The sequence below is a fragment of the Phyllobates terribilis genome, unplaced genomic scaffold, assembly GCF_046119375.1.
Source record: "Phyllobates terribilis strain yellow unplaced genomic scaffold, ASM4611937v1 Scaffold_5__5_contigs__length_657084704, whole genome shotgun sequence".
NCBI lineage: Eukaryota > Metazoa > Chordata > Amphibia > Anura > Dendrobatidae > Phyllobates > Phyllobates terribilis.
Genome location: NW_027362765.1, coordinates 212,100,564 through 212,217,830, shown reverse-complemented (window position 1 = coordinate 212,217,830; position 117,267 = coordinate 212,100,564). Strand labels below are relative to the sequence as shown.

Below are 117,267 nucleotides of genomic sequence, written 5' to 3'. Positions count from 1 at the left end.
CCTCGGACTCCGGTTCTTTGTGTAGTCCAGCTAGGACGAGCTATCTCCAGCTCCAGTCCCTAGCTCCTCTCTCTTCAATGTCCTAAACTCAACTCCTTGCACTAAACTAAACTAACCCCGTCTCCAGATCCAGTTGCCAAGGGGAGGGTCCTCCCCTTGCTGGTCTAGAGCCAGGAAGTGTTGCAAGTATTGTGTACCTGACTAAAAGAACTCCTGCTTGCTTCCAGGTATGGCATTACCTCTTTTTAGGGAAGCAATGCCACTGTGGCAACCAGACCCTTGGGGTGCCACACATGTCTGCGTACTGTGTGTGCACGCGTGTCTGCGTACTGCGTGTGTGCGTGTCTGCGTACTGTGTGTGTGCATGTCTGCATACTGTGTGCGCATGTCTGCGTACTGTGTGTGTGCGCATGTCTGCGTACTTTGTGTGCGCGTGTCTGCGTCCTGTGTGTCTGCGTGTCTGCGTACTGTGTGTGTGCATGTCTGCGTACTGTGTGTGTGTGCTTGTCTGCGTACTGTGTCTGTGTGCATGTCTGCGTACTGTGTGTGTGCGTGTCTGTGTAATGTGTGTGTGTGTGCGTGTCTGCGTACTGTGTGTGTGTGCATGTCTGCATATATGAAGGATGAGGGGACAGCCTGGGCCCTGTGTACTATACCTATATTTCTCCTCCGTATCTGTGCATCATGAATGTTGGTATGTATTAAAGGGCCCACTGAGACTCTTTCTCCCGGGGCCCACGGAAACCTGGTGTCGGCCATGGTTGATAGCAATGATGGAGGAGGGAACGTCATGTGACACTCTCCCATCATTCCTCCTCTGCTTCTGACGCAGCGGCGTGATGACGCTCCACGCTCTGTCAGACAGTGGAGCTGGCAGCTGCTGAGGTGATGACAGAGACGCCCTGCAGAGACTGAAACAGCGTGGAACGAGGAGCGGTAATATGTATTTATTTATAAATCAGTGAGTACTGATAAAACTGGAGGACTGGGGGCTGCATTTTACCCTATGGTGGGGGGAAGCTGCATTTTACCCTATGGGGGGCTGCATTATACTGCGTACAGGACCATGGGGTGCATTATACTGTGTTGAGGACCATTGGGAGTGCATTATACTGCGTGGAGGACCATGGGGAGTGCATTATACTGTGTGGAGGACCATGGGGAGTTCATTATACTGTGTGGAGGACCATGGGGAGTTCATTATACTGTGTGGAGGACCATGTCGAATGCATTATATTGCATACAGGACCATGGAGAGAGCATTATAGTGCGTAGACGACCATGGCGAGTGCATTATACTGCGTGGAGGACCATGGCGAGTGCGTTATACTGTGTGGAGGACCATGGCGAGTGTCTTATACTGTGTGGAGGACCATGACGAGTGTCTTATACCGTGTGGAGGACCATGGAGAGTGCATTATACTGTGTGTAGGACCATGCCGAGTGCATTATACTGCATACAGGATCATGGGGAGTTCATTATACTGCGTGGAGGACCATGGCGAGTGCATTATACTGTGTGGAGGACCATGGCGAGTGTCTTATACCGTGTTGAGGACCATGGCGAGTATCTTATACTGTGTGGAGGACCATGGCGAGTGCATTATACTGTGTGGAGGACCATGGTGAGTGTCTTATTAGATCAGCAAATACCATCAATATCATAATTAGAAAATGGAAGACATACAAGACCACTGATATCTCCCTCGATCTGGGCCTCCACACAAGATCTCACCCCGTGAGGTCAAAATGATCTCAAGAACAGTGAGCAAAAATCCCAGAACAACACAAGGGGATCTAGTGAGTGACCTGCAGAGAGCTGGGACCAACCTTACTGTTACGGATCCGGGTGGTGGAACCTCTGTGCTGCGGTGCAAAGAGTGACCAGAGGGGCGTAACTAGGTATCAACTCGGACCGACCAAGGTCGTACGGCGGCTCAATCGACTCCGTGACCAGGGAGGGACCGAGCAGAGGGACCAGGTGCTACTCTGGGACCGACCTTGTATGAGAGCAGGTGGCTCCCACGGGTCAGAAGGCAGGGACTGCAGGGTACAGCAGATGAGCACGGCAGGCGGGCTGATGGGTGATCCGGCAGACGGACTGGCAGACACGGCAGGTAACAAGCAGGAGCCTCCAGGTAGGCTGGCTGGTAGGCATGGCAGGTAACAGGCAGGTGCCTCTAGGTAAGTGGGCTGACAGGCACGGCAGGTAATGGACAGGAGCCTCCAGGTAGGCTGGCTGGTAGGCACGGCAGGTACCAGGCAGGTGCTTCTGGATAAGCGGGCTGGCAGGCAACGGGCAGGTGCTTCCAGGTAGGCAGGTGGGCAGAGCCCATAGACAGACTGGCGGGCTGGACTGTAGACAGACTGTCGGGCTGGAGAGTAGACAAGCTGGCGGACAAGACTGGTAGTCAGGCTGGCAGACTAGACTAGTAGTCAGGCTGGCGGGCTGGACTTGTAGTTAGGCTGGCGGGCTGGACTTGTAGTCAGGCTGGCGGGTGTCACGCTGTCTCTGTGTACTGGAGGTAGGGGGCCTAAGCTGACCCTAAGCTGGGGCCCTGACTAATCCCTCTACCTGGAGGTACTGTTAAAGGTACAGAGGTCCAGGCCGCCAGCGTAACCCCTACCTCCTGAGGATCCCTGCACCTAAGTAATCTAGTCCTGAGAAGGACCCCTGATCACAACAAAAGGGGACAGGTAATAATATGCCCACACTCAGTACTTAGACGAACGAGACAGTACAAGGGTAAAACCAAAACCACCTTGCATACAAAAACTACACAACTACAACAGAGGGAACACCAACGGGAAAGGAGATAAATGATAAAGCGAGGAAGGGAAAAAACACTCCAAATGCACTTAGCTCTGAAACTCCAAATACCACGATCCGCTCTGTTAGTCTGCATGAAATGCTTTCACCGACACTTCCCTAACAGACCGGCAGGCATTTGAAGGAGTCCCACTACAGCAGCATTGATTGCAGCTGGGCGAGGCTGGGCCTCGTCTAGCACAGAGAGAGAGTTAACTCCCTCACTGCCGAAAAACACAAAGCACCAAAAACTCAGCTGCGAGAAGTCAGGCTGTGTAATCGTGACAATCTTCGTGGCGACACACCCGTGACAGTACCCCCCCTTCTACGAGGGGCCTCCGGACCCTCAGGGCCAGGTTTATCCGGGTGAGTCGAGTGGAAGGCCCGAACTAATCGGTCTGCGTTAATATCCGACGCAGGAACCCACATCCTCTCCTCAGGACCATACCCCTTCCAATGAACCAGGTACTGAAGGTACCGGCGATTAAAGTGTGAATCGATGACCCTCGATACCTGGAACTCCAAGTTACCATTGACCACCACTGGAGGGGGAGGTAAAGGTGACGGTACCACCGGCGCCACATACCTCTTAAGCAACGATCTGTGGAACACGTTGTGAATTTTAAACGTAGGGGGGAGGTCAAGACGGAATGCCACCGGATTAATTATAGAACTGATCCTGTACGGCCCGATGAACCTGGGACCCAGTTTCCAGGAGGGAACCTTAAGTTTTATATTCCTGGTAGACAACCATACCCGATCGTTCACACTTAGGTCCGGACCAGACACTCTCCTCCTATCAGCCATACGTTTGTATCGGTTCCCCATAGTATTCAGATTCTTCAGCACCCCTCTCCATACTGAAGCGAGTGATGAGGAAAATCGTTCCTCCTCAGGAACCCCCGAAGAGCCCCCCCTACTGAAAGTACAAAACTGGGAGTGAAAACCATATGCCCCAAAAAACGGGGACTTACCAGTGGACTCGCTCCGCCTATTATTAAGAGCAAACTCTGCCAGAGGTAAGAAAGAAGCCCAGTTCTCCTGGTTCTCTGACACAAAACACCGGAGATATGTCTCCAAGCTCTGGTTCATACGTTCCGTCTGACCATTGGTCTGAGGATGAAAAGCCGATGAGAACGATAAATGCATCCCCTGCCGTGTACAAAACGCCTTCCAGAATTTGGACACAAACTGAGACCCCCGATCTGACACCACCTCGGAGGGTACCCCGTGAAGCCTCACAATCTCCCCAATGAACACCTGCGCAAGAGTTTTAGCATTAGGAAGAGCGATAAAATGTGCCATCTTGCTGAACCTGTCCACTACAACGAGTATGACTGTTTTACCCGAAGACGGAGGGAGGTCCGTAATAAAGTCCATAGATAGATGAGTCCAAGGACGCTCCGGGATCTTCAAAGGTAAGAGGGCCCCAGACGGACGGGTATGTGAGGTCTTAGAGCGCGCACAAACCCCACAGGACGCGACAAAAGTTACCACCTCCTTATGTAAGTTAGGCCACCAAAACCGACGCGAGAGGAGATCCACAGTTGCTTTACTCCCCGGGTGTCCTGCAAAAACTGAGTTATGGTGTGCCTCGATCACCTTTTGTCGCAACTGATCTGGAACAGTCTCCCCGGAGGTCCAACAGGGGCGTCCCCCTGAGCCTCCAATACCTCCTCCTCAAGCTCAGAGCATACTGCCGAAACCACCACCCCCTCCTGAAGGATAGGAACCGGGTCGTCCGTATTCCCGGACCCAGGGAAACTACGAGATAAGGCATCCGCCTTTACATTTTTTGACCCAGGACGATATGTAACGACAAAATTAAACCTGGTAAAAAACAATGACCACCTAGCTTGTCTGGGATTCAGACGTTTCGCGGACTCCAGATATAGCAGGTTCTTGTGATCGGTGATGACGGTGACCGGATGGACTGCCCCCTCTAAAAAATGGCGCCACTCCTCAAAAGTTAACTTAATGGCCAAGAGTTCCCTATTGCCGACATCATAATTCCTCTCAGCGGACGACAATTTTTTAGAGAAAAAGGCGCACGGATGCCACTTACCAGGGGACGAACCTTGTGACAATACTGCTCCCACCCCTACCTCGGAAGCGTCTACCTCTACAATGAATGGCTGTGACGCATCAGGTTGAATGAGTATGGGTGCCGAGGCAAAACATTTTTTCAAGGAGGAGAATGCTTGACAAGCCTTGTCAGACCACCTAGAAAAATCCGTCCCCTTTTTAGTCATGTCTGTGAGAGGCTTAACCATGGACGAGAAATTACGAATGAACTTCCGGTAATAATTAGCAAACCCCAGGAAACGTTGTAGTGCCTTAAGATTCTCTGGCCGATCCCACTCAAGAACTGCCCGCACTTTCCCAGGGTCCATACGAAAACCAGGAAGCCTAAAAACTGGAGTTCCTGTACGGCAAACACACACTTTTCCCATTTGGCATACAGTTTATTATCCCGCAAGATCTGTAACACCTGCCTAACGTGCTCCTGATGAGACACCAGATCCGGCGAGTAAATTAAGATATCATCCAGATATATGACAACAAACTGTCCCACCAGGCAGCGAAAAATGTCATTAACAAAGTGTTGGAACACCGCCGGGGCATTAGTCAGACCGAATGGCATGACAAGGTTCTCATAATGCCCCTCCGGAGTGTTAAACGCCGTCTTCCACTCATCCCCCTCCTTCATCCTAATCAGATTGTACGCCCCCCTGAGATCCAACTTAGAGAACCATTTGGCGCCCACGATCTGATTAAAGAGATCGGGAATAAGTGGGAGCGGATACGGATCTCGGACCGTAATCCGATTAAATTCACGGAAATCCAGGCAAGGGCGTAGGCCTCCATCTTTCTTCTTAACAAAGAAGAACCCCGCGGCCACCGGTGAAGATGAAGGTCTAATATGCCCCTTAGCCAGACTTTCTGAAATATAATCCTTCATGGCCTGCCTCTCAGGACCAGAAAGGTTATACAACCTAGCTTTAGGTAACTTGGCCTCAGGGAGCAGTTTTACAGAACAGTCATACTCGCGATGAGGAGGTAGTTCCTGACACCCTTTCTCCGAGAATACATCCTCAAAGTCCGCCAGAAATGGAGGTAAGACCCTAGGAGTAACCGCACCGATGACCGTATTCATGCAGTTTTTATTACAGAATTTACTCCATTGGCTTATCTCTCTGGATTGCCAATTAATAACCGGGTTATGCTTAGTTAACCAAGGAAGGCCCAACACTATAGGAGTGGGAAGACCCTCCAACACGTAGCAAGACAACAGTTCTTTATGTATCGCCCCCACTTGAAGTTTTACGTTATGCACAGCTTGCAAAAAACTTCCCTGACCGAGAGGCCTGGCATCGATCGAGAATATGGGGATGGGTTTAGCCAACTCACTCAATCGCATACCTTGAACCCGGGCAAACCGAGCGTCCACCAGATTAGCCCCGGCCCCACTATCCAGAAGAACAGATATCCTCTCAGTTCTCGTACCCACCACCACCTCCGCCGGTACGAGAAACTGAGACGAACCTAGGGACGAAATACCTACTCCCAGATTGCCGTCCACCACACAACCTGGGATCAACAGTTTTCCGACGACTCTTCACTCTGCAAGGGACAGGATGGACACCCCCCAATAAAATGTCCCTTTCTCCCGCAGAAGAAACACCTTCCTGTCTTATGGCGCACCACCGGTCCCCTCCCCCGAAATGATGTCCCTCCTAATTGCATAGGCTCCTCTGGACTGACCAGGGGAACCACCATATGAGGGGACCTTGTAGGAGGTGGAGTCATCACAGGGGGTGGAGTTATTCCGCACCTCTCCCGAAGCCGTCTGCCAATGCGAATAGCAAGGGCCATAGCGGCTTCCAGTGACGCGGGAGAGTCATACTGTGCCAACACATCCTGTAATTTGTCGGATAAACCTTGACAAAACTGGCTCCTAAGAGCCGGGTCATTCCACTGGGTGTCAGTGGCCCACATACGGAACTCCGAACAGAATTCCTCCGCCGGACGATCTCCCTGCTGGATCCTACGTAACTTAGATTCAGCAAGGGAGATCCGATCCGGGTCATCATATACAAGACCCAGAGCAGCAAAAAAAACTATCCACTGACTGGAGAGCCGGGGAGCCCGGGGGAAGAGAGAACGCCCAAGATTGTGGGTCCCCTTGTAGGAGCGAGATGACAATTCCCACCCTTTGTTCTTCACTCCCCGATGACCGAGGCCGCAGCCGAAAGTACAGCTTGCATGCCTCCCGGAAAACAAAAAACTTGTCCCGCCCCCCAGTGAACCTGTCAGGGAGAGCTACTTTAGGTTCTGGTCCGGCTTGCTCCTGAGGATACAAAACCTTGGACCTAACGTCCGCCAGCTCCATGGACAAACTCTGCAACTGCCGAGCTAGACCGGCTACTGGATCCATGGTAGCTGGAGAAAATCTAAGTGGTCGGTGAAAATGTCACGCTGTCTCTGTGTACTGGAGGTAGGGGGCCTAAGCTGACCCTAAGCTGGGGCCCTGACTAATCCCTCTACCTGGAGGTACTGTTAAAGGTTCAGAGGTCCAGGCCGCAAGCGTAACCCCTACCTCCTGAGGATCCCTGCACCTAAGTAATCTAGTCCTGAGAAGGACCCCTGATCACAACAAAAGGGGACAGGTAATAATATGCCCATACTCAGTACTTAGACGAACGAGACAGTACAAGGGTAAAACCAAAACCACCTTGCATACAAAAACTACACAACTACAACAGAGGGAACACCAACGGGAAAGGAGATAAATGATAAAGCGAGGAAGGGAAAAAACACTCCAAATGCACTTAGCTCTGAAACTCCAAATACCACGATCCGCTCTGTTAGTCTGCATGAAATGCTTTCATCGACACTTCCCTAACAGACCGGCAGGCATTTGAAGGAGTCCCACTACAGCAGCATTGATTGCAGCTGGGCGAGGCTGGACCTCGTCTAGCACAGAGAGAGAGAGAGAGTTAACTCCCTCACTGCCGAAAAACACAAAGCACCAAAAACTCAGCTGCGAGAAGACAGGCTGTGTAATCGTGACGATCTTCGTGGCGACACACCCGTGACAGCGGGCTGGACTTGTAGTCAGGCTAGCAGCGGGACCTGGGGGCTGAAGCAGAGTATGAGACACAAAGCTACAACCTTGCACGGGCACCTCCATTTTGGAGGAGGTACCTTTTAAATGAGAGGTCCTCCGGTCATTGGCCGCGGACTCCTTAGAACGGGGCGCGCGGCCCCTTTAAGAGGGAGCCACAGAGGCAGGAGCGCCGGAGGACGGCGGGCAGGGAGCGCGGCGGTGAGTGAGACGGCGTCTCTGCCTGTCCTAGGGCAGAGACGCCGATACTACAGTTACACAGGCTACCATCAGTAACACACTACGCCGCCAGGGACTCAGATCCTGCAGTGCCAGATGTGTCCCCCTGCTTAAGCCATTACCTGTCCGGACCCGTCTGAAGTTTGCTAGAGATCATTTGGATGATCCAAAAGAGTGTTGGAAGAATGTCATATGGTCAGCTGAAACCAAAGTAGAACTGTTTGGTAGAAACACAACTCATCGTGTTTGGAGGAGAAAGAATGCTGAGTTGCATCCAAAGAACACCATACCTACTGTGAAGCATGGGGGTGGCAACATCATGCTTTGGGGCTGTTTCTCTGCCAAGGGACCAGGACGACTGATCCGTGTACATGAAAGAATGAATGGGGCCATGTATCGTGAGATTTTGAGTGCAAACCTCCTTCCATCAGCAAGGGAATTGAAAATGATACGTGGCTGGGTCTTTCAGCATGACAATGATCCCAAGCACACCGCCAGGGCAACTAAGGAGTGGCTTCGTAAGAAGCATTTCAAGGTCCTGGAGTGGCCTAGCCAGTCTTCAGATCTAAACCCTATAGAAAACCTTTGGAGGGAGTTGAAAGTCTGTGTTGCCCAGCAAAAGCCCCAAAACATCACTGCTCTAGAGGAGATCTGCATAGAGGAATGGGCCAACATACCAATAACAGTGCGTGCCAACCTTGTGAAGAATTACAGAAAACATTTGACCTCTGTCATTGCCAACAAAGGATATATAACAAAGTATTGAGATGAACTCTTGTAGGTGACCAAATACTTATTTTCCACCAAAATTTGAAAAAAAAACATCTTTCCAAATCAGACAATGTGATTTTGAGGATTTGTTTTCTCATTTTGCCTCTCATGGTTGAGGTCGACCTATGATGTCAATTACTGGCCTCTCTCATCTTTTTAAGTGGGAGAACTAGCATAATTGGTGGCTGACTAAATACTTTTTTTCCCCACTGTATATATTACATATTTGGTATCGCCTTTTTTCAAAATGTTCGAACATTGCAATAAAATGCAATCAATATTATCTACCCCAAAATAGTATTAGCAAAAATGTCAGCTCAGGGCGCAAAAAATAAGCCCACACCCAGCCCCACATTCCGAAAAAATTAGAACGTTGCGGCTCTTGGAAAATGGCTTCAAAACCAAATTTATTTATTTTTTTTACAAATTTCTGAATTTTTTTCAATCACTTAGATAAAAAATAAACTATACATTTGGTATCTGCATACTCGTACTGACCTGGAGAATCATAATGGCAGATCAATTTTACCATATATTGAATATAGTAAATAAAAAAACAAAAAAAACATTGAGGAATTGGACTTTTTTGTAATTTCACAGCGCTTGAAATTTTTTTCCCACATTCCAGTACACTATGTAGCAGAATGAATGATGCAATTCAAAAGTACAACTCGTCCCGCAAAAAACAGGCCCTCATACGGCTATATAGCTGGAAAAATAACGAAAGTTATGGCTCTTGGAAGAAGGGGAGGAGAAAATGAAAAATGGAAAATCGCTAAGTGATATATACAGTGCTGCTCACCATTATTGGCATTATTGGAAATGTACCAAACTTATATCTTCAGGATTTTTTAATTAGTGGTCCAAAGTAATACAACAATAAAACAATGTTTTTCAACTTTCATGTTGCAATTTCAAAGAAGAAACAGAAGAAACAGCATGTGCAGCAATAAAGGCACCCCTAATTAATACTTGGTTGCACACCCTTTGGCATTGCTGACAGCCTCTAAACGTTTCTTGTAGCCATCTCTAAGCTTCTTTCACTTGTCAGCTGGAATTTTCTCCCACTCTTCCTTTGCAGTTTGTTCAAGCTCTTGAATGTTTGCAGGGTTCTTTTTCCCAATGACAGATTTCAGCTCACCCCAAAGACTGTCGATGGGATTGAGGTCAGGACTCATTGCTGGCCATTTTAAAAGTCCATTTTTTCTTTTTCAACCATTTCTGTGTACTTTTGGATGTGTGCTTTGAGTCATTGTCTTGCTGGAGGACCAATGATCTTCGACTCAAACCAAGTTTTCTTACACTGGGTAGGACATTTCACTCTAAAATCTCTTGATAATTCTCTGATTTCATGATTCCTGTGATACGGTCCAAGGCCTCCAATACCAGACGCAGCAAAGCAACCCCACAGCATTATGGATCCTACATCATGCTTAACTTTTGGTAAGGTGTTCTTTTCCTTATAAGCTTGAATGCACTTATATTGCCAAAAAGCTCTATTTTTGTTTCATCTGTCCACAGAACATTTTCCCAGAAGGATTGTGGTTTGTCAAGGTACTCTTTGGCAAAGATCAGTCGTTCCTTTTTATGTCTTTTCTTCAGCAATGGTTTCTTCCTTGGCCTTCACCCATAAAGCTCTGCTTGGTTTAGTGTGCAGCGTATGGTACTTGTTGAAACCATGACACCAGACTGTTCCAGGTTGCCCTTCAAGCCTTTGGATGGTTGACGTGGTGTTTTTTCCACCATTTGCACCAACCTTCGAAGATATCTCTTGTCAATTTTCCTCTTTCCCCCACGTCCAAGGAGGTTTTTGACGGTTCCATGATTGACAAACTTCTTAAGAACATTGCGCACTGTTGAAACTGGGATAACGAGGTGTTTGGAGATGGCCTTATAACCTTTGAAAGTCTTGCGTTTGCTAATAATAGCAGTTTTGATGTCCTCAGACAGCTTCTTTGTCTTCACCTTTGTGACTAAGAAACAGGGCCTACCATGTGGCTTTTTAAAACACTGAAGTCATCATTCATTGGCTAATTCATGGAACATTGGCACCAACAATTTATCACAGGACAATCTTTTGTGATTTACGGTCACGAGTGTGTCAGATGTAACAGACAGTCACTCTGCATCTGGCGGCAGAAGGTCACAGCATTTGGCATTGCAGACGCCTTCTTAATCCTTCTCACTTTTGGACCCAGCGGCAACCTCCCTTCTGCTCTGATTGACACACCTTGGTCTGGGTGTTTATAAACACTCAGTCTGCTTCAGGGAGTCGCCGGTGATATTCTCACTTTCCCTTGTGAAGGCTTGGAGCTATAGCAGTTGGCTAGCTTCCTCTCTGGTGCCCTTGGAGGATGTTTGGTGTTATCTCTCTGGTGTCTGCTCAAGCTAAGTTTTCCCCCTTTGTTTGTCTTTAGTTTATAGTGGGGACTGACCAGTGCTCACCTGCCCCCCCTCCCTATCGAGGGCCTAGCTCTAGGGATATACACAGCTTAGGTTTCCTGCTCGGCGATTGGTGTTAAACCAATATAGGGATGGTAGGGTAGGCAGGGAGTTATTAGATCAGCCTAGGGGTCTCCACTCCCCCTTTTCCTAGTGTCTGGGCTTCCTTCCCCTCATCCCTTCGTGTTGCACTTAGTCTTTCCCACACTGTGCATAACATTTACCACAGGCGAGTCAAAATGTGTTTCCATACTAAATTTATGTAAAGGGTGCCTATACCAGTGACACAGCAAGCTTTAGGTTTTTCTATTTTTCCCTCCCATTTTTTTTTTTTTGTCTTAAAGTATAGTTTATCATTTGCTCTTTTGTATTTAACACTTTGCTTATCAACTAATCTGCAGCTTTTTATGTTTTATGTGTTGAACATACTCCTGCAAATATATATGTATTGGTCTATTGACAGGTAGGCTGTATATGGATTTTAGTGGATATAATATAATCCAATGTATAAATAATGTACCTTTTGGTAATTTTATAGTTTTCGTATACAGTCATGGCCGAAAGAATTGGCACTCTTGAAATTGTTCTAGATAATGAGGTATTTTTCCCAGAAAATTATTGCGATTACACGTTTTGTTATACACGTTTATTTCCTTTGTGTGTATTGGAACAACACAAAAAATAGGCAAATTGGACATAATTTCACCCAAAAATGGGCCAGACAAAATTGTTGGCACCCTCAACATGATATTTGTTTGCACAATATGCATGCTCGGTGTTGCCACAAGGTGCCCAAAACTCACTAATAATGTATAATGCTGCAATGTCCACCATTTTGCAAAAATGGACTCCTCCATATCCAGAGGTTGTGTTGCTTTAGTTTATAGCATGGGGATGATTTATTGCTTGCTGTCCTGATCAAATCTCATGTCAGGAGTCATCTACCTTCCTTTTGTGTTTCCTAGCAGAACATGGCCTCAGCAGAAGGTAGTCTTCTTAGGATACTGCCTGTCACATGGCACCAACCATGTTACAGAAGAAAGGAAGGTTACAATACTGCAGCTTAAAATTACCTTAAAATATGGTCTACAGCAGAGACCTATGGCTTATTATTTAGACAGGTTGGACCCAGTCACCAGGGTGCACCCTCTTGTGTCAGAGCCATTTCTGCGGTTCATGCTTAAAAAAGCCACAGAAATGATTTTTGATTACAAAAGTTACACTTTACATAATATCTATAGTGTTCGCGGTCAGGTACAATCTAGGTGTTATGAGAAGTTCAAGGGGCTCACTGGGTGAGGTGGATCCTCTAAGCCCGAGTTCCAGGTGGGCACATAGGCCACGGGCATCAGTGCAGCAGGGTGGTGAGTAGAAGGACTGGACACTATAGGCAAGCAAGCGAAGTGCAGGAAATTGCAGGCAGGCGGAGGACATTAGGAAACCACAGGCACATAAACCACAGTCAGGTAGGTGGAGTGCTGAAAACCACAGACAGGCGGAGGACATCAGGAAACCGCAGGCAGGTAGGGGCAATGCTGGAAACCACAGGCAAGCAGGTGGAGTGCAATAAACCACAGGCAGGTAAGCAGATAGCACTCCGGAGTAACGGGAAAATCAGCAACCAAGGAAGCCGCACACAGCCAGGAAGACGTCCTGCAATCCACAGACAGACACAGAGAAGAGGTCCAGGAGACCTGGGGACAAGTAGCTGACAGAACACAACATAGGAAAAACTGTAAAGACCCCACAGAAACATCCCCCTTATCTGCTTGGTTTCAGAGATTGCAGATTGATTATATACAGCTACCATGAGATCAGGGGTATAGGAGTTTGTGTTGATCTTTTTTTTTCTTATTGGCCTCTGTCATATCTTGTGCAGAAAGCTACAAGGTTACTACTCAAAAACTCATGAGGGGGGTGGTAGGTAGATATGTGGTTCCTGAAGTGATACAGGTTCACATTTTACGGGAGAGTTCATGAGGGAGATTTTGCAGTCTGTAGGAATTAGCAGGCTTTCCACACTCTCTACGATCCACAAAGCAGTGGGAAGGCTGAATGCGACATTAAAGATAAAAATCCGGAAGGAAAAGGAGACTGACGAGCCATGGCCCGAATGCTTACTTTTAGTTTTCTTAATAAGATATGCTTGGATAGAAAAACAAGTCTCTCTCCCTATGAGATACTTTTTGGTTAAGCACCTAGAACAGGATTATACTTTCCACAGTGACTTCAGATGCAGCAGGATAGCCTGACCAGCAACGTACAAGGCTTGCATAATTGACTGAACAGTGTGCATGAACAGGTGTATCCTTCCAGTCCAGACCCTGAATCAGTGGTAAAAGCACACGATCTCTAGCCAGAAGACTGGCTGGTCCTGAAAAGTCACATGAGAAAGAGCCATGAGCCAAGATTTGATGAGCCATTATAGGCTCTCCTAACTACTGCAACTTCGGTGAAGCTTGAGGGAAAATCCACTTGGATACATGCAGCCACTGTAAGAGAGTCACACCATCAACAGAATGATTATCTTTTTGCCTGTTCTAATAGGACAAGCAGCATCATTGCCTTCACAAGGACATTGAATGATGACTGGGATAATACGTTCATCAGACATCACCTAGGGACTATTAGATTTGCACTCAGTCCTGAGAGTCCGAATAATTCAAGGGTCTAAGTGGGTGGCTCTCAGGGATCATACATACATGTATACAATTACTTTTGTTTGTTGGTAGACGTAGCTGTAAAAGTGATATTCTATGTTATACCCACGGTAATCAGGTCCATGTGTAAGGAAACCTTGTTAAAAAAAAAAAACCCACAAACCCTGGTTGGCAGTTATGGATCCCAGAAAAGAAGCGATTCATTGTTGTGATACAATTGTGGGTCTTCAGGTAGGAAACTGAGGTGACAGCTCACAGAAAAGGACCAAAATTCAAAAAAAAACACAGAAAATCTGACCTGGTGTTGGGAACTGAGGTGAAGTAGGTAGGAAAGTCCTGGGGACACGACTAACACACTCATATAGATTTACTGAAATCCCCCCCCCCCCCCCCCCCCTTGTAACCAAATATTGGTATGTGAGAGAACAGATTCCATTTTGTGACCGTGGTATCCATCTTGTCTTGTAACCCCTGTGTCAAAGTGATCAAATAACACTGATGACCCTAAAGTTCCTATTGGCTCATAGTTTGGAGGGAACTTTGTCTGTGAAGCTACTTAAGTAGCTTACATGTGCTAATAAACAAGAAGTCCTGAGTACACCATACAAGACTGTGCTGTATTGATTTCTCGAGCGCTCATACAACACATCTTATTCATTTAGATTTCGAAAGGCATCGAAGCGAGTGTATTTAGCTCACACAACACCACTTTTTGATTGACTAGAAAGCCCCTTTAATGATATTTGTGGCAGCATTAGAATATACTATAGATTTTTAAGTGGGTGCATAAGAATTGGACCCCACTGTCCATATGTCCAGAAGTTGTCAGTCAGTAGCAGCTGCACCTTTTGTGTTCTTATGGAACTCTTCTCTTTTATTTTAACCACTTGGCACGTCACTTGTTTTCCATTTTCGGTGTTGCAAAGCGATGCTAAATGTGTTGTAATTACTAATGAGGATAATTATTTAATTCCGTTACAATGTAACACCGTTGATTAGATTTGGTGCAGATTGAATCACAGTACCTGGTCCATCAGCCACATCAGTAATCTGTGGCCATTAGATGAGAGCCCTGAGAAATGCTTTCTACCTGGAATCAATGGCACTTTAGGTTATCCGAAATTTGGCAAAAATGCTTTAATGAATCACCCCCATAGTGTCACCAAACAAGCGGTCCAACAGTGCTAAATCCTGTTAATGCTACAAAGATGTGTTTTTTTTCCCGTCCCATACTGTATACCAATCCCTTTTGCCTCTTTGTAATTTTTTACATTGTAAAGTGCAAAAAGCAAGTGTAACGAAACATACCAAACACAATGACAACTGAGCAAAATTATTTTTTTATTTTTAATTATTTTTATTTTACTGAGAATCTCTTTCAGTAGATCTTTTTATTCAATCAGACAAAATTTGAAAGAAAAAAATTAGGGAGCAGGGAGAGGGATCTCTGGTTTAAAAAGATTTTGTTGCCAAAGTCAACACCTCATTTACAAGAATATATCTTGCAAATAAGGAGTTAAAAAAAAAAAAAATCCAGCTCCCTGCCCCTCATTTGGGACAAAGCCCCCATATATATATATTTATATATATACACAAGCAATTATAACGTCTTCCTAAATCAATCATAAAAATATTGACGGAGCCTACCCTATAGAACTAGGGAGATGTCCATATTAATTATAGCTTTACTTTGTGTTAAAAATATAGGGCCGAGAGCCTCTGTATCAGATTTGTAAATGATTTACACACGACTTTAACCGCTTCTTTGACGCAAGATGTGCACCTTAATCAAAAGGGTTAAGACATAGAGTGAAAGCACAGAAGTGACGTGAATGACTACTGTATGTCATATGTACAATTACTACTAACGTCACTTTCACACAGTTTGTAGAAATAGATGCAGCTCAGACATTGAATTTCCAAGGATTGAGGTAAGAAACAAATTAAAAAAAAACACAGGCAATTGATAAATTTAAAGGAGCACTAAATATAATGGTCTATGGAGATTTGAGATCATGGAGGCAGACATTTTTCTGGACTTGCCCATACTACAGCCAGCCTCTCCCCAACCTAAAACAAGAGTGCTTTTAACCACAGGATAGATGTACGATAAGGCTCTGTGCACACAGCGTTCCAGCCATCCATTCAAGGTATATGCTCCAGCCACAAAGCAGCGACATGCCACAGCATACAATGGCGGGCGTCATGCATAGGGTTCCAAACACGTACTGCACGCCGGCTCTCTGTATGGAAAACAGCAGCCTGCTGTGCTCTTCTATAGAGCTGAAAAATTTCCAACACGTCACCCCAACAGATGCCAAAGCACACTTTTTTGACCTTCCATAGATGAATAAGTTTAACACATAAACAGGGGGCTTTTCCTGACGTATACATTAAAAGAATGGTTTAAACATAGTGTGCGCTTAGCCCAAGACAGACCTTAGGTTTAATGTCCCTTTAAATGTACGAAGGAACACAAGTGAAAGGAGTGATCTACCTGGCTCAGACATGAACGGACTGGCTACTTAGATGCCTTCTAATTTCAAGTGTTCTTCTGAGGTATACAGGGTTCTATATAAGAGAATTACATTATTTCCCACTACAACCAGGGCTATCACTCCACTAGAGAAAAGACAGAAGAAGAGTTCCCCTTCGCCTTCTAAGCCTGGCACAGGCCACTCTAGTCAGTAGTCTACCAGTCACAGACACATCACAGGCCACAGTAAATGGCAGTCAATAGTTTGCTGATCTGCATATCATTCCTGCCGCTATATTTACTTCATTGACAAACTTCTGTGAACTACAGATAATGTACTTCCCGCATATATTTGTGCGCATTCGAAGCGGAGGCACACTTTAAAGCATAGGTCTACCTCTAAACACCATTTTCACAGTTTACTTACAGATTTTTGTAAATGCATTGCATATATTGTACTAGTGATTTGTTACAGCCATGTTATAGCTCATAGCACGATGAAGTCTGCACGCTGAAATCTCCCAGCATTCCTTGCTGCCTCTACGTCTGCACACAGTTTGGCCTGGTAATGTGCACTGTGACAAGTGTCCCGCATTACACCGTGCACTAATGTAGTAAAAGCCAGCTGATCCATGGCATTATAACCGTTCCACTAACTGTTAAAAACCACTACACATAGAAAATACAGCTAAAATGTTAAGTATCCCAGTGTTCCTCCCTTATTCTCTTCTTGCCTCATCTTATTGTGTCTAACGCTACAATTAAAACAAAAGAAAGATTTTCTGTGTCCCAGGAGATGAGCCATGTTCCCTCTCCTCTTCCTCAGTGTCTTGAGTTTAGCGGTAAGGCAACTGGCTGCAGCAGGAGCCTCCCCCCTTTGCTCTGTGTGCAGTAAAACAAATGAGCATTAAGCCCAATCCCTGGTTAAAGGGAATCTGTCACCCCCTGGGACTTATCTAACCTACTAATACGGGCACATAGGTGATAGAAATGTAACCTACCTGTATGCCTCATATTAGAGGTCTTGTTGCTGTGAAATGTCTTTTTATTCTTACAAGTTTCTGATGTGTTCCGGTCCTGGGGCGAAATCCCCACCTCCTGTGTGAATTACAATGTTTCCCCCCTCCCCCTGCATGTCACCGTGCCCTGTGATGTGCAGGTGCAGCAGCCAAATCCAGGCACTGTGACATGCAGGGGAGGGGAGAAACATTGTAATTCACACAGGAGGCGGGGATTTCTTCCCGTCCCCGGGACTGCAAGCCACCAGAAACTTGATTAAATAAAAACAAATTTCACAGCAACCAGACCTCTAATATGAGGCATACAGGTAGGTATAGATTTACATTTCTGTCACCTGTATGACCATATTAGAAGGTCAGATAAAGGGAATCTATCACCCTCTGGCACTTAAGTACCGCCCCCTTGGTTGGTCCACAGCCAATAATGGAACAGATAAGATTAACAACCCCCTATGTTCTTTGCAGGTCTTCTAACAAAACCGTTTCAGTAACATGCAGAAAACTCAACAGACTAACAAGTATGAGAGAAAAGGGAACAAGTATGAGAGATGAGAATATCTCCTGGTTACTTGTATTACAACTTATTTCTAGGTTTACTATCTTTTTATGGGTCTGTCCTATATGGTTTCTGACAATCTCCCATGACAAATCAGAAGAATTGTGAATGCTGTTCTGAAGTACACTGGATCATTGCAAACAAAAAAGAAAAAAAAAGAAATGCAATGTACATACAAAGTTACTGAACTTTATAGAGTATATATAAACTGTAATATGGTGCTCATAGGTGGAAAAACCCTGCATCTCATGGAGAAGTGGTATATAATCCCCCTGTTAATCACCTGTCAGTCATCATCTTGGCTTTCATGATAGTCCGGACAACTGCAGGATAGGAACAACAGTGTCCCGACGTCCTAAAGAGGGCCAGGTTCACATCAGAATTACTGACATCACGCAAGTCAGGTGCATGCTCAGTTGTCAGACACAGAAGCCTCAAGCAAGAGTACAAAATACACACGGAGTACAGACAGATCTAAGAGCTTAAGACTTAACACTTGAGACATCTGCGCTCAACCTCCAGTCATCATAAAATGGTCCTCTAAGACATAGAAAGCATGCGCGTCTATGTGGTATCTTCAGACAAACATAAAACTATGAAAGTTAAATAGTGCTTTTATATTGTGCACAAGGACCGCAGACGATAAGAAACTAATGGGGGATGAGATGTCTATCAGAAGTCTGCTTCCCGAACTAATCAATGACTCGCTGCCAAGCTTAGAGGCGACATGAACACCAGGTAGACGACATCCCGCTTACTACAGACTTAAAAGAAACAACCAATTCTAGATGACCTTGCAGGATTGCTGTCATTAGAAAGTATGGAGGGTAACTTCTTTTTCAGCATTACTCCACAGGACACCCTCCCGTAGTGCATAATAAATATGGCTATATACAGCTCATTGGGCTGTGGGTGCCCTGTGGTAGAACACTGGTAAGTGGACAGAATATCATGAATGTTATCCCCACATAGGATGCATAGTATCACATCCATGGAAGACTGTAAGAGAACTAAAGCCCCAGCTACATGTATACACCGACAACCATGTATCTCCTGGTGATGGATCACATACACAGGTGTGGACAAGAGATTTCGGCTGTAAGGACGTGAACAGTTTGGACAATATGCTGTCACTAAAAATAAGTTCTTGAGAAAGGAAACAAAATAAAGAAGGGAGGAGGTCAGGAGGGGATCAGCAGTGTTCACACGCATCGTGCCAGCAGGATAGGTCAGGGGATTCTTACTCTTGACCAAATCCCTCCGTTTCTTCTATCGCAAAAAGCAATTTTTCTTTAAGCTGTTCAAAGCTTTTATAAGGTGGAAGATCCAAACGGTTAAAGCTGCAAATGAAGAAAGCAATATATATGATGTCATAACTATTATGTCTTTATACAACAGACCATAATTTAGGCATTGTCTAGTATATGAAAAAGGTTGTATATGCTGCAATCTACACAACATCCTGATTGGCAATAACTTCTCACCTATGAAGTTATTGCCAATCTTATTTATTGGCCCTTGATATAGTAAGTGGGCACAACAAGTCAATGAGAGCTAAAGTGAATCCGTCACCAGGTTTTTGCTATGTAATCTGAAAACAGCATGTTGTAGGGACTGAGACCTCGATTCCAGCGATATGTCACTTGCTGGTCTGGATGCTGTCATTTTCATACTATCACTGTTTTCTCTGTTGCAGATGTAGCAGTGCTCAGAATGCTGAGCCCAGTATAACCCCACCCCACACCACTGATTAGCAGATTCCTATGTACACTGTACATTGACAGAAAGCTGGCAATCAGTGGTGGGGGCTTGCTTACACATAGGTGACTAGGAGGCATGAGACACCTAGTAATGTAAGGATAATCTCTTGCTGATAAAACACTGATTTGATTGAAACAACAACAACCCACAGCCAAGTAAGTGCCACACTGCTGTAATAAGTCTGTCTGCCTCTACATCATGCTGCTCTCGAATTACAATGACAGATTCCCTTTAAAGAAGGTACAAAGCAAGCAAATCAGTATTGTAGAAAGTTTCCCCCTGTATATATGGCAGATACAAGTTAGTGCCGTATATTTACCATGTGTGACTTCTAGGTAGCCAGTTTTCTTTCCCCACCTTTTCAATGCAGAATTTCTGAGGACCATTGCTCCCTAGAGGGAAACATAATATGGTGGAAAAAAAATTAAAACCATCAATAACTGCACAAATATTTTACTCATTTTGATTTTGTAATCTTTAGGTCATACTTGGCCATTCAATCTGGTTAATGCACTGGCCGAGTTATGTTCTGTCACAGTACACATTTATATAGTGGCATCATATTCCGCAGGGCTTATATTATTCTTGTAAATCAGATGGCTAAAAAATATCAAACACATCTGAAGACAACATTAACAGAGGTAGAGAAGAGTATCAGGCCCCATTCACACATCAGTTTTCATGTACATGTTCTATACATGTTTTTCACAAACAGAACACGTACCCACTATTATCTATGGGCATGCTCGCATCTGTTTTTCCGATTTTATCTGATTTGAAGATCAGAAATAGACCACTTAACTCAATAAGGCAGCGAAAAAAATGGATATCAAACAGTCTATCCGTGTTGTATCCTAGTGTTTTCCATTAATTTTTAACTGATGTCATGGGTAAGAGAAGCTTGGAAACCTTTTGATTAGCATAAAAGAAAAGTGTATGCCACAATGGTAAAAATGGGACACATGGAACAAAAAGAATATAAATCAGAATAAAACAAAAAGGAGCAAAATCGCTCAATTTTTCACATACGCAAAAAAAAAAAAAAGGGACGTGAATGGGGCCAAAGAGCAAGATACGGCAACCGATTATCTATCGTAATAACAAAATTATACACAGCTATAATTTCTTTGATAAAAACAGTTGAATAACTGTTTGGCCAACAGGCTTTTCATCTTATCATCTAGGTAAATAGGTCATGTACATACCCATTAAATCTGCAAAGCCTCCAACGGGCAATCTGCAAGTCCCAGTAACAAACTGAAGAAGTCTCATGCGCTTTTCATTGTCAATTTCTTTAACAAACTAGGAAGAATAAAAAAGGCAAGTTATATATAAAGATATAAAAAACACTCATAATAAAACTAAAAAAAAACAGCCTGTATACAAGAGACCATTTTTTTCCTAATTTCAGACAACCCATTTAAAAGGAGTTGTCCAGGACAATGTATCTGATGAACTATCTATGGGGTAGGTCATCAATAGCAGAACAATGGTGGTCTGAATCCCAACGTCCCTTACTGATCATTGTTTTTTAATCTGGCGATGGCTGGATGTAAGCACTTTGAATGGAGCTCCTGAGGGCATTTATTGAAAAGAGCAGTAGCTCTGGCTGTGGTAGCCGGTATCGGCTGCTGGACACGGACTGGAGCCTTGTTCAAAGTGTTTACATCGGGCCACCACGAAGCAAAAAACATGCGACAGATGGGGACACCAGGTGTCGGAGCCTCGGCGATCTACTACTTATAATCCGTCCTCTAGATTGATCAAATACCAATGCCCAACCAACCCCTTTAAAATATAGGACATCCCCATATACTGTAGTAATTTACTATAAAAATAAAATGGAAAAACCCAACCTGCCAGAACCACACTATTTGCTTGCTGGTTCTCGTGTAGTGCCGGTATATTGTGTTTCGCTGCCAATCATTCAAATCAATTTCCTGCATCCCACATAGGAGAACCTATTATCATAAGGAAAAAAAAACACAATTTATAAAAGTATCTCTCCCACAACTCTTAACCATATTATCATGTTATAACAGCCAACTTACTTCTAATTCTTTGGCATCAAAATACTGCAAATACTGCTGGGGTAGGATTTCATTAAAGCCCTCAAAGAATGCCTGCGTCTGTTCTTCCACTCCTCGAGATAATCTCCACTCTGCGACAAGCCTGTAGTAAGCAAATGCAGATCAGTCAGGACCCGTGTGCTTATAATGAATGACTTAGTAATATATTGTGGGCATAGGCTTGTGGATATTGTGGATATTGTGTGCATAGGCTTATAGGTTTGCCAAAGTGCAAACAGTTAGATAGCTGTAGCTTCTCAGCACCATATTATTGGCCGTAGCATTATTTTTTAGGGATTGCCTCATTATAGACATTGGTGGCATTAGCAAAAAAAACATGCTAATGAGGCCGGTTTTACAGTCGACATTCATGGCCGGAGTTAAGACCACAATATGCAGACTGGCTGCGAGTCTCCTGACCTGAACCTTACAAGGCTATTTAGTTCCGTCAGGAGACCTGGGTCTTGTCTGAACATTGCTGTTCACTCTCTAATCCTGAACATCAGATGAGTGAAAGGACCTAATATCCAATGGGCGAGGATCTAATGACCTTGGATATCACTAAAATGAAGTTTTAGTGGCTTTAGGACACTGCTGTGCCATTTAGTCTCCTGTCATCTCTATGAGGAGACAGTCCCAAATTTATATTAATAGAAAACATTCCAGAAAGATATCTCACCTTATGTATTCCTCTTTATTTTCTTCTGTAACCTGGATGTTGCTCCCATTCGGCTTTAGGTCATGGCTTTTCACCTCCCCAAGAAGTTCCTTATCCACTGAAAAGAACATTTCCAGGCAGCACTCTTCTATGTTGTTTTCCCTAGGAGTAACAATATGTATTGGCTCACATGTACACATAGACTTCCATGGCAAAGGAGCAACCAGTCACGGCACATGTAAATAATACCAATGACTAGAATAGTATTAGCTATAAAGTAATCCATGCCTGAAATATACCAGTATACATTGAATGCTTATCAGATAAGGTTCGGGACAATAGTAACTATGAGCCTACAGAAAAAAAAAAATTGTACACCAAGAACCATAAGATATTAAAAAGGTAAAGTTTTATTAAAGAACAAATAACATTTAAAATTACTTAAAAAAAAGTGGTAAACCAACAGGGAACACCAGAGTGACAAATAGTAGAAGGCAGGAGGGTATGTAGATCCCAAGTTCAGACAGAGCGTAACCCTATAGATGTCTACAGGGAGGTGAAGCTATCAGATATGTATAATTAAGTCATGAATAGTGTAATAGTGACATCATATAATGCAGGAGGTAATGACATCATTACATCTATGTGGATTTTCCTCTATTTCTGTTGAATTTCTATATGGGTGACACTATTAGTGAACCCTGTTACACTATTCTTATAACTTCATTATACATATCTAATAGTTACCTCCGTATAGACATTTATAAAAATGTAAGTCCTATTGTACACCCATTAGGGTGCGTTCCCACGTTCAGGATTTGCTGCGTTTTGACGCTACGTATTTATGCAGCATCAAAAACACAGCGGCCAGATATTACAGCACAGTGGATGGGATTACTAGAAATCCCATGTCCACTATATGTCTCTGTGCACCTGCGGAAACTGACATGCAGCACGTCTTTCAGATCCGCAGCATGTCATTTTCTCTTGCGGGTCCGCATGCGGATTTTTCCCCGTAGCCTTGCATCCAATGAGGAAAATCCACGTGTAAAAAAAAAGTACAATGCATGTCTGCTAATTTGCATAATAAGTGCGGTAGGTTCAGCAGGTCCTGAACGTAGGAACGTACTCCTATAGGTTACACTATATCAGATTTTACTTGGGATCTCGTATTTGCCTCCGGCTACATTTTGTAATGCTGTGGTGTCACCTGTTGGTTTCACACTTTTAGACACAGACTTTTGTGGTTTTTCAAGCAAAGAGCGAGGTAGAAAAAGTGATATTCACAATCAATGAGAGGCATGTTTTTCCATAGGATTTTTTTTTTACTAACCACTGTATTCCCTATATTTGGCATTTTCTTTCACTTTTTTTCCTAAAATCAAAAGGTAATCAATAAAGTTTTCCAAAGCAATTGCTGTAGGAAAGTTCCTAGAACAGACAAACTAGAAGCCAGGCAAGCTGCCTTTATCACTACTGCATAAATGAAGACAGGAGGCCATACTTACTTGATCCAGATGAGGGAATTGTAAAACTCAGGATCTACGGATTCCAAGTCTTTCAGCCCCACTGGTTTGTTTAATATGCGTTTGTAGAATGGCAAGGAGAAACCAGTGTCTATAAATTTGCCATGGAATAAAGCCTAAGGAAAAGACGTGATACGTTAACTCAAGACACATCTAACATCTCTACAGAAAAAGAAACATACAAATATATTCTACATGCTGTGATTGTAGTGATACATTAGATTCTAAAACTCCCATAATATTATAGCATGTAATCAGGATATGCCGCGCCATTCTGATCAGGGTCCAACAGAGCTATGACCCCTACTGATCCGGAGAATGAAATAAAGGAAGAAAGGGAAATTGCTCTGGATGAAATTTTTAATTTTGTGCATTTTTCACTTGACTTATCACAGCAATCTGCTATTCCTGCTCTTTGTGTACATTTAGATGGGCCAACAAACAGATCAGTGAAGGAGCACTTCCCCTGACGAAGCCGTGCTAGACACGGCGATACGTGTGGGGTTTTTGAATCCTGTCTCCTCCTATGCCACCAACGACAGTGCTATGGGCCATGCTAGATATCCTTAGACAACTATAGGTAACAAGTACCTCTTCAGGGTGTGATATATTTAGAGGTTATTTATCTCCCTCCCTTCTGAAGGATTTCCTTCTGGATTGGATTATGGGATGTATCTAGTCCAATTCCTTGACTTTGTGGTGTTCATGTAACAAGGGAATCCATAGCACCTTGCTAGAACTGATTCTTTGGTACCCTGTATAGGGTCTTGGATAAGTGTCAGTATCTACTGGGTCTCTATATATTTAACAGAGACGTTTTCCATCTTTACAATATGCATATTTTATGATTATTATCGTGCAATATAGACCTATCCATTATTCATCTTTGGGGCTTATAATTACAGTCCTTGTTTATTATTGTGCCTTATAGATACATGGTTCATTATCATACCTTATATGCATTTTTTCCTGCTTGGTGTACGGGGAGGTGGAACGGTGTTTGCACCCCCTATCATTTGAGGCTACTAGGGTTATAATCAGCGGTAGGGGACTTACAATACATAACTGAGGTTATAGAGTCTCACCCTAGGATTTCATGTGGCATGTACAGAGTACATCTGTCATTCATTGTTTATGTGGGACAATATAATTGTGAATATGTTCCCATCTATTGTAGGAGATCAGATTCTTATGATGCATGATTTTTAATCTGTATGTCTATATGTTGTGGAATAAAGATTTTTTGATAGATTTATACTATTTGACAGGTGTGCGGATGGCTTAATGTGGCCTTTTCTCTTTCTTGATTTCAGTGAAGGAGCATTTTGAAAAATGCTCAGGCAATTGTCACAGGATTTTGCCATTTAATCTGAGAACAGCATGATATAGAAGCAGAGAGTCTGATTCAAGGGATGTGTCATTTGCTCAGCAGCTTTCTATAGATTCAATACAATCAGTGTTTTATCAGTAGGAGATCGTTACAGGTCTACATGTCGCATGCAAGACAGACCAGCCAATCTGTGTAGTAGTGGCCCCACCACTGATTGGCAGCTTGCTGACAATACACAGTGTACACATGAAGATACCAATCAGGCGAGCGGGCAAGTGTCTGGGACACAGCTGAGCATTCTGAGCACTGCTACATCTACATCAGAGAAAACAGGGATTCTATCAACACTACACCAAGTATCAAGGATCGTTTTTTTCCCATCAGTATTCGTCGGTCTGTGTAAACAAGCAGCCAATCGATTTGTACACTGCTCAAAAAAATAAAGGGAACACTTAAACAACAGAATATAACTCCAAGTAAATCAAACTTCTGTGAAATCAAACTGTCCACTTAGGAAGCAACACTGATTGACAATCAATTTCACATGCTGTTGTGCAAATGGAATAGAGAATAGATGGAAATTATTGGCAATTATCAAGACACCCTCAATAAAGGAGTGGTTCTGCACGTGGGGAACACAGACCACATCTCAGTACCAATGCTTTCTGGCTGATGTTTTGGTCACTTTTGAATGTTGGTTGTGCTTTCACACTCGTGGTAGCTTGAGACGGACTCTACAACCCACAGAAGTTGCTCAGGTAGTGCAGCTCATCTAGGATGGCACATCAATGTGAGCTGTGGCAAGAAGGTTTGCTGTGTCTGTCAGCATAGTGTCCAGAGGCTGGAGGCGCTATCAGGAGACAGGCCAGTATACGAGGAGACGTGGAGGGGGCCATAGGAGAGCAACAACCCAGCAGCAGGACCGTTACCTCCTCCTTTGTGCAAGGAGGAACAGGAGCACTGCCAGAGCCCTGCAAAATGACCTCCAGCAGGCCACAAATGTGCATGTGTCTGCACAAACGGTTAGAAACCGACTCCATGAGGGTGGTAAGAGGGCCCGACGTCCACAGATGGGGGTTGTGCTCACAGCCCAACACCGTGCAGGACGCTTGGCATTTACCACAGAACACCAGGATTGGCAAATTCGCCACTGGCTCCCTGTGCTCTTCACAGATGAAAGCAGGTTCACACTGAGCACATGTGACAGATGTGACAAGAGTCTGGAGATGCCATGGAGAGCGATCTGCTGCCTGCAACATCATTCAGCATGACCGGTTTGGCAGTGGGTCAGTAATGGTGTGGGGTGGCATTTCTTTGGAGGGCTGCACAGCCCTCCATGTGCTCGCCAGAAGTAGCCTGACTGCCATTAGGTACCGAGATGAGATCCTCAGACCCCTTGTGAGACCATATGCTGGTGCGGTTGGCCCTGGGTTCCTCCTAATGCAGGACAATGCCAGATCTCATGTGGCTGGAGTGTGTCAGCAGTTCCTGCAAGATGAAGGCATTGAAGCTATGGACTGGCCCGCCCGTTCCCCAGACCTGAATCCGATTGAGCACATCTGGGAAATCATGTCTCGCTCCATCCACCAACGTCACATTGCACCACAGACTGTCCAGGAGTAGGCAGATGCATTAGTCCAGGTCTGGGAGGAGATCCCACAGGAGACCATCCACAACCTCATCAGGAGCATGCCCAGGCGTGGTAGGGAGGTCATACAGGCACGTGGAGGCCACACACAATACTGAGCCTCATTCTGACTTGTTTTAAGGACATTACATGAAAGTTGGGTCAGCCTGTAGTGTGTTTTCCCACTTTAATTTTGGGGGTGACTCCAAATCCAGGCCTCCATTGGTTAATAAATTTGATTTCCATTGATGATTTTTGTGTGATTTTGTTGTCAGCACATTCAACTTTGTACAGAACAAAGTATTCAATGAGAATATTTCATTCATTCAGATCTAGGATGTGTTGAGTGTTCATTTTATTTTTTTGAGCAGTGTATATACTTGGTCAGCGCTTGATAAAGGCCTATCTAAGCAGACCTTAAGAGTTTAAAGGAATCTGTCACATTGTATATGAAGACATAACTTGTATTTTATTAATTAAAATCTCTTGCGTTTGCGTTCAAGCAAGTCCTGTGGGCGGTCCTATTAGTGATTGACAAATATCTCTGTATGCACAGTCATATAGGGAAGACTAACAATCACCAAATAGGACTCATACATATTAACACCACTGCTTTCCATGAATAGAATGCAATCTATATGGAAACTTTTCCGACAAAAAAAATACGAATCAGATCACCTCCTCCAACTCTATAAACTTCTGTTGCAGATCAAACAACATTTTCAACATGAGAGTTTTCTTTTAACACATATCATCTCTAATTGGTCCATAATAAGAGGAGATCCAAAGGACCTCAAACGGCTACTTATAGACCTCACAGAGAAAAACGACACTCACCATGGCAATGAACCTGCCAATAAAGCGGAAGTAGCGCAGATGGTCAGGGTTGATGTAGGAGGCAGGGTTGATTTGCAAACAGTAGTTATCTTTTCCTGCATACTCGAATAGGCAGTACATGGGGTTAAGGACTTCATGGGACAGAAGGAAAAACCACTCCCTGTGGACAACAATACCGCATGAATTAGGATGGACCTGGTCATAGTCTATATGCTTCATTCTATAGGCAAGGTCAGGGTTCTACCTTGCAACACCTCCATAATCGAGCCCCTCCTCTCCAGGAATGATAATCCAAAGTCTTCTCCTTAAATCTTGTGCGTTAAAGCTCATTATCTAAAAATGATGAGACAGAAACTATTAAAAGGGAACCAGACAGCAGGATCAACACTTATAAACTAATTACATGACAGCTTTTGTTTTGTGTTTTTTTTTTTTTTTTTTTAAAGCAACAGACAACCCTGTTGTGTGGGACAAATTCACAGTATATAGTGATACTCACCTTATCAGACTTTGGTTGCTGCATACTTAAATGCCTTGAACTAGTCGGAAAGGTGTGCACTACAAGCTGACCAGTCTGTGGAAAGCACGCCCACTGAGGCACAACCGAGATCCCTTACCTGCCCTTACAACCTTCCTCCCAGATCTCTGAATCCTGCAATTTTTGGCATGTACAGTGTAACCTCAAACCTTTGGCATGGAGGCAGGGAAAATGATCCACCTTTCCAGCTAAAATAACTATGGTATCCCATGTGATGATACTCCAGGGTAAAATATATGATTTAGGAAACACGGGTCATTTTCTAGCAATTTTCATGATATTTTACATACAAAAAAAAAATCACTTTGAGGGGAAACTGACTTCTGCACATACTAAAAATTATGGATCCCTGAAAATTCTGTATAAATGATGCAAAAAGGGGTATTTCAGCGATCAATTAAACCCACTCGGCACGGTGACAAATTCTAACCTAAAAGTTGATATTGGTCTGAATGGCCTTTACTTTGCACTCTACATGTGGATATGTAGGCCACTACCCTTCATTGATCTTAATGGACTGTGTATTTTCTTCTCGGCTGCCTGCTTTTCATTTATTCGAGGAGACCAGTGACCTCAGATGAACTGCAATACAAACCTGCTGGAAGGAATCCTCAAACAAGGTTTTCCTATTGACTGTGATCTTGATATGTTGTGGCATGAAGAGTTGCTGTAATGAAATAGAGGATATTTTACATCAAATTGCTAAAAGATAAATCCGCTGAAATTTAATGTATATTAAAGTCTCTGCAAAAGTACAGGGCAGTGGAAAATTGGCAAATGATAGTATGCAGAGGTGCCATAAGTAACGATTTTTACTCAGTTTTAAGTCTGATCTGATTACTCTAGTGGCCGGTGAATCATTGAGACAGATTTGAGTTGCAGAATATTTTCCTAAGAGTTAAAGCCATCTAAAAGCATGTACGTACCTGACACCAGAACCTGAAGTATTGCACCTTAGCTTTAAAATCCCGCACATAAGCGATCTGTGGCCCGTTATCCCTGTACACAGATAGGAAAGGCAAGAGATGACCAATGGCTGACTGCTTGGTATAACAAGCAAAAAACATAGTAAAAAGTAGCAAGAGAGAAAAGTGGAAGGCTAGGGATACACGGGTTTTGGCAGTGCAAGATTGTGTTTACTGACTGCAAATGTGGCACGTGACATAAGACCACAAAATGACTATCAACTAAAATTCAAATCTGATGGATTTTTGCTCACACAAGACTTGGCTGCTATTGACCATCATGTTGCAGAAACAAAATCGCCACCCTCGCCTTACTCTCACAGCAATTGACAACTCACAAGGCAGATTTTCCAGTTCGAGGATCGATATAGGTAGTGGTTCTTCTGTTGTGGTCTACAAAATAAGGAACCCCATCCACTGTAAACCTCATCTCCCAGCCCTCTGGCAATGGTTTCTCATTGAGTTGCCTGAAATACACAACAACAAACAAATGAACACAACTATACACACGGCACAAAAAAAAATAAAATCAATCAGCATAAATGAGGGGTTAATGTGTGAAGTGTGGTTCTAAACGGGAATCTGTGTTGTCGCTTTGGGCAACTTTCCCTACGTGCTGTAGGGCATATTGAACAAAACTAGACAAAACAATGACACCCTTAAAAAGCAACCAGGTGAAGAAAAGAAAACACTTTGGGCCCCATTTCATCACAGCTTTCACGACAGAATTCTGGCATTTATGCTTTGAGAAGTTGCAAAGTTTAAGCGAAATTGGGTTTGTTTTTTGCCAAAATTTAGCAATTTTTGGCATCTTCACACCAGTTTCTACCAGCTCTACTGAATTGGGTGGAGCTGCAGCATTTCGTACACCAGAAATCTCAGCTCTTCATGAATCAGGAGCGTCTAACTCCAGCACGGCCCCTCATCAAGACCAGTATGGACAACGCCGGTCTTGATGAATCGGTCCCTTTATTGGAACATATCCGTTTTATGCCAGAATTCTGGTGAAAACAGTCTGAGGAATAGAGACCAGTTTCATGCAATTTGTACTCCTGCAAAAATTAAGGTCTTTATAAAAATCCCAGCAATCTCCAACAAGTCATTTGAAAAGTCGGGTGGAGCTTAGCAGGGAGGGGGCATGGGCAACAAATTCATCATAATTTACACCACAAAAGTGGCATAAATGATGACAAAAGTACTCCAGTCTTCAACTGACATACATTTCTTACTTTGACCCTCGGCAGCTGGAATATGCACCAAATTCATTTGATGGCCTATGCCTCTTAATCAGGGTTGGGCAATTAAGTTTCCCTAGCAGCCACATCAGAGACTGACTGTTGTGGAGGGCTGAACCAATAGGCTGAAATTAATTCTACTCAATATATTAGCATATTGCATTTATCGCATAATATTGAATAGAATTTAAGAAGCACCCCCATAAAACTTTTTATACCCCAAGCTTGTGCAAATGTGTGTACTGTAGTGCAAATGTGGTAATGTACTCATCGATCGCAGTATTTTTTCTCTGGAAAAGAAAAACGGGCGTCACCAACACTGCGACGGCTCCCCTAATGCGATACCTCCCTTCCTACAAAGCTACTCTGTACTAACTATTTTTTTTGTTTCTACAAGAAAATCAGACGTCACTTACACTGTGACGTCTGCTACTCTACCTACAGCAAAAAAAGAAAAAGTCCCTTTGTGCAAACTCTGATCAGCAGCGATACTGATAGAGCGCTGCGGCCACGGAAAGAGCACACCTTAGTGTCGCCAAAAAAAAGTGTAAATTGGGGAGTGAGGGAGGGCGATTGGAGGGGGGAGCTGGGACAGACATTAGGGAACATCTGCTGTGATCACACATCGGTCACACAGCAGACACCAGCAGTATCAGGATATTGGTGGCCAGTGCGATCCTCCTACAATGATTTTTCTTTCACTCATGTACACAGAGGATTTATACAACCGCTCTGCACACGAGATCTAAGAAAAAGATGGCGTGAAGAGCGGCGATCATTATTTTAAAATCAACCCTTGCAGCGTCCATTGGTCAGTAACTATTGTTCAGCCAATTGGCGCCAAAAGGGTTAATCATTAGAGGTGACATCACAATCACCCCAGCCTTAGCCAAGCAAACGCTACATCGAGGGCCTCATTTACATGCCCAACAAAACTTTGTACTTTGTTTTGCATAAAAATCTACACTATAGGAAAATTTTTATAGGGGCCAAAAACAGACCTATTTACCCTCTACTTCACTTACCCCTGATTTCTAGGATCTTCCCACTGAGTTGTCCGTGTAGAGTGATTCACAAAATACACCCTGCCATTTCCATCTGTCCGCTTTTCTGCAATAAATTAGGAAAGGAAAACATTCAATAGTCACATAATGAATACTACAATCCTCCTGACTTTAAACTTTGCAGACTTAGCTTAAGAAAAAGTAGATCTAAACATTGCTTACACTTACCCCATCCAGCAGGTAAGGGCCCCAGGGGATCATACTCTTTATTTTGACTGTAATCTTGGTTCTAGAAGAAGTAAAATATCAATATATTAAAATACAATACAATACAATATATATTCACATATATACAGTACTGTGCAAAAGGTTTAGGCAGATGTGGAAAACATACTGCAAAGTAAAAATGCTTAAAAAGTGTTAATAGTTTATTTTTTTCATTTAACAAAATGTAAAGTGAATGATGAAGAGAGAAATCTAAATCAAATAAATATTAGGTGTGGCTGCCCTTTGCATCATTTCTTGTGTAATGGTTAATTATGTCTGTACTTCTGAACATTGAAAATACCAATAAATGAAAATGTTGAGAACAGTAGATGCAGTGGTCGGCCAAGGAAACTTAGTGCAGCAGATGAAAGACACATCATGATTACTTTCCTTCAAAATCAGATGTCCAGCAGTGCCACCAGTTCAGAACTGGCATCTACTGTTCAGAGAAGTCTGTTCAGAGAAGTCTGGTCAGACGTGTCTTCATGGAAGAACTGCAGATAAAACCATTTCTTTGACAAGAAAAAAAGTCAAATGGCTCATTTATGCACAAAAACATAGGAACTGTGGTGCAAAAGAAATGGCAGCAGGTGCTCTGGACCGATGAGTCAAATTGTGAAATATTTGGCTGTAACAGAAGGGAGGTTTTGTGGAAGGGCTGGAAAGTGGTACAACAATGAGTGTCTCTGCAGGCAACAGTGAAGCATGGTGGAAGTTCACTGCAAGTTTGGAATTGGGATTTGATCAAGATTAATGGTGTCCTCAATGCTGAGAAATACAGGGAGATAGTCATCCACATTGCAATAGAATCAGGGAGGCGTCTGATTGACTTCAAATTTATTCTATAGTGTGACAACGAATCCAACAACAACCAATGACATTAAGAACTGTGAGCAGCATATCAAGTCTGTCTGGGATTACATGAAGAGAGAGAAGGATTTGCGCAACTCTACAATCATAGAAGATCTGTGGTTAGTTCTCAATCATGTTTTGAACAACCTTACTGCCAAGGTGCTACAAAAACTGTAAGTGTACCTAGAAGTATTGATGCTTTCTAGAAGGAAAAGGGTGAGTACACCAAATATTCATTCAATTTAAATTCCTCTTTAGTTCATTAAAAAAAAGTGAATCAGTCTGCCTTCTTAGGGAGCAGACGCCGAAACGTATGTCGGGTGTTGTTCTGGTGTAGCCCACAATCTCACCACAGGTAATAACTGGCTTTTTTTCTATTATTTAGGTATACCATATTCTGGGAGGTAGTGGTTTGTCTATGGTATTTTTCTTGTAACCCTATCATGACCTACACACTGCAGTGCTACCATTCCAGGCTAGTCTTAGCTTAGTGTGAGCTTGTGGTGCCACCTTGTGGTTTCCCACTTTTTAAATGTTTATGTGTATGTTCTTTTAAACCATGATGTTGGTATTTTGATGTAATACAATTTGATATATTTGTATAAAATACAGTTCTTGAGTACTTGAGTTTCTTTTATATGATATTGATTTCTACTAGTACAGCACTAGTGATGTTGTTCATGCAGAGATTTGCTCTGACGTATGCTACTATATTGCAGACTAAGTGTATAATGTTGTGGCTGTGGATAATATTGTTTAGAAGTATTTTTTTATGCAACTTTTTCTTAGTTATACTTTTTTTTTATAGGAAGGGTGGGAGACAACCAATATTGCAGCCATTACACTTCCTCCCGGCAGGATGGCAATTTTTAGGCTACTGCTGTGGTTGTTCATATAAGAAAAAGGTTCTTTTGTGGATGTGTCATGAAAAGGCATTTTCCTGCTTTCAAGGAAGAATCAATGCTGACACGGTATCTAACCGACGCCAACACAGATGTGTGTACAGGGTCACATTTTTTCTGCACAGCGGTGCCTCAGCCACTGTGTGAACTAAACCAGACCAGCATCTTCTTCATTTTTAGAAAGAGATGGTTTCATAGAATGCGGAAAGGCTCATACCATATATTCTACAGACATTCTCACAGCATGAACATTTGGATGTTCTTCACCCTAGTCTATGGGAAAAAGAATGCGCAAAACTAAAAGAAAGAAAATTGATAAATGCAGTTTTCCCTCAAATTCCAATTCTTGTCCAAATCTATCTGTTATACGTATATTTTACTAAAAGTAAATCATTGTTGTTTCTAGGAAAACAAGTATTTCAATGACGCAGTAAAGGCTACTCACCCCGATGATGAACCTTTGGTTGAACTGTTGCATTGCCCCTTGTAGCTGGTTACGCTGAAGCTGCCATTGCTCGTAGTTTCGTACAGATTCAATAGTGGGCCTCTGCCACGTGGTTGTTCGTGTTATGTGGTCCACATAGTAGATTCGCCCCATGTTATCTACACGACGCTCCCACCTGAAAATCACATAAAATGGGGTAAATGTCTAATGAGCCAAGATGATAAACAGGAGTTTATGAAATAAGAAAAACTACATGACTACTTGACATTTATCTGCCCATATCTCATCCCATGTTTTGTTGGAAAGGCACATATTCTTGGCCAAGCCAAAGCTGCACGGTAATAGGACATTTGCAAATGGGTTGCCTGAATATTGGCTACCAAAATGGCAGGTCTAACATAACAGTTCAATTTGATAAGATATATGCCCTACTTACCCAGGGGGAAGAGGCTCTGGTCTGTCCCATGTAGTCCTTTTTGCCACATGATCCACAAAATATACACGTCCATGTTGATCTATGCGTTGCTCCCAACTGTGAGAAAGGGGAACAATAAATACTTCAATAAACATTAATTTATTGCCTATCCTGTGGCTAGGCGACATGCTGATCACTGAGGGTTCAGCTTCTCAGACCCACACCTGGTTTTGGTATCTGAGGAGGTGTCAGTTGTGGGACCATCAGTGATGATGCATTTATCCAGTTCAGAAGTTGTATGCATGCCTGCTCCAAACTGCTAGCTGTATTACATAGACACCCAAGAGTAACTAAAGCAATTGGAGATAGCTCCAATTTGGCAAAGTTTAACCCCTTAAATGCCGGTATCAAACTGCGTCATTCAAAAGAATTCAACATGGTGGAGGTCAGTTCTGAAGGCCCCTAGCAATTTAAGATCACGGGACCCTGATCGCAACCGGGTGCCTACTGAAAACATGGAGAATCATGTTGCCAGGTTATTTTTACTGCAATGCACTTTTTACCTGTTTTGCAGTACATTATATGGTAAAATGAAAGGTGCCGTTCAAAGCTACAACTTGTGCTGAAAAGAAAAAGCCCTCATATGGCTATGTCAATGAAAAAATAAACTTATGGCTCTTGGAAGATGAAGAGGAGAAGAACAAATGTGCAAAAAAAATAAATAAAATAAAATCTCTTTTTTTGAGGGTTTAAAATACCTTTGAACACAGAACAAATCAATATTTTGTTCTTGTAGGAACATGCAAAACGTGAAACAGTCTCTCCCACCAGACTACTAGAATTTTATAACATTCAGACACTTTACAGGGATGACAGCTAGTGTTAATAGCACATATAACAGTGCGTCCAAATTCTGGAGACTCAGCCCGAACACACCACATTCATTTCCTTCTGCCATATATTCACTTCTATGGAAAATAATCCTATGCCGGATGAGAACGCCTATAATATCAGTAAATGACAGCTCTATAGTCATACCCAGGAGGAAGGGCTCCTTGGTTGACATTTCCTATTCTCTGGCTATCAATGTTGACAGGAAGAATCTGTCTGGAAACAGGAGGGACACCGGACGTCACATCTGTCTCAGGCACAGGAGCGCTGCCTGCTAGGATTGCTGCCGTTTCTGAATTGTTGAAGGGAGAAACTAGAAGGAAGACAAAGAATCATTAGTAAATTTTCACCTGTATTTATAGTTACAAGAAAAAAAAAAAAAAAAAGTTTGTCCAGTTGCATACACATTATCATAAATTAAATGCATGCATGCATGTATGTATGTATGTATGTATGGTCATCTGGACACTTCTCACCGGATTACTCACCTGATCCAGCTTGGACCATATCTACATTTAGCCAACAAAGTATGTTCGTTGCTGTATTAAGAACACTGGGATAGACTATCTGTCGCTTTCTCTTTTTGGTATATACTAAGCTAAAAAGAACCCATTTGGTCATATTTAGTGTTGAGCGAGTATGTTCTATTAATCCTTTCGGCGAGTATGCTCGTGCCGAGCTCCGAGTATTTATAGCTGCTCGGTGATGTGTTTGAATCGCTCTTGTGTGCATGATTTGCAACTGTTTGACAGCTTTATTACATGGGAGGAATGTCTGTCTTACACATTCCTCACATGTAATAAAGCTGTCAAACAGTCGCAAATCATGCACACAAGAGCGATTCAAACACATCACCGAGCAGCTATAAATACTCGGAGCTCGGCACGAGCATACTCGGCGAAAGGGTTAACAGAACATACTCGCTCAACACTAGTCATATTGCTTTCTCTTGATCCTCAGTAACCAACCCCCCCATCATCATCATGGGGCAGATCATGATTTTTTTAGTTTACAGAGTTTAGAAATTTTTGAAGGATTTGTTTTGCTTTTTTTTAACTACCTGTAGTTAATTTTCTATTTAGCTGGCTTTTGTTTTTTTGCACAGACTTTATTGATCTTTATGGCTTTTAAAGGATAGAGCTGACCTCTTCGATTTACATTTCTAAATTATATATAATTTTAGTGAAGCAGGACTAGTCTGATGGGGAGTTTCTCCCCCCTCTGGACTAGTCCTGCCACGTCACCACTGCAGTGTTTTGACGTTGCGTCAGCCTGCTGAAGCCAATCACTGAGTTAAGAAGTCCATGCCCTCTAACTTAGCACAGCCTCTGAGCTCAGTGGTTGGATGGGATGTGCACTCCTGACGTGACGGTACTGCTGCAGCCGAGACCTGAGTAGCAGTGGTGAGCTAACGAAGGAACCGGGGAAAGTAAGTACCTGCTAAGTTTGTCATTTTTATTTAAAGTTGACAACCACTTTCAATACTCCACCACCCCTGCTAGAAAGTTCTTCCCCAGCAGAGACTTCCTACTATTTAGGTACAAATTATCTGCTGAATACAGACTGTTCTTCAATGAGAAGTCAGCCCAATACTCTAAGAACACAAATCCTTCTGCTCTGCAACAAGACCTAGTCATGCACTTATCTCCCTAAGCTCCTGAAACCACGAACCCTCCACCTACAACCTATTCTGTTGTTGCTTCCCATATGGACCTTGTGAAAATACAACCCACCCCACTGAAAAATTATCCACACGTTTCACCACAACTCTCTGCGTCTCCTGATTATGCCAACTGTATTGACCTATATGCATTAGACACCCCCCACCTTGACTACTAAAGCTGGACTATTCTCCCAGCTGTTGGGAATAGCAGTATTCACTAAGGTTACAGTTTCGGAGATTGACATCCTTGCACACCCGTCCAATTTTGCTTGGAAGTAGAGAAAATACCTATTTAGAGCTCCTTCCACGCCCTATTAATACATGAACCCAGCTACTTGTTTACCCACCATATCTACCCCAGTAATAGTAAAACGTTGATCTCTTAACAGGGCCTTTGATTTATGCTTTTTCACAAGTCATTCATCAGTCGTGCAGCATTTCAGAGTAAAAGAAAGCTGTTTGTAATGAGGGAGCTAGTCGGGATTTCAGGCTGCCAGTAGTAAGGGCAGCATGAAAATCCTTGACAGGCACTATTTAAAGGAGTCTGTTGGCATAGCATGACTGTAGTACAGGCGCTCGGTGAACCCTTGCTGTGGCCAAACATGTCAATACAGCTTTCCACCCATCCCCGGGTCTATAAAACCAGAGCTGTCAATCAAAGAAGTGGGGGGGGGTTGAGTTAGAGAGATAATAAGCAGGTGGGAAGGAGCACTTAAATGATTGACCACACCATGATGCACTGAGCACCTGTACTTGGTTTAACAGTCATTCTATACTGACAAGTTCCCTTTAAATCGGTCTAATTATGCAGTGATCCATCCTTTATTATGGCACAGATAGTGAGTCAACTAAAGCAAGGGGAAGACCCTTATAGTAGTTGCAATGGTGGCTAGATCCATTGTCAACCAGCTTCCATGGACACAAGTACATTTCAGGCACTGCCCAACAGATTTCCACCTTGTATAGAGAGGATAGGGATTTTTAGAAGGATTTAATCACAACCGAAACTGAAGATTTTCATCCTACCTGAGATAGATGCTCTTTGAGGGGTAGGTGGTGGTGGCCGCGATGGTCTGGGTGGTCTGCTGGGTTTGAACCCTCCATTGGACAAGGATGGTGAATTCGTGGCACTAGGTCTGCGATTTTCACTAGGACTTGTGTCATCTGTACTGTCAGCACTGAAAAACAACCTTGGATGAAGAGCCATCACACAGCAACAATTACTACAAATCCCTACAACATTCACCGCAGCAGCGATGCTCAAATTAGGAAATTAGGCTACATAGAAATTCATTAAGGGATCTCAGGACTGTGGCATGAGTGTCATTTATGAATGTCTGAAGTATAGAAAAGGTCCATTGCTTCAGCCACCAAAATCTCAAGATCATTAGTCACTAGTTAAGGCCCCGTCACACTTAGCGACGCTGCAACGATCCCGACAAAGATATGACCTGTCAGGGATCGTTGCTGCGTCGCTATGTGGTCGCTGGTGAGCTGTCAAACAGGCAGGCTTACCAACGATCAGGGAGGCAGCGACATCGTGGAAAGAATCTTTCCACGATGTCCTACTCCTAGTTACCAGCCTGCTGCTGAAGCAGGAGCAGGCTGGTAACCATGGTAAACATCGGGTTACTAGGGGCACACGCACACCTAGTAACCCGTTGTTTATCATGGTTACCACTCTGCTACAGTGAGCGGGAGGTTACCGCTCAATTTAGCAGGCTGGTAACCATGATAAACATCGGGTTACTAGGGGCACACGCGCACCTAGTAACCCGTTGTTTATCATGGTTACCACTCTGCTACAGTGAGCGGGAGGTTACCGCTCACTTTAGCAGGCTCGTAACCATGATAAACAACGGGTTACTAGGTGTGCGTGTGCCCCTAGTAACCCGATGTTTATCATGGTTACCAGCCTGATCGCTGCTCCCGCTGGTCACACACAGCGATGTGTGCTGACCAGAGGGAGGGCAACGACCAAAAAATGGTCCAGGACACTTTGCAGCGATCAGCGACCTCACAGCAGGGCCTGATCGCTGCAAAGTGTCACACATAGCGAGATCGCTGGTGAGGTCGCTGTTGCGTCACCAAAACCGTGACTCAGCAGCGATCTCGCTAGCAATCTCGCTATGTGAGACGGGGGCTTAACTCAATAGGACCCGAGATTTCCTGCTACAGGGTACGATACCACATAAAACAGGGTCCATCATATATCCTGTAAACCTCACCTTTAGTATGCAGAGACTAATAACACGGTGAAAACATCTGTAATACGCTAATAGAAAGAATTTACTTCTGCACTAGACGTTAAGGTGAAGATCTGAAACTCTATACAAAAAGGTCCGATCTACCTCGTGGCTCTAGAACCAGGAACCACTCTTCTTCTTATGTTACTATGTAGCTCCGCTGTTTTGCCTTTCAGGGCTCTGGGAACAGTCAGGGCTTTCTTTCAATGTGTGAAACCAGTTTGTCCTCATTTACATAAAAGGCCAGAAATGCCTTATAATTAACTAAATGACTACTGTGGATGGGATGAGGAACAAATGGAGATCAGCAAAGTACTACCAGATCCACGACAGAACGGAGCGCACCCAGCCAGGAGGAAAATATGGCAATTATACAGTGGTGGAGGATTAGACCGGTATTACCCAGCAGTATAAATGGTGTAAAAGAAAAAAGGCGCCCATATATACAAGATATCTGTTGGCTGAACGCTCATTCAACAAAAAGCTCAGTAATCATGAGCACTTGGTTTTGTCGACTTAATTGGGAGAGGAGAGAATGCCATTGTCAGACGGCTTATGTCCCATGAAAACAAAAGCATTCGATAGTTAAAAATCGTTGCTATTCCAAAACATTCCTGAAGTGACCCCAATAGTCAGTACAAATGACAGTTCAAACCAAGCACAGGCATTCGGTGCACCCTTGGCATGGCCAAGCAGTCTAGTGCGTATTCCTGCCTATTTATTTTCTAATACATCTGTCCTCCTATTCCTTGATTGACAATTTTGGCTTTACAGGAGCCAGAGGAAGGCAGAGAAGTTTAGAAAACAAGTCGGTGAGAAGGTGCACTGAAATCAATGGCCACACCATAGGTGCACCAAGCGCCAGTGCTTGGTTTGAACAGTCACATTATGTGCTGGCAGACTTCCTTTAGATCAGTTAGAGTTAAAAAGCTGGACTATCCTAGGACCTTTAAGACAGGCTGTTACAAATTTCAGTTTTGAGCAGAAACATCAGAACTCATATTCAAAGGGACTGTCAGCACAGAATGACTGTTTAAACTAATTAAAGGCGCTCGGTGCTTCATGGCGGGGTCAATCATTCATATACACCTTCTCACCTGCTTGGTTTCTCTCTCTCCACCCGGCTCTCTCATTCTTTGATTGACAGCTCTGGCTTCATAGAGTCAGAGAAGGGCGGAGATAGATGGAAAACAAGCAGGTGGAAAGGTGTACTTAATTGTTTGGCCCCGCCATGATGTACTGAGAACCAGTACTTTGTCTGCACAGAATGACTGTTCAAACTGAGTCCCTTTAACCCATTCATGACATATGACTTAAATATACGTCCCTGCCTTTGATGTGGGCTCACAAGACGAGCCTGCATCTTTCCAGGCACATGACAGCTGTCATGTGCCTTTAACAACCGCTGGTGAAGCAGTGCTCCACACCCAGCTGTTAACCTGTTAAATCCCACTGTACATCTCTGACAGCAGGATTTAATACGCACCGGCAGGGGGTTGCATCATTCAATGCTGTTATCAGCATGCTTGGGACGTGATCGCAGGGCGCGGATGGGTTGTCATGACAGCCGGGGTCTGCTGATGACCCCGTGTTTGTCACTACAATTTTGTGAATGCCGGTTCGTGGCTGGCGTTCATAGGAGAATGTGATTTCTGCTATACATAGCAGTGCATCAGCATAAGCGATAGAGGCCTTGAAGTGGAATCCTAAGTGGATTATTAAATAAATTGAAAAAAATGAAAAAAACAAAACAAAAAAAAACCACACATCCCTTTTGCCCCATTGAAAATAAAACAAAAAAAATACACACATTTGGCATCACTGTGTTCAAAAACATCTGATCTGTAAAAATATAAACTAAAGTAATCCAAATCGGTAAACGGTGTAACGAAAAAAAATTTAAATTCAAAAAGCCAGAGTTAGGGGTTTTTGGCTGCCGCAACATTGCAATAGAAGGCGATCAAAATATCGTTCTACCCCAAAATGGCATAAAATAAAAAGGTCAGCTCAGGGGGCAAAAAATAAGCCATCACCCAGCCACATATCCCGAAAAACGAAAAAGCTAAGGGTCGACAAGAATTTTTTTTTCCCCAAATTTCCAAAACTTTTTTGCCACTTAAATAAAAACTATATGTTTGGTATTTGCGTACTCGTATTGATCTGGAGAATCAGATCATTAAAAAATGAAAATTGCCCAGGGGGTAAGCAGAGTGAATCCCATTTTATTTGGGACATAGAGCAACCTTTATCCATAGAGTAACCATAGGATACATGAGTATCAGAAAACACGTACCGTATGTAGTTCCTCTATGTTATCAAACTAACAGCAGATGACGCTATGTAAACTGTTAGTTCCCTATAGTCCCTCCAGTATAAGCTGCAGACGTTTCTATACTCCAATAGGAATATGTGGTAAAATTCTGTTACAACCAGAGAGTCATCTTAAAAAGGGAATACCAGATTTTCTACACATGCAATCCAAATTCAACCATTACCACTCAAAATGGTTACACCTCCGCTTGTCGGGGGAACTCAAGAAAAGGTCAATGAGCTCTCCATCAGTAAATGTCACTTTTACTCGATTACATTTTGACAAATCGGTCATGACTCTAAACACATATAGATAAACCAGACTATTATACCATTTATAAAGCATGGCACTTACCCGGCAGCAGCTGAATCCATCTGTACTCTTGAATTATCAGAAGCTACACAGGAATAGAATGAAGAAATAATTTATAATTTCGCTGCACATTCACTACAGACATTATTAAAATGGACTTCGCTTTGTAGGATATCCCTTATATTTTAAGTATAGAGAACCTTTACATGAAAAGTCCGACAATACAATTTAAACACAAAATCTACAATTCGGAGGATCTATTCACTTTGAGTATGTGAACTACATTCGCCATATGAGCTGACAAAGACCCATAGGAAATCTCCACAGAGCGCCAATCACCAGGCATATGTCCAAAGCATGTCCTTTAGGGCATACAATGGGATGGCGTGCTACACCATACCTGCCATTTGGCATAGAAAAATTGCAAAATGGATTTCACCGTTTCAATCAAATACCGTGTAATATATAATTTTTTTTATCGCACAAAAGGGAGCAATTAAGTGTAAGAAGTATTTATGTATTAGCTCCATTAACTCCACAGCACCTTACAGACCTAATAAGCATGGTGCGCATGTCAGAACCATCCGTCATAAGGTATACATAGAGAATAACGCCACACAATAATTAGTTCTCTCTATGCTTACACCTTACCTGATACACAAGTGCCATCTCCGTTGGCCAAGAGCTCTGGATCCACCTGCAGCCCATTCAGACACACCGAAAGGTCACCCACCGTCTCTCTGTCTCCTTGCAGCTGTAAATTCACCATCACTTCCTCCACTGAAACAGAAATCATGCAAATGTAGTTTTTACAATGCATTGTTCATATGCTAAAGATAAATATCCCTCAATCAAATGACTGTATGTGGACCTCAGGGAATTTCTAACCTTCTGAAAAAACCCATACCACAGGAGTTGGCAATCTAACGTTCTCAGCAGGGCTGTGGAGTTGGAGTCAATATAACATGGACTGACTCCGAAACTATATAATAAATTGGGTACAGTAGTACAATGCAGTAAGTGCTGTAAATATGTTAATACGAATTTAGGAAAGTTATGAAATGTCCTATAAAATGTCTGTTCTCTTCCTGATCTAAGGATCTCTGCTTTTAGTTGAGATGAATCTGTGCTGCACTTTATGTACACGCTCAGTAGTGAGGCTGTGCTGCACTTTATGTACATGCTCAGTAGTAAGGCAGGGCTGCACTTTATGTACATGCTCAGTAGTGAGGCCGTGCTGCACTTTATGTACATGCTCAGTAGTGAGGCCGTGCTGCACTTTATGTACATGCTCAGTAGTGAGGCCGTGCTGCACTTTATGTACATGCTCAGTAGTGAGGCTGTGCTGCACTTTATGTACATGCTCAGTAGTAAGGCAGGGCTGCACTTTATGTACATGCTCAGTAGTGAGGCCGTGCTGCACTTTATGTACACGCTCAGTAGTGAGGCTGTGCTGCACTTTATGTACATGCTCAGTAGTAAGGCAGGGCTGCACTTTATGTACATGCTCAGTAGTGAGGCCGTGCTGCACTTTATGTACATGCTCAGTAGTGAGGCCGTGCTGCACTTTATGTACATGCTCAGTAGTGAGGCCGTGCTGCACTTTATGTACATGCTCAGTAGTGAGGCAGGGCTGCACTTTATGTACATGCTCAGTAGTGAGGCAGGGCTGCACTTTATGTACATGCTCAGTAGTGAGGCAGGGCTGCACTTTATGTACACGCTCAGTAGTGAGGCAGGGCTGCACTTTATGTACACGCTCAGTAGTGAGGCAGGGCTGCACTTTATGTACATGCTCAGTAGTCAGGCAGGGCTGCACTTTATGTACATGCTCAGTAGTGAGGCAGGGCTGCACTTTATGTACACGCTCAGTAGTCAGGCAGGGCTGCACTTTATGTACACGCTCAGTAGTGAGGCTGTGCTGCACTTTATGTACACGCTCAGTAGTGAGGCAGGGCTGCACTTTATGTACACGCTCAGTAGTCAGGCAGGGCTGCACTTTATGTACATGCTCAGTAGTGAGGCAGTGCTGCACTTTATGTACATGCTCAGTAGTGAGGCAGGGCTGCACTTTATGTACACGCTCCGTAGTGAGGCAGGGCTGCACTTTATGTACACGCTCCGTAGTGAGGCCGTGCTGCACTTTATGTACACGCTCAGTAGTGAGGCCGTGCTGCACTTTATGTACACGCTCAGTAGTGAGGCCGTGCTGCACTTTATGTACACGCTCAGTAGTGAGGCTGTGCTGCACTTTATGTACACGCTCAGTAGTGAGGCTGTGCTGCACTTTATGTACATGCTCAGTAGTGAGGCAGGGCTGCACTTTATGTACACGCTCAGTAGTGAGGCAGGGCTGCACTTTATGTACATGCTCAGTAGTGAGGCAGGGCTGCACTTTATGTACACGCTCAGTAGTGAGGCCGTGCTGTGGAGTCGGAGTCAGAGAAATTGAGGAGTTGGATGTTTGGCTTACTGACTCCACAGCTCTGTTCACAAGGCATAAATCAAGGGCGAACCAATATTCACATGCATTCAGTAACGAAATCCATGTGAAAAGCACCCATAAACTACCTCAGAATTGTTTTCTATGGGAATTCCCACAACAGTATATACACGACACTGATAGCTTAGATTTGAAATTCACTTAATTTTTTTTTCTAAGTGTCATGTCACTCCTTGATATGGAATCCACATGCAAACTGCATTGGGTAGCCACAAGCAGCTTACGCCCAATGACTGGAGCTGATCCCCATGTGCGAATCTGCGGCATGCTAAATGGAAATTCTGAAGTAGAAACCCAAGGGTCAGCCTTAGATTCCCTCACAAAGCAAAGCCAGATTTTTCAAGCACAATCAAAATCCCCGTGAACACATCCTTAGATCACAAATCTACCAAATATGCATAATGGGGGAGACGTGTGACTGCACAGCTAGACAGGTATAATGCTGGGGTAGATGGTCTGGCGGTCTTAGGAGTTGACATCAAGCAACCGTACCAATGCACATTTAGCAAAAAGACTCTGAATAGAAGAACTGGTGGACTACTCAGCATTATACGCAATGTCCTCCCTATAAGAGAATCTGCCAATAAACCAAACATTAGGGAATCTACTACATAAAAACATTAGGCTTATTGGTAATTATTGCATCCATAAAAGGCAGAATTCCCATCTGGAAACCAACTTCTGGGATATCCTGCAGTTTTACAATGCACAGCTGCCCCTTGGCCGCCCATTGTGCAGCGAAGGACAGTGAAGAGGATCCAGTGCAAAATCAGCGCTGCAGTAACTTCATTCTCAGGAAAAGAAGGTGTGCAACTTCTGGGACCACCATCAATCCAGAGATCAGAGTTATGCCATATACGTTATAAGATGAAAAGAAAACTAACATTTTACAAACTCATGACTGGAGAAAGGTGGAGGCAGCATAAAAGGAAAGTCACAATAAGTAAAACTTTCCTAGGTTCAGCGCATCCAACATTTAAAAATGTGCCCCAACTTACAGAAATCTGTCTTATGATAGTTTGCTACGACAAGGACATTTTGAATAAGACCATGTAAAAAAATGTCCATAAAGAGTTAAACCACTGTTGCAACCCTCTGTCTACACCAATGCAGGGAACACTCCTGGCAAAGCCAACTGAGAAAGCTAATGACAGACAGACAGCAGCTAACAATGCCGCTCCCAGATGCCTTTCTCAGCTGGACATCAGCCACAGGATCTACCCACTGAACTCTGGGAGATGCATAATGGGAGTCCCCACATACTGGTTTAACCCATTAGGAGTACATTTATGCAGATATCACAAGAAAAGTGCATTAAATCCTCAAAAAAAAAAAATTAGGGGGAATGTGTCACGGAAAATAACTTATTGTTTAAATCAGTTTATTTTTTTGTTAATGTTCAAAATCACTATGTACATAAAAAGTCAAATGTTTACACCTGCCACTAAAGCCAATATTACACCCATACTTCCCGTTCTGTTCATGACTTTTCAAGATTCTTTTTCATGATCATCACAGACAAGATAACAATGATAGATAATAAAGTATCCATCATTCACAGTAGGAGATGGTCACATCTCACCTACTCCCCCTCCCTGTACAATGACTTTTGTCCAGATTACAGCATAGGTATAAAATACTTGTGTACAGGCCAATGGGGTCAGAGCCAGTCTATTGCTGCTTATGTCTATGGCTGCTGAAAATAGGAATATAAGTAGTATGAAAGCAGCAAGATTTTTGATTTTAATTTTTAATATAGTGATGTGGAAAATTGGATAAAAAAGAATAAAATAAATTAACAAAGAAACCGGATATAAACAATAGATTTTTTTCCGATAACACATTCCTTTTAAAACACCACAAATGATGTAATAAATGAAATGGCATCTGGAACATGATGAAGTTATGCATAATAAAGTGGCAAGATAATCTTTAATAAGGACCACCACTAATGTGCCACCAGTCCTATTCTGTACTAATCAGAACAGACCTGCTAGTATTCATCAGTTGAAAAAAGCAAAAGTTATATAATGGAGATCATATTAGTCGACCAAAACAGAAACCAATGGATTGTGCCCCTAAGAACAAAAGCCAATATCCAAGGCCACGCAGAACTTAAAGGAGCATTCCTATTTTAAAAGTGGGATAATGCATAAATGTCAAATAGCTGGGGGTCCTAATTTTGGGATCCTACACAATATGGACAATGCAGGTTTGGTGATCGAATTTTGCAGATTTCCAACAATATACTGTAGTCATCTAACACTTCAAATGTGTCCATGCTTAAACAGAGGCGGGATCGGCACCCAACAAGCATTTATGGAATACCCTGCAAATATCAAACTTTTTGAGATGAGATTAACCCTTTATCAAGAGTCATCTGGCTGATAACTCTCGCTCTCTATTTTTAAAAGTATTTTAACTATTCAGCTATTAGGTCATTTAAGACAGGTGACGCTTATATGTATTCTATGTAGCGATATACACAACCCTTACATTCTGTATGAATATTTATGAAGCAAATAAATTATACATGGGGCCTTCCTACTAGTTCCCTTTAATTCAGTAACTAGAAATGAGATGCCAGCTGAACAGTAATGCCTATGGGAAGGATGCTTCTGCGTAGTCAGAGGGATCAGTAGCTACTGTGAGCCTGGGTCACAAGAGTAATCAGGCGATTACTTCAGGGAATCGTATGCAATCTGGTAACATCTGAAGGTGAACCTAGCACTGATGAGACAATGGCAGGACCTGAAATCCCATGTTGTAATGTAACAGGAGCAGGTATGGGCTGCATACTCACGCTTCATATTGTTAGCTAGCAGGGTTTCCTGCAGGTTCAGCGATGCAGAGCCAAGAAGAGCATCTGATTTTAAGGTCTGATGGCTCCATACACGGAAACTTAACACACTGAATGGGGTGACAATGCTGCAGACAGAAGAGAAAGTTACATGTTATCTTTTACACGGGCAAAGCAAATCTGCGCAGACAGTGAGGTGAGAGACTACACCTCTGTGCTGCAGTTACAGGAATATGATATATGCTATGACTGCCCTATATGTAACATTATAGATTACTGTTCAACTACACAATACTTCAAACCCGCCACGTAGAACACCAACACACCCAACTAGTCCGGTCTACTAATACAGCGGTAATAAACTGCATCGCTACAGCACGTAGGATATTATGCTTTACCCTACTACACATTCCATAATTAAGTATTTCCCCCACTCCCCACCCAACCATCATAGACAGACACTTACACAGTGAGGTGCTGCTTCCATTTAGGACTGTGAGTGTTATTCCGAGTTTCGGTTTTCTTTGATTGTCCATCCACTGACACTTCCACATAAGGGTTTGGGCCAAACCAATTCTTTCTGCCGTCTTTTAGTTTGGCGGACATAACTATGTTATAAAAATAATGGTAATACATTTTCATCAATCACCCAAAAAGGGGAAATTAAAAACATTACAAATCTTAAGATGTCCATATACAATAGCACAAACTCAGCTAAAACTACCAATACTAGCCAACTATCCCCTCAATGGCAGATGTAGAAGGCAAGATGGATTGGGTATGTTAAATTACTACATGAAAGATCCCTCCTTCTAAGGGCGCAAGACAGACGGCCATATTTCTAGTGCGAGGATAGCATCGCAGTGCAAAGACTGGCCCGGCACCTCCCTGACCCGAGCGTGACATAACTATGCAGCTGACAGGCTCAGGTCAGGAAAGCTGACGGTCAGTCCAAGGATTGCGATGCGATCCTCGCACGAGAAATACAGCCGTCTGTCTGCCCCTAATAGTCACAGATTTATGCTCCTGCCCTATCTTGGAGAACACATGTGCAATGCTGGATGTGAGGATGAAGAGGAATAGCTTGCTGACCAGACATTCACGCTTGACAGCTTTATCTACAGTGATAGACAACCATCAGAAGATTGCCCAACAGAAGTAAGAGCCCTAAATCCTCCAACACTGTACTGAGATTGATACAGATACTTTATTATATAGTGGCTTGCAAAAGTATTCACTCCTTGGCATTTCTTCATGTTTTGCTACCTCACAATCTGGAATTTCAGTTTTTTTCTTTTTTTGAGGGTTTGCATCAGTTCATGTAAAGAACATGCCTACAACTGTGAACATTTGGTAGTCTTTTTATTATGAAGTACACAACAAATAGGATAAAATAACTGAAAACTTCAATGTGCAAAACTATTCACCCCCCTAAAGTCAGTACTTTGTAGAGCCTCCTTTTGCAGCTGCAAGGCGCTTTGGATAAGTCTCTATGAGCTGTCCACATCTCGCCAATGGGATTTTTGCCCATTTTTCAAGGCAAAACTGCTCCAGCTCCTTCAAGTTAGATGGTTTCCTCTGGTGAACAGCAATCTTCAAGTCTGACCACAGATTCTCAATTGGATTAAGGTCTGGACTTTGACTAGGCCACTTCAAAACATTTACAAGTTTCCCTTATACCATTCGAGTGCTGCTTTAGTAGTATTTTATGCACTTATATCGCGCTATTAAATCCACAGCGCTTTACAGACATTATCGGCACTCTCCCCATTGGGACTCACAATCTAAATTCTTTATCAGTATGTCTTTGGAGTGTGGGAGGAAACCGGAGGAAACTCACACAAACACAGGGAGAACATACAAACTCCTTGCAGATGTTGTCCTTGGTGGAATTTGAACCCAGAATCGCAGCGCTGCAAGGGGTATGCTTTGAGTCATTGTCCTGTTGGAAGGTAAACCTCCGTCCAAGTTTCAAATCACTGACAAACAGGTTTTGCTCAAGAATATCCCTGCATTTCGTACCATCCATCTCCTCACTGCCGAAAAACATTCCTACAGGATGATGCTGCCACCACTGTGTTTCATTGTGGGGATGGTGTTCTTGGGTTTATGAGCAGTGTTGGTTTGGCGCCAGACATAACGTTTACCTTTTGTGGCCAAAAAGTTAAAAAGTTTGGTCTCATCTGACCACAGCACCTTCATCCAAACATTTGGGGAGTATACCACGTCTTTTGGAAAACTCAACACGAGCCTTATACACAAAAATTGTAAATAAAGGCTTTTTTCTGCCCACTCTTCCATAGAGGCCACCTCCATGGAGTATAGGGCTTAGTGTGGTCATATGGACAGATATTCCAGTCTCTGCTTGGGAACTCTACAGCTCCTTCAGGGTTACCTTTGGTCTCTGTGCAGCCTCTCTGATTAATGCCCTCCTAGCTCGGGCTCAGAGTTTTGGTGGGTGGCCCTTTCTTGGCAGGTTTTTTATTGGTATTATTTTATTTCCATTTCATGGTGCTGCGGGGATCATCAGAGATTGGGATATTTTATTTTTTATTTTATATCCCAACCCTGACTTGTACTTCTAAACAACTTGTCCCTGACTTGTTTGGAGATCTCCTTGGTCTTCATGGTGTTGTTTTGTTCCTGGTGCCTCTTGCCTAATGGTGTTGCATCCTCTGTGGCCTTTCAGAAAAGGTGTGAATATACTGGCACTTAGATTGTACACAGGTGGACTTCCTTCTACTAAATATGTGACTAATGAAGGTAATTGCTTGCACCAGAAATTTTTAGGGGCTTCATAATAAAAGGGGTGAATACATATGCACATGACATTTTTTTGTTATTTGATCCCATAAATTAAATTTATGCCTATATCTTCTCACTTCATTTCAACTTAGACTATTTAGATGCATCACACACAAATCGGATTACAAAAATATTTAAAAAACACAGGTTGTAATGTAACAAAATAGGTAAGAAGCCAAGGGGGGTGAATACTTTAGCAAGCCACTGTAGATGGTCACACTGTCAGATTTTCAATAGCTGGTAATTAAATCTGTAAGCCAGTGGTGATCTCTGATCAGACTTCACCAGTGTGATCTTCTTACATACAGTACAGACCAAAAGTTTGGACACACCTTCTCATTTAAAGATTTTTCTGTATTTTCATGACTATGAAAATTGTACATTCACACTGAAGGCATCAAAACTATGAATTAACACATGTGGAATTATATACTTAACAAAAAAGTGTGAAACAACTGAAAATATGTCTTATATTCTAGGTTCTTCAAAGTAGCCACCTTTTGCTTTGATGACTGCTTTGCACACTCTTGGCATTCTCTTGATGAGCTTCAAGAGGTAGTCACCAGAAATGGTTTTCACTTCACAGGTGTGCCCTGTCAGGTTTAATAAGTGGAATTTCTTGCCTTATAAATGGGGTTGGGACCATCAGTTGGGCTGCGCAGAAGTCTGGTGGATACACAGCTGATAGTCCTACTGAATAGACTGTTAGAATTTGTATTATGGCAAGAAAAAAGCAGCTAAGTAAAGAAAAACAAGTGGTCATCATTACTTTAAGAAATGAAGGTCAGTCAGTGCGAAAAATGTGGAAATCTTTGAAAATGTCCCCAAGTGCAGTTGCAAAAACCATCAAGCACTACAAAGAAACTGGCTTACATGAGGACCGCCCCAGGAAAGGAAGACCAAGAGTCACCTCTGTTTCTGAGGATAAGTTTATCCGAGTCACCAGCCTCAGAAATCGCTGGTTAACAGCAGCTCAGATTAGAGACCAGGTCAATGCCACACAGAGCTCTAGCAGCAGACACATCTCTACAACAACTGTTAAGAGGAGACTTTGTGCAGCAGGCCTTCATGGTAAAATAGCTGCTAGGAAACCACTGCTAAGGACAGGCAACAAGCAGAAGAGACTTGTTTGGGCTAAAGAACACAAGGAATGGACATTAGACCAGTGGAAATCTGTGCTTTGGTCTGACGAGTCCAAATTTGAGATCTTTGGTTCCAACCACCGTGTCTTTGTGCGACGCAGAAAAGGTGAACGGATGGACTCTACATGCCTGGTTCCCACCGTGAAGCATGGAGGAGGAGGTGTGATGGTGTGGGGGTGCTTTGCTGGTGACACTGTTGGGGATTTATTCAAAATTGAAGGCATACTGAACCAGCATGGCTACCACAGCATCTTGCAGAGGCATGCTATTCCATCCGGTTTGCGTTTAGTTGGACCATCATTTATTTTTCAACAGGACAATGACCCCAAACATACCCCCAGGATGTGTAAGGGCTATTTGACCAAGAAGGAGAGTGATGGGGTGCTACGCCAGATGACCTGGCCTCCACAGTCACCAGACCTGAACCCAATCGAGATGGTTTGGGGTGAGCTGGACCGCAGAGTGAAGGCAAAAGGGCCAACAAGTGCTAAGCATCTCTAGGAACTCCTTCAAGATTGTTGGAAGACCATTTCCGGTGACTACCTCTTGAAGCTCATCAAGAGAATGCCAAGAGTGTGCAAAGCAGTCATCAAAGCAAAAGGTGGCTACTTTGAAGAACATAGAATATAAGACATATTTTCAGTTGTTTCACACTTTTTTGTTAAGTATATAATTCCACATGTGTTAATTCATAGTTTTGATGCCTTCAGTGTGAATGTACAATTTTAATAGTCATGAAAATACAGAAAAATCTTTAAATGAGGTGTGTCCAAACTTTTGGTCTGTACTGTATATCCTTGACATAAGATCACTCATAACATAACATTGTAAAGTAGTGTGTCACACATGGCAATTTATCCATCACCTATTTCAAGAGTTTGAACATAATGTCCCTTCCACACACTAAATGGAATTATTCACAAATCCAATGTTTTTTTGGATCTGGTATTAACTGGAAAGCTGTGATCTTGCATTAACACCGTCAGTGGTACTTAATACACGTGCTCACATTTTATAGTCCTAACCGCATGGTTTCCCTCTAAACAATTGTGATATTTGCTGTGGAAATTCAGATCCGCATGTTGTGAAAAGCATCTACACTACCTCCATAGGTTTCCCTTACAGAATGCATTTTTCCTTCATTTCAACTAAGAGTTAATTTATTTCATAGGTTCTTGCAAGTCACCCTTGTTTGCAGACAGCATAAACTCCTGGTCATAGATATGTCAAAATTCTCTTCAAGAGTTAAGAAGTCCCACAATACACCCTCCACCCCTTATAGCTGGGATGCAGAGAGCACAGTTCTCAGAGCTGTGTGCTATAGTAATAGAGCAGGAGCAGAGCCCATGAAAAAATCTTGGATTCTGGCCATTCGACCCTTGGCCAACTAAGATAGCATGGTCAGAGAGACTTATCCCTATTGACGCCCAAGGACTGGCATGGCACCTAGGGTAAATGAAGGTCCCCAAGGCTGCCATCTTTCTACACCAATCAAGTCCTGCTGGTTCCTAACAGGATGCCGGTCAGCGGTTTTTTATAAGGCAGAATATACCGCAATACAGAAGTATTTTTGTATTATATAATGGATTATGTGTATAAATGGCTACAACAACGCCAGAAATGTTATTTTTGGGGTAGAAAAAAAAAATGGGACAAAACATGATCTAGAATAGTCAGAGACCATGGATATGTTAACTTTTTATTTTTAAAGGGAGTCCAGGTATTTTTCCTACCCCATCTAAGAGCAGAATAATGTAGGGGCAGAGACCCTGATTCCAGTGATTTGTAACTTACTTTGTGCTGTAGTTGTAGTACCAGCTCTCTGAATGTGGAGCTCTGTATAACCCCATCCACACCACTGATTGGCAGCTTTCTGTGTACACTGTGCATAGGCAGAAAGCTGCCAGTCAGTGGTGGGGACGGGGTTTTACAGTGCTCACTAAAATGGAGGACTACACAGCAGCAGGTTTACTAGTTCTCTAATTACAACCTTCTGCTGATAAAACAGTGATTTTAATCACAACTACAGGAAGCAGCCCAGTAAGTGACACATCGCTGGAATCAGGGTATGTGTCTCTACATCATGTTGCTCTGAGATAAGGTGGTAAAAGCCTGGTAAATTCCATTTAAGTTACTTCTATACAGAGAATTGTTTCTTTCTTAAGGCAGCCATTTATAAATAAAAACAATGAGCCTCGCTGTGATCAATTGTCTAACGAGTCTTCACTTTAGAGTAATTTGGAAGTTTCAGTGATATCTTTACTAAACCGGTTCACTTACCAGTAACCTGAAGTTGTGATTTCATGGTGAAGCCATTTACGGTTGGTTTTGGTGTTCCGCCATCCATTTCCCACCTTCAAATCTGTGTCTGCAGATAAAAACACAGAAGCTTAAGAATTATTTCACTACATCCTAGTCAATTTTCTCAGAGTTTTTTTTAGCACTCCGACAACTATGCAACTATTTTTTTCTTATACTCACTCCCCTTTTGATAAGTAGAATGGAAACACCTCGGTGTAAAACGTATTCACACATTTCCAGTAGGAAAAACAAAAGAGTAGAGATTCAAGATAATATGCCCGGGCATTGCTCTTTTATGAGGATTACAAGTAATTCACTAAAATAGACATGTCAACTCCGCCAACATGTTCTTTTTGACGTCGATCAGGGGTGTCACACTCATTTTCAGTAAGGGCCACATCCGCATTATGGTTGCCTTCAAAGGTCCGCTTGTATTTTAAAGGGCTCATGCAGACATCTGTGCAACACAGTAATAATAATCTTCAATTTTATATATAGCGCCAACATATTCCGCAGCGCTTTACATACATTATCTTCGCTGTCCCCATCGGGGCTCACAATCTAAATTCCCTATCAGTTTGTCTTTGGAGTGTGGGAGGAAACCGGAGAACCCAGAGGAAACCCACGCAAACACAGGGAGAACATATAAACTCCTTGCAGCTATTGTGCTTGGTGGGATTTGAACCCAGGACCCCAGCGCTGCAAGGTAGCAGTGCTAACCACTGAGCCACCATGCTGCCCTTGTATGATCATGGACTGCACAGCACAGACTGGCCATAGGCTGTAAGAGCGCTGTCCCTGGGTAGTAGGGCTAAGAGAGCTGTGCCAGACCTCAGGGTCCAAGATGGAGCCACACAAAAGTGCTGTCTGACTGCGTTCACCTGGTTTCAAAGACAGCATCGGCCTGTTATGCTGGTGTCACCCCCCTCTACTAAGCGCTTACTACGTCTGCTCAGATTCCAAGCGAGCACCCACCCCCTGTGCTGGCTCCGCTCCATCTGCTAAGCACTGGCAGTATAGATGTAGAACACAGCCAGTACATACAGGTGCTTCTCACTTAATTAGAATATCATCAAAAAGTTAATTTATTTCAGTTCTTCAATACAAAAAGTGAAACTCATTATATAGAGTCATTCCAAACAGAGTGATCTATTTACAGTGTTTATTTCTGCTAATGTTGATGATTATGGCTTACAGCCTATGAAAACACAAAAGTCATTATCTCAGTAAATTAGAATACTTTACAACAACAGCTTGAAAAATGTTCTTAGAATCCAACATGTTGGCCTACTGAGATGTATGCTCAGTAAATGCACTCAATACTTGGTCGAGGCTCCTTTTGCATCAATTACTGCATCAATGCGGCGTGGCATGGAGGCGATCAGCCTGTGGCACTGCTGAGGTGTTATGGAAGCCCAGGTTGCTTTGATAGCAGCCTTCAGCTCGTCTGCATTGTTGGGTCTGGTGTCTCTCATCTTCCTCTTGACAATACCCCATAGATTCTCTATGTGAAAAATGGAGAGCTGGTCATTCTATGTCCTAACCTCGCAGGCTACCTGAAATGAAGTGGCGGGCCTAATTTGGTCTGTGGGTATGAGTTTAACACCTGTGACTTAGAGGAAAGGTCACCAAGATAGACATGTTTGGATATTTTGGAAATAGGAATAATACAATTTACATGTGAAATAACTTACTGGATTGGCATCCACCTGCACCCAGCTAAAATAACTATGAAGTAAGCTTCAACAAATGCTAATTGCTTTGAAATGCATGATAGCAAACTTACAACCAGAACGGACTGGTCATGTGAGATTAAAATATAAAAATACCCCGGACACCCGAATAAAATAAATATTAACTCAGCGTGCATATTAATGTGCCCAGGCGTGCTTACTGCCATCTCCCACTGGAATGTAGGAAAACCAGAAATAATGCAAAGAATGGCCGCACAAGTATGGAGGCGCAAATCGTGAATTCTGCTAGAATTACCTAGTGTGCTCTACACTTTCGCAATTCAGGGAAATTTCTACAAATCTTAATCTACAACTTCAAGATATAATATGGAGGTCTGAATGACAAAAGAAGTCATTACAATGACTACAAAAGAGAAAAAGAGGCAAAGAGCAACACTCAGCTCCTGCACAAAGCAGAATATAAACTATTCAATGGACTCATTAATAATCAATGGCGCTCACGTACGTGTATGCAAGACTTCACAAATGAGGAAAGCGACCCTACAACTAGGCAGATGCTTAGCCGCCCTCTGGATATGGCATGAAGGAGGGTCTTACTCCAGGTCAGGAGCTTCTATGGTGGACCTTAACCACTCCTGACAGGTCTATCCTAGTAAACACTAGCATTCTACATGGAAAGAATTCTAGAGGATCTCTGCTTAGAACTTTAAAGGGGTTGTCCAGTCTGAATTGATAAGTCTGCAGTCACTCAGTGAGACTGTAGACTTCGGAATCCCCCCAGGGTACACACTGTGGGCTGCGGGGATTCGCCGGTTTCTGAGTCAGGAACGGCGGGTACATATGAGTTATGCATACTCCCGAGCAGAATCTGTCTAGTGGGCGCGATCTCACTCCATACACTTGTATGGAGCAAGGCCATGCCAAGTCTAGTGACGAGGATGTCCAGTTGGCGCGGCTTCACGCCATACAAGTGTATGGAGCGAGACCGCGCCCACTACACTGGCCGGGAGTATGCATAACGCATACGTAACTGCTGGTCCCAGCTCAGAAACTGGCAAATCCTCACAGAGCACAGTGTTAGTGCTGGGGGGATTCATAAGTCTGCAGTCACACAGATTACTACATTGACAACTGGGTGTAACCAATTGGGGGAGCGTCCCTACACCGATCATTACTGTCTAATCAGTGCAACAGTACCAAATTGGGTAAGGACTTGCCCTTTTGACATGGGGTAGAGCAATGCACAGTTTACACCGGACCGATATGCAGGAAGAGTAATAGAGGAACTGCACAAAGCAGAAGAACCTGGGGTATAAGACACTTCAAGGGTGGTGACAGATACACTTTAAATGGGATGGCAGAATTGAAGATATAGAAATGTAGCTTTTCTGCTTTGTGACCATGAATATAAATATGTGCCATTCCAAGATCTGTTCTTGGGCACTGAATTGCTGCACAGTATACAGTACAAATTGATAGTGTTTAGTGAGCCCACCCTAATTATAGAGGTTGTGTGAAGAAAGAAAAACATGGTGGCTTTCTTCTAGAAATAGACCAGGGCATGGTGCTGCAGCATTTTGATTTGGGTTTCTTTTTGCAGATCTGAAGTGATGTCCTCCCTGTGGCATTGCAGCAGATAGCTCCTGCTTACAGATTCTCTTTAAAGGCATCAAAAGTACATGAATTGCTCAGAGATTTGCAGCCCAATGTCCTACCGTACACAACCAAATATTCTACACAATTTCTAATAGTGCTATGTAAATATCACAGTAATAATTCACACAGAGGGACAGTGCAAGGAAAAACTTTTTTGGTCTAAGTGTACTAATGTAGGAGGTGTCCAGCATTAAAAGGGGTATTCCTGTCTCAAAGATCCTATCCCAATATGTAATAAATGCAATAATAATAATAATATTAGCAAATACCTCCAATTAGAAATGTAGTATAGTTTTTCGGATTCGCTTCCACATATGCAGGCATTGTGAACCTTAGGTATCCATCGTTCCGACCCTTGATATAGTGACAGTTAGCTCGTTGCTAGTGGTCGCAACCATGGATATTTAAGGTCCTGCAATGCCTGCACATGAGGAAAGAGACATCACAAATCCCAAAAAGTATCCTACATTTCTAAATGGAGGTATTTGCTAATATTACTATTATTATAATTCCTACTACATATTGGGATAGGATCTTGGAGATGGGAATGCCCCTTTAATTCTAACAAAAATGGCCAAACACTCAAATAGCACATCATTACCTTCTGTAGTTCTCTCTAACTCATACCTGTCAAACTCTGGCTCTTTGGCCCATTACTCTGCGCGGGGGACTACGTGGGGCCCATTACTCTGCGCGGGGGACTACGTGGGGCCCATTACTCTGCGCGGGGGACTACGTGGGGCCCATTACTCTGCGCGGGGGACTACGTGGGGCCCATTACTCTGGTTTGCCCGCGACTTTGTCCAAGTTTTTCATTTTGTCCCTCTGTATATTTGAGTTTGACAGCCCTGCTCGAACTAATATGACAATCCATGTAGTTCACCTTAGTCAGTCATAAAAACCTGGCTTCTTGACCAATAAGTCTTCACTACAAAAACTTTTGAAAATTCAAAGTGATGGGATAGATAGGCATGATGAAACCGTCAGATGGACACATACATAGGACATAAGCGATTTATAAAGGGGATTCTGTGGGGAAAGAACCATTTTATTTAATGGTCTGTGGAGGAAGACAGGAGCACAGGAGTGAGCCAATGCCTTCATGGTCACATGGTAAAAGCTGGAGCTTGCCCAGAGAAAAGGAAAAGACCAAAACTCCAGAGAAGTGAGTAAGGAGGCTAAAAGGAATGAAAATTCTACTGGAGCGCCGCATGTTTGCTCTGATATGGTTAAAATAATGTTGCGTTCTACTCAAAGATTCATCTTGTTTTCCATTTGTGGGATTATGTATATGTAAAGCCTAGAAAATAAGAGTATTGAAGTGAGAAAATAAAAAGCTGCAGTCCTGGCACTTAAAGGTTTGTATAATCTTTATAGAGAATATCTTCTATGGATGCAGAGAGGCAGCTAGTAAACAGGTCAGATTACATTTTTACCTGATGATCGTGCCTGTAACCTGGTCAGAATGCCTTCTTGATTAATGCTAATGCTATTCAGGGAAAGAATGCCAAGGTACTGTGAAATGGACACGAGCTGTGTTGACAAAACATAAGAGTGAATCACGGGTACTGAAATGATGAATGGGACATTGCCATACCACCAGGGCTTCCAGGGTCATTATGGTTATCGTAGTGTATCCATCATATGACCAGAGCAGTTCTCCTCACTGTAAATTATGATGGTCCCTAATGAATGACAACAGGAACAGGTATGGAGAATCTCAAGATATGGATTTAAAAAAAAAAGAAGTATATTCAAAGTTGTCTAACCTTTTTTCTATGTGCCATTTAGGCACCATTAGGCTACCATTACATGGCTACCTACCAGCTGTGTTCCACAAAAAAACAGCAACAATACTGCTGCTGTTAGGTTTGAATGTAAGGACGTCAAACACAGATTTCTACCTGCAAATTCACCAGCTCGGGAGCAACATAGAGAAACCAGAAAATCCAGAGACGCAGGCGTGACACAGGACGATTCAGAGAAACTACAATCCTAACCAGGTTTTCCCTATATATAGACTGTATCCACCACTTTGTGCTGTCCTTTATAGCACTGCTGCAACCCCTTCATAAGATCACAGCTGCCCTATATACCCGAGAAAATGCCTTTTCGGCTCATGCAGACAAGGGCATAAATCAGACGTGTGCTATCCAATTATTTTTTTGGGATAGCACACTGAAACGTTTGTTATAAAAAAAATAAATTCAGATCCCATGCAGAACATCTGAGTGGCATCTGATATTTATGGCTACATATTTCTCCTATAAAACAGGGAAACTGTATTTTATACACATTTATATACATTTTTTAATGTAGATGTATAATGCAGGTAAACAGTATGCAACAGCAGAGAGACAGGCGCAACAAACTAACATTAACATTCATTATAAAACACGTATTATATGGTAACAATTTCTTTACAATGTTTAACAGTGAAATAAGCAGTAAATCACATATCAGAATACATGTTCAGAATACACTAGAATTCAGGGGCTGTAGTTTAAAATGATCTACTGGAGGTAAGGGGAACTAGACTGTCATTAACTATGCTGGGCGAGGGGGAAGTCTTTTAAAGCTTTGGCAATACTCTGTTCCTTTCAACTCCCTGCCCGTTTCCCCCGTAACACTCTTTCCACTTTCGTGATGCCGTTCTGGCGTCTGCTGGTCCCCGTCTGACTACTGTCTTTCCCTCTATCCGTGTCCGGTACCACATGTCCCTGTCAGATGTAAAGGCTCGTCTCGCGTGTCCTTCCTGGACGTCGACCCGACCGTGAATCTCCGATCTGACACCTCCAGAGTTTCTGCGACGTCTGAGAACCGTGCTGCCGCAACCTGTTCCCGTTCTGTATACCGACGTCACCCGGGTGAGGAACCTTGACTGGCGTCACTCGGGTCTTCGGGCCTTGACCATCGACGTCTAGGCTGGGAACCTTGACTGGCATCGCTCGAGTCTTCAGGGCTTGACCGTCGACGTCTGGGCACCTTGACTGGCATCGCTCGGGTCTTCAGGGTTTTACCATTGATGTCTAGGCTGGGAACCTTGACTGGCATCGCTCGAGTCTTCAGGGCTTGACCGTCATCGCTCGGGTCTTCAGGGTTTTACCATTGATGTCTAGGCTGGGAACCTTGACTGACGTCGCTCGGGTGTTCGGGGCTTGACCGTCGACGTCTGGGCTGGGCAGATAAGCAGCATCTTTCTTCCTGACAGGAGCTCCGGACGCTGCTGTTGTTCCTCCCGTCTCTTTCTTCGGCGTCAGAATCACCTCAGAACTTGCACACGTGCTGTTTTTCTCCTGCGCTTGTTTCCCTGACAAACTCCTCCCCTCTGCCCAGGCCTCCATGCTGTTCTGGTTCCATAGTGTCTTGTCTCCTTACAGATGTATGAAAACTGATGTCACAAGGGCAAAAAAGATGAAAATTGTCCAAGTATTCTAGATGAAACTTGGACTATTGTTCATCCTCTAGTCTGCAGCCAGCGTTATAATTGTCCAGCACCAAATGCTAATAGTCGCAGAGGTCTGATGGGCGTCCCTAGACTGTGCTCAGAACATCCTTCTCTCTCCACAATCGCCACCTCTCCAGCCTTGATTGGCATGACTGACATCTACACAACTTGTTTCCTACTTCGCAGGCATGAAAGTGAAGCAGACTCTGCGGATGACATAGGAGAAGTCAGCCATGGGGCTGGAGAGATAGGCTTGGAAGAGCTTCCACACACAGAGAGCACTTCAGCTTCATGAGCATATGGATACAAGCCACGATTTCTCAGTACAGGAGGAACAGACTGGCCATGTAAAGGTATCCCTGGACTTGTATTCAAAAGAGCTACATGCGCATACAAATAGTGTGAAATCCTGCTGACAGATTCTCTTTAAAGACAACTGAAAGGTGGTGGATATATAGGTACAAATAGCAAAGCTGGCGAAAGACTGTCATGAGACAACATGACAACAGGCTGTATGCAGGGGAAAGCATACAGAAAGTAAGAGACAGTCCTTTCATCTGGTATCCAGAAAGTACGTGTCTAGGTAAAATAGGAGGCAGGTCAGTGAAGGCACAGTGAGCTGTCACAAGAGCATACAGATGAATATGTAAGCAGAACACCAGATAGAGCGCCCCCACAGGCTGCCCCGAAGCACGAGCATATCATTATCTCCAAACTGAAAGTAAAGATTACACAAGAACCACAGGACGAATTTCATCAACCAAGGTATCATTTTAATCAGTGTAACGGCGCTGACCTGATAGTGTAAGTGGTTTACGGAGCACAATCCTGCTGACAGGTGCGCTTTAAAAGAAGGATCTGAAATATTGAAACACTATGAAAAGGACCAGCTGACAGACATCATTTTCATCTGTATATGGTTATTTGAGGGGGCTCCAAGACGGCCAAAAGTGATGTCTGAGAGCACACAGTGGCTGTCTGCATTACTATAGTCAATGGCCCAGTCAGCGCCAACGTCTGAATCCCATTTTCCAGGGCTTAAGATATAAGCCCAGTCACTGACCAAACGCTAAAACACTATAACATAGCCTAAGTAATGGAGTTTCCATTATCTGTGTCACCAGTATGATGTCAAATTAAATTTGTAAAAAATAAACATTTTCCTGGGCAGTGGCCTCACCACCTCTGCCCTAATAAAGCCTTAGGGCCACAGACACAGCTGGATTATTGATCCTTATTATTGATATGGCTCACATTGAATGCTATAGGTATAATCAATTTGGTACAAAAGAGGATAGGAGATGTGGAAACACTATAAAAGGCCCACATACTTACAACATTATATGTAATGAGTACTGGGCCTCCAAAAACCCATTCAAGCTTTCAGTTATAAAGAGAATGCAAAACTAAACTGCCCTGTGTAAACTAGGCCCTAGTGCTCAATACCATTTCAATCAAAATTGAGTGTATAGACCCATAGGTTAACCATTTAGATTGGTATGGAATCTGTGAAAAAAAAAATCACAGGGCCTGATGTAAAAAAAACAAAAAAAAAAAACAGAAGCACAAACATATATAGTTTATGCCCATACAATTTAGTGTGCGCCACATCACAAGAATCCATAATCACGCTGTGGCCTTGGCCCTAAAGCTTTATTAGAGAAGAGGTGAGGTCACAGTAGTTTGTTCAGAAATCTAATCAGACCTCACACTGGTACACAGATAATAGAAACTCTTTCTTCAAATCAGAACAACCTCTATTACTAGACTATAGATCAGCAGCAGCGGAAACTACTCAGAGCAAAGTACAGAAGTATGAGAAAAGCTCAGAGCTACCGGCGATGCAGGCACGTGGAGAACTTTCACATAGGACTGGAGAGCACTGGCGGAAAAACCCTGGGCTTCACTCCAAATCAAAGTCTAATTTCTTTGAAAAGAAGAGGATAGGAGCAAGGATTGGTGGACAAGGAGGGGGCCATAACCCTCTAATGAACAATACACACACACACAAAAAAAAAAATGTCCACACACCTATAGTATAAAATTAGTATTTAGGTGCACAAATACATTTTGCGCTCAGCGTCCGTGATTTTTCGCGTATGCAGAAAAAGATCCAATTTTCATCAATGTGTCACTTTTTACCATCAGTGACATGTATGAAAAATAAATTGTAAAGTTTCTCCTGAACATTACCATGTTATTCACAAGACAGCACATGGATTGCACAGCCGTGTGCTGTCGGATTTTCATGGACCCATTTGTATGGGTGAATCTGATAAATGACTAAATTAATGGAGACCTGTTCATTTGTGATCTGTTTGCTGCTAAATTACTGTTGTGGGTTTTGTGGAAGGTTACCATGCAGAGTTTAATTTACCAAAGAAGTGTATGAGAAAATTCTGCAACACAGTATTTCCGCAGAGAACAAATTATGTGCAGAAATGTGATATCATCTACGATTTGCTGAATTTTTCCCTCACTTCACAGAAATACATTACATACATCTGCACAATTCATTTTCCAACTATATAAATATACTACATGTGAATCCAGCCTAAAGGATAAATTCACATGGGATAAAACTGCAGCGGATATTACGGTAGGCAAGTGGCTTGGATGTGACATTTCATCCACATGCTGCAGACTTTTTGTTTTGTGAAATCTGACAGTGCGGGTTTTCTAATATGTGGCATGTCAATTTGGATTGTAAATTTTCACAACACATTTCACCTTTTTCAGTGTAGCAGGGGTGAAATCAATGGTGAATTTGCATTAAAACTGCAGCAAAATCCACATTTAGCAGGATAGATTATTTAAAAGACGTCGCGTACACATACCCTCAGTGTCGGAGTGGGGTGCCAAGGGCCCACCAGTAACCATCTCCAACTTTTAAGTTACATGTAAATGTGACATTATCCTCAATCACAAAGTTCTATAACAATGAACTGGGTAGATTGTTAAATGAATAACACGCTGCCTTTGCCTGTGCATAACGATTCAGGTATATTGTGCTAAGTACTGCTCATATAAGAGGGTGATGGCCCACCGGAGGATTCTCCTGTTGGCCAGTCCAAGTATGCATACCGTTATTCTATGAGTGGATTTGCATAGAACAGATTAGTAGTAGAAATTAGTGTTGAGCCACCCCCGTAGTGTTCGAGTTCGGTTCGTCGAACACCCGTATGTTCGCCGAACTGTTCGTCGAACACCTTCGAACACCGTTAAAACCAATGGCAGGCAAACAAAAACACATAGAAACACATAGAAAACACCTTCAAAGGTGTCCAAAAGCTGACAAACTGCTCAGAAGACACAACTAACACATGGAAAAGTGACAAGTACATATAGTCATGCGAAAAGAAAAGAGGTGGAGGAGTAAAAGGAGGGGGAGACACAGATATAGGCATGTCATGCCCTTCTAAAACCAAAAAAGTGCGAAGCTGACACGGCCAGTCCGTTCCTGCCCGTGCGACCTCCGTGTCGCCGGGTTTGTGCCAGAGCCGCGGTGGACCCTGACGGCCAGCCCCCCTCTCCCAATACTGGTGCCTGTCCGCTGGTGGGTCGAGCGAGCCCCCCCTGCGGTTGAGGCAGGTCTAATCTTTTTAATTTAAATGGTCTCTCTAATTTGAATGAATAAACTTTAAATCCTTTTACAAGGATCTATTGGAGGGCAAGTCTCATGCCAGCAGCCGCGGTAATTCCAGCTCCAGTAGCGTCCACTAAAGCTGCTGCAGTTAAAAAGCTTTTATAAGAATCGAGCTTGGCGGTCCACCGCAAGGCGTCCTACCGCCAGTCCCAGCCCCTGTGCCTTGGGGTGCCTCCCCATGCTCTTCACTGAGTGTACCGGGGGCCCGAAGCATTTCCTTTGAAAAAATTAAGTGTCCAAACTACAGGTGGTGTAGCTTGCTTAACAGCTGGGATAATCCGCTGACTAGCAGACACTGCTACTAGGCACAAAGTATTTCCTGGGCTAGATGCAGTTAAAAATTTGTAATTAGATAATCTCGTTGGATGCTGATAAAGCATTCCATAGAGTCTCCTGGCACGCCATATATTATTCTCTTAAAAAGCTTGGGGTAGGGGTCTAGGGGACCCTTTTATAGGCAAAATCACGGCCCTGTATCGCAATACGTCACCTAGGCTGAAGATAAATGGAACATTTTCATCACCTTTCATAATCACCAATGGGACAAGGCAGGGATGTCCGCTGTCCCCTCTCTTATACATCCTAGTGACGGAGCACCTGCTCTCATCAATTCGCCATAACCCCAATATTAGGTGGATTGAGGTGGGAGGCACCGAGTACAAGTGCTCTGCATTTGCTGATGATGTCCTAGTATATATCACTCAATCACATATATCCATCCCTGCTGTTATGGCTGAAATAGATCACTTTGTTACATGGTCAAATTTTAAAATCAATGCAGCGAAGTCTGAGGCCCTCGATGTCTCCCTCCCTAAATCCATACAGGATTCCATCCAGTCCAACTTTCCCTTTGCCTGTCCCTCACAGGGTATCAAATACTTAGGAATTCGTATTCATAGAGACCTCTCCCGTCTGTTATCTTAATTTTGGGCCCTTTATTGAACAACTCCATACAGACCACGGTTGGCAAGTTAGAACTGTAAGATTCACTACGTGAACCACTGGTGTTTTGTGGAAAAGCACATGTACACTGTGTTCCAAATTATTATGCAAAAAGTGTTTAGGAGTGATAAGGTAAGAATTTGTTTGTTTGTCAGTTAAACTCATTGATGGTGATGTGTGTCAGGGCTCTTTATATCACTGTAAGCAATTGCAGACACCTGTGCTAATTAGTTTGGCAGGTGTGTCCAATGAAAGGCAAGACTATTTAAGAAGGCTGTCCCACATTATTAAGCAGCCTACATTTTCTGCCAAAATGGTAAAGAAAAAGGATGTGTTGGCTGCTGAGAAGCAACAAATTGTGGAGTGTTTAGGTCAAGGCATGACTACAATCAACATTGCCAAGATACTTCATCCTGATCATCGCACAATCAAGAAGTATGTAGCTGATTCACAGTACACACGTGTGCGTGCTGATAAGGGAAAATTGAGGACTCTTTCCTACAGGCAATTACGTCAGGTTAAAAGAGCAGCGGCAAAAAAGCATTGTCATAGCGGCAGACAAGTTTTTGAAGCTGCTGGTGCCTCCAACGTCCCCCGAACAACAAGATGCAGGGTCCTTCAGAGGTTTGCAGCTGTGCGTAAGCCATCCTGTCGACCTCCTCTATCCACTGTACACAAGCAGAAATGGCTCCAGTGGGCCAAACAATACATGAAGACTGACTTCAAAACGGTTTTGTTCACCGATGAGTGCCGTGCAAAGCTCAATGGTCCAGATGGATGGAGTGGAGGATGGCTGGTTGATGGACACCCCAAGCAAACACGGCTACGGCGCCAACAAGGAGGAGGTGGAGTAATGTTTTGGGCTGGAATCATGGGGAGAGAGATTGTCGGCCCCTTTAGGATCCCTGAAGGGGTAAAGATGAACTCCATAATGTATGTGGAGTTTCTCAAACAGCACTTCCTGCCATGGTTCATGAAGAAGAACCGCGTATTCCGCAGCAAGATCATTCATTTTCATGCATAATAATGCACCGTCTGGTGGAGCTTAGTATAGATGGCCTAATAGAATCAGTACTGCACACTGCTACTATGCCCAAAATTATTTTCCAGGCAAGATACAGATAAAAATGATAATTAATTTTAAAGCTTAAAAAGGTTGGTGAGGTGATTTTACCAAATGCTCAAGCTTTTACTCTCCCCAGGATGACACAGGGGTAGAAAAGTCCTTGCGGATCCATGATGTGTTCATCTTTATGAACGTGAGTCTGTCTACATTATCAGTGGAGAGCCGCGTGCGCTTATCTGTCAGGACACCACCAGCAGCGCTGAACACACGTTCAGACAGAACGCTGGCTGCGGGGCATGACAAGATTTCCAAGGCATAAGTGGCGAGCTCCGGCCATTTATCCAGATTGGAAGCCCAAAAAGAGCAAGGGTCCAGTAACACAATCATGGCTTCAATGTTTACTTGGAGATACTCCTGTACCATCGTCTCTAGGCGTTGACTATGTGTCAGACTTCTTGTCTCCTGTGGCCTTGCAAAGGATGGGCTAAAAAAGTGGTGAAATGATTCCGCAAAATTGATGTTACCAGCAGATACTGTGTTTTTGTTACGTTTTGAGTGCTGAACACTCGACTGTCCCACGGTTGGCAAGTTGGAACGGTGAGATTCACAACGTGCACCACTGGTGTTTTGTGGAAAAGCACATGTAAGATTCTGCAACAGTCTCTGCTGATACTCCTGCATGCGTGCATCCCTTTCTATGGCAGGAATAATTTCTGCAAATTTACTTTTGTATCGGGGATCTAACTGTGGCAACCCAGTAGTCAGGATTATTTCTAATTCTCACAATTCGAGGGTCATGTTGCAGGTAGTGCAGCAAGAAGGCACTCATGTGTCTTGCGCATCCAGGAGCACCAAGTCCCTGTTGTGTTGGTGGCGAGGTAACAATCAAGCTTCCTTCCTCTGCCCTCTCCCCTCAACCTCGCACAACAGAAATGTGATCAAGGTCTCCCTCATCTGATGAGTCTTCCATCAGTTCGTCCTCCACTTCTTCCTGGGCTCCTGCACCTTCCTCACTAGTTTGGCTGCTACCATGCGCCCTGGTAAAACCATCTCCCCCACCCTCACATGCCTACCGCCTTGGTGCTGCCGACCGTCTGGACCTTGCAGATGTTAGCCCTTCCGCATTCAACTCCTCCTCCTCTACTTCCTCCACCTCGTCTTGTGCCACCACCTGACTCCGAATTCTGTTTAACATGTGCTCCAGCATGTAAATCACCAGAATAGTCATGCTGATAATGGCATCGTCAGCACTAAACAATTTCGTCGCCATTTCAAAACTGTGCAGAAGTGTGCATAGGTCCCTGATCTGAGACCACACCTCCAGCGTGATTTGCCCCACCTCTGGATCTTGTTGGCCCAGGCTATACGTCAGAACATATTGCAACAGGGCTTGTCGGTGCTGCCACAGTCGTTGCAACATGTGCAGAGTTGAATTCCACCGAGTAGGCACAACGAATTTTAGCCGGTGAACTGGCAGGCCCAATGACTTCTGTAAAGATGTAAGTCGCTGAGCTGCGGGATGCGAACGGCGGAAGAGAGCACACAGCGAAAGTGCCCTCTGCAGAAGGCCATCTAGTCCGGGATAGTGGGCTGAAAATTGCAGGACAACCAGGTTCAACACGTGAGCCATACAAGGCACGTGTGTGACATTGCCCCGGCGAAGGGCCGCACCCAGATTTGCAGCATTGTCGCACACGGCCTTCCCTGGTTTCAGGTCCAGTGGAGACAACCATTCATGAAACTGGTTCTCCAGAGCTGACCACAACTCCTCAGCTGTGTGACTCACATTTCCCAGACATTTCAAAGTAAAAACTGCCTGATGACGTTGAGCCCTACTGCCAGCATAGTAAGGAGGTGTGCAGGATCCCTTCTTCGCAGTTAGAAAGCTTGTGGCATGACCAGACAGGCTTTAGGTGCAGGTGGAGGACCGAGAGGAGGTTGAGGAGGCAGAAGCAGTGGAGGAACTTTGAGATAAAGAGGATTGACGCACAACTCGTGGGGACAGCAAGACTTGGACAGCAGGCTCTTGTCCTGCTGTCACCATAGTTACCCAGTGCCCAGTCAACGACATGTAATGCCCCTGTCCAAGAAGCGGTGATGTTGTGTGCGACATGCTGGTGGAGCGCAGGCACACCTTTCTTTGAGAAGTAGTGCCGACTGGGCATCTGGTACTGGGGCACTGCGACGAACATAAGGTCTCGAAAATCCTCTGTGTCCACCAGGCAGAAAGGCAGCATTTCTGTAGCCAAGAGCTTGCAGATAGTGAAATTCAACCTCTTAGCTTTCTCATGGCTAGGAGGAAATGGTCTTTTACTTGTCCACATCTGAGGGACCTAGGGCTGGCTGTTGTGCTTAGACGGGGTTGAGAAGGGTGTCCCCGGCAAATTGCCGGTCTGTGAGGAAGATGCAGGCGGACAATGTTAGGTTGCCTTGATCCAAAGGTGGTGCTATCGATGTCGGACAATGCTCAACACCAGCTGGTGTTTCCACCTCCAAAGAAAATGATGACCTGCCAATCACGCTGGCTGTTGCGGGTAAAGAGGTGGCAGGTCTGCGTCCCAAAACAGGTGTGACTGCTGTCCCCCCAGTCACAAAGGATGAAGAGGCCGCGGATGCACAAGATGTGGTAGACGGTGGTTGGCCCGGCCGGCTAGGCCGCATTGTAGCACAGTGAGCTTCCCACTGCAACTTATGCTTCATATCCATGTGCCGGTTCATGCATGAAGTACTCAAACTATGTATTTTTTGGCCTCTACTTAGCTTTTGCTGACAAATGCTACAGATAACACGAGTTGGGTCATCCTTATCGATCTGAAAAAATGCCCAGGCTATGCAAGGCTTAGCACCCATGCGACCTGAAGAGCCACCACGACTTGTGGTCAGAGGCAGAGTTGTGTTTGAGGATGCAGTTGTTGACGTGCTTCCAGTACTACGTCTCTGTCCAGGAAGGCGCAACCTGACCTCGTCGTCACTAGCATCCTCCTCCACCTCCTCTGCTGACCTCATCGACTAGCTGACTGTGGGTTGACAGTAAGTGTGTCTCCAACCTCGTCAGCATCACCCTGTGTGTTATCACACCCGTCGTCCTCAGAGCCAACCTCTTCCTGCCCTGACAAAAAACTAAAGTTGTCGCTCCAATCAGGTATTTGAGTCTCATCATCGTCTTCCTCATTGTCTCCACCACAGGAGTTACAGTTTGGGAACGAGGGTCTACATTATGGTCAGAACCTTCTGCGTCTGGTCCTGGATCCGACTCATAAAGATTCTGGGCATCAGTGCAGATCATTTCCTCGTCTGGATTCACAGAAGCTCTGCAGCCGACCCCTGATTCCCAGGCTATAGTATGAGTAAACAGCTCTGCAGACTCAACCATCTGTTCAACCCCATACTCAGACGGGCAGCTGGAGACTTGGGAGCTGTGAGGAAGCAAGTGAGATTGGGGTGACACCTCTGAGGACTGGAGTATTTGTGATGTTGAAGTTGAGGTGGAGGAGAGCCCACTTAAAGGAGCACTTGATATCCGTTGAAGCACCTGCTATTTTTGTGCCTCATCTGGAATTTGTAGCGATTGGCGTGGCCGTAAGAAAGGGATCTTAATCACATTGTCTGCTAAAAAGTAGACATCTTAGTTTGGCTGGAAGATGGTCTTTCTTCTGCAGATGTTACTGTTGCTTTAACACCTACCCCACGGACACAACCTTTTTTTCCCTTCCCAACACGCCTATTCCCCTTTCCACCAGCAGCAGGCCTTTTTCCACTCATTTTGGTGGTTAACTTATTCACAACTCTGGAGTTGTCTGCACAAAAAACAATGGATGGGAACCGAGCAGAGCTGAGTGGCCAAACTGTGGTATTAGCCCAAAAGTATTGGCTGGGTTAGGTGCAGTAAAACAATTTTATTACAAACACAGGTGGTGGAGGTTAGTATAGATGGACTAATAGAACAAGTCCCACACACTGCTACAAGCCCAAATATTTTTTCAGAGCTAGATGCAGATAAAAATTATTTTGAATTTGCAACCTGGTGGAGGTTAGTATAGATGGACTAATAGAATGATGCTATGCCCAAAAGGTTTTACTTGGCTAGTAGCAGTAAAAAAATTGTATTCTATACACAGGTGGTGTAGCTTGCAACACAGATAGGCTACTCCACTGACTAACACACACTGCAAGAGGCCAAAAAGGATTTGCTTAGCTAGGTTTAGCCAAATGCTGTGAAAAAAACTTGCACAGCACTGGCACAGACCTGCCTAGCAAAAAGCGATAGGAACTGATGTAACCTAGCCCTCAAAAGGACTGCAATTATAATTAGTCCCTACTCCCAACCTATCTATTTAAGAGCACAGACCAGCCTGATAAAAGTCGTAGGAAATGATGTAACCTAGTCCTCAAAAGGACTGCAATCACAACTATTCCCTACTCCCAAGCTATCTGTAGATTTGTGCGAAAATTGGCTTGAAATTAACAAAGTATAGCGCACACAGCAACAGCGGTGCCGTCTAACACGCAGCTGCAGCAGTGAGAAAATGGTGGCGACGGGGAAAATGGCTGGGTCTTATAGGGCAAGGACATGTGACATACACTGCCAATGACACATGCCCTTGCTTGTGTGAAAAGAAGCAGTTCGCTCCGTGTGTGCGCTGCTGATAGGCTGACAGATTGCACCTCCCCACTGTAAATGCGGGAAAGAGAAAAAAAAATGGAGATCTTCATTATTCCTGCAGAGATCCATCCCCTGCCCCTCCCCCCACCCCGCTGTACACTCAAACTGCGTATTAACATTAATTTTCAGCATTACTGAGAAAAAATCCAGTTATGATTTTGGTGCACGAACAGTTATCGAACATAACCTCGAACAGCCGAATTTTTTTCAAATCGTTCGGGTTCGTCGAACGGCTCGAACACCGCCCAAAACAGCTCGAATTTGAGATTGGCGAACAGTTTGAGTCGAACACCGCTCATCTCTAGTAGAAATATCATCACTACTCTATTCATCTGAATAAAACGTGGAGAAATTCACATGATTGCCATCGGCAAAATTTACCAAGAAGAGCAAGCGCAGAGAATTTATAGTTCTCAGTTTTTCATTTGCTTTGTGGGATACAGTTTTATCCTGCCTAGAAAAAAGAAAATTTGTAGACAAAATTTTAGCACACTGAAGGAATTGATGATAGTACACTATATAAAACACTATATAAAAGGCCTAAACAATATGTGGCAAAAAGTTGAATACAATTCAGTATTCCGAGAAAGGGGGTATAGGTTCAGAACAAAACAAAAAAAAAACACAGACACCAACCTATGCAACTGCATATGTCTACCATAGATTACCGTAAAGTAAAATTATAAAATGTACATAAACTGTATAAGAAATGTACACCATGTAACTGACAAGCACAGTTGACTGCATTTAAAGAGACTGTCACTTCCCAAACTGCAATTAAAACTGCTAGCACAGTCATATTGGAAACGTAGCATCTACAGTGCATTGTGAAAGTATTTGGCCCCCTTGAACTTTTATACCTTTTGCCACATTTCTGGCTTCAAACATAAAGATATAAAATTCAAATTTTTTTGGAAAGAATCAACAACAAGTGGGACACAATTGTGGAACGAAATTTATTGGATATTTTAAACTTTTTTAAAAAATTAAAAACTGAAAAGCGGGGCGTGCAATATTATTCGGCCCCCTTGAGTTAATTTGTAACGCCACCTTTTGCTGCGATTACAGCTGCAAGTCGCTTGGGGTATGTCTCTATCAGTTTTGCACATCGAGAGGCTGAAATTCTTGCCCATTCTTCCTTGCAAAACAGCTCGAGCTCAGTGAGGTTGGATGGAGGGAGTTTGTGAACAGCAGTTTTCTGCTCTTTCCACAGATTCTCACTTGGATTCAGGTCGGGACTTTGACTTGGCCATTCTAACACCTGGATACGTTTATTTTTGAACCATTCCATTGTAGATTTTGCTTTATGTTTGGGATCATTGTCTTGTTGGAAGATAAATCTCCGTCCCAGTCTCAGGTCTTTTGCAGACTCCAACAGATTTTCTTCCAGAATGGTCCTGTATTTGGCTCCATCTTCCCATCAATTTTAACCATCTTCCCTGCTGAAGAAAAGCAGGCCCAAATCATGATGCTGCCACCACCATGTTTGACAGTGGGGATGGTGTTTTGAGGGTGATGAGCTGTGTTGCTTTTACGCCAAACATATCGTTTTGCATTGTGGCCAGAAAGTTTGATTTTGGTTTCATCTGACCAGAGCACCTTATTCCACATGTTTGGTGTGTCTCCCAGGTGGCTTGTGGCCAACTTCAAACGAGACTTTTTATGGATATCTTTGAGAAATGGCTTTCTTCTTGCCACTCTTCCATAAAGGCCAGATTTGTGCAGTGTACAACTGATTGTTGTCCTATGGACAGACTCTCCCACCTCAGCTGTAGATTTCTGCAATTCATCCAGAGTGATCATGGGCCTTTAGGCTGCATCTCTGATCAGTCTTCTCCTTGTTCGAGATGAAAGTTTAGAGGGACGGCCGGGTCTTGGTAGATTTGCAGTGGTCTGATACTCCTTCCATTTCAATATGAACGCTTGCACAGTGCTACTTGAGATGTTTAAAACTTGGGAAATCTTTTTGTATCCAAATCCGGCTTTAAACTTCACCACAACAGTATCTCGGACCTGCCTGGTGTGTTCCTTGGTCTTCATGATGCTCTCTGCACTTGAAACAGAACCCTGAGACTATCACAGAGCAGGTGCATTTATACAGAGACTTGATTACGCACAGGTGGATTCTATTTATCATTACCAGTCATTTAGGACAACATTGGATCATTCAGAGATCCTCACTGAACTTCTGGAGGGAGTTTGCTGCACTGAAAGTAAAGGGGCCGAATAATATTGCACGCCCCACTTTTCAGTTTTTATTTTTTTTTTTAAAAGTTTAAAATATCCAATAAATTTCGTTCCACTTCATGATTATGCCCCACTTGTTGTTGATTCTTTCCAAAAAAAATAGAATTTTATATCTTTATGTTTGAAGCCAGAAATGTGGCAAAACGTAGAAAAGTTCAAGGGGGCCAAATACTTTCACAAGGCACTGTATAAGGATCATGCCAGTACTATAGATTTTACTGCTTTCGTTGTCTAGAAAAAAAATGTTTTGTTTAAAATGTAAATCGGGGTTCCTCGGTGCACCCTACATGTGCCCAAGGGCTCCGTGCACCATTCCGCCTCTCACATAGCATAACACTGCCTCTTAGTATGAATGGCAGCGCTCGCTTGCCCAGAGCAAGCTTTGTCTTAAAGGGAATCTGTCTGTAGGATCAGCCATCCTAAGCTGTCTATATGGGCATCTCTGTCTTAGAAAAATAACTTGATATCTATAAACCAATGTCTTATTCCAGAGAATCCACGTTTTTCTTATATGTAAATCAGTTGTTCAGGGCTGATCTACATGAGAATCTGCCTTCAGAGCTTATTATAAATAAAATTAGGTGTTACCAGTGTTATGTGTAATGGTTACCAGCGTGAGAATTGTAACAGAACAGTAACAACTGAACTTTGATTCATTACAAACACCTTAGCAGCTGCAGCTCTCACAGCTCTGCTGCATAGTAACACTGACTGCCTGTGAGATGAGAGCTGAAGCACTGAGAGGAACCTGCAGATATGTCAGCTAGGGCGCAGTCAGATGGCCATATAAATCAGACAGAGATCGAAACGCAACGCACGGACTTGCCGGTGGTTATCCTGACCAGGATGTGCGCTGCATTCAGATTTATACGGCTTGTCTGACTGCGCTCTTACAATGCCACACAGAGAACGGCCATTACACATCACACTAGTAATTTCCCTTTTATTTAACCCACTAGTGACCAGTCAAAAATTTTTCAGATCATCTGACGTGTCATTTTATGTGGCAATAACTCTGAAATGTTTCAACAGATCCCAGTGATTTTGAGAATGTTGTTTTGTGACACATTATACTTTATGATAGTGGTAAATGTAGGTCAACTAAGTTTTGCATTTATTTATAAAAATATCACACATGATAAATTGTCAATTTTCAAACTTTGAATGTCTATACCTTTAATCCAGTTAGTCACAGCAAAATAGTTAATAAATAACATTTACCGTATATACACAAGCATAAGCCAACCCGAATATAAGCCGAGGCACCTAATTTTACCACAAAAAACTGGGAAAACGTATTGACTCCAGTATAAGGTTAGGGTGGGAAATGCAGCAGCTACTGGTAAATTTCCCCATCCTGGTCTGCCTGGCCCCCATCATCCCCAATCCTGGTCTTCCTGGCACCCATCATCCCCAATCCTGGTCTGCCTGGCACCCATCATCCCCAATCCTGGTCTGCCTGGCACCCATCATCCCCAATCCTGGTCTGCCTGGCACCCATCATCCCCAATCCTGGTCTGCCTGGCACCCATCATCCCCAATCCTGGTCTGCCTGGCACCCATCATCCCCAATCCTGGTCTGCCTGGCACCCGTCATCCCCAATCCTGGTCTGCCTGGCACCCGTCATCCCCAATCCTGGTCTGCATGGCACCCCTCATCCCAATCCTGGTCTGCATGGCACCCCTCATCCCAATCCTGGTCTGCATGGCACCCCATCACTGCACACATTAAAAAAAAGAAACACTTCTACTCACCTTCCTTCCCTCTACTCCAGCCCTGCTCCTGTTCTGCCAGCAGCTCACCTCCGCACCTGAGCAGCGCATGACGTCACTGCCACGTGCCCCAGACACCGAGGTGAGCTGTGGGGATATTCACTCCTCTCCATGCCGGGACTATGGTAGTGGAGAGGAGTGAATATCCCTGTTCTTTAATAGCGTGCGCACAATGTCAGCAGCGCCACAGCTCCCGCTGCAGCTCAGTGATCCTCCGTGCCCGCTACTAAAGAGAATGCATATTCACTCTTCTCCACGCCCATGAAATATTCACTCCTCTCCACTCCCATGGATGTGGAGAAGGGTGAATATTCATTTTCCTTTAGCAGCGGGCACGCGTGGTAGCTGCAGCAGCGGCCACTGTGTGTACCCCGCGCCTCCGTTGCCGCAACCCCCCCCCACTACTATCCACCACCGGAAAATGTATATACAATTAGTATATACCCGAGTATAAGCCGAGGGGGGCTTTTTCAGCCTAAAGAATGGGCTGAAAAAGTCGGCTTATACTCGAGTGTATACGGTACCTCTTGTCAGGTTTACATCAGCACCATCTGTAAAATGTATTTTATTTTGTTAGAATGTTAGAAGGTTTAAAAATGTAGCAGCAATTTTTCATTTTTTCAAGGAAATTTACAAAACTTATTTTTTGGAGGGACCTGTTCAGTTTTGAAATGACTTTGGGGGACCTATATAGGAAACCCTCCAAAAGTAATAACATTTTAAAAACAGCACCCACAACATATTCAAAACTGCTATCAGGTACTTTATTAATCCTTCAAGTCATTTTCAGGAATTTACGCAATGTGGAATAACAAGAATGGAAAAAATTCTAAAAGTTGCTGATTTATCAACAGGCCACTATAGCAGTCAGACCCCAAGGCCGTTATTTGGCTATGAATTGCTAAGGCAGCCATCAGGACCACACAATCATAATCTCAGGGTGCCGATTACGTTAAAGAGGAAGCCCCCACACTCTGTTAACCATCTAGATGTCGTTGTCACTATTGGTTGCAACAGCTACTGTTTTAAACTGTCATGGTCAGCGTCAACACCCATCACCCCATACTGTACAGCTGCTGCATTATCACACGTTGGGGGATGCAATTCTCATATCGCGAAAGTAAAAAGTTGCATTGGTGGTCACAATTTCTGGAGATCTATGTCCGGCCCATAGATCTTAACAGCTCATTTACATATAAGAAGAACGTGTATTTCTCTGGAATAAGACGGATTACAAATATCATTTTATTCAGCTTTCTATGACCTACATGCCCATATAGATAGCTTAGGAGGGCTGATCCTGCCGAGAGATTCCCTTTAACAGAATCACATGTGCAGACAGTCCTGCAACTCAGCGGTGTGCACAGTGTCAGTGCGTGAGCACTCCCATTCCTCACTCACTCCTACACTGTCGGGTGTATCAGATGTGTAACCAGATTTCACAATACAAACTAGATTCACAGTTAAAAGGGAACATGTCAGCAGAATTTAGTAATAGAACCAGTGCTATGGCTGTATGGGCGTTTGGACCTCTACATAAAGAGGTATCTCTTTAGTCTTTGTAAAATCTACCTTTGCCGAGGAATAAAACTTTGACTCCATACGCATTGGTGGTGTGTGGATGCAACTGCAGAACCTCGGCTCTCTGCGGACCTCCCAGAATCGCCCTCCCAATTTGAAGTTCATATGATTACAGGACATTAACCGCTATACAACACTGGTAAACTCCTCTTTTTAACAATATACAAAAGAAAATTAATAATGCAAGTCAGGGAAAAGGTAATCTATTAAAGGGAATCTGACACAAGGTTTTTGCTACCCTGTCTGAGAGCAGGATGATGTAGGGGCAGAGACCCTGATTCCAGAGATTTGTCTATTGGGCTGCTTGCTGCAGTTTTTATAAAATTCCAATTTTATCTGCTGCAGATCTCCCAGTTCTCCGAAGGCTGAAATCTGCATAACCCCGCCCACACCACTGATTTTCAGCTCACTGTGTATAAGCAGAAAGTTGCCAGTGTTGGGGACATGGTCGGACTACCTGCAGCAGGTTTACAATTCATCCAGTGATAATCTCATGCTGATAAAACAATGATTTTATAAAAACTACACTAAGCAGCCCAGTAAAAAATATATAGCTATAATCAAGGTCTCTACATTATTCTGCTCTCAGATGGGGTAGCGAAAACATGATGACATATTGCCTTTAAAACAAATATGTAAAATAAAAATCTTAAATTCTACACAAGGAACCAGTGCCCTTAATATTAATATTTTTCATTACACATTTAACAAAAAAAAACAAACAAAACACGTTTTCTCACTTTAAAGTTGTCCCAACACACCACTAATGTCTCCCGTCTGCTGTCAACATAGTGCCAGGACTAAGCAGCGGATTCAGGTTTGGCACAAAGTCTTTACCTAAATAGGTCCATGTAGTGACAATTACACATTTACAAAAAATCAGTTGTTATCTGTGATAACATGAGCAGTCAGTGTGATTGTAGGTCTTTGCGTCACATTCTGGCCAAGTGTAACCAATGGTGCATTTTCACAAATATATCTGATCAATTAGTGTCCAATCAGACCAAAATTTGCATGTGTAAATGTCCATTTGATCTGATTGGATTTTAATCTCATGTGGCAGAAAAATAGAGAGGACGTGCTTAAAAGTCAGTCTACCAAACACAATGATTGTAGCATGTAAGCAGATACCTGAAAGACAAATCAACTATAAGTAAAAGGAACGTGATAATTTAGGGTGATTACAAGAGATGAGGAAGATGAGAATAACTGTTTGTGTAAATGGCGAACTGAACCCAATTTTATTATCTGTATAACAGTCCCCATACAGATTAGATGGCTACCAGCTGAAGCATCTCAGCCGACAATCCCATACAAATAAGTGCTCTGGCTGAAACGATGGCTGGTGGCTTCTCTCCCGGAGGACAATGTGGTCGACAGTCCAAAATCAGACATGCCTGATCAACATCTTCCATAACCATCAATTAGTTTCTGGGCACCTTGCGTGCGCGCACGCACACACACACATACACACATATTAGATTGTCAGCCAAACCCGTCGATATTGGTGGGTTTGAACATTAGACTAATGTGTGTGGAGGGCTTTTGGATTGGTCTGAATTGTATGTGTTAGGCTATGTGCCCACGCAGCATATTTGATGCAGAGCATTTTTGCCTCTCTATGGCAGAAAAAAAACGCATGCAGATTTACATGCGTTTTTTCTGCCAGAGAGAAGCGTTTTTTTTCTAGCAGTTTTCCAAGTGATTTTGAGCATCACTTGGAAAAGTGCTTGACAAGTTGGTCACACTATATAAATCCATGCAACCGGCATGGATTTATAATGTGTGACCAACTTAGATTAAAAAGTTAAAAATAAAAAAAACCTGTATACTCACCTCTCCGGTCTCCTCCCGGCGGCGATCCTCTCTCCTCGGCATCCTGCGGTGTACTGGCAGGACAGGCAGTGACGTCATTTAGTCAGCTGATGGTCACGCCACCATCACCTGACGTCAGCGGTCGTGTGACCATTAGCTGACTAAATGACGTCACCGCAGGTCCTGATAGTACACCGCGGGACGCCAAGGAGAGAGGACGTGGCCAGGAGCAGACCGGAGAGGTGAGTATACAGTTTTTTTTTTATTTTTAACTTTTTTATTTCTTTTTTTCACAGCGTCGTAGCCGGGATGAAGAGGAGTTGTCGTCTCCTCTTCATCCTGGGTACCACACGCACCGCGATTACGCTACAAATTCACGGCCATTGAATTTAATTGAAACGCAGCAAATCCACATATACCTGCAGGTTTGCTACATTTCAATGTTCCTCAATGGCCGCGAATTTGCAGCGTAATCGCGGTAGAAATGGTCATGCTGCGTTTTGCAACACAATGCAAATTTGGCACGCTAATTAGCACATCATGTGCACAGCACATCCGAATTCACATTGCTTTGCATGGCAGACGATTTTACAAGCGTTTTCGCGGCCGTAAAAACGCTACAAAAACGTTACGTGGGCACATGGCCTAAGGCTATGTACACACATCATGTTTTTTTCAGCGTTTTTTGATGCAGTTTTTTATGCAAATTGTCAGCTGCCTTTTGCAGTACCAGCAAAGTCCATGAGAAACCAGAATTCTCTGTTCACACATCATGTTTGTTTTTTTTGTTATTGCATATTTTGTGCCTTGCATGTTTTTTCACCCATAGGAAGTAATGGGTCGTGAAAAAAACACTGAAAAAACGCATCAAAATTTGTATCAGCACCAAAACTGCAAGAAAAATTCTGAACAAAATACCCTAGAAGATGAGGTTTTGCTGCAGAAAACTGACGCTAAAAAAAACATGAGGTGTGAACATAGCCTAAATATAAAGAGATGGGGTGGATTTACACCACCCAGCTTCCAGCATTAAATATAAACACTAAGATGAGGAGCCGCTGCGGCCCCAGTGCTGCAGTACAGCAGCACCACTTCTGCCCTCATATGATAATGAGCGGCCATGAATGTTTTTTTCCCCACATGCGGACTTTCCTCATAGAGGTTAGGTCTATGGGGAAAGCCAGCATGCCGACCCGCAGGAGAAATTGACATGCTGCGGTCTGAAAGACGCGCCGCATATCAGATTCCACAGGTGATCCGCAGGTGCACAGAGACCCATAGTGGACATGGGATTTCTAGAAATCCATCCACTATCCTGTAGCAGCGTTTCCTGATCGTAAGTACATACCTTACCGATTGGCGGTAATTTAACAGCAAAGTTACACAGACAGCAGTAAAAGATGTGCACTGAACAATCCATGATAGTTTATTGGACATAGCCTGCCATTATTCTCAGCAATACAGGTCCTATTTAAACAGAACAATGCACTACAGAGAATGATGATCTTCAAGCTGCCCAAAAGATTGTTTAATCGTTTGTCAGGAGATCTGCAGCTGCAAGATCATGAAACGAGCGTTCCTCAGAAGTCTCGTTCACAAGAAACTTTCAGTGGAAATGGACATTATTTCAACAATGTTAGTCAGGACATGAGTCGTCATCATGTTAACTTTTCATTAATCTAAGGGCTTATTCACACCACACTAAGATGCACGTATTTTATGGGCTATTGTACAGCTGCAATTCCTGACCTGAGCACGTGTCTCCAACCCAAACTAACTGGGACCCATGTCGCTGAGGCTGTTCGTTCAGGTTAGGAGACACAGCCGGGCAAGGAATTGTGGCCATAACAGATCAGAAAATATTCCTGCTATACGGTCACGTACTAGCCATTGGATGAGTGACCATCATTAGAACCAGATGAGTTTGACAGCTGGGACCCACCACCCGCAGTTACCCGAGCGCTGCCATCACCTATATTAATCAGTGCCATAGACCTGAATGTATCCAACGTCTACTAGCTGTGGTCTAGAGAGGAACGGCAGACAAGGGTCCCTTGGTCTAGCAATTGGTGGGGGTCCTATTGGTAGGACCCACAGTAATCTAATAATTCTAACCCATCAAGTGGACAAGTGATAATGTATCCAAACTGGAATACCCTTTTAGGATAACTGGAAATCTTGTCAGCTACAAAACCACATCCTAAGAGTCTGAAAAAGATCTCACTTCATTTTCGGGCTGTGCGCTCTTTTACAGAGAGCAGAGGTCGCACTACATATTTTACAGCAGGGTAAAAAATACTTCTGAAAAATGCTAAGAGGATTATTTTTAGCCACAGATGAGTATGTGGTTGTGGGTGTGACCGGAATAAATCAGTGAAGTTAGAAGGGGCAGTAGAAGAGCATGATTATTACAGGATACACCCATCACTCCTCCCTGTGAACTCCACGGAGCCTCAGCTCTGAATCCACCACGTGAAAACCATAATGTCCGGCCACAGCTTTGCTGTACAATTCCTCCACCTACTGTAGCTCCTATTCTGCAAATGAGTAGCACACTACCATGAGCATTATCATCCACACCACCTTGTGTGGCCTCAAGGGTTATGTTCCACCCCATAGCATACACTGGATATTATACAGTTTGGATAATGCTCATCACTCATCCCTTCTGTTAGTTGGGGCACGATTATTAGTGTGATGTAATAGTGTGTCGACTTGCAAGAACAATCTGCAAGCAATGACAAACTTATGTCAAGCGCAGGAAAGGGGTAATGCAATAAATAGCTGCCCAACTTTAAAGAACAACTACAACCCCTAGCTGGTAGTGAACATCTGTATCTGTCATGAGCTCTTGGGAGTTCTAGTTCCCCAAAGATAGGAAAGGGCAAAAAGACTAACAGAAATGAAAAAAAATATGCATTTGCTTTATTTATATTTTACTATGTATTCTTGGCAGCTCGCTGTCCTAGCACCTTTATTTATAGACCGCTCCCCAGCCATATCAGCAACAGTGCATGGAGATATGTAGAGATAACCTGTCTGCCACCTGAGCAGTCAGATGAATAGTGTTAGCGGGTGTGGGGCAGCAGTAATACTCAGAGGGAAGCGATGGGCCCCACTGTGCTGACCCAGCCAATGTCATCGCCTTGACTCATGTCACTTCACTATGTGGACTCAGACAAAGGCTTGGAAAGGGTGTGCAGTACAGGGAAGAAAGACTAGGGGTTCCACAGAAAAAGTTTGCCTCTTGGTGATCGACTAAGTTTCAGTTTTTGCGTTTCCTTGGTATGACAATCCTGTTCTTTAGATTTTACTTTACACCATTTACTTATGGGATAAATCACTATTTTTTGATAGATCGGACTTTTAAGGACGCACCAAATGTGTTTCATTTTTTTTAAATTAAACTGGCAAAAGGGGATTGACTCAACTCATTTTTTGTATTTTGACAACACATTGGCACTCAGTGATCATGTCACAGGGGAAAAGGGAGAGACCAATAAATGCCCAAAACCGCAACACATGACTCGCGTGTCTAATGACGCAGTTAAAAATTGACAGTAGTATTCAAAAGGAATCCATCACCTCCAAAAGCTCTATTTACATGCAGATATAATGGTGTTCAGCAGTTCAGTAGCCTTTACATCACGTTAGGCCGGTTTCACACGTCCATATATTTCAGATACCAGAAAAAAGGGGTACTGGAGATATCCGTGTCCAGTGTGTCCGTGTGTGTCACACGTGTGGCAACTGTGTGCCGCATCAGGATCACACATACCGGTGCCTGGGAACCAGTGTACAGTTAGCGCTGTTCCCAAGCGCCGGGTGCTGAACGCTGCCCTCATCATGGTTCCCTGCCTGGGCTGCGATCAGCACCAGCAGGAACAATGATGTGGGTAGTAGTGTCTACTCCCACTGTCTCCACCTGTAAAAATAAGAATAAAATAAAAAATCCATATACTCACCTGTTTTAAGTGTTCCCCGCTGTAATCCATGCTACCGATCAGCAGAGGAGCAGGGTAGAATGACACGCTGCAGCTAGCGGCCCCGGCCTTCCGCTGAGCTCACCCAGTCGTGTATCACTCACTGAGCGCAGATCCGGGGCCCGCTTGCTGCAGCGCTTCATCGCGCTCAATGTATAGTGTGTGGTGACTACTTCAGCTCCCTGCACCACTATGATGACGGGAATAGAGCAGCTGCAAGGAAAATAAAACTTAATTTTCTCACTGTAGCTAAACTAGCGGGTTTTTTTGTCTGACCGGTTTCGTTTAAGGGGTTAAACAACAGCCATCTCTGGTCAGTGCTGTTAGAGGCAGATGCCTGCTGTATAACACAGTTGACATCCATGTGTGGAGCAAGCACAGCTGCTGAGCCGGCTTCATACAACGGCATCTGACGTGCAACATTCATGTCACACCAGGAAGGGGTTAAACAGGTGCTAGTCAACCTGAGAATGCGGATCTGTGTGCGTTAGAATAGGGCCTTATAAAGGAATAATTTTCATTAAAAAAACAAACAAACTTGAATCTGAGCAGTTGTATGGTTCTCCACAATCACGATAATAGGATTAGAGGTCAGAACCAAGTCAAGATAAACATAGACACATCAGTCACATGACTTCAGTACGCTTACAGGAGATCAGACCGACCTCTTCACATATAAGAGGACATAAAAATCATCATACTACTGAGCACATTAACCCTAGAACACATACCTGGGGCCTCGCAGACCCGCCCTGTTAATGGTTTTCTATTTTCTGCAAGATTACTTTGGTTAGAATTTTGAAACTCTAGGTATTCCTCAGGTATATAGTTGTTTGTCATTTTTGTTTGAGTTATTCCATGTTATTTGCACACGGGCCTAAAAGGCCCCAGGTATGTGAAAAAGTAGCTTTTTATGGTCATGCATTCTAGGGTTAAAGGAATGAAGATGATGGTAATTAAATGAAGCCCCCCACAAGCATACAATGATTCCTTTGTTCTATAGCTGCAGATAGAACTGGCAACTCCATGCTGATGTAAAGGTGACCATATATTTAGCATGGATGTGTTCTCAATGGGGAGATGGGAGTAAGTGGCCAGACATCTTTGTCAGTGGCTTATCTGCCATGAGATCAAAGGATAGGGCATGTTGAAATACAACATGCTTGATCCTTCTACTGTCAGAGAGTCAGGACACCCCTATGCACATGGACGGTCAGACAGCAGACGTTTTTGGGTTCTGCTGACAGTCATTAATATATGAATACGGCAAAGCGTATGGACCATCTGACCACAGACATAAAATATTTATCTGTAGATCACTGGCAGAGCCAGCTAAATTCAGTAGCATCTGCTGCTAATCCCATGTGGATAACCCCACAGACATCAGATTTTCAGTGGCCCTCACAAAATTAAGGTTGATCTTCCAATATCTGCTGAAAATGCTCTCATGTCTATGGTCAGCTTTAGGGGCTGACTGGGGCAGACATATTGATGATCTAGGGCTAGGCCATACAATGGAAGATGCGTTGCAGTATTCAATAGCGACCCCCAACCAATCTATGGAGCTGCTGGGTTCCACTCTGTACACTGCTTACATCCAGCCGTTGGAAGAGATGTCAGCCAATCGGTGGGCGCTGGGTGTCATACCCCCACCAATCTTAGCCCATCAACGTTCGTCTTGGATTATCCTTTTAAATACAACCAGCCAGTTTTTGTTTACCACCTCAGCATTATTGTGCTCTTTAAAGGCACCGCGACTGCACCCTACTGTTAAATCTGCACCCATACTGCTATAGTCTTTTTTCTAATAAGGCGATTGACGTTCCATATTAATACTGCAATATTTCCACAAAGAAGGAGGCATTATTAGATGACTGGAGGAGGGACTAGTCCGTGGGAAAAAGACGCTGAAATAGTAATTTGCATATGTGATGCTGAAGACTAAAAGCTCAAAGATTGCAGCGCAACAATGATGCATCAAACACCTTACTGGAATAAAGGAATCTGCACCCATACCTCTATAGTACCGGATGGGAACATTCTGGAGACTGTACAAGTTCCCTTTAAATGATAACCCATCATGTTTTCCATAAACAATAAGATCTTGAGTTGTTTTTACATAAAAATAGTTCTACTCATCCATGTGATGTATGTACAATGCCTGCTACTAAGCATCTCGGTGGTGCAGTCCAGACTAAAGCCATGTGTCCTAAGCGTGAGCATTTCATCTGCACATGAGCCAGGTGCCAAAGGGCCAAGTGAAGGGAGGGCTTCCTCTCACCAGGTCACCTAGAGCTTCCCCACCCCTGGTCTTGTCAAACATTCATTTGTTGTGAATTGCACATTTTATGCAAACACTGAAATCATAATTTCTTAGTAGCACATCACCCAGTGTGAACATGGATGTACTGTGAAGAATGACGAAACTATATGCGAATGAACAATTGCCCTGCCACATACAGTCCTGATTGCTTCGCTCAATTCACATTGAACAAACAACTGAAATAGAGATTTGACAGAAAGCTATTTTAAAAAGTTATTTACTTGGTACAGCTTGTAAACACGAACATTTTCATAATTAAATGAATAATTTGTTGTATGGTTGTTTATTGCCTAGGATACAGCCACCTCTGCAGTCTGAACATGCGTAGCGTTTACAAGCCGATTTCTACAGTGCATGAGCACTGCTGAGCACTGCACTGAAGCGTACTTGTTAGCCCCCTATCCCACTCACCATCAAAGCTCCTATGATGCTGCATAGACTACACAGACTCATACAGCTGCATTGTAGAGCTCAGCGATCGGGTCAATAGTGCAAAGGTGATGGCCTGAACTGTCGATCAACTATCAGAACGGGCCCACAAAAATCAGGAAGCAGGGCTGTGGAGTTGGTAAGACAAGACTCCGACTCCACAGCACTGGTCACTACTGAGCATGTACATAAAGTGCAGCACAGATTCATCTCACCTAAAAGCAGAGATCCTTAGATCAGGAATAGAACAGACACATTTAATAACTTTCCCAAATTCTTATGAAAACATTTACAGCTAATACTGCATTGTACTACTATACCAATTTATTATATATTTTTGGAGTCGGTCCATTTTATACTGACTCCACCTCCACAAACCTAAGGAAGTCAGTTGGCCGATGAGCTGTGCGCTCCTGAATAAATAGAAGCCCCCAAAAAAATCCACATGTATTGTATTTCATTTAACATTACAGTTCCGCCACTAAATGTTTTGTAAAGGGGTTGTCTCATCAGAAACACCCCTTTAGGAATGTGGCCGAACTGACCAACTCCCAGCAAACAGTATATTTTGCCAGAGAAGCCAAAGTCAGCTGAAGGGTGGCTGTAGTATTACATCACTGCCATTCAGATGAATGGTTATCCATGTAATAGAAGGACGGCTCAACGGTTCACCAGAACAGGAGCAAATCTTACAGTCCTAGCCAATTTAGGGTTCTTACAAGAAGGAGACCACCTCTAAATGCTCTAATACGGAATATGGACAGAGGTTATAATTATGTGAAAACCCATTTAATAGCCGTCTCAACAAGGTAAAGGCAGAAAAGTGTGAGCTTGTATTGTATTGTAACAAGTGAAACCTTGCCGTCATGGCTGTAACCAGCTCTCATGAGGTAAGCAAAGGAGATCACGCCCTGTACAGGTAGAGGAGCCGTGATCTCCCAGCACTCACGCAGGCTCCTACCTGTTTAGTAAAATATCTGTCACACAATAACCGCTTTAGGCTAAAGTCTGCATTCTTTCATTTTGAAAAATAGGAACAAGGGAAAAAAAATTGTAAATCAGCACCCCAAGAAAAAAAACAAAAAAAACAAGAACAATTCTAGGCTACATTCCCACGATGAGTTTGCTGAGATTTTCTGCACCTATTAGGCTATGTGCCCACGATGCAGAAATGCTCCGGATTTTTCCTTAGCGTTTCTGCATCTCCCTGGCAGAAACAACACATGCGGATTGTACATGCGTTTTTCTGCCAGGGACAAGCGTAAGTCCTGCGTTTTTCACATGCGATTTCGCATGCGGGTTGACAAGCGCTTTCCAAGCGATTCTAGCATCACTTGGAAAGTGCTTGACAACATGGTCACACTATATAAATCCATGCAAACGGCATGAATTTATATAGTGTGACCAAGTTATAGTAAAAGAATGGTAAAAAATAAACATTATACTCACCTTCTGACGGCCCCCGGTCTCCTTCTCCGCTGTGTCCGATGTGTTGGGCGGCTCGTGGTGGTCTAAAAGGACCTTCCATGATGTCATTTAGTCATGTGACAGGTCACGCGCGTGACCTGTCACATGACTAAATGACGTCATGGAAGGTCCTTTTAGACCACCACGAGCCGCCGGGGAGCCAGGACAGATCGCTAAGGAGACCGGGGGACATCGGAAGGCGAGTATAATGTTTACTTTAAATTATTATTTATTTATTTTTTTTACAGGTTCTATGGTATTCGGGTTTGGAGGAGAGTCTCCTGTCCTCCAGACCCAGGTACCATCCGCACATTGAATCGCTTAATATCCGCATGTGCACATGTAGTGATGCGGATATTATGCGATTCAATGCAAGTCAATGGCGGCGATTACGCAAAATTAATGGTAGTGCTGCAGATTTTTCCGCAATGATAATCCGCAGTGGAAATTTCCGCAGCATGTGCACAGCACATGTGGATTATCATTGGGGAACATTGCAGATCTTCTACCAAACGTTTTTTAAGCGTTTCTGCGGTGGAATTGCCGCTGCGGAAACGCTTAAAAACTTTGCATCGTGAGACCACAGCCTTAGGAATATCAGGTTACTTGCGTTTTTATCGCTCCAGTTTGTATCTCTTTTAGGCAAATCAGGTATTAAATAAGGCCTAATTCACACACTCGTGAAGAACTGATACTGGTGTCATCAGTGTTTTGGATCAGTGTGTCATCATGTCATCAGCATGTGGTCCATGTATCTGATTTTACATACAGTGTCTGAATGAGGGGCTCAGAGCAGCTTTGTTTTTGATACTCCTTAATATTTTCATACAGTCATGTGTGGATTACAGGCGTTTATCTGCAGGTTTTCCACATCTAATGAACGTCTTTGGGAAAAATCTGCACATAAAACTCAGCGTACCTGTAAGATTAATTGACATGTTGCGGACTTGAAACACTCACTGCAGGTCAGTTTACGCTGAGTAAAAAAAAAGCACAGAGGGCATGAGATTTGTGTAAATCCCATCCACTTTGCTGGAACTGTAAGATCCTGCGCTTTTGACACAGCATCAAATCCTCACCAAAAACTCATCGTGCCTAAGACATTGGCAGCATAAAATTAGTATGTGCCACCAATGTCTGATTGTTGAGAGCCGGAGATCCGTGACCCCTGCCATTTCCGAGACTAAAGTAGCAGCTGCCGTCCAATAACAGAGACCTTCTCTTATTGGACAGCCACCAACTAATACAGATATACTCAAAAAAAACGGAGGCGAGTTTTCTAGCACTGCTACCAGTTGGAATAATGAGTCTTTTGGACACGTGAGCAGAAACCAAATAAGTAGTTAATATAGATTAATTAGCTACGTAATCGCCTTCTGAATATGTATTACTCGTGTTGAATTACTACACAAAAAACCTGCCCTGAGAGTAGTGACAGCGCTGTTATGTACCAGTACAGACACAGCTCACATTCATCAAACTTGATTGGCTGCTGTGGGCAAACCGGATCTATACTAGAACTAGCTGTACTATTCAGGGAACCATGTTATCAGGGGTAGCTCTACATTTCTGGGTGGTGACTATTACTTTCTATCATGCTGCTTCCAGGAAGCACGGTGGCTCAGTAGTTAGCACTGTAGCCTTGCAGCGCTGGAATCCTGGGTTCAAATCACCAAGGACAACATCTACAAGGAGTTTGTATGTTCTCCCCATGTTTGCTTGGGTTTCCTCCAGGTTCTCCAGTTTCCTCCAACACGCCAAAGACATACTGATAGGGAATGTAGATTGTGAGCCCCGATGGGGACAGTGATGATAAGGTCTGTAAAATTAATGGCGCTATATAAGTAAAAATAAACAAAATACAGTATCGTACAGCCACACTACACTAAGCAAAATGCTTTTCCATGAGCTACTTTAGAGGGAATATTAGCCAACTATATATGTAAAACATAGCCATGTCCTGTAGAGAGATCAAATAATTACATTAGGTCCACCTCAGAGGGGTTTTTTTAATAAAAGAAACAAGCCATGAATATCAGTAATCAGCGATTTCAGTCTTCAGGTCATTTGTGGCTGGGATGTAATCACGTCTGGTCAGGTGAAGACTGGAGCAGAGGGGGGGTTTTGGGGGCAAGTATGGCTCATTTCTTTATTTTATAAGCATTGCTACATTCTGTAAAAGCTATTAAAATAAATAAAATAAAGCAGGAAGTTTTTTAAAGAGCAAGGCTACTCACAACAGGTGTGCTGCCAAAGAGTCTCAGCAAATCAACAGGAAGATCTGCATCAAACCGTGCAGACTTATGTGCTCCTTATTCTCCTACCACTCCTGAGCGGTAACATTTCCATCCAAAGAGTTTTTCAGACTATGAGAAAGGATAGCACACTGGTGGTGAGTGGTGGGCCTGACTGTTGGGGCCCTGGGATGTAGGAGCCATAGTAAGTACGGCACAATAGACAGGAGCAGCGCTGTATTATACCTGGACATGAGCACCACTGAGCAGGAATAAAGCCAATGAGGCTAATATTCCAGATGATGGCACGTAACAGTGTGAGGAATAGTCAGACAGGAATTGTATAACTTTACACTAGTAAAAAGTTATCTTATCTTTAGAACATATGACTGACAAAATGAACAAAGAAAAAATGTGGGGGGGATCTAAAGGCCTCCACAGTTCTCCATTTTAACCCTATAGGTTGGCACATGTGTACATGCCCAGTACTGTTTCTGGGAGCACAATAGCATTGTGGATGCAGCAAGGGATTTATGTTGTTTTGTGCCATTAACCTTAACCTAATTTTTCCTGATCCAGAAACCCCCTCCTTTGAACCCAGCTGTAATTTGCAAATAGTTTTTTAGAATATATTATTTATGTCTATTAAACCTGGTGCTGTTTGGGCTGTGGCATAGTGTGTGGAAATATGTCTGTGTCCCAATCCATACTGCTGACACGCACAAATATCATGTTAACGGCTGCTGGTCCCCAGCATTAGAGAGGGGGCTCCTAATTTTTTATTATTGAATTAAACAGGAACAACAAAAATGTCAGATAATTATTCAAAATAAACATGCTGGTGACATGGCAGAAATCTCTCCAAAGTTTGCATGCAGTAACCTGCTGCTCCTAGCAGTGTGCTACATACAGTAAAGCTGGTACACTGTACAGTGGCATTCAGAAAAGCAAACATGCCAAAGGTTCATCCCGAACACACAAAGCCTCCACAATCCGATAGTAATCAGGGGTATTTCTAGATTGCCTTCATTTGCTACATTACTAATCCAAGAAAGGAAGCAACAAAATAGCTGATACAGTTTGTTTGCCAGAGTCCAAGTAATGCAACTTTAGGCTATGTTCACACATTTTGGGTTTTTCAGCTTTTTTTGCTGCAGATTTTTATGCAAATTTTCAGCTGGGTTTTGCAGTACCAGCAAAGTCTATGAGAAACCAGAATCATGTTTTTTTTTTATTGCATATTTTGTGCCTTGGTTGGGTTTTTGGAAAATAGAGCATGTCACTTCTTTCAGTGTTTTTTCACCCATAGTAAGTAATGTGTGGTGAAAAAAAAATGCATCAAAAAAGCAACAAAATTTGCATCAGCTTTTTTTTCAGTGTTTTTGATGGCAACATAGAATGGGGTTCTTTTTTCACAGAACTTGATGTACATGCATAAATAAAGACAGAAGGACAGTGAAAAAAAAACGCATCAAACCCTGCGTTTTTGACGCAGCTGATTTCCTGCAGATTTGTGACGCTGAAAAACACAACATGTGTGAACATAGCCTTAATGACCTGGGTGTTACAGCATAAAAAAATAAAAAATTGTAGCATTCATTGGTGATTTGATTCGCCAACCTTTGCCCATCTTCTTCATGCAGGAGACCATGTTGATGTCTAATGTATATTTGATTTTTTTTTGGTACACTGGTCCTGGAGGTGCTGTAATACATGTGCAGCGTGGACAGAACAGACTCTTCTTCCATCTCCTTGTTCTACAGAGCCAGTAAATATTTTGTCTCCATGTAGGGGACGAACCAGACATTAAACGGATAAGAACAGATGCTACAACCGATCTCCAAGATGTGATGTGAACATGGTTTTTCTCTACCGCTAACACCTATATCCTTTTTTCTTTCTTCACCACAAAAGGTGCAGGTTTCTTAGATAACAGATGTGGGAGTGAGATGCAGCGGTTTAGTCTTTGACATTTTATGAACGGTTATCCTATGATAAGAGGATCATTTAAAAATAAAAATACGACTGTGAATTTTCATCAGGGTACGTACACACAACATCTTTAAGATGACGGCAGAACAGCCAAGATTTCCAAGGCGAAAACACTTCAGGAAAATACCAGCGGTCTTTTCCCTGAAGCACCTTTGCTGACATCTTCTCAGTAGTTTTTCCAGCAGCTCTGCCGCCGATGTCTTTACCCTATACTTTCTAGTATATAGATCGGGTAGCTTCAAAACAAAGCCACCTCTTGAGTGAACATATTACTTATTGGAATCACTGCAAGGTTTCCGAACCCTGAAGCGGTTAAAAGTGACATAAGAGGGAACATGTGCCCTGTAATATCGTTTTCACATTGTTGTGCATTATGGTGATTTTTTTCAGCACTTTTTCAGGCAAAATTCACTTGAAAAAGATGCTCTAGTCACATCGGTACTGTGGTGGATTTGTCAGACGATCGACCCCAGCAGTGCCCAATGGACCTTATAATGAGGGCTATTGGGTTCCGCGATGGTGTGTCACTGTAAATGAAAAAAGAGACGCCACCATATATATGACTACAGCCACAGTGGTCATTAAAGAAAGTCATGCCATGTACTGATACCACGATTCATACTTACTGGCACTTTTTTTTTGCAATTATTTTCCATTTAATATGTCTATCAAGAGATTGATAGGGAACCTCCATCTATAATGTTCTCCTCGGGTTCCTCCCATACTCCAATAGATATATTGATAAGGAGCCACAATGAGGGCTGTGAGTGATGACAGCGCCTGTAAAGCGCTGCAGAATATACTGCCGCTATATAAGCAAAAACAATGTTCATAGGTCCCAACTCTGACTATGGATGGGACTGTGAGGAGACAAAACCTTTAACAGAATAACAAGCTTATCATGGGATATGGAAGAGAGCAAAAAACAAAAAAATACCAAGAGCCGATGGCGTCTAGCTTTGTACTTGATTTTACTGATGTGCATGTTAGTTAGTCCACCATTGTGTAGAGAAAAACAAAAGTCTGAATAACCAGTTTTCAGTCCAGATTAGACCAACTCCTAATGTAACATAGTTACACAAACATGTATCATTCCAGCATTGCACAGACATATTAGAGAGGTTGCGAATAGATATGCAGGCCCTTAGTCCAGCGGCCATGACAGTAATCTGTTGCCACCAGACGGGGATGTTGTGACCCTCCTCTTCTTCTCATTAGCCAATCTATCACTACGTTCATGTGCTGGTGTGACGAGCATGTTATGCATGTTATGTCGTGCCAGGCTGACTCATCAACACAAGAGCCAGGAATGCTGTCACTGGCTGGCCACAGATTACAGATATGGACAATAGACCGGGTCCTAAGAATCATGTAACAATGACTATAGATAAATCTAAGCAGCCCAGAAACCATTGGGGAAAGTCATAAGAACTGATGCAAAGAAAAAGTGTCGCAGTTTCCCAGAGCAATCAAATTTAAAAAGGTTGTCCACTTCTTTTACATTGATGGCCTAGTCTTAGAATGGGTCATCAATGTCTGATCGGTCGGGGTCCGACACCCGGTACCCCCGCAGATCAGCTGTCACCGTTGTTGGCGGCCGCCGGCTGGAAGTACTTCGTTGCCGAGTTGCCGAACTGGCAGTCTACTTGTAATCGCTGCAACGGGGTACGGCACATCCGCCTCCTATTGATTTGAATAGGGGGCACTGGGAGTCGGACCCCGGCCGATCAGACATTGATGGCCGATCCTAAGCATAGGCCATCAATGTAAAAGGAGTGGACAACCTCTTTAACTTAAGCCATTTTACAGTGTCTCTGGGAAATTCGAGGACGAATCTGATCGGATATTATGGGAAACTACTGCACTTTTCCTTTGTACCAGTTTAAAAAAAAATCTCCCCAATGTCCCACCAGGTCATGTAAATAAGACAGCAAGGATCACTTTACGTCGTGCTGTAACAGATGCAATGGGCAGATCACAATAGGGATCAGAGTCCGGTCTTCCCGAAGACACGTAGTAGTAACCACACACAGGAGAGCTGTATAGAAGGAGGGATGGAGCACTGCGTAGTACGACACAGCACAAACACATGACCAGAAGCACAATAACAGAAGCCACCACACACTATCATGTCGCCCCTGAGCCAGATGACACTCACCACGCCAGGGAATAACCTGACACCACTCAGCCGCGGCCCGGAGGCGCTGTCAAGACGAAACTCGCTCACTCGCCTCTTCCGCCCCGGTGAAGATGGCAGCGGCCGGTCTAAGGAGGAAACGACAGCTTATACCGCGCATGCGCAAGAGGAGACACAACACAGAATGTCTAAAAGCAATAAAGCTTTCGCTAGTTGCGAAGGGTGTGCACAGCCCGGCGCATGCGTAGGGTGTACATTTGTGTAACGCATGCGCGGAAAAGGTCGTGTCACGTGGGAAGTCATAGTGTCAATAAAGTTTGTTTAGAAAATAAAAGAGAAGGCGGGAAGTTTGTAACAAATATATTGAGGCAGCTCATATAGCAGCATAATGGAGTAACCACACTGCGCAGTCACACGTATGATGAAGTCGGGGATTTCTATGTGCAGTCTGACAACTTTCAATCATTGAAGATAGAAAGTAAGAGCACACTGACCTAAACCACCACCACATGCTGCCTATGTGCAGGCAAGGTTTATTCAGGGGAGTCTGCTCCGAAACCCACCTGATAAAACGCCCAAAAAACACTCCAAAGGATGAAAATCAGCATTTCTATGTGAAAGGCTTTTCTGCACCTTTTATCCATTGCACCATTGATTTTACCACATAATGTACTGAAAGACGGGAGAAATTCCAAATGCCGTGAAATTGGGGGAAAAAAAGTGCAATTCCACAAAGTTTTTTGGGGTTTTTTATTTACCATGTTCAATATATGGTAAAACTGACCTGCCATTATGATTCTCCAGGTCAGTACGAGTACGCAGATACCAAACATGTATAGTTTTTCTTTTTTTATAAGTGGTGAAAAAAAAAAATGAAATTTGTAAAAAAAAAAAAAAAAAAAAAAAAAAATTTTGCTTTTGTCGCCTTTTTCCAAGACCTGTTACGTTCTCATTTTTTGAGATTAGGGCTGGGTGAAGGCTTGTTTTTTGCACCCTGAACTTATGTTTTTACTGATACTATTTTGGGGTAGACATGATGTTTTGATCGCTTTTTTATAGCATTTTATGGCAATGTTGCGGTGACCAAAAAAAACATAGTTCTGGCGTTTTGATTTTTTTTTCTCTTTACGCCGTTTACCAATAAAAAATTTTTTTTATATTTTGATCGGACATTTCTGAACGCTGCTTTAACAAATGTGTAATTTTTTTATTTTATTTTTAACGGGGATTTGAACTTTTGTGTTTTTTATTTTTCAATCTTTTTACTGTATTTAATAGTCCCCTCGGGAGACTTGAAGCTGTGATTGTCTGATCACCTGTGCTATGCACAGCATATAGTAACGATTAGGGTTGAGTGAGTATGTTCTGTCCGAGTACACTCGGGCCGAGCTCCGAGTATTTACAGCTGCTCGGTGATAAGGGTAAATCGCTCCCGTGTGCATGATTTGCAACTGTTTGACAGCTTTATTACATGTGAGGAATGTGTAAGAAGAAATAGATATTCCTCACATGTAATAAAACTGTCAAACAGTTGCAAATCATGCACACGGGAGCGATTTACCCTTATCACTGAGCAGCTGTAAATACTCGGAGCTCGGCCTGAGCATACTCGGTGAAAGGGTTAATGGAACATGCTCGCTCAACACTAGTAACGATCACAGGCCGGCATTCACAGGAAGATCGTGATGACAGGCACGGGGGTCTTGAGCAGACACCCGGCTGTCATGACAACTCATTGGCGCCCCATGATCACATGACAAGCGCACAGATGATCAATGACGCATTTCCAGTTTGCGCGTGTTAAATGCCGCTGTCACTGATTAACAGCGGCATTTAATTGGTTAACAACCAGGGTTGGATCTTGGGATCTTAGCATGTGAGCCCGCATCAAAGGCAGAACACAGCCGATGACGTAAATATACGTCATCGGTAGTGAAGGGGTAAAAAAAAGAGTCTGTAAACTACAGTAAAAAAATATGCCCCAAACAATGGAAAAATGCTAGCGGTTAAAAATATTGAAAGAGCACTCAGGAAATGACCTAAAAGATGCTTCAAACAAAGATAAAAACCATTGCTTCTTTAAAAAAAAAAAAAAGACAAGCTGTGCACTTACCCTTACATAGCATTCTTGGAGCTGTGCTTGCTACCATAGTTTATTGGCTCTCAGCACTAGTCACCAGTCCCTCATGTTCCCACATGGGATATTATCATGGATTCCACACCAAAAAAAGCATCCTATGCATATGAATGAGCTTCCACAACCTTGTTCATATGCTTCGGAATTTTTCCATGTACATTTTTGGTCCAAATGCGGAAAAAGAAATTGGTCCACGACAGCCAGTAGCACACTAGATGACGTGCAAATCTGCCAAGGGTTATACATGTGCATGTGAGTGTCGGATGTCATGGCTGTTGGCTGAATGATCGGCTGAAGCATTGTGCGGCCGAAACCCATCTAATGTGTATGGCCAGCGTCAGATTAACACAGGAAATCGACACAGGAATCAGAAACGTGGATATTTCCTACCCAAACTGCTATAACATATTTATAAATGGTCCTAAATATTAACCCTTTTATATCACTATTCTGGATGCACTAAGATCTGTGATGGATAAAATGATGATAATTAGGGCTTGCTCACATGAGCATATAAATCGGACTAGTGCAATCCGATTAAAAAGCAGATTGCACTCGGCCCAATGTTACACTATGGGGCAGTGCAGATCAGCGATTATTTTCTCATGCCAATTTGGAATGAGAGAACAATCACAGCATGCTGTGAGTGCATCTGAGAATCTGATCGCTTGCACCCATACAAGTCTGTGGGTGAGTGTGAAACATCGGACTGCACTCGAATGTCATCCGAGTGTTATGCCGGTGACCGAATGCGACTCACAGATGAGCACGAGGCAGAATCAGACAACAAACTATTTATTTCTTCCGATATGGCAGAAGCTTACAGTAGTTAGGAAACAGTTAAACAATATAAAACATAGTAAGCACACATAAATTATTCAATACAGAACATAAAACAGGCCTTAGAATTCAATTTGAATGACAGAGACGTCTCTTAGGGATTACACTTGTGCCCCTGTGACGGGGGTGGCACACCCGTTCCTGGGAGGGCTACTACGCTAGCTGCTCCTGCAACAATGGCTCTAGCGGGGTCACCAGGTTTTCCCGCTAGGCTGCAATTCTTCTTAAAGTCTATCAAGGAACGTTGAGCTTCCCTTGCTTCAACCGACCCCCACCTTGCCTGTTGTCTTAGCCCAGGCCGACCCCTGTACAGTACGTCAGTGCTGGGAGTGAAGGCCCGGCTCACTTGTCTTCCTTCTATCACTGCAGGAGTCCTCCTCTGGCTGAAGTTTCCTTATAAATCTTCGGTGCTTGACCTATGGCGGGTGTCTCCTGGGTCTGAGGAAAAGAGGGCTGGGCTCCGGTTCTTGGCTGGCGTCATCTGGGCTCTGGATCTGGACTGGCGTAGGATGGAGATTCGGGCCTTGACCCGCGCAGTCTGGGCTCTGGGTTTTCACCAGCGTAGGTCAGGTCCTTGGGTCTTGATTGGCGTAGTCGGGTTTCTGGATCTCACTTGTTGACGTTTGGGTTCTGTCTGCCACCGGTCAGCACCCTGCTGGAACACAATTCTTGCTGAGGCCTGTCACTCTGGCATCAGCGTCGTCTCCGATCCACATCTCCACCTCTCTCTCTTGGCGCCAAAACCCACTGTGTTTTGGCATGCAAAACCTTTATATTCAGGAGCTTCATCATCAAAGGCACCTGACTGGGTTTCGCATTTGAACTCGTCCCATCTGCAACTCTTCCTGTTCCTGTTGGTTCCGCACAGTCCCGTCTGGACAGTAGGTGGCAGCCTTCTCGCTCTAATGATACATCACGCCGGGGTTCTTCAGGAGTATCATCACCTCTTACACACGTGCAGTCTGATTACTGCGGATGCTGACAATGGAGGAGATGGAGAATTTTTTATCTCTGCACCTGTGCTGCGATTCTCTCATGCGAGAGAATTGGAGCATTGTACACTGACACTCGGATCAAACTCTGACAGAGTTTGAGCCAAGTATCATTTGCATAATGGACCCGATTCTCTCGCATGAGAGAAATGATGGCCGCGTGACCCCGTCCTTATAGTCATAATCTGTACAAGTTTCTCCAGCTTAAAAAAAAATCATGGGCGCATCAATTTTTATTTACATACAGAGGAAAAAGTGACCTGTTTTTGCGGACTGTCCAGAAATTTCTGGATTCTTGAAAACCCTACAAGTGAATCGAGTCTATAAAATGGCACATAGATATTCTAAATAATATTAAACCATAGGTAACACCCTATATGAAATCATTGGCATTGCGCAGTGTTGTATGAAAATGTTGTAGATCTGTGAAAGAAAATCCTCTGTGGAATACTGCACCAGGTAAATGAATGATCTAGTTCCTACCCACACTGGTATAACAGATTGATAAATTCTCCTAATTATGCTATTCTGAAGGCACCTATGCCTCTTCTGAAAGAAGACCGCCCCCTTTAAAGCTGTTCAGAAGGCAACCATAGCACTGGCATCATTGCATTTTTCTGCTATGTCCAGAGGTGTAGCTATAGCTAAGGGTGCAGCAAAGGTAGGGGTGGGGGGGCACATCGGGGTGAGGCTCCAACCAGGTAATCATGCTTTCAACTACACTACTCTTACAGAAAATAGAACGTCATTGTATGTCCCTATCTGTTGGAGTTTAATGAAACAATGCAGAGAATGTCTTTATAGTAAGATTAGTATTTATTATTTAATAATGAAAGAATAAATTCAGGGTATACAAGTTAATGCACATCCACTGATTAGACTCTGGTATAAATATTATATATAAAGAAAGAGCTAACTTGGTGATTTCTCTTGAAAGTAACCCCACCCACAAGTAATAGGACCAGGTATAAAAGGTTTGCCAGTCATAAGGCTTCATACACACCTGATGAAGGTTCTGTTGAGCAGAAACAGGTTGTGTGAATTTTTAACCCCTCCTCCCCTTATTATGTATGTTAGTGTCATATTTATGACTTTTTTTCAAATAAATCCACCAGTTTAACCCATTGCGGTTTACTCAATCCCTGACCGCACAAAACATCCGAAACATTACCAGTGATTTGGGAATCTACTGTGCCACGGGAGCACCTCCAGGATCCATTTGCCTATCTGATGGAGTCGTTTACTTTTCCAGTCTTTTTCATCAGACCACCATGACAACTTCTTCCAGCCACGACTTGTCTACAGAATTTACAACAAAGAAACATTTGACTTCTCATATTTCCAGCACTGTCCCCATCTTTTCTTAACCTGCACTCATCATCATACTGTCATTGCAATGCTGAGCCCGCAGCTGTATTTGTCCCTGTTATTGGACCTACTGTGTGGCACAAAAACTGTTCCTCTTTGTGCCTCATATAATAATGCCCACGACTGTGCAAAGTAAAATTATTCCTTTGTGCTCTCTAAATAGTAAAATTACCCCCTAGAAAATATTAATGCCCTGTGCAAGTGCACTAGAAAACAGTACCCACATTTTGTCCACTAGAAAGTAATAATGCTCCTTGTGTGACCATTTAATGGTAACAATACCCTGAGTGCCCATATAACAATAATACTTCTTAAGTGCCCACTTAACATTTAATAATGTCCCCTTAGTCCCTCATGTACAGTAATAATTTCCCCTGAGTCTCCACTACTTACAGTAATAATTTCCTCTTAGTCCTACCCATGTATAGTAAAAATGTCCTGAGTTGCCCATGCACAGAACTAATGTCCTCTGCCTTCCACGTACAGTAATAATGTCCCCTGCTTCCCCTCCACATAGAGTAATAATGTTGCCTGAGTCCTCCCCATGTACAGTGATAATGTACCCAGAGTCCTATGACGTACAGTAATAATGTTCCCTGAGTCCCCACACATACAGTAATAACGTTGCTTGTGTCCCCCATGTACAGTAATAATGTCCCTTGATTCCCCTCAACATGCAGTAATAATGCTGCCTGACTCCTCCCCACATACAGTAATAATGTCCCCTGAGTCCCCCTTCAAGTACAGCTCTCCTTTACACGGTAGGATGCCCCACAGCTTCCCTATACACAGTATGATGTCCCTACAGCTCCCCTATGCACAGTAAAATGCCCACACAGCTCACCCACACAGTATGATGTACAAAAAGTCCTCAGCCTCCCTATACACAGTAGGATGGGCCCACAGCCCCCTATGCACAGTACAATACCCAAAAGCCACCTATAACACAGTATGATGGCCCCTCAGCTCTCCTATACACAGTATAATATCCCAAAGCCCTGTATACACACTATCATGACACCTCAGTAGTCCTTATACAGTATAATGCCCCCACATTGTATAACGGCCACCCACACTGGTCCTCACATAGTAAACTCATCTGATCCCAGATCCTAGCAGGTCTGCTGGCAGATAGCAGCAATGTGATGATGTCATCGTGCCGAGACACACATAGTACATCAAAGTCCTGGCTCGATGACGTCATCATGTCACTCTGCCACCTCCCGTAACTCGTCCAGTGCATCATCCTGCCCTTCCGTAGTGACCTGTAGCCTAAAGTGACTTGCGGCCTACAGAACTGCTCTACTGTCAAGTTTAACTGTAGCGTCTCACTGTACACACACCGATTCAGTTAAGAGTGGTGTTTGCTCCTGGTGGACACCTCTGTCTAGGGGGCAAAAGGGACCACCCCCTTTGTCCAACCAGTATCAGACTGTGATACAGCAGAGTGACTAGTGCAGAAGATGAATAATGGTTACTGTTTTTTTGTGATTGTATTTGTGGGACAATATCACCCTCGTCCTTGGTACGTTTTCTAGGATTTTGTAGTATAAAGTTGGGGAACAGGTAGGTTCTGCATTACAAGTAACATTATTTGTGGAATTTACAGTATATGTTATGCAATCTCATATACTGTATGTAGTCGTATTATGCTAATTTGTTGTGAAGAGGTTTCCTACAAAGCACAAAAGGAATTGACAGAAACATCAGCTACACTGACAATGAAGGGAACAGCAGGGTGCAGAAGTAACGTGCATAAGTAACCACCATCGCATTTCAATTCTACCACATTGTACAACCGCTAAGTACCCCGTTCTAGTTATCAGTGGAGCTCTCAGCAGAGCATCCACCAATGATTATAAATTCATTAGCTATGCTGTGGATAGCTGATATATGTCCTTTGTGCGACAACCCCTTTAAGGTTTGTTTAGAAAATAATTTGATAGATGGTATTGATGACCTATTCATTAGATAGGTCATTAATATCAGATCAGTGGGAGCCAACACTTGGAACCTCTACAGATCAGTTGTTACCAGCTCCTGAGGCAGCCAGATAAGTTCAGAGCCAGGACAGAACAGCTCCATACACTATTTAGTGATTGCTCCTGGGTTCTGCAGGTCAGCTTCTATTCAAATGAATAGGAGTTGGTCTGCAGTTCTTGGCCGCCACCACCAAATAAACAGAGTGCAATGTTTACATCAGGCCTCCACAGGAGCTGATCTGTGGTGTAGTCCACTGCTCTTATAATGAAGATCTGATTATGGAATAGGTAATCTACATTATATACCTGGACAACACCATTAACTTCCTCCTGCTGTCGTCAGTTTTCACCTACCTGAGCTGGCCAGATTTTTTAAATCTGACGTGTAACTTTTTTGGGAAATGAATTTGGAATGATTCTACATATCCCAGTGATTCTGAGAATGTTTTTTTATGACACATTGTACTTTGTTAGTGGTGAATTTGGTTGATATGTTTTGTGTTTATTTATGAATATATCTGAAAGTTTACAAAAATTACGAAAAATTAGCAATTTTCAAACATTGAATTTTCATACCCTTAAACCAAGTAGTCATACCACATAAAATAACCAATAAATAACGTTTACCATATATCTTCTTTACATAGGCATCATTTTTCAAACGTCCTTATTAAGACGTTAAAATGTTTAAAAGTGTGGCAGAAATTTTTCTTTTTTTCAAGAAAGTTTACAAAACCTATTTTTTAAGGACCTATTCACATTGGAAGTGAGTTTCCGGGACCAATGTATTGGAAAACCCTGAAAAGTGATACCATTTTAAAAACTGCACCCAATAAAGGCATTAAAAACCCTTTCAGAAAGTCTGTGAACCCTTCATTTGCTTCACAGAAATTAAGGAAAAATAGAATGGAAAAATAAATTACATAGTTTATCACTAAATGTTGCTTTAGCCCCAATTTTTTCATTTTCTCAAAAGGTAATAGACAATTAACCAAGCAATTTGTTAGGCAATTTCTACTGAACGCAGAATTGCCCCATATTGAATTAGAATCTATTGTTTTTGTACACTGCAAGTCCGTGAGGTGTCCATGAGGTGCCAAAAGAATAGAAACCACACATAAGTGACCCCATTTTGGAATACACTCCTCAAGAAATTCATCTAAGGATGTGGTGAGCATTTTGAAATCGCATGTGCTTCACAGAATTTTATAACAATGAGCCATGAAAATGAAAAATTATTTTTCGCTTCAGCACAATATTTTTTATTTTTACGAGAGATAGTATTAGAAAAGAGTTTGTTACTCAATATATTTATTTTTTCCATTTAAATATTGCTTTAGCACCCAATTTTTCATTTTGACAGGGGGTAAATAATTTTTTATGCAATTTCTCCCGCACAAGGCAATATCCCATATGTGGTCAGTTATTGTTTGGGCATATAGCAGGGCTAGGAAGGGAAGGAGTATTATTTGACTTTTAGAGTGCAGACTCAGCTGAAATGGCTTGCTGGTGCCATTTTTAGAGCCTCTTAGGAGCAAAATAGCAAGAAACCCCCAAAAGTAACTTTATTTTGGAAATTACATGTGTTGTGACCCTTTTTACCCGAAAGGCATCTTAAATACATAAGCAGGCTTGGAAAATTACAAATAGGCTAGCTTAGTACACAATACATTGTGCAGAGCTTGCTGCTTCTGGAGTCACGTATTCCATAAATTGTTGTCTCTGGTACAGCTGTAAGAAGGGTGGACTGTGCTGTTGTGTTCCTACCAGTGAAGACAACAATTGCGTCAACGTGAGTAATGTCCTGCGTCTTTGTATATATGGTGTCATGTGTTGTAATTTATAGTGTAGGATAAGTAATGTACAGTATATGTTGTAAAATGTAGGATTTAGTGCATAAGATAGGTAGTATAGGGATATATAGTTGACTGTGGTTTTGGGAGTGACATTAGGGTAAGATTGAGTTAATGTTTGGGACCAGCCCATAGTGTGAGGGGATTAATGCTAGGGCAAGTGACTGCTTTCAGGCTGGGTTGTGGCAAGGTAGGATGAAACCATGTGTCTGCAAAGCCCTAGAGTAGAATTACAGAGGAAGGATACAGTGTAAGGGAAAATGCTTTATACTGTAGAGGAAATGACCATAAGGCTTTGTGCCCGCTATCCCTTGTATATGACCTTTGCCAAGTTATCATTCAGTAAAGGCTCTATGTTTGAACGACGGTCTCCTTTATTGAACTTTAGAACCTATGGTGCTGACCAGCCCATATCATCGGCTACATGCAGCCTGCACAGGCATGATGCCCTCACAGCCAGCCAGGACCCACAGTTTCATGCAGCGCGCCGGGGCGTAAATGGAGATGAGTGCCTCGCCCATGGCTACCGCCCTGAGCTGCACTACACTTGGTGTAGCCGGCAGGATCGAGTCTTGCATCTGAGAGAGAAATGCAGTGCAAAGAGAACTCGAGTGACGGGAAAGATGGCAAACATTGAGTGGTCTAAGATGGCACTGAGCAAGGACTACAAGATCGCGGTGAGTGGCGTGAAACGGTGAGACTGATCCTCCCATTGTGGGTGTAACAGAGGCAAAATGGCACAAAGCGGTGTCTAGCCCTTCATCAGGTATGCCTACAAAGGGGAGTGCCACAACCAAGAGTGCCAGCCTACAGCGGGGAGTGACTGCTGTTGCAGTGTGAGGTGGAAAGAAGATCCGCCCAGTAAGGTGTGGCCAGAGGAAACGGGCAGGGACATTCGAAAAAAGGGATGGTGAGTTGGGGAGGACTTCACCCAGTGAAAGGAGGGGCCATGACGGGCCTCGGAAGATGATAGAGGTGACACCATTCGTGAGTTGTAAGTCCGTGAGAGAACAGCACGCCTTTGAAGGCGTGTCCAGAGATAGTGAAAAACAGCAGGCTGGCTCATCAGCAGGAGTCCTGCAGTCCTGAACGGAGCGGTTCTTATGACCCAAAAGAGAGGACGAGGCCTACACCTTCGGGGTTCTTGAGGACCAAGGAAGGGAGAGCCAGGATTCGGCAGCAAGTAAGCTACCTAAGTGGCCTGGGCTGGATGGCAGAGATGAGCAGACAGGCCAGAACTTGGGTCAGAGACATGTTGGTGGCTCCACTAGCTGAGAGGTATCGAGAACTGGCTTCTCGGGGAGAGGTCATCACCTATGACCAGCGCAGGCTCATCGAAGAATTCGGGACCTGCCATTATATCCAGAGGGCAGTCAAGATGAAGCACCTGCCCCGAAGGCTGCAGGGGCTTACGGCCGACACAAGGGTTTAAAGATGGAGGTTCACCATTGGTGTAATCCGTGAAGGCAAAGAGCATGATGAACCCTATTGAGGGGAGGAGAGAGCCTGGGAGAGGATCATAGAGGCTGCCCGAGCCGAGGGTACCACCTCTGGTCATCAGAAGCTTGCTGGGGCCTCTTCCTCCCACACAAGAGCTGGCGGTGGTTCAAGTGATCCAGGGGACGGGGGTTCACTTCTATATGTCAGGAGCTCTGACATTATCCAACACCAGTTCACCTGTGGCCCAGATGGAAACCGAGCTCCAGGGAGCAGGAGGAGGGGTGTCCCAAGTTCTCCTGAGGAAGAGAAAGAAAAGACCGACACCAGGTGAGGAGAAAACACTCATGGACATTAAAATGCTTCTAGGGGGAGCTGGCTGCATGCGTGTGCATTGGCCCCCAAGCTTTAGCAGGTCAAAGACCCACAGTTTTCCCGTATGTTGATAGCCACAGGCGGTCAAGAAGTTATTTCCTGTTTCCCTGTTTGGTTGTGTTTTTTGTACATCCTCATGCTGAATTGCAAAGACGCTGCAGCCGCTGTAGGTTCCTACACCCTCAGCCTGGGACTGGATTCCAACCAGCGGGCAAGAAAACAATGAAGGGACTGTATCCCTGTCCTAGAGACTGGCGGGGGGATGATGGACTATGTCCGATATAGACTCTGCCCCAAAAGGACAGTGTCCTGGTCGCAAGGACTAATGTTTGGGGACAGGGTGAATGGATGATGCAATGTCCCAACCGGGTTGAAGTTGCTGTGCCCATGGACTGTTGGGCCACAGTTGTGTTTGCCTGCGGGCCCAAAGAACTTGAGCTCTATTGTTATGATAGAGTAGCAACTCACTCGAAAAAATAGGTAACAAACAAAAAACTGCAACCGACTCTGCCGATTCCTGTGCAAATTTGAGATCTTGACCCGCAGTCCCTAATGGTTCCTGCGTGAGCAGAGATAGCCCTAACCACAGACTAGAAGATGGCAGCTCGGTCCTATGCTCCCTGAAAGGCTGTCAAGCGCTTCACATTCCTTCTAAAGAACCGTAGGGCAGTGCAGACAGAAAATGACCTACAAAAGGGAAAGTGTGCTGAAAAAAGGAAAGATCCCAGAGTGAGTAAAGTAAACCACTAAATACAAAATAAAGTATAAAGTGCATACTGTTAGATTATATGCTGCCTACTTCCTAAAAAGAAACAGAAGGTAGGTGCAGAGTAAAGAAGAAAACCGCTCAGAGATAATTTCTAGTTCGAATTTCACTGACTGGCTTTGAGCTACAGCAAAATGGCTGAACATCCACAAGAAACTATCACAAGCAGGAAATGCCTGCAGGTAGAAAGAATACAAAGCCGCACCCGAAAGGTGATAGGGCAGAAAAATGAAAAGACTTGTGGCTCAAGGGTTCGAACCCAGGAGCATGACGTCTATGTTCTAGGATCCCTGCCTAGTGGGACTAGGGTCATGCTGACCCATCAAGGGAAAGGACACTACATACCCCAGGAAAATACACCATTATATATGTGCTGTTGTGCTTGGCATTGGTGTCTTCCAGGTACGCCAATAGTCGACGACGACCATTGTTGAAGAGGGGAGGAATGTAAGGATGGTGAACTGTGCAGTCGTGTTCCTTCCCCTGAAGACAACAATTGTGTCAATGTGAATAATGTCCTGCATCTTTGTATATATTGTGTCATGTGTTGTTAGTTATAATGTAAGACAAGTAATGTTAGTAATGTACAGTATAGGGTGTATAGTGTAGGACATAGTGTATAAGATAGTTAGTTAGTTTAGGGATATACAGTTGACTGTAGTTTAGGTAGTGACATTAGGGTAAGATAGAGATAATGTTTGGGACTAGCCAGTAGTGGGAGGGGCTTAGTGTTACAGCAAGTGACTGCTTCCTGTAGTTAGGGGGTTCGAATTTGGAGTGCCAAGTGAGCAGTGCTGCCAGAAGGGTTATCCATAGGAAGAAGAGACTAAAGGAGAAGGGATAGCGGAGTCATGAACCCCGAGCTTGCAATGTTGATGTAAAAAGCCTAAACAGGCGGAGTTTGTGAGACTAGTGGGGGTCCCGAGCGGTAGATCCAGGGTGCCAGTAGTGGAAGAAATAGGATGCGGAACCGCTGAGCGAGTGTAGAGACTCTCTGATCAGGACTGTGGCTTTCAGGCTGGGTTGTGGCAAGGTAAGACGAAACAGTGTGTCTGCAAAGCCCTGGAGTAGAACTACAGAGGAAGGATACAGTGTGAGGGAAAATGCTTCATACCGAAAAGGAAACGACTATAAGACTTTGTGCCCGCTATCCCTTGTATATGACCTTTGCCATGTTATTGTTTAGTAAAGACTCTATGTTTGAACGACTGTCTCCTTTATTGAACTGTGGAACCTATGGTCCTGACCAGCCACTGCCTACATGCAGCCGGCACGGGTGTGCTGCCCTCATAGCACAATTTCACACACCCAGCCAGGACCCTCACTTTCAAGTAGAGCGCCGGGGGTAAAAGGAGATGAGTGCCTCTCCCACGGCTACGGAGCCACGCTACACAGGAATGTCATTTATTTGGATGCTTGCTGCAGTTTTGGCAAAAATGCAAGGTTTTTTAAGATTTTTTGGGAAGCCATAATGCTTTTTCTGTGATAAATGGAAACTCCTTATTTTTCCATCGACAGATAACTGACCCGACTGGGGATTATTTTTTTGTGGAATGATTGAAGTTTTTATTGGTAACATTTTAGATTAAATATTACTTGATTGCTTTTAAAGCTAGGTTCACATTGTTATGGTTAATATTTTATATCTGGCTTCATTATTATTTAGAAACAATTATATGCTTTTCTATGTCTGTAGTCTTTGCTTAAAACTTGCATCATTGAATGTCTGACTAAGATACTGGTTTTCTGTGAGTTCCCTGACAAGAAGGTTTTACATTGGGCCACAGGAAGTGTGTTATCACTGATAGTCTATTTTGGTTTCCTCTTCAGTTGCATGTAACGATTGTAGTTCCGCTTTGTCTAGCTAATAAATATGGTGAGTCTTAGCCGCCTCACAAGACTCTACCTGCTAATAATTACATGTCGCATGTATTTGTCTCCCTCCCTTCATAGATGAATTATTTTAATTTGGATCTCACTGGCAATGTGAAGACCCTTTGTCTATTCCAAAGCTCTCCCTAAGGAAAAGGGTTTCCTCATCAGTACATGGTGCCTGAAACCTGGGATTGTCACAACCGGACCTCCTCGACCCGTCAACAAGGATCTCTCTGGGAACCACAGAATAAATCTGCGGTAAGTAACCCCTTGAGTTACTAATAATTCAGTGTTAACTGTTGTTCAGTCCTAACAAGACAATCATTTTTGAACCCTTGCCAGTGATTGAATTTTTATGTGCAAAATTTGTTGTTCTATGTTTCAATGTGTTTTTTTAGATGTATAATTAACGGTTGAATGATAATTGAATGAAGTGACCAGTAACCAACCTTGCCCAGTGTGTCGGGATTAGGCACCTCCGCAGCTCTCCTGTATATTTCAGGAGTCGGAGGATTGTTTTATGTTGTTTGTTTTGTCTACGTCATAAATGTCTGGTATGATATTGTAAACTATGAGGATCCTTGAATGTGGGACTGAATGATTTTTGATTGACCAATAAGGGACTACGGTCTCTGCTTGATAAGGGATCCCTTTAGTTGTGTTCCTTCACATGTGGTGGAGAGGAAAATCGGTCCGTAAGAGGATCAGGGAAGTGTGATTGCCTATAACAGAGGAATCCTTCACGATAAGGTAGTACTTTGAGGGTATTAAATTCTCCTCTAAATTGATAAGGGCACCCTCAAGAAAGGGGTAACTGAATGCAGTTTTTAGTCAGAATACAGCAGGGGGATTAATATCAGCGATTGTGCAGTGTGCATTGAGTGACTGATGTATTGTTAAATCGTTTTTGATGAATCAGAATCGTTGTCCTCAGTGTCTGTGTTCTGTTTTGTGTAACCTCAAGAGAGAGAAAATCATAGTAGTTGAAGTTCTTGCTCAGCCTGTATACCCAGACTGGGAAACATATAGTATAAAAAGTAACACTTATTGCAGATACAATTGTCCCACAGTGCCTTTACAAGGTGTAGAAGGAAAACCTTTGAACTGGGTAGTAAAAACACACCACTACGCCGCCACCTGGGTGACTTCCTTTTTATGTCTCGGAACTAACCCAATTGATAGAGAAACTGCAGAGGCAGCTATTTAATAATTGCAGATTACCTCAGGAAATGTTATATGATCATGCAGAAATAATTGTAATAGTAGTTGGAGCAGTAGGCTTGGTATTGTTGTTTGTTTGGTTGTGTGTAAGAATCTCCCTAGCTCACAGGGCTGGAAAATCGGTGTTAGTACTTCCTTAAAGACCAATCTTTTGAGGCTCAGAGGAGACTGGGACAGGATCAAATTTAGAATCTAAGAGGCTCTAGGTGTGCTGAAGAGAGTTCTACGGTAACTCTGGCACAGTGATTGCAGTCATGGGGACTGGCAACAGTAAGGAATTGACTGACCCAAAAGGGCGTGGCCCAAGTTCCAGCATGTGAGATAGTGGAGAGACTGAACGGGAAAGAAGCAGTAGAGGGATGTGAAATAACATTGAGGAAATTTGGTATGGGAAAGCGGGGTAATCTGGAAGAGAAGGAATGGGAGAATATATCTGCAATTGGGAAGGATGGTTGAAAAATAAAAACAAACTAGAGCAGGCTAGGATGTGGTTAGAAGTAGCAAAACGTCTTTCAATGAGTGAACATAAATCAGAGGAAACCAGGCCGGGAACTGTCTATGTAATCTATGATAGTTTGAAAAACTCTCAGACCCCTGTAGTCTCTGTACCTGATGTAAATTCTGCACCCCCTTCAGCACCCCCGCCTTATGCTGGGTCAATGGGATGTACTTGCAGACATTGTGGTCATCAGATTACCCCTGGGGTTAATTGTTGCAGTTCCCGTGGGTCTTCACACCCAGGGATAACACCCAGGGTGCCTCTGTTCCTTATGAGGACCACAAGTCATGTACAGTTTCAACCTCCTAGAATGGTTGATAATGTTCAGGTACAAGATCCCTCCCAAGTATGGCCAATAGAAACATATCGGCCTTGGTCCCCCAGTGAACTTATTGCCCTCGCTACCCAGCTGCCCAGCTGCCCATCAACCACACTATTAGAAGTTTGACAGCCTTTTTTCTGACCATGCGTCCCTCCCACTAATTCCTTCTATTCATTCACAGGTGGTTTTAACTAGCTCTACCAGCCCATACATTGTAGGTTTAAAGCCCAAGCAGAGACATATTGTCCATACAGGCTTACAGCCCAAGAGTGGCATATCCAGTGGTAGCGTAGCGTAGTTTCCCATCATACGAAGATGACCTTGTCATGGTTGATGGGCACACATAAATTGGCCAAATTATGCGCAAAAACCTTCATTTTGTAAAGTGACATCAGTCTATATGCAATATTTCTTATATATTCATGTATGGAGTGCCGAAGTTCTTTTTGCAATTTAGATTACTTTTTTCTTCAGAGCACCCGAATAGACCAGTGAGCGACCCCACTCTTTTTTCTTTTTAAGTTTTTTACTTTGTACTGCCACTAACAGGCTGGACTTGCGTTTATGTCCTTACCCAAGAACATAGTGGTAGACAGCGCCCTCTAGGATATTACTCTGTAACCCTAGATCCAGTCATTATGGGGTCTCCTACTTGTTTTAGAGCTGTGGCATCTGCTTCAGAACTTGTTAAAAAGACAGAAGACATAGTGTTAGGAAGCCCCCTCACACTTCAAGTTAATCATGCTGTATCTGAAATACTTCAACAGGCTCAGACCTCTCAGCATCAAGGTTGACAAAATATGAAGTCTCACTCTTTACACCCTCCATATAACTATCAAACGCTGTAATGTTCTAAATCCAGCTACACTACTTCCAGTGGATTTAGAAAAGGGAGGAAAGTATCAGGATGGGGAAGAGGACGGGACCATGAGCCAAGACCTGCCCCTGTTTTCCAAATTAGCAGATGAGGAAGCTCAGTTTGATATGGCACATGAACATGATTGTCACGCATTGATGGAAGCTGAAATAAAGGGCTTGGCAAATATTACTGATGTACCACCCCCTAACCCCTCTGCTGAGTACTTTGTAGATGGTTCCAGAGCTTGGGACAGTAAACAAGGACGATTCATCACCGGGTATGCAGTAGTCCACAATGGTAAGGCAGTAATACATGAACCACTCCCCTCCAGCTGCTCTGCGCAAGAGGCGGAGCTTAAAGCACTCGCTGCAGCGTGTAATCTGGGAAAAGGTAAAGAAATTAATGTATTTTCTGACTCGCAATATGCTTATGGTGTTGTACATGACTTTGGCGAAACCATAATTTCTTGACCTCTGCTGGCAAACCTATAAGGAATGCACAAGCGGTAGAGCAGCTACTCAGCACTCACCCGTCCCTGAAGGGCAGCTATAGTCAAAGTGTCAGCACACACACGGGAACAAACTCTCCTTGCAGTAGGTAATGCCTTGGCCAATCACCTCTGACAGAGATACTGGCTATAGCAGGTGCAGGAATCCCAGGAGACCCAGAGTCAGGGAGTGCAGGAAGCTCACTTTCAAATAAGGAGACCTCCCCTGCATCGGTCCTAGTGGCCGTGGACCTCAAACTACTGTAGGTCTTCCAGACCCAGGCTCCTCCCCACGAGCAGAATGCATGGGTCAAAGCGGGCGCCGTACAGTCAGTGTCAGGGGTATGGCAGGTAAACAAACGTATTTGCCTTTCACGCTGCCTGTTCCCCATGATGGCAGCCCTTGCACATTCTCTGGTGCATAACTCAAAAGGTGTTATGTGTGCAGTGGTGCTACAAAACTGGTGTGCCCCAGGGTTCCCGAATACGGCTGCAAAGTATGTTCAAGAATGTCTAGTTTGTGCAAAACATAACCCTGGTAGGCCTATTCGAGTCCCACGGAAATGCACACCTAAACCAGATTACCCATTTCAGAGACTGCAGGTGGACTACATACAGCTACCTAAGGTGGGTAATAATTAATATGCCCTGGTATACATTGACCTTTTCTCTGGGTGGCCAGAAGCTTGGGCGGTGACTAAAGCAAACACAAAAACTACTGCTAAAAAATTGATCAGAGAGGTGGTTTGTAGATATGGGGTGCCCGAAACTATAGAAAGTGACAGAGGAACCCCACTTTACTGGGGAACTAATGAAACAAATCATGGTCACTCTTGGGATAGAACAGGCTTTCCATGTTCCCTATCATCCACAAAGTAGTGGGAAGGTGGAACGCCTCAATAGTACCTTGAAACTAAAAATCCAAAAGTGCATGGAAGAAACACGCTTGTCCTGGATAGATTGTTTGCCCATAGCATTGTATTCAGTGAGGACCGCCTCAAGCGGGAGGGCGAAGCTGTCCCCATATGAAATACTGTTTGGTAGTGTCCCTAAGACAGGGTTGTATTTCCCACAGCAGCTGCAGGCCTCCTATGGTTCTCTCACTGAATATGTTCTGAAGTTGCATAAACATTTGACTGTTACTCATAATAGTGTTCTTTCCTCTATCCCAGACCCCAATTGCCTCAGCGGCATTCACACTTTGGTACCAGGAGACTGGGTCGTGGTAAAGAGACATATGAGGAGACCACTGGAGCCCAGATACAGTGAACCATTCCAAGTGCTGTTAACCACTGCCACTTCTGTCAAGCTTCAAGGCGAGGACATGGATCCACGAAAGCCATTGTAAAAAGGTCTTGAACCCCAGCAGCAGCAAAGATGATGACCCTGTTTGTATGGACTATGGTGATAGCAACCGTACCCCTTTCCCTAACTCTCCATGAAGTACTAAAAGAGAACTGGGATAAAAAACTGATAAAGCATCACCAAGTCTTACTCCAAGACATGAACTCTAATGACCGTCCTAAGAACTGTTGAATATGTACCCATAGTCCAATATCCTCCAATATTATGCCTTATTTAGCCATTACAGTGACTCTGAAAGAAATGTTTTACTTAAGTAAAAACGTTTTTCCTATTGGACTAAGAACAACAAAAAAAGAAGGCTGTAGGTCTAACTGTAGCTGCTTGGGTGACTGAGCCATGGTTGTTGTTTAACAGGAGTGGTCCTCCTCTAAGTCAGACTGAAATATCTTGGGCAACCAGTCGTGTCGACCTCTCCTGTTATCCGAACTTTACCTCTTGCAGCTGTATTCAGATAAAATCCAGAGGGTTTCCTTTCTTTACAGCTGACTATTCAGAGTGTAATGGATCTGCTACCACTACTACGCAGTGTATAGCGGTTGATGCCACTCTCAATCCTAAGCTTCATTATGTAAATGTCACCTTCCAAAATCTAATATCAAGTTTTACCTCAAATAACACTCAGTATCAGGGAAAAATGATGCAACGTTAAGCATCAAAGGCCTGCAAAATATAATACTACTTCTCCTATAAACATATATGATGAGATTTACAAGCAAGATATTTGTCGGTGAATGGGATTCGTCCCCTCCAGGCTTTTATAGCATGGGGAAGTAGCTGATGAATAAATTGTTTTGTAAAATAATAAAAAGGGAGGAGTTGTTATGGTTAATATTTTATATCTGGCTTGGTTATTATTTAGAAACAATTATATGCTTTTCTATGTCTGTAGTCTTTACTCAAAACTTGCATCATTGAATGTCTGACTAAGATACTGGTTTCCTGTGAGTTCCCTGGCAAGAAGGTTTTTTTTACGTTGGGCCACGGGAAGTGTGTTATCACTGATGGTCTATTTTGGTTTCTTCTTCAGTTGCATGTAACGGTTGTAGTTCTAGCTAATAAATATGGTGAGTCTTAGCCACCTCACAAGACTCTACCTGCTGACAATTGCAAATTAAATTCATTAATTTGAATCTCACTGGCAATGTGAAGACCCTTTGCTGTCTATTCCAAAGCTCTCCCTAAGAAAAAGGGTTTCCACATCAACGTTTATCCTGTGCGCTAAGAAAAACGCAAAGGTGAAATCACTCCTGGCAGAGGTGCATCTAGGTCTTCTAGCACCCAGGGCAAGAATTCAGTTTTGCGCCACTTCCCCCTCCCCCCACTCCTTCCCCAGCACATATGCGATTTGCACACTATGGTCACTGCCCCATTATCAGTATTTAGTCCGTATTCGATGATTGGTCGCGGTCTTCGGACCCGACCAATCACTGATCTTAGCGCAAAACTTAAACACTATTGTGCTGATTGGTCGCCGACGCTGCCCGCGACCAATCACCGATTTGGGCGCCAAATTTAAATATCGGCCGCGACCAATCACAGCGGTGTTTAAATGTGGACCAATCAGCACAATAGTGTTTAACTTTGGCGCCAAGATCAGTCATTGGTTGCGGGCCAAGACAGCGACCAATCACCGATTTGTGCGGCAATTTTAAATAGCGTCCGCGACCAATTGGATGTCAGCGCCGCTGCCTGTCCGGATACTTCCGCTGCAAGAACCAGGGACATGAGCGGGCGCTCGCAGCAGAAGTATCACGACCCGCAGCGCCGCTCCCCGGTCCTCCCTTCACACCCTAGCCGCTGATGTCCCCACTGTATCCGCATGGTGTTACAAAGGTGCGGAAATTTGTGTTAAAAATCGCTGATTGGTCGCTGGCGCTGCCCGCGACCAATCACCGATTTGGGCGCCAAATTTAAATATTGGCCGCGACCAATCAGCACAGCGGTGTTTAAATGTGGAGCCAAGATCGGTGATTGGTCGCGGCCGATATTTAAATTTGGCGCCCAAATCGGTGATTGGTCGCGGGCAGCGTCCGCGACCAATCAGCACAGTAGTGTTTAACTTTGGCCGCAAGATCAGTGATTGGTCGCGGGCCAAGTCCGCGACCAATCAACGATTTGTGCGGCACATTTAAATAGCGGCCGCGACCAATTGGACCCGCAGCGCCGCTCCCCGGTCCTCCCTTCACGCCCTAGCCGCATGGATGTCAGCGGCGCTGCCTGTGCGGATACTTCCGCTCCGAGAACCCGGGACATGAGCGGGCGCTCGGAGCAGAAGTATCCCGACCTGCAGCGCCGCTCCCCGGTCCTCCCTTCACACCCTAGCCACTGATGTCCCCACAGTATCTGCATGGTGTTACAAAGGTCCGGACATTTGTGTTAAAAAACGCTGATTGGTCGCTGGCGCTGCCCGCGACCAATCACCGATTTCGGCGCCAAATTTAAATATCGGCCGCGACCAATCACCGATCTTGGCTCCACATTTAAACACCGCTGTACTGATTGGTCGTGGACGCTATTTAAATGTGCCGCCCAAATCGGTGATTGGTCGCGCACAGCGTCGGCGACCAATCAGCACAGCGGTGTTTAACTTTAGCGCCAAGATCACTGATTGGTCGCGCTCTCCGCACGCGACTAATCAGCGAATCGTATTGGTGAGCGGGGAGCGGAATCGTATTAGTGAGGACCGGGGAGCGCCGCTGCCTCTGCGGCTACTTCCACTCCGAGAAGCCGGGAGATGAGCGACTGCTCGCAGCAGAAGCATCCGGACTCGCAGCGCCGCTCCCCGGTCCTCCCTTCACACCCTAGCCGCTGATGTCCCCACAGTATCCGCATGGTGTTACAAAGGTCCGGACATTTGTGTTAAAAATCGCTGATTGGTCGCTGGCGCTGCCCGCGACCAATCACCGATTTGGGCGCCAAATTCAAATATCGGCCGCGACCAATCAGCACAGCGGTGTTTAAATGTGGAGCCAAGATCGGTGATTGGTCGCGGCCGATATTTAAATTTGGCGCCCAAATCGGTGATTGGTCGCGGGCAGCGACCTTTGTAACACTATGCGGATACTGTGGGGACATCAGCGGCTAGGGTGTGAAGGGAGGACCGGGGAGCGGCGCTGCGGGTCGGGATACTTCTGCTGCGAGCAGTCGCTCGTCTCCTGGCTTCTCGGAGTGGAAGTATCCGCACAGGCAGCGGCGCTCCCCGTTCCTCACTAATACGATTCCGCTCCCCGCTCCTCACCAATACGATTCGCTGATTGGTCGCGCTCTCCGCACGAGACCAATCAGTGATCTTTGCGCTAAAGTTAAACACCGCTCTGCTGATTGGTCGCGGCCGCTGCCCGCGACCAATCACCGATTTGGGCGCCACACTTAAATAGCGGCCGCGACCAATCACCGATCTTGCCGCGACATTTAAACACTGCTGTGCTAATTGGTCGCGGACGCCAGCCGCGACCAATCAGCGAGCTTGGTGCCAAATTTAAACAACGCTCTGCTCATTGGTCGCGGTCACTGGCCGAGATCAATCAGCAGTATTGGCGCCAAATTTAAACCTCACTCTGCTGATTGGTCGTGGCCGTCAGCCGCAAACAATCAGCGAGATTGGCGCCAAATTTAAACAACGCTCTGCTGATTGGTCGCCGGCCGCGACTAATCAGCGATTTTGGTGCCAAATTTAAACACGCTCTCCATTCCTCACTAACACGGTTCGCTGATTGGTCGCCGGCCGCGACCAATCAGCGATTTTGGCGCCAAATTTAAACACCGCTCTGCTGATTGGTCGCGGTCGCCGGTCTCGACCAATCAGCAGAGCGGGGTTTAAATTTTGATAAAAATCGCTGATTGGTCGCGGCCGGCGGCCTCGACCAATCAGCAGTATTGGCGCCAAATTTAAACACCGCTCTGCTGATTGGTCGTGACTAATCAGCGATTTTGGTGCCAAATTTAAACACGCTCTCCAGTCCTCACTAGCACGGTTCGCTGATTGGTCGCAGCCGCCGCCCGCGACCGATCACCAATATTGCCGCCAAATTTAAACACCGCTTTGCTGATTGGTCGCGTTCGGCAACCGCGACCAATCAGCGATTTTGGCGCAAAATTTAAGCACCGCTCTGCTAATTGCGCCCCGTCGGCCGCATACCTATTCTAGAATACCCGATGCATTAGAATTGGGCCACCATCTAGTATGTCTTATATTCTAGGTTCTTCAAAGTAGCCACCTTTTGCTTTGATGACTGCTTTGCACACTCTTGGCATTCTCTTGATGAGCTTCAAGAGGTAGTCACCGGAAATGGTTTTCACTTCACAGGTGTGCCCTGTCAGGTTTAATAAGTGGGATTTCTTGCCTTATAAATGGGGTTGGGACCATCAGTTGTGTTGTGCAGAAGTCAGGTGGATACACAGCTGATAGTCCTACTGAATAGACTGTTAGCTGCTTTTTTCTTGCCATAATACAAATTCTAAGTAAAGAAAAACGAGTGGCTATCATTACTTTAAGAAATGAAGGTCAGTCAATCCGAAAAATTGGGCAAACTTTGAAAGTGTCCCCAAGTGCAGTAGCAAAAACCATCAAGCGCTACAAAGAAACTGGCTCACATGAGGACCGCCCCAGGAAAGGAAGACCTTCTGACCTTAGCTTCTGAGGCTAAGTTTATCCGAGTCACCAGCCTCAGAAATCGCAGGTTAACAGCAGCTCAGATTAGAGACCAGGTCAATGCCACAGAGTTCTAGCAGCAGACACATCTCTACAACAACTGTTAAGAGGAGACTTTGTGCAGCAGGCCTTCATGGTAAAATAGCTGCTAGGAAACCACTGCTAAGGACAGGCAACCAGCAGAAGAGACTTGTTTGGGCTAAAGAACACAAGAAATGGACATTAGACCAGTGGAAATCTGTGCTTTGGTCTGATGAGTCCAAATTTGAGATCTTTGGTTCCAACCACCGTGTCTTTGTGCGACGTAGAAAAGGTGAATGGATGGACTCTATATGCCTGGTTCCCACCGTGAAGTATGGAGGAGGAGGAGGAGGAGGAGGTGTGATGGTGTGGGGGTGCTTTGCTGATGACACTATTGGGGATTTATTCAAAATTGAAGGCATACTGAACCAGCATGGCTACCACAGCATCTTGCTGTGGCATGCTATTCCATACGGTTTGACGTTTAGTTGGACCATCATTTATTTTTCAACAGGACAATGACCCCAAACACACATCCAGGCTGTGTAAGGGCTATTTGACCAAGAAGGAGAGTTATGGGGTGCTACGCCAGATGACCTGGTCTCCACAGTCACCAGACCTGAACCCAATCGAGATGGTTTGGGGTGAGCTGGACCGCAGAGTGAAGGCAAAAGGGCCAACAAGTGCTAAGCATCTCTGGGAACTCCTTCAAGTTTGTTGGAAGACCATTTCCGGTGACTACCTCTTGAAGCTCATCAAGAGAATGCCAAGAGTGTGCAAAGCAGTCATCAAAGCAAAAGGTGGCTACTTTGAAGAACCTAGAATATAAGACATATTTTCCGTTGTTTCACACTTTTTTGTTAAGGTTATAATTCCACATGTGTTAATTCATAGTTTTGATGCCTTCAGTGTGAATGTACAATTTTCATAGTCATGAAAATACAGAAAAATCTTTAAATAAGAAGGTGTGTCCAAACTTTTGGTCTGTACTGTATATATATATCAGAGCTAGGCAGGCAGGCAGTGTATGTGGCAGACTGCAGTGTATAATACAGCACAAGAGGCTCCATTCCAATTCTGTCTGCTGTTGCTGTTACAGATATTTCTAGAAAAAGCCCTAGGTATCAGGGGCCAGAGATAATTATTTTTTTGATCTTAATCCTGATCATTTGCTTAAAAAGCAATCCAGAGCATACCATTTTTCTGCTCCATTTGCTTGTTGCCACAGGAGAATACAGCCAGATTCTTTCCATATTACAGCCATAAAAATCCAGAAATTTGTAGTGAACGTGGAAAATATTGGCCTCCATTTAAATTTTGTTGCAGTGTGTTAGTGAAGTTATTGACACCACGTTGCTGTGAAAAATAGTAACCTACAGGCCAGCTATTTAAAACTGTGGTTTTCCATCACACCTATCAAATATAAGTGTGCTCCAAATTCAGCCATTTCTGGCCTCCATTTAAATTTTGTTGCAGTGTATCAGTGAAGTCATTGACACAAGGTAGCTGTGAAAAATAGTAACCTACAAGCCAGCTATTTAAAATTGTGGTTTTCCATCTCACGTATCATATACAAGTTCGCTCCAAATTCAGCCATTTCTGGCCTCCGTTTAAATTTTGTTGCAGTGTATCAGTG

General features: G+C 43.7%; 1 protein-coding gene, 1 long non-coding RNA gene and 1 pseudogene across 3 annotated transcripts; 1 reads left to right on the top strand and 2 right to left on the bottom strand.

The window, feature by feature from the left end:
* Positions 1 to 15,346: 15,346 nt before the first annotated feature.
* Positions 15,347 to 92,775, bottom strand: ITCH (itchy E3 ubiquitin protein ligase). 2 transcript variants are annotated; one of them, XR_012322027.1, is made up of 25 exons: positions 92,603 to 92,775; positions 53,465 to 53,552; positions 47,704 to 47,845; positions 47,241 to 47,365; positions 42,586 to 42,714; positions 41,977 to 42,019; positions 38,092 to 38,243; positions 35,550 to 35,715; positions 34,533 to 34,628; positions 34,097 to 34,271; positions 31,859 to 31,919; positions 31,652 to 31,736; positions 29,730 to 29,858; positions 29,353 to 29,425; positions 29,022 to 29,093; positions 28,133 to 28,221; positions 27,889 to 28,048; positions 24,077 to 24,210; positions 22,590 to 22,730; positions 21,893 to 22,013; positions 21,698 to 21,802; positions 21,047 to 21,143; positions 20,161 to 20,233; positions 17,860 to 19,420; positions 15,347 to 17,506 (listed from the first exon to the last, which is right to left on the bottom strand). XR_012322027.1 is itself a non-coding variant. In XM_073683768.1 (24 exons), exons 2-24 carry the CDS (start codon positions 53,529 to 53,531, stop codon positions 19,321 to 19,323), a joined length of 2,535 nt encoding a protein of 844 aa, XP_073539869.1. In that variant the 5' UTR covers positions 53,532 to 53,552; positions 92,603 to 92,775; the 3' UTR covers positions 15,347 to 19,320. The 2 variants fall into 2 exon arrangements, 1 of the variants encoding a protein (XP_073539869.1); XM_073683768.1 differs by having other exon boundaries at positions 15,347 to 19,420.
* Positions 90,132 to 90,304, bottom strand: LOC141151183 (U2 spliceosomal RNA; annotated as a pseudogene).
* Positions 92,776 to 92,913: 138 nt separating the features above from the next.
* Positions 92,914 to 112,035, top strand: LOC141271059 (uncharacterized). Its single transcript, XR_012321815.1, has 3 exons — positions 92,914 to 93,059; positions 106,285 to 106,464; positions 110,767 to 112,035. It is a non-coding gene; the product is annotated as an uncharacterized lncRNA (long non-coding RNA).
* The last annotated feature ends 5,232 nt before the right edge of the window (positions 112,036 to 117,267 follow it).

Bases quoted from the DNA above. Each gene is read 5' to 3' on its own strand.
- ITCH (XM_073683768.1), bottom strand. From the start codon at position 53,531: ATGGATGGCGGAACACCAAAACCAACCGTAAATGGCTTCACCATGAAA. The intron at 34,629-35,549 runs GTATGACTATAG...CCTTTCTCACAG, and splicing joins CAAGGAGCCCTTCCTCCTGG to TTGGGAGCAACGCATAGATC. The intron at 21,803-21,892 runs GTAAGTTGGCTG...TTATGATAATAG, and splicing joins TTGATGCCAAAGAATTAGAA to GTTCTCCTATGTGGGATGCA.